The 140,003-nt window shown below is 50.2% G+C and overlaps 5 protein-coding genes and 1 non-coding gene across 24 annotated transcripts; 1 reads left to right on the plus strand and 5 right to left on the minus strand.

Moving 5' to 3' along the window:
- Positions 1–8,851: 8,851 nt before the first annotated feature.
- Positions 8,852–25,716, minus strand: Tnnt3 (troponin T3, fast skeletal type). 13 transcript variants are annotated; one of them, XM_005064159.4, is made up of 17 exons: positions 25,591–25,716; positions 22,879–22,913; positions 22,714–22,727; positions 21,772–21,789; positions 20,474–20,491; positions 20,276–20,290; positions 19,247–19,258; positions 19,034–19,048; positions 16,230–16,248; positions 13,901–13,946; positions 13,259–13,375; positions 13,089–13,166; positions 12,730–12,843; positions 12,516–12,625; positions 12,282–12,372; positions 10,598–10,638; positions 8,852–9,085 (listed from the first exon to the last, which is right to left on the minus strand). In XM_005064159.4, exons 2-17 carry the CDS (start codon positions 22,893–22,895, stop codon positions 9,031–9,033), a joined length of 780 nt encoding a protein of 259 aa, XP_005064216.1. In that variant the 5' UTR covers positions 22,896–22,913; positions 25,591–25,716; the 3' UTR covers positions 8,852–9,030. The 13 variants fall into 13 exon arrangements, with proteins under 13 accessions (XP_005064216.1, XP_021083175.1, XP_021083194.1 ...); XM_021227516.2 differs by lacking the exon at positions 10,598–10,638 and adding an exon at positions 11,263–11,303 and having other exon boundaries at positions 25,591–25,715; XM_021227535.2 differs by lacking the exon at positions 21,772–21,789.
- Positions 25,717–27,492: 1,776 nt separating this feature from the next.
- LOC101824298 (proline-rich protein 33) lies at positions 27,493–33,466 on the plus strand. The gene is made up of 2 exons (XM_005063336.3): positions 27,493–27,583; positions 31,377–33,466. The coding sequence occupies exon 2, from the start codon at positions 31,384–31,386 to the stop codon at positions 32,701–32,703; it is 1,320 nt and encodes a 439-aa protein (XP_005063393.2). The 5' UTR covers positions 27,493–27,583; positions 31,377–31,383; the 3' UTR covers positions 32,704–33,466.
- Positions 29,878–63,656, minus strand: Lsp1 (lymphocyte specific protein 1). 6 transcript variants are annotated; one of them, XM_040751190.1, is made up of 12 exons: positions 49,459–49,633; positions 47,692–47,858; positions 40,135–40,284; positions 38,223–38,381; positions 36,168–36,264; positions 35,742–35,834; positions 35,512–35,555; positions 35,275–35,356; positions 34,517–34,651; positions 34,120–34,197; positions 33,872–33,978; positions 29,878–30,244 (listed from the first exon to the last, which is right to left on the minus strand). In XM_040751190.1, the coding sequence occupies exons 1-11, from the start codon at positions 49,492–49,494 to the stop codon at positions 33,889–33,891; spliced, it is 1,131 nt and encodes a 376-aa protein (XP_040607124.1). In that variant the 5' UTR covers positions 49,495–49,633; the 3' UTR covers positions 29,878–30,244; positions 33,872–33,888. The 6 variants fall into 6 exon arrangements, with proteins under 6 accessions (XP_040607124.1, XP_005064231.1, XP_040607155.1 ...); XM_005064174.4 differs by lacking the exons at positions 47,692–47,858; positions 49,459–49,633 and adding an exon at positions 63,438–63,656; XM_040751221.1 differs by lacking the exons at positions 47,692–47,858; positions 49,459–49,633 and adding an exon at positions 54,299–54,442.
- A 20,498-nt stretch (positions 63,657–84,154) lies between these two features.
- Positions 84,155–86,715, minus strand: Tnni2 (troponin I2, fast skeletal type). Its single transcript, XM_005064179.4, has 8 exons — positions 86,596–86,715; positions 85,961–85,990; positions 85,765–85,771; positions 85,261–85,302; positions 85,052–85,180; positions 84,822–84,911; positions 84,479–84,655; positions 84,155–84,346 (listed from the first exon to the last, which is right to left on the minus strand). The coding sequence occupies exons 2-8, from the start codon at positions 85,966–85,968 to the stop codon at positions 84,251–84,253; spliced, it is 549 nt and encodes a 182-aa protein (XP_005064236.1). The 5' UTR covers positions 85,969–85,990; positions 86,596–86,715; the 3' UTR covers positions 84,155–84,250.
- Positions 86,716–87,976: 1,261 nt separating this feature from the next.
- Positions 87,977–93,397, minus strand: Syt8 (synaptotagmin 8). Of its 2 annotated transcripts, XM_013112569.3 has the most exons (10): positions 93,208–93,397; positions 92,517–92,566; positions 90,150–90,260; positions 89,876–90,048; positions 89,385–89,483; positions 89,098–89,256; positions 88,857–89,024; positions 88,621–88,726; positions 88,388–88,521; positions 87,977–88,305 (listed from the first exon to the last, which is right to left on the minus strand). In XM_013112569.3, exons 3-10 carry the CDS (start codon positions 90,241–90,243, stop codon positions 88,072–88,074), a joined length of 1,167 nt encoding a protein of 388 aa, XP_012968023.3. In that variant the 5' UTR covers positions 90,244–90,260; positions 92,517–92,566; positions 93,208–93,397; the 3' UTR covers positions 87,977–88,071. The 2 variants fall into 2 exon arrangements, with proteins under 2 accessions (XP_012968023.3, XP_040607171.1); XM_040751237.1 differs by having other exon boundaries at positions 90,150–92,566.
- Positions 93,398–104,178: 10,781 nt separating this feature from the next.
- Positions 104,179–104,285, minus strand: LOC121135758. Its single transcript, XR_005872872.1, has one exon. It is a non-coding gene; the product is annotated as a U6 spliceosomal RNA (small nuclear RNA).
- Between the last annotated feature and the right edge of the window lie 35,718 nt (positions 104,286–140,003).

A 140,003-nucleotide genomic window follows, 5' to 3' on the forward strand; every position in this document is an offset into this window, starting at 1 on the left:
AACATTAACTTTTAAGAGGTAGAATTTACTAGCCTCCTTTCCTTCCACAATTCTGTTTGTTTTATGGTGGGGAAAAATGTTTCTCAACCTGAAAACAAAGCAAAACAAAACAACAACAACAACAACAACAAAAAAGCCGACCAGATTTTACTATCCTTCTGAATTTTTATTTTGTTTTAAAATACTATTTTATTTATTCTTTGACCATTTCATACACATAATCAATGTATCTTGATCACATCCACCCTGATTTTATTTTTAACAATCTTTCTTCTACTGAACTTCCTAATTCCTTTTAGTTATTGGCATAAAGCAAAAATCTCATTCTCTTTTTTCCCTCCCAAATTTATATTTTATTTTCCCATTCTTCTCTGTTAAATATATCCCCTTCTCAACTGGGCTGTCCCACACCCCTCCCCAAACTCTCATGTGTTCACAGTTTTACACTGGTAGACACTGTGGGAAAAGGATGAATTCTACAGTCTAGGAAAGCAGAGGGCATGGAAGGCATGGTCAGGGTGTCCCTGCTGAGCTTGTCACTTGGTAGCTGGGTGGTCTGGGGGCTTTGTGGGGACTGGCCTGAGCTTCTGTGTGCTGCTCTGGGAATCCAAATGATGGTAGGGTCTACTTCCTTTGCTGTGAGGGTCACGGGAGACAAAGACGGAGGAGGCTTTGTGCAGTCGCAGCAGGCGGGGAGCACACCTTCTGAGACTGGACCCTGTGCTTTCTTAGCTGCGTCTGCATGCTTCTTCTGTATTGAATCTTAGATTTGTCACTCCAAAGGCTGCCTTCACTTTCAGGAAAGCCCTATTCGAGTTCTGGTTGATCCTGAACACTGGGGCCCTAATGTGTCATCCCAGCACTTGGAAGGTGGAGACAGGTTTGGCTACATAATGCCAGACTTGGCTACATAATGAGCTCAAAGTCAGCTTAGACTACATGAGACCCTGTCCCAACAAACAGACAATCAAATAGAAAATAATTTTGGTTAAAAAAATCTGGTAAACTATACAGTGTGCACTAATTTTGAAAAAAAAAGATTATTTTAAGAGTTAAGCTTTCTGTGAAAAAGCATGCTTTTTTCTGTTTTTATCTTTTCCTCAAGTTTCATTTTAACATGTTTTAGTAGTTTGAAATTTTCTTTCTGTAGACTAAGACAGTTCTCAGGAGGATCGTGTCCAAATACTTTTATGCCTTTGGTTTCGGCTGTTGTTTTTATGATTTTTTCTTTAATGGAAACTTCCCCACCCCCTTTGTATCTTCTGGCTGGTTGCTGGTGGAAAATAATAAAATATATTGATTTACAATACACACTTCGCATCTGACTGCTGCCTGAACCCCTCATTCATCCTGAGAACTCTTCCGCCGGCTCTCTGGGGGCCGCAAGAATGTGGTATTTTGGTCTCCTCCTTTCCAGAAGTTATACATCTTATTTCCGTTGAACATCTTTTCGCATTGTCTTGGGTTTTCAGACCCGGGTAAGGCAGTAATGGCAAAAGCAGGCATCCGTGCGTGGTTCCTGCCTGAGCTGGGGGCTCGGGGCTTCACTGGCCAGACAGACAAAGATAGGGTTTATTTATGGCTTTCCCTAGTTACAGCAGTTTTTGTTCTGTTTGCTTGTGAACATAAAGATAGAGTTTTTGTGATGTCCTTCCCTCCATAGAAAGTCCTTATTGAACTGTTTAACTGTTGAGATGTACAGAAGAAGGCATAATTAAAACAGGAAAAGCCTCCACCCGCCTGTCCAGTGCTGGCTCAAGACAAGGAACGTGAGGAATGCACCCCTAGGCTTTTTGTGGCCCCTTGGCCCGCATGTCCCCTCCCCTACAAAGCTCCAGGGACCCTTCATCTGAATTCCGCCGTGCTCTGCAAGTCCTAGCACAGATGATAAATTTTTTAGGTTAGGTTAGGTTTTGGTTTTTGAGTTTCTGGGGCTCAAACACAAGGCCTTGTGCATAATGAAATAAGTGTGCTACCACTGACCCACACCCAGCCCAATCTACTTCTGAAATATACAATGATTTTAGCTTGTCTGGGCTGGTGTCTTGCTGCATTCCCCCTTTGCATGCTGCTCCCCTCCATCCAGCATGGACCTTCTGGGCCCTGCCTTAGTAACTGGACTGTGGGTCAGATGCTTCAGTGGTACGGAATTCTTGATGACTAAAGCCTGATCTTTGGCCCTTGATGGGTGGGTGTTTAAAATTCTTTCTTTCTTCTTCCCACATCCACTGCCCAAGCTTTGGTTATCTGAGGCAGGGTCTTGCTGTGTAGCCCAGGCTGGTCTTGAACTTACCCAAGCTGGTCTCAGATTTGGGATTTGTTAGACTCTCTCTCCCAAGTGCTAGGACTACACAAGTGCCCTACCTGTGGTCACACTTAGCTCAAACTTCTGATTTGGTACAATTGCCACTTCTTCCTAGAACTGCCTAGGGTTTTCTGTGGATGATAAATAATACTTATTTTGGCAAGATTCTCTGCTTAGCCACACTGCAGCCAGGCCCTTACTTTCCCCCCTGAGCCCATCCCTACGCATCAACAAAGAAGCCTGTTATTCAAGGCTGCAAGCTCTCCATCCTGGCACCTGAGCACCCCCTGGTGTCTGGACAGGGTGCTCCCCATCCCAGGCACCTCCCCTTGTGCTCTGTTAGTCACAGTTCACCTTGCTGCAAGGCTCTGAGTCCCCTGCCCACACCCCATGGGACTAAGCCTGTCTCTACCCACTGTATGGACCCAATGGGTCCCTGTGAATCCCACTATGGTCTTGCATGGAGTTCTTCTCTCTGAGCTGCTGCCAGTGTCCCAGACTTTCTCTTTAACTGGAGTACAGGGCCAGTAAGTAGCCCTAGTCCCTTGAATGTCTTTCAATGGGAGACTATTTTTATACCTTCTCCAGAACAGTCATGTGTGTCTTTTGTTGGATTTATTCTTATATGCTTGAAATTTTTTTAGTGTGGAGGCTGACAAGAGGGCTCAGTGGGCACAAATGCTTGCTGTGCAAGCCCAACAACCCGAGATCCCCAAATTCCTTGGGAGAAAAAGAGAACCAACTCCCCAAAGTTGTTCTCTGACCTTTACACGAGTAGCATGGCAGGCTCATATGCACACACCACATGCACAAATAATAATAATAAGAATTAATTTTTAAAAATAAAAATTCCCATTTTGAATGGTACACTTTTCTTTGGGGAGGGAAGGAGGAAACAGTCTCTCTCACTATGCAGTCCAATCTGGCCACATGATCCTCCTGCCTCAGCCTCCTCAACTGCTGGATTCTCAGAGCACAGCACCACAGCTACCTCTGGACAGCATCTTCAAGCCATCAGGTCTCAGCTCTGCTCTGAGCCTAAAGGAGCCTCCACTACTCCATCTTGCTCACTTCTGACAGTCCAGAACCCTTGGTTCAGCTGTACATAATGATAACAGAGTCTTTCTTTGCCTAGAAATCCCTCTTCAAAACATTCCTTTATCTTGTCTCAAGCTCTGACTGGGACATCTGGTCTGTTTGAAGTACAAGCTGACGTTCTTGTTCTTTTGCCTTAATTTTTTTATTGTTGTTTGTTTTTGAGACAGAGCCTCATGTAGTCCAGCTGATTAGGTGAAGATAGCCTTGAAATTTTGATCCTCCTGCCTCATCCCTAAAGTGCTAGGGATGGAACCCAGGGCCTTGTAAATGCTAGGCAAGCATGCTGCCAACTTAGACACAGCCCATCTTTACTTACTTTTTTTTAGTTTTTGAGATAGCCTTACTTTATAGCACAGGCCACACTGGAGCTCACTCCATATGTAGTCTAGGCTTGTCTGGAATTCACAAAATCGTCTTGTTTCAGCCTTCAAAGTGCTGGGATGGCAAATATGAGTCACCAGAGTCACCATGACCAGTGACTTACCTTTTTTTGTATTTTTGTACATGGTCTCACTCTGTAGCCCAGGTTGTTTGGCCTCAAATTCTCAGCAATCCTCCTACCCAACTCTCCCAAGTGCTGGGATCACAGATGAGTGTCACTAGGCTAGACTCTTGCTTGGTTCTTTATCATAAAGAGAATATTTCAGCCATCTACTTCCCAGAGTAAAGCTTCTCTGTAGGTTTTTGGAAGACAGCCTCCTTGACTTTCTTGCTGGAACCATGATTATTTTTGGTTTTGTTGTTGTGAGCCAGGGTTTCATTGTGTAGCCCTGACTAACCTGGAACTCTATATGTAGACCATGCTGGTTTCAAATTCCCAGAGATTTGCCTGCCTCTGCCTCCCAAGTGCTAGACTAAAGGCAAGTGTCACCATGCCCAACTTCCAGAGTCATGATGTGTTCTGTGCTATTGTAAAAAAGTTTTTTGACCTTTGCAGCGCCAGGGTTCTCCTGCATGTTAAGCAAATGCTCTACCACTGAGCTGCATGCCAGTCTGCAGCATGTTGTTGGTGCTTTTGCACCCTTTTTGTGTGTTGATAAACTCACATCCCACCATTCTGGTTTCTGAAGTGAAGCCATGGTTATGATACTCTTTTTTAAAGTGTAGGGCAGTGTTGGAGGGAATGGTTTAGCCATGGTGTCAGCACCTTTCAAGAGTTGGTTTACTCTTCACCTTAGCCCTGTTTGCATGTCATATTTCCCCTGGGGACTGGTCTGTTTTTTCCAGTCTTCAGACAGATTGCTGCAATGTGTTTGTGACATTCTTGTAGGGCAATTAAGTCTGGGCCATCTCTGCAGTTATAGCCCTCTTTCCGGCTTCCCATTATCTGTATCTGTCCCCTCTGGCCACTGAACTTTCTATCAGATGGCAGCTGACGCCACTCACCTGTCCCAGAGACCAGGTTTTGGCCTTTGTGACCCTCCCCATACAAGTCCCTACTTATTAACTTCTGTTTATCATGGTCTGCTAGATTCTCTACTTCTCATTTAGTTCCTGGCTGCTCTGTCAGTTTCTCAAGTCCTACGTGTAACTCATGCACCTAACCAACATGGAGGCTATGTAATGGAAGCAAAGGGTCCCATGGTTTACTCCAGTCTCCCTCCTGATCCCTAGCATCATGATCCATTACCCTTCAACCCTAAGTGCTTCCTTCTTTCCTCTAAAATGTCCTCTTGGGTTCAGAGCTATTTAGTTCCTTTCCAAGACATGCTGAAAGAGTCCCCTCCTGGCTGGGCTGGGGCATCTCTATTTATCTCTATTTTGCGTCTGTTGGAGTGTGCTTTGGGTCCTAGACTGAGGTCATCCTTTGTAGTTTCATGTGCATTCCTGGCTGGTGGGAACAGCTTAACAGCCTCTTGTTTCCAATTTCATACACCTTCTCCCAACCTGCTTTTTTGATCCTTAATCCACTATTACTATGAGTGGCATGCTCAGAACCAGGGCTTACTGGGATTTCCAGTTCCCCATTCACTTCTGAACCACAGCCAGCTCCCAGTACATGGGGCCCTTCTGCCCAGGGTAGTGACCCATTCTGTCCCCAGCTTAGCCATTCTGTTCAGGCAGTTCTGGGCTATCCAGCTGCATTTCAGAACAAGGTAAGGAGACGAGAGTGGTTTCTAAGTCCATGGGGCTCAACACTCTTTGTATTAATTTTTTTAACTATACATTTCTGAAAAAACAAAGCAAAAAGTACCTGATCAGACTGGATGTATTTAAACCTACACATATGGGAGAGTGGCTGTAGGGCGTGTGTGGGGTGTAAAGGAAGGGATGAGGACTTGTGGGCCAGCGTCTCTACTGAGGTGCACCCCCACACATGAAAGGCTGTGTCTGTGAGGGCCACTGTTATGTACATGTGTGGAGTTTTAGACTATGTCGATGTATGTGTACACTAGGTGTGGACAGTGATCCTCTACTTGGCCACACTTCACCCAGGCTCCCATGCTCCCTGTCCCCCGTTCCATCTCTGAACTTCCTCCCTGCAAAAGAAGGAGCCTTGCTAAGTCAGGTCAGTGAGCCCCTATCCGGACACCCGAGCATCCCCATGTGTTTTTAGGGTGCTTCCTATTTGTTGAGATAAAGTTGTGTCCTGTATTGTGGTGCATACTTTTAATCCCAGCACTTGAGAGGCAGAGGCAGGTAAATCTACCAGCCTGATCTACAGAGCAAGTTCCACGACAGCCAGGGTTATTACAGAGAAACCCTGTCTCAAAAAACTTTTTTAAAAAAAGAAGTTTTTTGGTTTGAGGTTTTGCTTGTTTGTTGCTGTTATTGACTTTTTTGAGACAAAGTTTCTCAGTGCAACCAAGTCCTAGCTGTCCTGGAACTTGCTTTGTACACCATACTGGTCTTGAACTCACAGAGATCTGTCTGCCTCTGCCTCCAGAGTGCTGGGATTAAAGGTGTGTGCCCCCAAACTATGTTTTTTTTTCCTTTCAGGCTGAGACACTCCTTTTTTTTCTTTAAAAAAAAACCACCATTTTATTTTGAAGTAATAAGGTTAGACATGGAAAAGTTTCAAAAACAGTAATAGGAATTTTCTTTATGAACAGAGAGACGCCATTTTATATGCAGCTTTTGACTCCATTTTGAAGATGGAGGGTGACTGTGTACCTAGGTGGGCACAGGAATGATACCATCTGTTCAGCACCACACAGGATACACAGATTACTAAACACCTTACTTCTGAGAGCAGAAAGGGTGTCGCACCTGCTGTGCGGCCTGCATCCAAGAATGTAGCGAGGTGGTCGGGATAGATGACACAGAGACCGGTCGGTTGCTTTAAGAAAACTTTATGCTTCCCAAGTCAGCTTAGGAGGAGGGTGCTACCCTAAAATTTAGCAGAGAGATGTGAGACTGCAGGGGCACATGGGCATGTTAAATTTATACTGGAGAAACCAGACCCAAGAACTCACCAGACATACTAGACCAAGAAAAAGGTAGAAATTCATCACCCAGACTTCATAAAGAGGCAGAAGCCTAGTACAGGGATAGATGGTAATGCCACTCCCCGTCCCAAAGTGCGTGCGTGTGTGTGCGTGTGTGTGTGTGTGTGTGTGTGTGTGTGTGTGTGTGTGTGTGTGTGTGTTCGAAAGAATGGACTATCAGAGAACATCTAACTGTCCCAGGGGTTTCTTCTCAGTTTGAAGCCCACTGTTGATGTGGCTTATTCAGCTGTCATTCTCCATCCTCCTGTTCCCCTGTCTGGACCTGCCATTCATCTGTCTACTGGCTCATCTGGACCCAGTCCTGCCCTTCACTTCACCTCACTCCTGCAGCTCGGCTCTGACCATAGGGCAGTCCTGACTCCACAAAACCCACCGCAGCCTCTCCAGCCTCGGCTCGAGCTCCACTCTGCTCTTTATCTTATCAATACAGAGACTCTTATGGCCCTATCAATTTCCCAGCTTTGGCTTCTTGGGACTCTTTGAAACTTCCTGCCTCTTTAAACCTTTGTAGCCATTATGTAACATGCATATATAGATAGAGATGTAGATAGATGTGTTTACTGTGTGGTGTGTGATCTGAGAGTCAATATTAGTAATTAAGATCAGAATGAAAGAACCTGTGTTTGCCTCGGCCAGGCTATCAAAGAAGCAGGATTATCTGGCAAATGCTGCTATTGAAACGGCCTTACTTTGCGAATATACTGCTGTTAATCGATACGTTCTGACATTGTGGAAAGACACAAACATGTTTGTCTGTTTCTCACTTAGTGTATTGAAGATACCACCGGAGCAATGTCTAATCCCCTAGCCTGCTTTCAACAGCATCATGTGAGGTTTACTTAGTCAAAGTCCTCTACCCTGATGTCTCAATCACTGTCCATTCCTGCCCTTTGGTTCCCCTGCCCATTCCCAACTGGCTGATCCAAGTTTTTCCACTGCAAGGTATGCTGCTGTCCCCAAAGCTTGGTGCTCAAAGCACCTTCTCCACTGGACCACAGCCAGGGTCACTGAACAATTTTTTGTTCTTTAATACTGTGTATATGCTAGGCACAGAGCATCCACATACTGAATCACCATACAGTAGTGCAAGTGTGTGTGTATTTTCCATAGGAACCACAACCATGTGTATTGGAGTCCACACACAAGGGGTCTACACCCCTCTCTGTTGGGGTGCACAGAGATGGAGTCTGTACCACTGTTTATGCTGTGCATGCACAGATGGGGCCACACTGCTCTCTCTTGGGGTGCATTACAAATGGACTACATGTGCTCTCTGGGGGTTGTATGTTCCCCTCAGGGGCCTGGTGAGGGCTGACTGCACTCCCTGTCTTTCATTCAGGGCACTGGCTGCGGCTGCCCTGCCTCCCTAGTCTTCCTGGAGGTGTTTGTGCATAAGCCCCTTCCTCTATGAATACCTCGCTGTGCAGGGCTCCGCGTCTTGATCCAATTTCTGTGATTTATATTTTCCATAATTCTATTTGGTCAGGACTTTCAAATTTATTGCACAGTTGTGTTCTGTGTTCCCTGTAATATAGGAGAACGCTGTTTGCCGAGCTTGCTCCCTCGTGGGAAACGTGCTTTCCTGCATTCCTCTCCCCCCTTGATGTGCTGGCTAGAGCTCCCCCTCGCCTCCCCCCTTTCGGGGTGTCTGCAACATCTCCAGGCAGCCAGCCTTCCTCCCTAACCCTCCCAAGGCTGGGCTGTTTCTTCTTTAAACAGTGCTTTGGACTGCTCAGGCAGCCATCTAACGTGGAGGGCTCTGGTGCAGGGGACAAAAGGAGTGCCCTGGGAGTAAAAAGCCCTGGGAGAACAGCGACAGGCAAGTTCTGGAGGCACATTAGGGCCCAGCACCATGCGTAGTTGAACCACAGTTGCTAACAGCAGTAAGATACCCTGAGTCTTCCAGGGCTGTTCTGAGGTGTGTTCCCATAGTGCTCCTGTTCTGCAGCACCATCTCCCAACCTCCCTCGACCCCTTATGCATGACAGCACACACACAGTAGAGGGGAGTCTGATAACTTTATTCCCAGACCCCAGAAGGTAAGGGCGTTGAGGCAGAATGGGCCCCGAGCTCCACAAAAAGCCTGGGCATGAGGGTTGGAGGGTGCAGAGCTGGAATAACGGGCCCCGGCAGGCGTCAGGGTGGAGGGTCTCCGCTGCACTGCACCTCTTGGCTCCTTTACTTCCAGCGCCCACCAACTTTGCCCTTGGCTGTGGCACCAGCCTTCTTGCTGCTGCAAGTGGAAAGCAAGTTGTGCTTAAGAGACAGAGTGTCCAGCCAGCTAGTGGAGACCTTCAGCTCCTGTCTCCCCAAGCTTTTGCCCCCACTTCCAATGTGCACACCTCGTTCCAGCCTGAACAGTAGGAGCTGACTTACCTGCAGTGGGCCTGAGGATGCCCGACACTAGTGTGGTTAGGACAGGGTTAGCTGATTACCTGGGCTCACCTTTTGTTGTCTTGCCTTGGCCAGGGGGACACTGCAGACAGACCCACGCCACCCTAGCTTTAAACACTATTGGTTTCCAAAAGCCTGTGCCTTTCAGATGGCAGCTAAGGGTACTGGTCCCCAGGACTTGTGACCTTATTATCTGAGGCCCTCTGTACCCCGGGAAGCTGGAAGCAGGATGAGTGCTGTATGAGAGTCTGGGCTGGCAGGAACATAAAAGAACGTGAGCTCTGAAGCCAGCCCAGTGGGACCTTGGGCTATTGAGGCTGTGTCCTCTCAAACCTTCCCAAGCACCCTGACACATGCACACACTCACGTGCACATGCATGTAGCATCTCATCAAGTTATCCTGTCATGACCCTCCAGCCCACCCAATAAAGATGCAAGCCAATAGTCCTTTCCCTGGAGGAGCACCCATCTCCCCTAAGCATCATGGAAGTGTGGAAGGAGGGAGAAAAATCCCAAGAAACAGGAAATGTAAGCAGCTCCACTTGATCCTGTGACAACCCCATGTCCAGGCTCACTACCAGACTCTCAGCATTATACCAAACCCAGAACCCTGTCACTGTAGCAACAGGTCCTGGAGTCCTGTATAGGGCCTGATTCCTTGTGTGGAAGGGTTACCCTTCAGTGGAGTCAACTCTCTCTCTCTCTCTCTCTCTCTCTCTCTCTCTCTCTCTCTCTCTCTCTCTCTCTCTCTCTCTCTCTCTCTCCCCACCCATCTTATGTATCCTAAGTTGGCCTTGGAACTTACTCTGCAACTGATCTTGAATTTCTGATCCTCCTGTCTCTACCTCCCTCCCAAAGTGCTGGGATTATGGATGTACTCCGCTATGGGATCTGACTAAGGGTCTTGTGCATGCTGGGCAAGCATCTACCAACTGAACTACACCTTAACTCCCCACTCCTTTTTTTTCTTGTTAACTGAGATAGGGTTTCATGGATCCCAGGCTGGCCTTGAACTCCTGCTCCTGCTCCTGCTCCCAACTCTGGAGAAGTATTAGGATTGTAGGTGCTCATTATCACACCCTGTTACAGGCTTCTTGCTGGCCAGCAGCACATCATAGAGGAGAAAAGGATCACTAACACATCCCATCTGGCACCTCCTACATGCAGGAGAGGAAGGAGCCAGTGGATCCCGGGGCCCAGTTAGTCTTGTTATTGCTGTGCTAAGGGCCAGCCACCAAGACCCCTTGTTCAAGAACCAACTAAAATATCTAGGCCCTGGGTAGGGATGCAGGTAGCTGGCCCTGGAGACTCTGGGCTCAGCACAGAGCAATTAAAGGGCTGGGTTACTTACTGCTTCTGGGCTTGGTCAATGCGGCTCCTGAGGGTAGTGATCTGTAACAACACAGGTGACTTACTGTGACAGAGACCTGGGAAGCCCATCTGGGCACTGACCAGGGAACACATGTCTTTACCACAGGGCTTTACCACAGGGCTGTGGCATCTCCTCATTGCAGGGACACAGTCTCCTGTGCCAGTTTTCTTACTGTCTCCTGGCTCCTTTGTGAGAGGGTACTGTTCTTTGTCCTCGGGCTGCGTCTTGACTTGCTCTCTCTAGCTACCACACACAGCAGCTCCCGACTAGCCACTTACCTTGTGGCTGTGGCAGGATGCAGGCAGGGTAAGGGACAGGGTGGAGGTGAGGCCTCCAGACCTCCCAAGGTTCCACCTCTGACTCCTGATCCTGACCTTCCTGCTCCTTGGCCCATGGTACCTGCTCCTGACTTGGTAGCCTAGAGGCCCTGGCCCCAAATGGAGCTCTGGGAAGGCAAGATCCTTCCTTTCTCATCTGCCAAGGGCATCAGGCCGGCCTCATAGCCACCAGCTGAGGTCAGGAGGGAGGAGCTGTGGCAAAAGGAAAAGGCCCTTTGCCACCAGTGTCCTCAACAAGCCAGATCTTTGCCATGCGAGAGGCTAGCTGAGCATTGCACACCCACAAGCCTGGCTCTGCCTACTCACAACTTGGCCAGCATCTCCACTCTGGCCCGGACAGTCATGATCTAGAAAAATCGAAATGGTTACCAGGTTGGGTGAGCAGCTGAGGCTTCAAGGCCCTGATAAGTGTGGGGCCAGTCTTCTGATGGACAGTCAGGCTCTGTGAACCCGGGAGACCAGACATGGGCAGAGTGTATCTGGAGGCTATGGGTTCCTGACTCAGCTATTGTTGCTGAGAATAGTGGCCTGGCCTCTGCTTGATGGAGCGTTCTTTGAGCTAGTTCCTGGGGTAGCCTTGAGTCTCTTTCTAGAGATGACTAACAATGGAGACCAAGGCTCTTCAGAGTTGAGCAACTAAGACCCATCTCATCTACCCAGAAGTTGCAAGAAGGAGCCAGGACTTGTAGGTTGTCTATCTTGATGGTTGTGGGAGATGCCCCTGCATGAGTTCTCACAGTTCCCTTCACCCAGCACTGGAGGGCCATGAGGGGAGGACAGTTCAGCTTTGTCAGTGAACTCAAGATGTTTGCATTTGCAGTAAGCACAGTAGACACCAGGATAGGTGCCTTTCCCTGCATCTATGATGAGTAGGAATAAGCTTAATTCTAACTCAAGGCCCAGTTCATCTCTGCAGCCCCTTACCATGCCCTCATACCTATGAAGGTTGCAACCCCATTCCAGATTTCCTGAGCCCCAGAGGAGACACAATACTAAGTTCTTCTTTCCCAGGGTCAGGTGAAGGTGTAAGTCACCCTGCCCGCATGCTTGCTTGCCCTGTAGAGGCAGATGTCATGGAGATCTCAGCAGTTTGAGAACCCATAACAGTTCTGGCTACAGAATTGGCCAATACAAATGCAGGTCAAGCTGATATCAGGTGTCTCCCCTGAAGGACAGGCTCCAGAAGTGTCCCCCAGCTGGGCTCAGTGGAGCCAGGTCTCAAGGTAAAGGCAGTACCAGAGTATAAGTGGCCTGTGGGGAAACAGTTGACCCCCTCTGGAGAGTGAGACCCTGCAGGCCCAAAAATCAGAAATGGCTAGACTCACATCATATTTCTGGCGTTTCAACTTCTCCCCAAACTCAAATTTGTCAGTCTCCAGTTGGTGCAGGGTATCCCAGAGTTCCTTGGCCTTGTCCCTGGAAGATGGAAAAGAGGAGGTTTGATAGGATGAAGCCAGAAAGGCAGGGGCCAAGACCCTGGTCCTCCTCCAGCCACCACTGAGAGCTGTGACCAGCTCTTTTGAGGAAGGACCCAGCATCACTTGGGAGGGCCAGCCCACCTCAGTTTGTCATCACTAAGATGGTCGATGTTCAGAGGCTTGCGTCTTTCAGCAAGAATCTTCTTCTTCATTTCCCTGGCTGTCTGCTTCTTGCCTCTCTTCTGATCAGCCTGGGGAGGGGAGAAATGATAAGGGATCCATTCTCAGAAGGTACATGGCACAAATACCAGCCCCACTTGAAGGCCACCTTCGGAGCTCTGGGCGTGTCCCTTACCTTGGCCAGGTAGCTGCTGTAGTTGGCGCCCATGGACGACAGTGCCTTTTTCTTCTTCAAGTCATCCTCAGCTCTCCTCTTGGCATCCTCCTCCTCTCTTCTGGCCTTCTCCTCCTGTGGAGACCCCACCACCAAGATCCTCAGGGGCTGCCCTTTAAGCAGGCTTCAAAGACTAGCTCTGGACTTAGAAATTTCTATAAGTAGGCTGCTTTTTTTTGGGGGGGGTGGCTGTAGAGGAAGAGGCTTTAACCCAGGGGCTCTGGTTGTTGGCCCAACAGAGGGTCACAGTGAAAGGAAGACCCAAGACCCTGCATCCCTGGCTACACAGGCTGGAGGCAGCAAGGTGACACTGTCCTTACCGCCAGTCTGTTCTGGCGTTCCCGCTCCTTCTCAGCACGGATCCTCTGCTGCTCAGCCCTCTCTGCACGGCGCTTCTCCTGTGGCCAAGAGGGCAAAAGGGTCAGCCCTTCCCTGTCATGCCCAGTCCCTGCAGTAGCACCCAGCACCCTCCCAGGACAGCAGTTCTCACGATTCTCTCCTTGAGTGCAATCAGCTCCTCCTCCTCTTTCTTTCTAGCCTCAAAGTGGCTGTCGATGAGGGCCTGCAGTTCCATGAGGTCCTTGTTCTGACGCTTTTTCTGGATATCCTGATGGCACGAGAAAAGTTTTCTACCCTCTTGGCCAGCCTGGGACCCACCTGCAGCTAGGGGCACCTTTCTGAGGCCCAGAGTGGCCTAGTCTGGAACCCCAGGGTGGAGATAATGTCTTTTCTGTGGAGGAATCCATGCCCCGACTAATCATGAAGCCAGTACCATCCTTGAAGTGACCTGTCTCAGACTTGGCTCTGTCATCCTCAGACAATCAGAGAAGATTGACTTGCTGCATACATAGATGGGTATTTGAAGAGATAAATGGATAGATGGATGGGTGGATAAAATGATAGACAGTCGAGTGAAAAGATAGGAGGATGAGTGGGTGGATGGGTGGTTACAAGAGTGGGTGGAGGAGAGGGGAAGGGACCTATATGTTCTTGGATCTATGAGCAAATTAAGGGAGTGGGGCCTAGAGATGGGCTACATTGTTTCTGGCTGTTTGGGAAGACTTGACCTGAATGAAGCCCAGTTCAAAGGCCGGAACTTGGAATAAGGGTGATCTGGACCCCATGAACTTACATCGAAGTCTACTTTCTCGCCTTCTGGGATCTTAGGAGCAGTAAGTCTGGGGAAGAGAAACAGGGGTTGTTTCATAAGCAGGGACAACTGGAACCTTCCCACAGTGGAGGCCAGCCGGCCTCAAATCTAGGCTGGCCTCTTCCTCTTTCTTGCACCCTGGCACCCAACAGAGCATGCCTCCACTAAAGCAGATTTGGCTGGCCCTTTGTTCTTGGGTTTCTAGCCCGCGTGTCCCAGGAGTGGTCTGTTCCTTCCTAGAAGGTGTCACGCTGTTTGTGTCCACCTCGGCTCTGCTGTTACTACTTCGTGACACCTTCCTCAGACACATAAGCAAACTAATCAAGTCCTAGCAGAAGGCAGGGTGGCCACCGCAAGCCCTCCAGGGGCAGTAATTGGCATCAGCTTCTGGGGTGAGACCTCTCCTGTGGCTCTGGACACGTTTTAAATCTTTCTTTCTGGGCGCCCAAATGAAGGCGAGCCTGTAAGGGGAAAAGGAGCCCCCAGCCCGCTGGCTGTGCGACCCCCTCTTCCTGCCAACACATTCCAGATGGAGCAGGGAGCCCAGACAACCGCGGCTTTTAGAAGCAGGCCACAGAAGAAAGGGGAGCTGAATAGCGATCAAAACCTGGAGAGGGAAGGGATTTTTCTAAGCTCTGAAGCCCCAAAGTTCCCTCCAAGGGAAAGCTGCACAGATGATGTTGCACAAATGAAAAACTTATGTATGTGGGGGGGGGGGGGGAAGAGCAAAAATCGAAACGCAGAGGGGGAAAAAACCAGACCCCCCCAAAAAACCCAACTTTTCAGCAAATACAGAGAAGATTTATATCCCTGAGTAAATGGACGATTAAGCAAACACGGAGACGTGTCGGCCATGAGATAAACGAGCAAGGGGCACAAGCCACTGACTCGCAAAGAAAGACGACCAGTTAACAAACATAGAGAGTTAGTGGTGGTACCATCGGAGGAATGCTAAGGCAACCATGAGATGTAGTTGGCTGTTCATCAATGGGTGAGGGACAGACACCCATTCCCGCCTTTGGGCGCCGAGGGTGTAGGACACAAGACTGCTCACAGCCCACGTAGGAGACTGCCTTGGATGGGCCCTGGTGGAAAGCAACTTGGCAGTGAATGTCAGAGTCTTCAGAGCATTGGTCCTCTTTGACCCAGTAATTCCAGTTCTGGAATTGTGGCCTAGGCAAACAGCCCTCAAGATGGAAAATGCTTTCTGACCAGCATTATTTATGATTGTAAAATATTGGGGGAAGCCTGTGATCAGGGAATGGTTAGGAAAATTATGGTTTGTCCAATTGATGGAATATTATGTGGCCATTCAAAATATTTAAGGAGACTATGTAAAAACATGGAAAAATACTTATGAATAGTGCTAAATTTTTTAAAAGTGGAATCCAAGGCTATATAGACAGTCCCGTGCTTGAAAAAACATAGTCAAGATATTTATTTTCCAAGAACTTTGAGTGGAGAAAGAGCAGGAAGAAATAAAGACTTTTTTCCCCTCCCTGATTCTTTCCACAGGCTAGCTAGTGGGTGGGTGGGAGAATTATGGATGGAGTTTTCCCCTCTTCGTTTGACTTTTATATATTTTCCAAATTTTCTTAATGAGGTGTTTTATTTTCATATTGAGAACATAAATAATTTCTCTAAGATGAGAAACTATCTCACAATTCTGCATTACTTTATGCGAGCTTGATTTAAAACAGCATTCAAGGGAGGAGTGTGGGCCAGCCACACTCTTCACCTAGAACTAGTCTTCTCTCAAGGATGGGGAGGGAGCGAGGAGCAAGTCCAAAAGTTCAACCTGGTTCAGAGTGTGCAACGGCACAAAGGCTTAAAGGGACAATATGGGGTGTATATGGAGGGTTGTGGGCTTGCAATTCCAAGATTCTGGATTCAACTACCCCCTGACACACTCACAGGTGAATGAGAGAGGCTAGTGCATAACCTCTGTGGAGAGGCTCAGGGGGCTCAGCCCCCTTTTGGATCAGGTCAATCCGGAGTGGATTCTCATCTCAAGTAGGAAATCCTTGCCCTTCAAGGCCCCCTCCAGATATATATCTAGAGATCTGGGCAGTCTCCCAGCATAACCAGGCATGGCAGATGTGTGATGCCTTCCATCCCATTCTGAGCCTTAGTCCATGGCCGGTGACCTCCTTCTTGACTACACTGACTAATGGAGAAGAGCCACAACCTACTGGCAACTTTGGTCCTTATCACCTTCTGCCATTTGGGCTTTTCTTTTAAAACAGTCCCGGGCCTCCCACCCTGCCCTGCTCTGGCATCCCCCATAGCACTGCTTGGAACCCCCACTTACTTGGGTCTTGGTTTCTCCTCTGTTACGACAGCCAGCATGGGGAAAGGAAGAAAGAGACCATATCAGATAAGATGGTCCTTCCTGCCACAGGAACCATCAGGCTGGGGACTTCTACTTAGCCCACCCAGACCCACTCAACTATTCAGAAGTCTGTGAATTCCCATGGGCTCTAAGAAGGACTTAAGGTGCAGGACATATGTGTCCCCAGAGGGCTGGGAGGGGGGGAAAGGTAGGAAGACAAGAGGCCTGGAGGCCAGATTTCTGAAAAGTCAGGGACCGTCTAGGATGGTGGCTTATCTCCACTGAACAGCCACCTGTCTCTGAGTGGGCAGACACTTGACCCTGGCCCCCTGACTCCATGGTGGATGCACATAAAGCCTCAGCATCTTGAGGTCCCATGCCAGGGAGAAGAGGAAGACAGACACAGGGACAGATTGAGAGGGCTGGGGAGTCAGCGACATAGACACTGGGCCGTTGGGTCCTCTCGCCTCACACAGGCAGAGCCAGAGTCCTGTGCAGGTGGAGCAAGGGGCTGCAACAGCGGCTGGCAGGCCTTACCTTCCTCGTCCTCCTCCTGCTCCTCCTCGGTGACAGCGTCTTCATGGTGTGGGCACAAGCGCACATGCAAGAAAAAAGCCGCGCAGCTGCAGAAGTGCGGAGGCCACACAGCAGCGGTGGCCACAGGAACAGCAGAGGCAGGCACGCACAGGGTCGCGTGCCCAGGGCGGCAGGGCAGCTCCTACCCCGCCCCACAGGCATGGCCCCCTTCATGGACCCTTGCTGTCCAGGTTGGCCTCTAACTCTCAACATAGCTAAGCATGACTTTGGACTCTATCCTCCTGCCTCTACCTCCCAAGTGTTGTGATAACAGGCATGTTCTGCCACACCTGGCTTATGCAGTGCTGGAATTGAACCCAGGGCATAATGCATGTTGGGCAAGGAGGCTTGGCTGTGAGTAGAGAATGTGGGGACCTGCCTTGCCCAGCGTAGTGATGGGTTCTAGGTGTGATACTGGGAAGATCCCGAGGCTACTCTACCTTCCAGCTGTCACTTTCCACTTCATGGTCTTATACTTGGGTACATACTATGGATTTTACAGTCACTTTATTTCAAACTTTTTTTTGTAAAAGTCTTTGTTCATAGAGCCTGCCTGAGATTCAAAAATATTTTTGCCTCATCCATATCTGTGAGTTTTGACAGGTTCAGCCCTTAGGATGGGGCCTCCTGATCCTGGGAACCTGCCCTCTGTCCCCTGAGAGACTTTTTCCCATGAGTCTTGATGGGACCTCTCTTCTCCCCCTTCCTTAGAACCTTGCCTAAGCTGGTGACCCCGAGGGAGGGCTGCTTCCTCTGAGTGTGACACATTCCCGCAGAGGCTGGGCCTGGCACTGACCACAGTCGGGGCCTGCAGCAGCTCAGCCTCACCCTTCCTTGCACTGTCCTTTAGCCTTGCTCTAGCTTTAGGCAGAAGGAAAACCACTGACGTATGTATGCTATCTGCCTGGAACACAGTAAGACCTGGCGGGGCAAGAATCTGTGACTCCAGAACCTTTGCACTTGGCCAGGAGCCAACAGACCCCATCCAAGGTTTGGGTCTTGTCTCCAGGTTCTGACCAGTGCCCTTCTGGAACATCTATTTCTCACCCCTCCATAAGACACATGGTGACCTAACAAGCAAAACACGTGGCAGCACTGCCTGAATAGGCTACTTAGATCTGCTGGTTAAGCCTGATGCCACTCTTGCCTAACGTTTTAGGAGTGGCAGTCCAGGCAGCAGTGCGGTGAAGGGGAGTGGCCTGAGGAAGGAAGTTAAGGGGCTGGTGGACTCACCCTCCCCTTATGAGATTCTGGGGACAGGGAAGGATGGGGTGCTCCCTAGAGTTGCATGACAGGCAGCTGCATAGTGGCAAGGTAAGGATTCCTCTGTGCTCTGCCTCCCCATCCTCCTGTCTGTCCATTTGCCTGCCAATCTCAGTTCTGGTCCCAGGGAGGCCTGGTGACCTAAGATGGGTGGCCTGAGAACATCCTGGGTCCCTCTCCTAGCATTATCCAGATGCTTTCGCTCAGGCCCAGTCACCAGGAGCCCCAAAGCATGTAAATGGAGGGGTTAAAAAATGCCACCCCCCAAGTTCAGCCCCTCCTACCTTCTCCAGTGTAACCAGCCTTGCTGCTAGGCTAACAGTTGCCCGCCCCCAACCCCTGTTAGCTCTGCTTGGTGAGTGTGTCTGGCTCAGGCCCAGGCGCTGGGTGGGATGCTGGGATCTGACAGATTGCCCGTTCGCATGCATGGCCCCTGGCTGTTCCAGGTCTGTGACATCCCCACCTCGGGCCTCAGCCTGACTTTCCACTTCACCCTACTTGCCCCTCCACCCTCCCTTCAGCCTCACCCCTCCTTGCTTTCCTCCCTCTGGCTTGATATCTGGGGTCGGTTGGAGGCTACCTATTCAGCTCTACCTATCCTGGTGAGGCCCCAGAGGGTCCCAGGGGGTCTCCAGCACCACCTTCCTAAGGCTGGCTCTGTAGACCCAGGATAGCCCATATGTTCCATTCAGTCTTCCTGATGGAGGTCCAAGAAGAACTTCCTTTCCCTTGCCCTTAAACAATGTGACTGGGTACTGTCCCTGTCAGCCACCTAGACCAGCAGACTGGGCTAGCTTCCCTGTTCTGTACTGTCCTCATCCCAGAGGCCAGCAGGGCTTAGCTGGTGGTAGGTACATTGGAAACGGGGTAGAAGGCAGGCAGTCACAGAGGGGAGAGGAAGGAGGGGAAGGTTCTTTGTGGCTGTGAGGTGGACCTGGACCTACCTTCTTGGACTTCCTCTGTGGAGCAGCACCAGGGGAGGAGAGAGCGAGGGAGGAGAGAGAATGAGTGAATGGAGGGCAATGTGAGGGGGAGGGATGGGTGTACGGGAGAGATGGGGTGAGTTACACGGCACCCTCTTGTTCCTTCTTGGCTGGCTCCTGCACACATACCCACATGCCACATATGTCATGTGGCATTAAAGTCATGTCACATACCTGGTTCGGGGGCTAAGGAGGGCCACGGAACAAGAGGCAAAACCGCGGGTCAGAGGTCAGAGGTCAGAGAAGGGATCCAGGTTAAAAGGAAACAGCCGGTCACCGAGGGGTGGGACACGTGCAGGAAGCGAGCAAGATACTGTCAGAGTTAGCTGTGATTCTGCCACCCTTGATCCCATAACCCAGATTCTGGGGCCCACTCAGGACTTGGGAATTGGAGGGGCTGAGGAGAACCAAACTCACCCACCCCCAGCCTGTCTTTCCTCACAAGTGGAGTAACTGAGATGAGGGTTGGGATTCTGGCTCTTGCTTTTGCTGCTGTGTCTCACTTGGCTCCTTCCCGGGTCTACCCCACCTCCTGTCTGCCCTCAGCCAGGCCCAGCCTAGAGTTGCAACCTACTTGGAGACTCTGGTATCCAAAGGGAGCAGAACCAAGTCCTGTTCCAAACACCTCTTTTCTTGCTATCCCAGAGCTAGGTGCAAAAGCCCTTTCCTTGGGCCTCTACCTGGTAGCTCCTAAAGAGGGTTGGGGTTGGCTTGTGACTGGGTTGATGGAGGACACAGGCTAGAGAAATTGACTAGGGAGGAGACCTTGGCCTGTCCTCACATCAGGCCCTGAAGCAGGACCTCTGGCTACTCCTGCATCTCTTCCTAATGGCCTGAGCTCTTCTGACACTTGGCCTAGTGGGTCTCAGTCACCACCATGGGCTGTCACTGGCTTCTCTGGGGAAGGGGGACTCAATCTATACCTAGTTCTATAGTCTCCCCCTCTTCTCCTGTACTAGGCTGCCTTCTCTGGTGTTGGAAGCAGCTGACAGAAGTTGGGGAAGCTATGTTGTTGTGGGGATTCTTGGAGTCCTCATTCTTTTTGGTCAAGCGTTGGCCTTGGTTAGTGGGTTATGTGGGGCCACATGGGGGGCTCCGTGGTTGGCTGGCGCCTCCTTACTTCCCTGCCCTCTTCCCCACACCACATGGCTCCAGCCAGACCCTGGGCTCCACATGGGGACCAGAAGTCCTGTGTCCTCATACCTTCCTCCTGGACTTCTGCAGCCGAGGAATGCCAGGGAGTGCAGGGTGGCAGGGAGGAGAGAGGATAGGATTAGAAAGGAGCACACAGCAGGCCCTTAGAGACAGGGGCTGAGGTCACAGCCCTATAAGAGGGAAGGTTACACCAAGTTCATCAATAGGGCAGAGGACAAGGGCAAATGGGGCCCTAAGCCAACTTACCTTCCTCCTGGGCCTCCTCTGAGGGCGAGCAAAGGTAACAGAGAGACGGCATGAAGGAGAGAGAATGAACAAGGACAGACATTAGGAACGGGACTTTCCTGGGCTCTCTTGGGTTAAGCAGAGTGAGCAGGCCAGATTCCCATGCTTGGCCTACAGCAGCTAGCCATAGTGAACAGAGGATCTCCAGGACCAGCCACTGCTGTCCCTGCCAGGGCACTGAGTTTGTATCTTCCTACACCCTTCATCCTATGTCTGGGTGTTTGTGCTGCTCTATAGGATATGGAAGCAAGGACCAGGGACAAAGCCCATGTGTTTTGGGGAAACTCCATGTGCTCACACCATTTCTGACCCAGGAGATCCCATCTAGCTGTCAGGAATAAAGGTTGGTGTCAAGGGGCTTTGAGGAAACAGGACCCTTCTGGCCTTTCCTGGGGGAAAGGGCAGTCCCCAGGGCCACATCTCACTCAGAAACCAGATTTTTCATCTTCTGGCAGCAAGATGTTTGCTCAGGTTGTTAAGGTAGCAAGTATTTTCAAAATATTTTGAAAACACAGCACCCAGCAGCCCTTGCAGGATGGCTTGTCTGGTGAGATGTGTGAAGCTTCCCTAAGCCGAGCAGGTGCCAGGAGCAGACAGCTTGTCAGGCCTGGGAACCACTGTGCTGGGCTGCTCCCAGGTGCACCGGTACTCAGCGCTTTGCCCGCCCACACCTGCCCAGGCACGACAGAGCCCAAGGGTACAGTGAAGAAGAGATGCTAAGAGAGACATAGAGAGAAAAAGGGATAAGAAAAGAAACAGAGAAATGGAGAATGATGAAGAGAGACAAAGAAAGTTAGAGATAGATGACAGAGACAGAGAGATGGGGATAGAGAAAGGCAGAGATGGAGACTGACCCAGAGAGACAGAGACAGAGACAGAGAGACAGTAGGGAGACTAGAAGAGAAGCTATTGGAGACTCTGAGTGGTTACAGTGCATGGATCAAGACCCTTGTTATTAATGAATAAGAGTTTTAATGGCCAGAACACATCCCACTTCACATACCATGGACACAGGGACCAAAGAGCATGTGTGAGTGGTTAATGAGTGTCTATTAATCGTTTGAAGAGATAGAGGATTAATAGTTTAATTAATGATCAAGCCATTGACCATTAATTAAATAATGGTATTATTAATCAATAGCAGAGTTAATGACAAATGATGATGGTTAATGGTGCATTAATGATGAGGGAAGTAGACGGTTAATTGCCGAGGCCTTCCCAAGGATGGGCATTGAAAGGCCTGTGGCTTCCTGAGTTACCTTCCTCTTCGTATTGCTCTGCATTAGAATAGAACAAAAGAAAGGAGCTCAGTTAGCAGAGATGTGACTAGAGAGGGTGAGGCAGTTGAAGGACCAGCCTGTTCTGTTCCCAGATGATTGGATACTTCTCCTGGTTAAGGACTCAGAACTGGGATCCTCAGCCCAAAGAGACCCTGTGATAGCTTGGGGAGATGGTCAATCAACAAAGTGCTTGCCATATAAGCATGAGGACCCCAGTAGGATCTCAGGACCCAAATAAAAAGCCAAGTGTGGTTACACACTCTTGTAATCCCAATGTTGAGGAGGCAGAGACAGGAAGATCACCAGGACTTGCTGGCTAGCCAGTCTAGGCTAATCATCAAGCTCCAGGTTCAGTAGAGCCCCCACCCCCTGCAACGCCACTGCCATCTTCAAAAATGAGGTGGACAGCTTCTGAGAAATGATATCCAAGGTTGACCTCTGGTCCGCACATACAAACGCATGTGTAACACACCTGTACGTGTACACACACACACACACACACACACACACACACACACACACACACACACACACACAGAGGCTTTGTGACCTTAAAAGGAAAAATGTCTCAGCCACAAGGGTGACATAGGATATCTTTAGATGTCATGTCCTGCTATGACCATGTGAGTAACCAAAGGTGACAAGGACAGAGAGGCTGCTTTTTGAGTCCTCGAGGCATCACAGGTATACAGGTTGGGATAGGTCAAACTGTGTAGAAAGAGATGTATGCCAGAGGTTTAAGACAATTTGGGAGAGTGGTGTCATTGAAGCCCAATGACAAATCTAGCTAGTCTGGGACTCTTGTGCAAGGGGTCCCCAAGAGATGAGTGCTGTCAATAGTCAAAGCTAACCCCCCTCCCAAGGGTTATTCTTCTGTCTAGAGATGGAAGTAGAAAGAGAGAAAACAGAGAAGACACTTACCTTCAACTTGTTCACTGTTACGGTGGTATGGGTGGAGGGAAGGAGAGAGAAAGAGAGAGAAGAAAAGCGAGGTGAGCTTGAGTTTCTGACCTGGGACAGACATCTGTAGGTACCAGGGGTTCTATTCCACCAGTAAGGGAGGCGGCCATACACCAGTGTACTCACGTTTCCTCGTCAGACATGGTGGCGGTGAGCTGTGTCTGAAGAGGGAAAGACAGTAGATGGGACAGTTAGGAATTGCCTTGGTTTAGAAGCCTCACCAGGGGCCAGGCTCTCAGAGATTGGAGCCTAGAGGGGATGTCTATAAACTGAAATTGAGGACCACCTCTTGGTTCCCTTAATTTGCCCTTCTCCCCATGACCCCCTTCTTCCTTCCCTGGATCCAGCCTGGAACTTAGATTCCACAACTGACTTGCTGTTGGAAAGTTGTTGTGTAATCCCACTCTGGAAAGACGTGCCCCCTGCAGTATTTTCACGGAAAGCCATCCAAAATGCTTTCTCAGGTCAGGGGTAAGAGCTACAGGGCCCTCTGGATCTGGGGACACCTTGCTGGTCTGAGTTGATGGCTTTTGGCCAGGGAATCACCTCAAGATGGGTGAGCCCAGCTCCAAGGCTACAAACATTCTCAGTCTGCTGGCTCCTCTTCCCTGAGTGAGACCAAACCTCATGTTTTTCTTGAGAGTCCAAATTCCTTTCAGGGTACCCCAGGTTCTTTTTTGTGCTCTCTGAAACCCTCTGAGGTACCCTTCAAATCACAGAGCCCATAAGTGTTCAGTCTCTTTGTCTCCTTTCTCATGAAATACATGAAGACTGAACGCACCAGGGGGGGTCTGAGAAACTTCTTTGCAGGAAGCCTGAGTTTGACATGCATGTCCCAAACAGACTGAGCACCTCAGATCTGCTAGCATGGTATGGTATCTGGGACTGGATGCACATGCTCAGGTATGGTGGCTACCAGAACAGAGACCTTGATGGTTCCTGTGAACTGGTCACTGTGTATGCCTGCAGTGCCTGGGGCCTGGGAACCTTCAAAGAACTGTATTAGAATGTTGACTTGAGGTCTAACAAACAGTGTTCATAACAACACAACACAGCTGACTTGAAGACAATAGCTTGGGTGCCCCCAGGGAGCACATATAAGAAAACGGTTGTTCAGGGGCTAAAAATGCCCCAGCAATTTGATGCTAAGGTGGGAGCTATTTCTAAGTCTTGTTGATAACATTAGCTTTCCCAGAACTACTGAGACTTCCTGCAAAATTAACCCACAGATGACTGGGAGGCTCTTGACCAAGCACAAGATTCAGCCCTGCGTCAACCCTGAGCCTCTGTGGGAGACTCCATCAACCATAAATAAGCTACCCAGAGCTGCCCAACTTTCTCACTTGGCTCTGATCCCTACCAGTCCTTCTAACTCCTCCTTTAATGCCCTCTGCATACCCTCCCAGGGACACTCTGTCATGTGGGAAGGTCAGTGGGGTGGAGCAGTGGCACTGAGACCCCACCCTGCTTTGCCCACCTCTGGTTTCCACTGGACCCACACACCTGTCAGCAGCAGAGGGCGGGGTAGTAGGGGGGTTGTGCATTTATAAGGAGCCAGTGGCAGCTGAAGTGTCCAAAAATAGGCACCAAAATTAGCGAGACTCCTCTGTCCTGAAACCCAAGATGGCCAGGGTGGGGGGCAGGGTACTGAGAGCAACCCAGCCATCTTGGCTTTCTTCCTGGCTCCTACAGGCATCCAGCAAGAGCTGCCTTGTACCCTTCCAAAGTGTGGTAGCAGTGACTCTCATTCCAGGTTGAGAAACTGAGGCTCCTGGTCATCTATAAAGCTCCTGAAGGCCCACTTGAGCATATCTGGGTCTCTGCACCCCCATTTCAACATCCCTGTAAGTTGGGGAGAGACAGAAGTGGGGTAGCAGGGATGGGACAGGGATGGCCAATCAATCAACTGAGAGGGAAAGCAGTTGTTCTGTGTTGAGTTCTGGCCTTAAAAGGGGGTTTATGAAAATAGCCTGTGAGGTCAGATTCCTTGGGGGTACATGCCAACCTCCAAAGGTAACCAAGCTCAAAGGGGGCCAGGAGGTTCTGCCACTCACTTGCTATGGGACCCTGATCACTTCCTGCCTTGGGCCCAGTACCCTCTGACCAACCTTGTCTGGCCCCATCTGCTCCAAAGATTCCCAAGAACTGCTAAAAAGTTCATACCCAGAAAGTTAGGGTCCCCAACCTGGAGGTTTCAGAAAGGCTAGGGCCTGGAGGACTAGGGTCTCTCGGGACCACCTGTTCTCCCAGCCATAAGCAAGATCAGATATGACCTTCCTGCTTAGGTCCAGGCTCTCCCATTCCCTCTGTCCAGCTTCAGCATGGTTTCTGTCTATCTTTGACCTGAACCTTAAAGTTCTGCCTCAGGGAGCCCCAGATACCTCTCCCTTTGAGCTCCTTCCTAGGGTAATAAGTCCATATCTGCAAAATGGCAAGAGTAGTTTAGGGACCAGAGCCCTAGGCTCCAGGGATGAGTTGAAATCCCATTCCTTCCTTAAGCCCAGAGGGGCTCCCACCCAGCTGCATTCCCGTAGGCAGTCCTAGAACTCTGGGTATTGTCCCTGAGTGGATCCTTGTCTCACCCTCTGCACCTTTCCCTAGATCTTACCTTAGGAGGGCTCCTTGCTCCTGAGTTTCCCAGGATACCCACTCCTCCCTACTTCCATGCCCTTTTATTCTGGTTTGGTGTCAGTTCTTCTGTGTCATCCCAAGGCTCAGCCACCATGCTTCTAGTCATCAATATATAATACAGCATGAGGCCCAGGATCGTTTGAGCGCCCCTTAGATATTAGGTACCTGACACCCACTCCTAGGCAGGCTGTTCGCACCCATACCCACCTGCAGTTGAGTCTGAGAAAGGCTGGGGGCTCCTTGTGGACAGGACCAGCAGCAGGCACTGTCCAACAGTCTCACCCCTTCATGTTATAGTGACATCTGATCTTCCCTGGCAGCCCATTGGTCAGCAGATGGGTGGCTGGGCATGGGTCATGGAGAGGAGGAGGGTGTGCCCAAGCAGGCCTCTGACCAAGTATAGGAATGCCCCAGAGGATGAGGCCCAAGGAGGAGAGGATGGAGGAGACATGCCTGGAGGAGGAGGCAAGGTCCCCAACTGTCCTAGAAAGGTGTCAGTTGCTATTTTTACCTACCCTCCCCCTCAGCAACGGGCACATGCTTGATGGGCTGAAGGAGGAGGAATGGGTTAGGTGGAGCCAAAGGGTGTTTGTTCTTGAGCCAGGCTGGTACTGGGAAGGGTCATCAGAGCCTGGGTTTCAAGTTCCTTGGTCCCCTGCTCCTCTGCCCAAAGCAGCTTGTAGGAGTAAGTGCTTTGGTCAAGATAGGGGTCTAACTCTATGTGGCACTCCTGTAGCTCTGCCCTACGCCTCTATCATAGAGACAGCTCAAGACACCCATAGAATGAAGGACCTTGAATCCTTGGCTTGCATCTCACCAAACCCCTTAGGGGTCAGCCCTATTTTTATTTTTCAAGTAGACAATATTGGAACACATAGCATGAAAAGAAAAGATAAATAATGACCTAAGTAAACCCTATGGTGGTTGTCCATCTTCCCCAGTGATTGGGGAAAGTTGGGTCATTTTTGGGCCTGTTATTGGTCTGGGGGTTCCCAACTAAGTCGTAGAGATCTAGGCCTTGCTGGGCTCTGAGCAAGCTTGGCCATGTGCCTAGCCTTTCTTTCCTCAAGACTCCAGGGGGCACCATCCAACCATGGACATCTCTCCTGGGCCTTGTATGCCTGGATAGCCCTGCCTCTAGGGAAACCAAAGCACCAAACAGTAAGAAATCAACCTGGTACTTCCTACTCACTCCCTCAACCCTCCCAGACCCCCACAGGTTGGACACAGCTGGTAGGGTCCATGACTCTTTCCAGTTCAGGAGAAAAAAACAATGTGAAGTATAAAGTAATGGTAGGTGAACTCTGGGGAGATACGACACAGACAGGACTCCTGTTCTTTGTCATCCTAGGGATAGAGACATCAGAATGACCAGCAGGAGACTCACAATATCCCAGTCTCAGCTGGATCTTAGAGTTTCTGGAAGGTTGAGACTGACCCACCAACCACTTTCTACATGTTGGAGATGGGGCCATAGAGTGCCAGAGACACACAAGATCTCCCTTGTAGTCAAAATCAGGGTAGGAATAGTCTTCTAGCCACTGGCTCATAGAACAGGACTTCTCTCCTGCTCTACTCTGCTCTAAGCACCTGCCCTTCAGAGGCCCCCAAGCTGGAGCTGCTGGGCTACCCCAACCTTCCTGGCCAGAGCCTATGCTTCCCTCCACACCCACCCATGTTCTTGGATAGATAGGGTTTAGTGAGCTCCAAATAGCATAGATGCCCAGCTCAATTTGGCCTTGGGGAGTCATGTAGAGTTTATAAAGTTCCACACTGGTGTAAGGGGACTCAATCTATTCTGTGGTGGGGTCAGCCTCCTTTTCTTTCATCTGGCTTTACTGGGACCAAGCATATCCCTCAGCTGAGGAACACAGAGAACAAGCATGAGGAATTTGGTCCAGTCTATGTTGTCAAACCCCTGCATCCAGAAGCTCTTGTCTGAGAGGAATGGGGGTCTTTAGAGTTCTATAGGTGGGTGTGCTGCTCTCTCTGTAATGGCTCCTTTTGGCCAGCAGGGGAGAGTGGCTGCCCACTTCAGAAGTCTTTGGCAGGCACTGTCAGTGAGGTCAGAGAGACAGGGCAGGTCTTATTTTGGGTAACAGTCATCTCCTTCTCAGGGGACCAGGCCCAAGGTACAGCAGGACAGCATAGAGTGGGCACTGCTGGACCAGCTGCTGCCGGCCACTAAAGACTTGAACAGGTAACACATGCCAGGTAACACACAACAGGTCCTACTTGGCTTGGCTGGGGTTTGGTGGGGAAAGGAAACAGAGCGAAAGGCTTGTTGGGGATCTGGGAGAGGCCTGGAGACCTGGGGGGAGTGGGAGATAAAGTCTGTTGGGTGGGAGCTGGACGTTCTACCCAGAGCCTGAGAAGCAGTGGAGTTTGAGGTTTTGCAGAGTGGTTGTGGAAGATCCATCAAAGTTGGTGGATGAAGAACTGAGTCTAGAGGACAGAGGAGGTTGAGGAGGGCCTGCCCTTCCAGTGTCTTGGCTCCAGTAGCCAATATGGATGACTCCCAGGATAGTGGGGTGCTCAGAAGTCATTCAGTTTGGATGCTAAGCAGACTGGGAGTGGAAGAGTCCGTGGACCCTGAGCCTAACCCAGCACCCCTAGTTGACCCACTGTGGCTAGCTCCGCCAAGCCCAGGATAGGATTGGCTGACATGGCACTTGGGACTCAGCAGCTGTGATCTGGGCAGCAGCTGCCTCCCTGAATGACAGCTTCTCCTGGTTCTAAAAACATAGATTGGTATTAAGGCACTTCCCATGTTCGTGGGTCTTTACTTTGAGCAGGATGTAGAAGTAGAAGTAGCAGCTATTGGGCCCTCAGGAGGCAGGCAGGGCAGTGTCCTAGTGTCTTTGGCAAGGTGGGCAGTGTTATAACTGGAGGTAGACGCCACACCTGAGACCCAAGCAAGATTTAGCAGAGTGGTACTTACAGGGCACACAATGCACTCTCCTCTCAAGGCCCAAGAGCAACGCTGGGCAAGTCAGGGGAGCATGGTACAATAAACACTTTTCCCTCTGCCACTTGACAACCCATTCTGGTCCTATGCTAGAGTCTCATTCCCTGTCTCCTTAACCTTGAAACAGCTTCTGCCTGCTGCCCTTAGTCATCACCTCATCTGAGTAGGAAGGGCGGCGAGTGTCCTGTGTCCTGGGAGAAGCTCCTGGTTGTGCAGAACAGGACTCTATCACGTGGGGCTGTGAACAGGAATGGGTCCATCTACCCATTTAGCAGCTGTATCTGTTGAGCTTTAATATTCCAGCACTATGTGTTCCTACCAGTGGAGTTGGAAGCTTTCAGAAAGTCAAGATTCTGAATGTCTAGGTGGATGTCACTGTCAAGCTTAGACCATCATCAGTCAAGGATCTCCAGATTCTGGAAGCAACAGGGTTCAGAGACCAATGGGCAGGCCTGTGAGGGGAGGGAGCCCATGAGGACAACATCCTGCAGGCCAACTGTCATTCACACACTTGTTCAGCCACTATACATTCATTCATCCTCACAATCAGCTCTCACATTCACTACTTCCCATCCTTTCTCCTTTCTTTTTCACCATTTCCTACTCACCTCCCTATCCATCTACTCATCCATCCATCTATCCATCCAACCACTCAACTACTTACCCATCAGCATATCCATCCACTCATCATCTGTTCACCCATCACTTGCCACTATTCATCTACACACCCATTTTCCATTCACTTCTCCATCTACCCATCCATTCATCTACCCAGCCAGCCAGCTACTCATGAATCTATATATCCCTTTATCTACCCATCAATTATCTATTCTTGCACCTACACACTGACCCATCCATCCATTTATCTATCTATCATCCATCAATCCATTCACTTACCCATGAGCCCACCCACTCTTCCATCTGTCACCTATCACCCACCTGTCCATTCATGATGGATGGGTGCATCATCTATCCACCCATTCAGCTATTTAATAATCCATCAATCATTCACCCTTCTGCCCCTCCATCTGTCTTATCGTCCATTCATTTATCATATATCTACCTATTTGTCCATCCATCCATCCATCCATCCATCCATCCATCAGCTACCCATCCACCTAACTGCTCATCCATCCAACAATCCTTCCATCTACCTGTTCATCCATCACACTTCAGAGAACACCCTCAGGTACTGAGATGTGGAATGCCTGGTGGCAGTACTTGTCCTTAGTAGACACTACCAGGAAGAGACTGAAATGCTCTCGTTCAGGTGCTAGTAGGTTTATTTTTATTCAGGCAAGGAAGTGTCACCAATGTTCTGGAAGAGTAAGACACTCCATTGTTGATACCCCAACTTGAGTCACCCCATACCTAAGATCCTGGAGCATAACACACTGCAAGGTCATAGGACAAGACAGAGTGGTTGCCCACAGAGCTGATTTATGCTATGCAGTGTGAGGTGGTCAACACAACTTTCTGTTGTGACCACCTTGTTCCCTGTTAGTGAGCACAGGATAGCCAGTGCATGGGCCACTTAAGGTGCTTTATTACATAAAATGAGGGATATGCAAACAGGGAAGGGCAGGACTCAGAGTCCTGAGCATTCAGTATGGGGACAGGTATCCCTTGGATCTGGTTGGGATGCTGGCCTTCTCTCCTCCATCCTTCTTTGGGAGCTCTTGGCTCCTCTAGAGGGTGGTTCCTTTAGCTGATGATGAGAGGCAGAGTTGGGAGAGTCGGTAAAAGATTGAGAGGGCATAGAAGACAGAGGGTCCAGGAGCAAAAGGAGGGGAGGTGGCAGTTGGGCTGTTGGAGGCTCCAGAGCAGGCCAGAATGGCAACAGGAAGCAACTTCTCGGTCAGGGCTGGGAGTGGCATCTGATTGGAGTCTCTCCTGGGAACATAGGCAAGGGCATAGGGTGCATTAGGCTGAGGTTGAAGGAAAGGCATGGCCTGCTCCTCTCTATGATCCTACCTTCCTAGTGGCCATCAGCCCTCACCATATCCCTTCTTATCTGGAGAAGAACCTGCTTACAGTGGTCAGTCACCTGGGAGACCTTCTCTCAGGATGAACTCTATTCTGGGCCTAGGCTTGCTCAGAAGGAATACTCACTGAGGCAGCCCCCTTTAACCAAATCCAAAGACACCCCAATCCTCAAGTCCCACTTTCCTAAATGTAAGCCAGAAGCTGAGCGTAAGTGTGGGATGACCCCTCCAGCCCCCCTGCCATGTTTGTTCTTGCTTCAGCAGAGCCAACTCCTATTGCAGCAGTCATAGACCTCCTTCTGCCCCAAACCATATAGCCTCCAGTTCAGCCCAGATGCCATTTGTCAATGTCCTTGCAAACACGTGGCGCCCAGAAACCGAGACAGGCAGCTTGGCCAGGACCACCCTTGGCAGGAGGGCTGTGGGGATATCCCATTCAGCATAGCTCAGCGAAAACTGGTCCCATCTTCCGGCCAATCTACCTCTAAGGATACAGCCTCAGCTTGCCTGAGCCTTTTGGCTGCCACCCCTCACCACTGTCTCAAAGCACACGGACACGCCTGTGGTCAGACTGGCGACGGCATGGCGCCCCTCACGTGTCTGCAGGCAGCCTGCCCTCTACCACTGTCCGGCAGCTGGCCAGGCACAGGCAGTTGGCTTGCAGTTCATCAGTGGGTCTCTGTTCCCATCCTGCACTACTCTAGATCTGGGTCTAAGCTGGTCCGTGCAAATAGGGTCGGCTTTGTGCTGGGCTATCATAGAGGACAGAGCCCTGAAGGCAGGTTTTAGCCCTTGTCACCCACCAAGTGACCTGGAGTCACTGTAAGTTCGCCTCTACACCAGGGTATGAAGAAGCCACCCACAGTGACTAGTGCATAAGGTTAGAAGGTACTTGGCAGTTTTGGGGGAGCCTGGGAAGTAAGCTTCTAGGAGCTGAGTCTGCAGATTCTCCCACTTCTTCATAAAGTAGGCAAACACCTAGCCCATTCTATGGGCAAAAGAGGGGGTCAGCCTGACCACTATTTCTCCCCTCTACCCAGACCAGGAATGCTCATTTCAGTTGTGTCGATGCCTCCAGCAGCAAGTGGCCCGAGATCCGAGGCCCACCCTGGGCCCCCACCACCCTTGCTGCCCAAACCGGGAAGAGACAACCAGAGACTTCAGAAGCTACTGAAAAAAGCGGCTCGGAAGAAAATGGTGGGAACGACTCCCACTCCACCTGGGGCCTTCCGTACTTCCCTGTCTCCCGTGAGTGAGGCCAGTCATGACCTGGAGACCACAGTCCAGCGTCCTGCTGAAGTCCCTCACACGGTGGCCCCCCTACCCCGCTCCCCACATACCCCCATTATTCAGCATGTGGCCTCACCCCTGCAGAAGTCCACTTTCTCTTTCAGCCTTCCTCAGCAAAGATCTCTGGCAACTCATTTCAAGGTACCTCCTAGGCTTGAAGCCCCAGCCCCAGAAACTGCCTGGCCCCGCAGTGGCTTTGCCCATGTATCTGCCCCTACTGCAGGTGGTACCCACATCACCCAAGTGCAGATCCGGCTATCCCCATCCTCACATACCGGGACTTCTGAGTCCCCGAGGATGGCCCTGGATGGGGATAAAAGCCTTCCCACTGCTAGAACCCAGCCTCTCATCCCAGTGGCACATATCCGCCCCCTGCCCACCGGGGTGCAGTCAGTCAGTCCTGGGCCTGAGGAACCCCCTGTAACAAGGCCATCACCCAGCTTTCAGGCCTCAGTGTCCAGAGAGGCTGGTGCTAGGGTGGTGGTGCCCATAGCCCCTACCTACCGCTCATCTGGACCCTTACCTTATAGCCCAGCTCCTGCAGCTCCTGAAGCAGAGCCCCTAGAGGAGCTGTCCACAGCCAGCCATGCTATAGAGCCCAAGCATGTCTCCAGCCTCCTTGAAGCCTCAGGCCCCTCAGGCCTCCACCCATGCCCTGTTCCCAAAGTTGCACCCAAGCCCTGCCTTAGTGGCTGGACACGCCTAAAGAAGCAGCTGATGGCGGAGGCAGAGGATCCTGTATTTCCAGAGCCAGGGCTGAGCCTGGAACCCACGCAACCAGAGGTGTCAGTTCCTGTGGGCCCACAGCCCCCTGCCTCCAGGGCCTCTAGGATGTGGGATGCAGTGCTGTACCGCATGTCACTAGCTGAGTCCCGTAGAGGCCACCCTGTGGGGCTTGGAGATGGGGGGCACCCCCTGGCCTGCCTCAGCCACCTGCCTTTTCTGTGCCGACCTCGCTTTAATGCCCGGAAGCTACAGGAGGCTGTCCGCCCGCCTCCTACCCTGAACCCCATCCTGGAGCTGCATTCCCAGCCCAAGAACTTCAACCGGACAGCAGCAGGTTGGAGGCTCCAATGACGTAGCCAGAGGAACTTCTGGGACTCTCTGGACTGGGGTGGACAGAGACTGACTGAGGCTGAGGATACAGAGAAAGGGCCTCAGTCCTCACAAGTGAACGCAATGGGTCAGAATGGTGCATGGCCATGGCAGCTAGCTGATGGCTGCTAAAAGGAGCCTATTGGATGGACACAGATGAGTTGGTGGAAGCAGAAATGACAAGTGAGAGAGAAGGAGGAAGCCAGGAGCATGTGGCTGGAGGCAGTTTGGGGTTATGGAGGAGATTGACGGTTAGAGAATGTTCATGGATGGTGGGAGCCTGACCTTAGGACCAGGGTTCATGGAGGGCTCTAGGCCCAGTGCAAGCTGGTTTGAATAAGGGGTATTCAGAGGTTCATAGGACCGGGCAGTGGAGAAAAGATGTCTTGTGGTCTCATGTGTGTTTCTTCTGATTTCCTGCCAGTAAGGCTTACTGAGTAGGACTGCACTAAGGGCAGGGCTTAGTGCAAATCACACAACCAAGTTTCAACAGTTGGGTAAGGACAGGCCAAGCCAGAGGGTCATAAAGAGGCAGGGGCCAGGCACTAGGGGGACATCTTCCTTAACATCTTCCCAACTCTGATAGAACATCGGCTGTGAGAGGAGGGACCCAAAGGAGCCAGGAGAGGCTCCATGTCACAGCTACCATAACAGGATTCAGCAGGGGTTGGGCTGGCAGTCCTACCTGGGATATGACGGGTACGATGGCTGTAGCTAGAGCCACCAATAAATGTATGTATACCTACACAGGCATCATCTCTGTGTTCTCCATGGGTTAGGGAGAATATCAAGAGTCCCTAGGGGCCTTCAGCTGGGCAGGAGGCAAGCCAAGGTTCCACCTTTTTTACTGTGTGTATGATAATCCACACTTTTGGAAGCTTTGCCACACTTACTCAGTTTCTTCAGGTTCAGCCCACACTATGATGAGCCCCCTGGATATGATAGGAATTCCTAAATGGGAACAGTACTGGGCCAACCTGATCCTGCTTGAGGGGACAGAGTTCCAGACTTCAGAGAGCCAGGAAGACAGATAGAAGATATAGCAAATCTAAGACCATGCCTCCAGCCCTCAAGACCTGAGATATAACTCATCCATATCAGTATGTTCCCCGGAAGACCCATTTTGTCATGCTCTGGTCCTTTGACTCACCAAGATACATCCATGGTCTATGGTGCTGAGCCCTCATCCACGAGCACTTTCTCATACTTCCCATGTCCAGTGGCCACAAACTTGTACCTCTTTCCAGCTGGGGTGCTCTGTTAGGTGAGACCAAGCGTTAAGGAGATAACTATAGCAGGGGGATGCTGCTGCCTCCAGGAAGTCTTTTAGGATGGGACGCAGTAGCAGCCATATTTGCTCACTACTAGCCTGTGCCTAGCACATACAAACCTACCTACCTTGACGGTGGATGAGATCTTGGAGCTTCCTTTCTGCTCCCACAGGCTTTTCTTGCTCATGTCTCCAGCTACAATATCCTGGGGGCAGACACAGGGCAGGGTGTGTCACAGAACAGATAATGGCCAAGGGCCTTTTCCTCTGCCTGGTATTTTCTGGCTGGAAGGTTGGAGGACCTACCCACCTCACTTTTGGCAGGGAGAAAAGAAGAGTCATGCTGCCTGTTTATCAGGACAACATGGATTTTTCCTTGAGTCTTGAAACCTATCCCATGCACACTTCACCTTGGCTATCCCAGGTTTGCCTTTCCAAAGGACATCCCCACCCCACCCAGCCCCGTGATAGCTAATTTTCCATGCTCAGCCTTCCCAGTTTGGCCTGCCCGGGAAGGAATCCTACCTGGCAGGAGGGTGTCTTGGAGGCAGACTGAGTCTGTACCTCTCCTGTCTCCCAACGAGTCTTGGTACTGGCCACAGCCATGCTGGGCAGCTCTATGGAGGGCTGTCGGGACAGCTTGGGAGTTCGGCCAGCAGACTGCAGAGGAGACAGAGCCGCAAAACAGTTACCATGGTGGACTTCAGCAGCCCTTGTTTGTCTTTGTGCTTGCTGGAGGTAGGGATTCTGGACAGATGTCCTATCCTTCATTTTGGTGCCCCATGAGCTACCCCCAGTTCTGAAGGTTTGATGAAGGAGGAAGAGTATAAAGACGAATGTTGCCTGAATAGAGGGGTGGTGATTGGATGGACAAGTGCTAGTTGAGGAGACAGACACTGGGCACAGGGTACTAGTTAGAAAGGTACTGGTCGGATGGAGGGGTGTTGGTTAGGTAGAGGGGTATAAAATGAAAAACAGTGCTGATGGAGGGGTATAGGTTAGATGGAGGGATGTTGTTTGAGTAAGTGGGCTTTGTTAGACTGAGGGAGTATTGGCTGCATGAGGGTGTGTTGTATGGGGTGTGTGACAGGACAGAGGTATGTCTGTTGTGATGTGACAGACCTAGGGTTGGAGGAAGAGGCAATGTGGGTTGATAGAAAGACACTGGTTGAGTAGAGAGGGTATAACGGGATGGAAAGAATGGCTTAGGTGATGGGCATTAGGGTGATGATGATGGCTTATTAAGGAGGAGGCTTGGCCTTAGAGAACTGAGTATACTTCACCTCAGTGGCCTGGGTATACTGCTGCAGGCGCTCATCAATTGTGGAAATGGGCAAGGTTGGTTGGGACCTCTTCACACTGTTGCTGCAGGGGGGGTAGAATAAAGGATAAGCCTTATGTTCCTTTCCAAAGTCCTCCCAGCCCTGCAGGGCACTTCCCTGGGCACCACATCCCTGATCTCAACCCACAGCTGCTATTGCACGTGTCTTTGAGAAATGCCAGAAAGCAGATAGACACACCTCTTCTTTATGGAGCGATTCAGGGACTCGGTCCTATCAGCCAACTGTGGAGGGTGCAGAGGTTGGGTCATCAATACCCACACTAGGCTCATAATGCTTCCCCCAATGAGTCTACCCACTGACCCAACCCCATTTCCATATCACAGGGGTTTACCAGTGCAGCAGGGGATGAAGAGAGCGTGAACAGTGGACACAAGCAGGGAGAAAGGAAGTACTCAGGCTTCACCTACTTTGGTGGTGGGGCTTAGGGGAGGTGAACTCGGTTCAACAGTCTCCTCCAAGGCCAAAGGGCTGGGGGTCCTGGCCTGATGACTTGTCAGGTTCTAAGGGTAAGAAACACAGGCAGCTTAGCTGACCCCTCCCTGCACCCTCCTGCCCCACCCAGGGCCTGTTGGAGCAGCGGTCTTCCCCTCTGGGGCCTCAGACCTGCTCTGGCCCTGACAAGCTACAGCTCTGGAATCCCTGACTTCAGGGAAGAGTCTCTTGGTCATGGAGGAGGAACTTGCCCAGGTCACCGGATTCACCACCCTCCAAGAATGTGTCCTGGAAGGACTCAAGTACAGTGTTGTGAGTGATGTCTCTTCTAGGTCACTCTGAGACCACAGCACGCATAGAGTATCACAGACCCAGCCCCTGGGGGATCCTTCACCTCTTACCTCTTCTGCCTCCCCACAACTCCCAACAGCATCCTCTGGATTGGGCTCTCCCTGGCTCAGGTTTAATTCTTCCAGATGGACTTTGACTTGTTGAGACCTGTGGGAGAAAAGGGAGACAGAGGCAATTGTGGAGGACAACTTGTTGCTTGGTTCTAGGCTACTTCCAGTTCCAAGCCTCAGGCGTGTTATCTCTAAAATGGGGGCAGTCCAATGAGTTGGTCCACAGAGCTCTTAAGACGCCAGTGATTAAAAAACATTGTGTGTGTGTGTGTGTGTGTGTGTGTGTGTGTGAACATTTATTTACTTATTATTTAAAGAGACAGGGGTATGTCAGAGGACATCTTGAGGGAATCAGAGTTCTTCTTCCTCCATGTAGGTCCTGGGGCCCTAACCCTTGAGCATCTCAGCACACAGCACACATTTCATAGGTCTAGCCATAGCACTTTTACAGAAGGATATGTAGGGCTTTGTTCAACACCAGCACTGTCCTAAGGCCTCGGTACGAGAGGCCCTAGAAGGCTCTGTAAAGACATTGGCCACTGCCCACTCCTCACAGTACAGGGCCACCTAAGTGCTGACTGAAGCTGGACACCTCTTGCAGCCCTCTGTCCTGTCAAGTTCAGCTTCTGGGGGCTTTTGTCCTGCTCATATGGGGGCAGATGGGTCAGCAGAATATAACATTGAGGAGAGGCCACTGGGGGCCCATGCCCAGAGTGTTTGGGGATGCTGTGTCAGTGGGTGGAAGAAGCCAGGGAAGGGACTGCATTTCTGAGGCGAGGGGCCTTGGGGAGGGGCAGCTTGCCAATGGGCGGCCAGGCGTGACTCTGCATTTGAGTGGCTCTAAACCTGGAGGAGAAGATAGTAAATCCTTGTATTTTCCATGATGTCAGGCCCCTTGGTGTACGTGCCAGCCAAAACCCAAACCCACCGCCCAAGGTGGGCTGGGGTCCGAGCCAGCAGCAGCCACACAGAGGGGCCTTTCAGGAGCTGGCGGGCCAGGCAGCCAGGCGGGTTTGAGGGTAGGGTGGAGGCTGCAGCACCAGAGTTCTGCTGGAAGATCAAAAGTGCCCCCTGCTGTTGAGCAGGAGAAGAGAGTGAGCAGAAGGCAGGGCTGTCTAGCTGCCTGCCTAGAAACCCAGAATATGCACAAAGCACACAGGTATGTAAGGGGAAACTGAGGCTGGTGATGGGCAGACCCAGGATAGTTGACAATGGACAGGCTCAGAACCAGGACCCCAGAAAAACAGGGGGTCTTTGGAATACAGAGGATGATTGAAGCTGAAGGTCATTACATGAGAAAGAGCTGAGCTGAGCTGAGCGGTTGCTCTTGCTGGCTCAGGGGCCTCCCAGGGGCCAGGAAGGGCTGGATCACTGAGGAAGACAGCTCAGCCTTTGGCTCCAGCCCACTCAAGGCAGTGGGGCCCTGGTCTCCAATTCTGGAGCTCCTTTGCAGGGCTGGAGACCCTCACTGCAGAGTCCTGATGGGAAAGGCAGATTTATCCTCACACCTGGCCTTGAACTGGGGGGAAGGCAAGGTGAGACTTCATCAGCAATCCCTCATCTCCAGACCCAAGGGGGCTTTGGGCCCCCATTCGTCCTGATTTAGACAGGCATACACGTCCACACATCTGGAAAGCGTGTCCCCTGGGCCACTTCACAGGCGCACATCTGGAAGTACCTGCTCCCCTTCGTGGGAATGGAGCTCAGCCAGCCCGGGGAGGGCGGGCGGGCGTGGGCTGCAGCGCCTACATTACGTAAGTGGGCTGCAGCTGTGTGCTGATGTGGCAGCCCCCCACCCCAGTTGGCCACAGCTGGCCAGGATGGGGCCCCCAGCCCTGGGGAACCCAGGAATGTAATGTCCTCACCGTTCTCTCCCTATAGCCCCCTCACTGTCCATCCTGCCAGCTGTCTCACTTTCTTCTCACCTCCCTACCTGCTTCACACCCTCTGAGCACCCTGGGAGGCCTTTGGGGAAGGACAGACAGAAAGAAAGTGTCCAGGCCCAGGCTGGAGTCAGAGAAAGTCGGTGCTTTGTCCAGCCTGGTCCACACTTGCCTGTCCTCTGTCTGCTGCTCCTCTGGACTCTCACTTTGAGAGGGCTCACAACCCTCTGCAGTCCCCTCATTCTCCCAGCATTGCTGTCGTTGCTCCATCTTTTGGGACCAGTCACCAAAACCCTCATCTTCATCCAGTTCAGAGGACTTTAGGCTGAGGCTGAAAGAGCCGGAGAAAAGGGGTTAGGGAAAGACATGGTACAGCCTATGTTCCTTTCCTTGTCTCTTCCCTCAGGCCCTGACTCCCACAGTGGGCCACCATCTGCTTCAAAGGTAGTTCTCCAAGGCTGTGTTCTGTCACCTTGTGGTGAGAGAATCACCCAGGGTAGAGCTGTGGCTTCTCTAGAAGTCTACAGCTTCCTGAGAACAGTGCTGTCCCTGAGGGCAAAGCTATTGCTCCACCATCTGTCTAGGGTTCTATGATAACAGATCTACAGCTCCACCATCAGTCTAGGACTCCCTGAGGAAAGGGCTATGCCTCAACCATCAATCTAGGACTCCCTGAGGAAAGGGCTATGCCTCAACCATCAGTCTAGGACTCCCAGAGAACAAAGATGTGCCTCCTTCTTCAGTCTATGCCTCCCAGAGAGTAGAACCATGCCTCTACCATCAGTCTAGGACTCCCTGAGGAAAGGGCTATGCCTCAACCATCAATCTAGGACTCCCTGAGGACAAACATGTGCCTCCTTCTTCAGTCTATGCCTCCCAGAGAGTAGAACCATGCCTCTACCATCAGTCTAGGGTTCCCTGAAGGCAGAGCTATGGCTCCAACATCAGTCTAGGGCTCCCTGAGGGTAAAGCTATGACTCCACCATCAGTCTAGGGTTCTATGATAACAGATCTACAGCTCCACCATCAGTCAGTACTCCTTGAGAGCCAGGCTATGCCTCCCTCATTAGTCTATGACTCCTCAAGAACTGAGGTATGCCTCCTCCTTCAGCAGAATGTTCTCTGAGAGTAGGGCTATGCCTCCCCCATCAGTCTAGGGCTCCTTGAAGGCCAGGCTATCCTGCTCACATTAGTTTAGGGCTCCCTGAAAGCAGAGATATTCCTCCCCCATTAGTCTAGGTCTCTCCTCTCAAGCCAGGGCTCCCTGAGGACAAGGCTATGCTTTCTTTAACAGTCTAGGGCTCCCTGAGGTCAGGGGCTGTACTTCCTTCATCAATCTAAGGCTCCCTCAAAGCATGGTTCTGCTTCCTTCTTCAGTCTAGAACTGTACAAAAGAGGGCTGTGCCTTGCCCCCATCCTTCTCGGGTTCCTTGAGGCTGCTGTGGTTCTTGGATGGTCCTCACAGACTTTCTCTAGCATCAGGGTGGGCTACTGGGCAAGAAGGGGTTGGGGGCTAGCAAAGACCCAGTAACTGAAGACCTGACTGAGAGGCCATGACCCCTACAGCACCCCACCCCGCCCAAAGCTGCTGACTCCGAGAAAATGGAACAAAACAGGGCCAGGAGGAAGGGGAGAGTTATTGGAAAAACAGCCCAGCCCAGCCGCGGAGGCCTCCTGGGCCCAAGGAGGAAACGAGCCGGCCCATGGCCGCCAACTTGGACTTGGCCTCCGTGAGTCACCGGCAGCCAGGAGTTTAGGCGGGGGGCTTGGGGGCCAGGGCCTCATGGCTGGGGTCAGCACCAGTCCAAGCCAGGGCTGGAGCCGTTCAGGGTGTCCAGATCCTGAGTCAGGGCCTCTGGAGGCTGGTTGGGAAGGGAGGGCCTCACATAACTTTGTGGACCCTCTGGCTAGTCAGCATCCCACAGATGGTGTTTACTGGAGACTGCAATGACCTTTTTCCCATGAGCTGGTCCCTTTCTCTAATTCCTACACCTTGGCTCCAAGTCTAAGGCCTGATTCCCAGTATGTGCTTCTGCCCAGGTCCTATGTGGCAGTAAACAGAGGTCCAAGCCCCAGAAACCTACAGTGCCTGCTGTCCTGGCTGTCCCAGAGAATGATCGCCTTCATCTTCATCTTTGTCCTGGTCCTGGTCCTGCAGCTGCCTCTCTCGCTCCCGTTGGCGCTGCTCACGGGCAGCCTCTTCTTTGTCTTCTTCTCTCCACTGAGTTGTGAGCCTGGAGGGGCAGACACAGAGAAATAGTTATGCTACATGACAGACAATCATGCCATGAGTGAGATGACCAGGGTAATGGACAAGCCCTGCTGCTGGCAGGAAGGGTAAGTCCCTGGGCCAGTCTGCAGGCCTCAGTTTACTCTAAGATGAAGGCTATGCAAAGCAGTTGTGAAAACGCCTCTGGCCAAGGGGTTAATCCCAGGGCTCTGTCTACACAGGCGACCCTCTGAGGAGGGAGAAGATATCGGCGTCCACATAGGCTTCAGGCAACCCAGTGTTGGGACTGGCTGCCTCTTTTTTTGTTTTGTTTTTGTTTGTTTGTTTTGTTTTTTGAGACAGGGTTTCTCTATATTGTTTTGGAGACTGCCCTTGAACTCACTCTGTAGACCAGGCTGGCCTCAGACTCACAGAGATCTGCCTGCCTCTGCCTCCTGAGTGCTGGGATTAAAGGCCTGTGCCACCAATGCCTGGCCCCTGGCTGCCTCTTATGCTAGAGCAATTACCTTGTTCCATGTGGGGATCAGGAAGGACTTTGGGAAAGGTGACAGGGAGTCCAGAGAGAGAGAGAGAGAATCTTGGACATGGTCACCAGTCAGATAGTTACCCCTACAGTCTCTATCTGGAACTTTCCTTCCTGGTTCCTAATAATGGCATGTTGGCAGACAGTAGCCACCACACAGGGTCCAAGTGTGAGATTGCATCTAGTAGTTACCAGGTCAGGCTTTCTTTGTCATCCTACCAGGCCCTTCCTCTCTCTACCTTGCACCTAGGGACCTTAGAGCACCCACACTTACCCAAGGGTCCTCTTCACAGAGATCTCTCTGGGTTGTTTCAAAGGTAGGGAAACTGAGGCAAGCAACATATGCAACCCTCAGAGTATGCTGACACTCAGGCTCCTCAGAATCCCTTTCCTTAAGCCAGGCCACAGTCAGAGGAATCACGGTGGCCTGAGTCCAGGGGGTCTAGAGTCCCTACACAGCAAATCCATGTTGTTGGTGTCTAGTTGATACCTCAGGCCTTGGCCACTGTACCTGCCCCCCAACAGCTCCTCCATCTTATTTGGAGCTGAGAGGGGTTGAGAACTCTGCTTCACGGTTTCCTCTGCCCCAGGCCCAAGGTGCCTGAGCTACTCAGAGTCATGTCTCCCTTCTGGGGTCTCTGTGCTTCCCTGGTAGTGTCCGCAGAATGACCCCACAGCCCGCTCCCCACTGGGCCTCAGTCCCCTGGCCAGGAAGCCCTGCCAGCACATGATCTAATCTCTCCAGGTCTCCCCTAAGCCTTTCAGACGAAAGCCAGGCCTCTCCACAGGCTCCAGGATGAGGTTCACTCCTCCCTCATCCCCCCACCTCCCTCCCGCCCGCCAGCCACATGGGACTCCAGCCACGCAAGCTGCCTGCCCGCTCCTACCCCGCACCCCAAGCCGAGCTGCCTGCCTCAGCCTCAGAAGGGCCTTCAACTTCCAGCCTGAGAAAGCTCCTTAATTCCCTACACCTGGCTTCCATCACAGGCAGATGCCGAGGGCCTCCTGGTTCTCCCCATGGCCTCAGCCAATGTGGGGGCCGCTTTTTGGACCCTCTCCACCTGGTGAAGTAGAGCTCTGTGCTCTGGGGGTTGCTCCTTGAACACACATTTACCAGAGGCCCCCCAAAAAATGCCAGGGCAGAATGTATGGGGAGTATTCTGCCTGCTTCTGAGGCAGACCATAAAGAGATACCCCTGTGGGGTGGGTTTGTTCTTGTTTTCTGAATCTATGTATGTGCAGAGTAGGTATACATGTGGTTGAGTCTATGTGCAAAGTTCTTGTGTGTTGTGCAAGCACTCAGACACTTGGGTGGCTGTGTAAGAGACTGAGGCACAGGACTCATTTAGCTCAGCTCTGTGAGAATAGCTACCTTGAATTGGGGGGGGGGGGGGGTGTCATCTCACTCTGAATGGAACCAGAGAGCCTTGCCTATTCTACCAAGCACAACCTCCCTGCTAGCACATTGTGTGCAGGACCCCTTGGGGTACTTTACTCTTGGAGCTGAGGGTCCAAGCTACCACAGCTTGTCACCAACACACAAAGCCTGAAGAAAAGGGTTGTAGGGGTTTGGCTTGCAACAAGTATAGGGACTAACACAGAGCCCCAAACTTAGTTCTCTCCTGAGTGCAGGACACATACACATCTTATGTGGCCACGTAGGCACTCCCACGCAGGCCCTCCCACGCACGTGCTCACACATGAGTACACAGGGTCACCCTCAAACGTGTGCAGGCAAGGGTAGGGAACAGGGGATCACAGACAGCAGGTCCCACCCCTCCCAAGCTCTCTCAGGGGGCCCCTGCCTCACTATTTACTGTTTTCCTAACCATCACCCCGACAACGTGGTGCCGGCCTGAGCCTGGGACTGGCAGGAGGCCAATGTGTATTTTCTGGGAACATCTTTTGTGGGACCCACCCCCCCCTCCAAAGTTACCCTAAGTTAGCCCTCCCTGAACGAAGTCTTGGAGACTGTGGGGTGCAGGATAGGGGTCTACTAGCATCACCCCTCCAGGCCCTTGCTGGAAAAATGCTTGTCCCAGCTCCTGACCCTGCTCTGAGGCTTAGCAGGCCTGGGGCCCCTTTCCCCTGCCTCTTCCCTCCTGCCTGCCTCAAGCAATGAGTAATGCGCCCCCTCCCCATGACCTCACCCCGTCACTATTCCACAGCTGGGCTCCGTTCTGGGAACTGGAAGGGGGTGGCTCTCCTGGGGTGGGGTGGGGTGGGGGCCTCTGGCCTGGGAAAGGCGCCCCCCGGCCAGCGGCCCAGACCCCTTGGCACGTTCTTCGGAGCTGTCAAGACTTTGGCGATGGCCGCCCCGCCCGTGGCCCTGGCCCCGCGCAGCTGCAAGGGATTTGGCGTTCCCGTACAAACGCAATCAGGCCATTTCCTGAGTCTGTTCTGGCTCGGGGGGCCCAGGGCTCAGCCTAGGGGCTGTGGAGTGGGGCCCTGTCCCCCCCACATCCTGCCCACACTGTTACAGGGCTTACCACAGGCTGGGGCTGGGGTTGGAGCTCGGCCTGGAATTGGGGCCCCACCCAGTGTACTAGGGTGTCCAGACCCTCACCAGCTCCCACTCTGAATGGGGCTCTTTAACTCAAGGCAGTTGCTCCTGTCTCTTGTACCCCTACTCAGTGTCTTGTTCCTCATCATCCTCTGTACCCTTGCCCCCTCTCCTGCTGCCTAGACCCTGCTGAGAGCCCAGCAGTGCCTATCCTGGGTCCAACCCTCCCAGCTGCCCACCCTCTTTGTCCTCCCAAGGATAGTTCCAAAAGGTTGACAGGCTTCAGTCCCTGTTGCAATTCTGCCCCCTGCAGGCTGCCCATGTGACTGCCCCTTCCAGCCAGCTTGAGCCCAAAGGTCAGTACTTGCACTGTCCTTACACTCTTCAGGGGAGCTAGAGGGGACTGGGGAGTGGGATTATGCAAGGATATCCCAGGTGACCTTCTCCCTCAGATTACAGGGGACCATCTCACCACTGTCTCCTGGGTACCAGAGGACTGGAAGTAGTGAGGAGCCTGGGGCCAGCCACTAGGAGGGGTTGATTTGATTTTCTGAGACCACCGGGTCTCTTGTCTCCAGGGAAGTAGCTTCCCCAGCATCACAACACTGCCCATCAGAGGTTCACTTGACCTGAAAGTGGCTGCATAGCCCTTGGGAGAAGGGACAGAGCAAGGAAAGCCCTGGTGCAGGCTCCCAAAGATAGGTGCAGTCCTCTGAAGGTGGAACTCAGGGTCAGTCTTGCGTGATCGCTGTAGGCCCCCCTATGCCCCATGCATCTGAGCACCAGACCTTGTAGCTGCTATCAGCAGGACTCACTGGCTGTTGGATGCAGGGGTTCCATTCTCTGTGGATAATCTACAGAGGGATGTGGGGGTACAAATGTTCAATTGTCACCTACCCTGGAAAGAGGCACGGAGGTGGGTGTGTGGAGTGAGCTCAGAGTGCAGAGCCCCTGGTCAGTAGGTGAGTGTGGCATGGGACAGGCAGGACAGTACAAACTCCCTCTCTGAGGCTAAGGTTAGGATAAAGAAACCTGGTCCCCATCCGTGGACACCTGGCTCTGGTCCAGTCCTCCCTCCATCATCTTTCTAGCAGAGCATGGACACGGTAGGGTTATTTCTTTTCTTATTGTCAGGGCCAGGGTACGAAGGGTATATTTCACTGGGCAAGATGGTGTCTTCATCGCCCAGAAAAGCACTACAGTTATTTGGTTGAAGGGAGGGGCATGATCTGGCCCACAGTTGTGAAGGATGAATGGGACCTTTATGCCAGAGAGGAAGTGACACTAAGTCAAATGGCAAAGAAGCCTGTAGACCCCAGAGGGACTCTGTGGCCCACAGGGTGGCCCCTTGAGGTGTGAGCCGATCCCATACCTAGGAAGCCCTGGTTCTGTTCAGGGAGCTAGCAGGAAAGGATGGGGGAGTGGGATGCAGGCCAGAAGGAAGTGGGAGGGAGAAGCCAAGTCTAAGTCAAGATGGAATGGGGAACAGGAAGTGGCAATCAGAACAGCCCAGTGTCCATGACATGTATAGCAAGACCTGGGCCTCAGTTGAGAGAGATGTTGAATGAGACCTGGATATGCAGCATGGGGTGAGAGGATCTCTGGAGACAGTCGGTACTAGGTCATGGCTGGGGTGGAGATCTTTTAAGGGTCCCACAGAAACAGCCTGAGTAGGTCAGATGTAATGGGGTAGAGGTCAGGATTGGAGTAGATGGCACAGGGAAGACTGGATTGCCATACCCCTGGCTGCCTGGTCCCCAGGTCTCCCCAACCTGAGGCACTGCCCAGGTCAATGTTCTGTCCACTGTGGGCAGCATATGCATTCAGAAGATGAGGAAAAAACACCCAAGTTAATACCAGAGGCTCAGCCTCAGTGTCTTAGATTCCCAGGCCCTTGGTCACAGGTAACCTGGATAGCCAAGCATACTTCTGGGATCTGTGCTTCCCACTTTTAAGAATCAAGCCCTCTATTCTGTGCTGAGTGGTCTGCTCTTTCCTCAGGACACACAAGCAACCCATATTCTTGGGATTTGGTTAGTGTTAATCTGTGCAAGGGATAGTTCTGAAGGGTCATGGTAGCCAAGCCTAGGGGTGGGCCTTGGGAAGATTAAAAAATGCAGATTGGTTGGCTGGAACTATGGGAATGGCAGAAGGTTCTGGGCCGGGAGTGGAGATGTTCAGAGCCAGGAAGCTCTGGCTGCCTTAAGAGTAAAAGGGGAGCACAATAAGTGGGGAGTTGGCTGCTGTCACTGAGGCAGCCATCATAAGGACCCTCAGATGGGGATGTCACATGGAGGAAGCTACAGAATCGGGATGAGCATACCCGGCTCCTGCCCTGGAGAAAAGAAGGGAGCCAGCTAGCAGGTGGGAGGGCAAATTGGGGGAAGCCTATGGGTGCATGTCCCAGGGGAGCAAAGATGGGGTTGGAAGAGAGGGAGGAATGAAGAAATCCCCCCCAACATATATGTGGCCTCTACATAAGACTCTGGGGTCCTAGAATTTAGACATCCTTCAGATGGCCTCAGAGGAGGCTATGGACTCCAGCCCTCTCCTTCCCACCAGATGGAGGCGCTGTCCATTCAGGGTGGGCTAAGTGACTGCCACTCTTGGTACCCCTTGAATGCAAAAGGGTCTGGGGTTAGCGGGACTCATGGGGGACTGTCTTCACTAACTGACCTAGAACTGCCCACTTCCCTGTGACAGCTAAGGCCATGTGCCTCCCTCATAACCTGTGCTGTTGCCACAGGCCATATTCCGCCCCCAATTCTGCCTTTTCTCATGGGCAGCACATAGCATGGGAAGACATCTAGTTACCTGTACCCAGAACTCCCAAACCTGGCTTCAGCCTGGAGTTCAGTGCCAAGGCCTCTTAGAGAAGGCCATTCCTGCCTGTCAGGCCTGTCAGACCACAGCATGGGAGTCTTCCGGGCTTCCTCCTCTGCCTTTGTTCCATCGGATCTCTCTTGACTGCTAGATCCAAACCTCACCCAGACAGCATCTCTTTAGTTCTGTGGAACACAACAGGGAAGCCCCTCTATTTTTTTGCACATGAGGAATGGGAAACCTGAGGTTGCACCTGGAACTTACCACCGACAAGGGGAGTCAGAAAGACCAAGGCTTCCTCAGCTACCATCCCTGGCTCTGAAGGCCTGGTAATCTGCTCTAGCTCAATAACACCCTAATATCTACTATCTGCTCTACTGGCCCCCACACTAACAGCATTTACGTTCCTCAGACCTTGACATTGCCCTTTCCCCACACAGACCGCTCCCCCCCTTTCTTAAGCATTCCCCTTGCCCACCACTGCTCCAGTGTGTCCTAGTGAGGCTGCAGGGTCAACCCTGACCCTTTGATGTAGGTCAAGGGCCATAGAAGCAACCACAAGCTGCTCAGGCACACAGGGACATATAATTGACATGGTGTACTTAAGGCAAGGTATCATCATTGCCCATGCTGCCCTGGTGACATGGTGGTGGGAGGGGCTGCTGCTTCCTAGTAGTCAGAGCATACTTAAACACATAGACATCTGGGAGACATCTTTAGAATGAACCGTGATTTGGGGGATCTGGGGAGGGTAAGGTGTCCAGTGGCAAAGCTTGTTCCCCTCCATGGTACTCCCATCTTCCTGTCCTTAGCACGAAGGCATGTACTCCTGTCCCCATGTCCCTGGGTCTAGGCACATCCTAAATCAATTTGTTGGGGATCCCTGGCCTCTGAGGGGCTCTGCATGGGAAGAAGGTTCTTGTATTCATCAACCCTTACCCCACAACCTGGGGCTACCCACTTAGCATCTTTACCCCACAACCTGGGGCTACCCACTTAGTATCTTTCCACTTGCACACTCCTTCCTGGGAGCAGTGCACACTCAGGGGAGGCAGGTACCATCTCTCTTCTGGGTTGGAGAAGGCATGAATCTTGGAACCATACCTCAGGGAAGCCATATAATAATCTATCGAGGGACCACAAAAGCCCTCACAAGAGTCTTGTGAGTCAGATGTGGTCCATACCTGTCTATCTTACCATCTAAGTTACCTAAGCAGACCCCCAAGTCTGACTTGGAAAAGGTGTCAGACCCTCAGTGCCTCAACCTGAAGGTGTGGCTTTCTCAGAGGAATCTACAGCTGGGTTCTGCAGGGCCTTTCTCTAATATCTTGAGGCTGGAAAGTAGAAATGATGCAGGCCCCTCTATCCCACACCTCCGCCAGAGGCAAGGTTAGGGTTCTACCATCCAAGTAGGGTCTAGAGCTAAGCTGGTTGTTCCACTGATAAGCCCCCCCCTCCCCTGGGTCTGGGAACCCTACCTCTTTCTTATGAGTGCTTCCTGGTCAGCCCATTGCTGGCAGCTTCCTCACTCAGGACTCCCAACTCAAACATCTCTGACCTACCTGACCCTCAGGGCCGAGGGGTGGACATCAGGGCCTAGACCTCCCATCTGTCGCATCCTGTCATGACAGCGGCTTGTGCTGGCCTGAGCTTGCTTTCTCCCTTCACTGGGTCTGCACGCTGTATCCTCCATGTCACTGACCAGAACTGCCACAGGACCTAGGGCCAACTGCATAGCAGCCATGAGACCTCCCTGGTGCTCGCACTACTCTGCTGCTTAGAGATGTCTTCTTGCTGGCCCATTCATCACCAAACTCCTAGTGGGGACTAAGCTCAGAGAGACTGTGACTCGAAGCAGCAGACAGTCCTGCAGAATGCTCACAGGGCTCAGGAGGCAAGGCTCTGGCCCACTCCCTGACACGCGATGGTGGCTGTCACTGGTTTGAGACTTCTTTCCTCCCAGGCTGGTTGTACCCAGATCCACCTCCTCTCGAAGGCCTGTCTATGGCTCTCTTAACGGATGCCTCTCAAATGCCTCATCCTTCATCAGGCCACAGGTTTATACATTGTCTACCCGGACAGATGCATGGCAGGTGACAGCATGTAGCCAAGCCACTCCCCAAAACCATCATTCTAAGCCTGGTTCTGAGTACCCCATGTGCCCCAATTTTCCTGCTCCCCCCCCAGCAGCCAGATGAAGAGATGGGTGCTTATTGATTGCTTGCAATATTTTATCTGCTCTGTAGCCACATCTGAGCTCTTAGTGATACCCAGCCCTCAGGGACTGATCATTTCTGAGGTGCTGGGGGGAGGAAGGGGTCTATCCAAGGTTGACATGTCTCAAGGCCTGAGAATTCAAGGTCATTGAAGTAGAACCCAGCTTCAGCGTTCTCAGCTTCACGAAGCAGGACAGGGCAGGTCTCCTATGGGTGTCACATCAGCTGAGGCCAGTGGGACCTGCACTGGTCTCTGAGCCCACTTCCTGGCCAACACCCAGAGCTAAACTGAGCAGCCATATTTGGTTCTCACAGTATTTCCATCACATATGCTTAGAGAAGGGCAGCATCCTAGACCTGGGGGATCTACGGTCAGTGTATGAGAGAGTGACCCCTCCACACCCTCTGTGAACTAAATGTAAGGAGACAAGGCAGCCATAGGAGTTGAGGGACAGGACCCATGTCAGGGGATCCTGGTTCAGAAGGACTCTGGCCCCTCATTACCACAGATCTTCCCATCTGTTCTTTACCTTTCTCTGGCTGCTTTGCAAGCCTCTTCCCACAACCACCTTTATCCTTTCCTTTCAGTACCAGCCTCTCCCTGCCCAGGTCAGCCAAGTGAGGACAGCAGAGAAGGTACCCTCCCTCCAATGCTGGCTAGAACTCTCACCCCCCCCCCAGCCCCTGGCACCCATGTATCTTGTTCTCGTCCTACCTCCTACCTCTTTGTTCTTTCTTCTGTTTCTCTTTTCCTACCATGTAGGGCGCATTCTCTCATAGGACTTTCAAAGCCCCCAGGAGCATCCAATGTATTACTTCCCTGACACCAGCATCTCCAGGTTAGGCCCTCCATCTCTCTGAGTGCCATTACCAGCTGGCCTTAGCAGACCCTCATAGACACATTTCTGTTCCTTGGGACAGCAACCTGCACAGCCAGGTCTATGGTCTGAGGGGCAGGTCTGGTCTCACTTGGTACCAGAGCTTGAGAACCCTTCTCTGCCCATGGAACCACCTGGTGGGTTCTAACCCCAGCTGCCACCTGAAGCCCCTATACCTACCTGCAGACACTTGCCCACTTCAGCCCCTGTGCCCACCTGCAGCCCATGTGCCCACCTGTGCTCTGGAGAACTTGGTGGTCCATCCTGGCATTGTTCTCTGAAGAGATGCTCTGAGCCTGTAGCAGTGTCCCCGGGGACTGTATCCCTGCAGCTATCCCGAGGGTCCAAAGAGCCATAGGGTGTCCCCTCCTGACTCCAGCAGAAGCATGGGGCGGGTGAGTCTCTGGGTGCCTTGGCGCCCTGGTTGCTGTTTGCCGCCTGATCTACCCAGTTCTGACGCACCGGCTGGGACTGGAACCGGAACCTCAGTCCTCTGGGCTCTGGCCCTGACACCCTGCCCAGGGGGCTGGGCCACTTGGTCCCTGTACCCCCTGCTGCTGGCTCGGCCAGGCTCCAGGCAGGACAGGCTCTGGCAGACAGACCACCCGGCCCGTGGGGGTGCCGCCCACCGGCCACCCGGCCTGCCAGGGTGGGGCCACCCCACCCTCGAGATCTCGGCCTCCAATGGGCCCATGGAGCCACGCCTCCCTGGACACTGTGGTTGGAGGCCTGGCTTCCCCTCCCCCCAACGGGCCACCCAGCAGACTGCCAGTCCCATCTGCTACCCTCTGCCACACTGGGATCCCCAGAGATCCAGTGGGCCACATGTGGGTGCGAGCCTGTCTGAAAAGTCAGGGGAGCCATAGACTGATGCCATGCTATCTGTTGGCCGATGGGTGATGAGACAGGCTCACACCACCCAAAGGAGGCTTGGCTGGTGATGCCTGCCAAGGTGACTCCTGGCTCAGTTCTCTTAGGCCAGCATCAACCCAAGGTACTCCTGCCCAGTTCAGCTGCTCTTAAATCTAGGCCCCTGAGGACTGAAGAACCAGGTAGCCAGCTGAGAGCCCAGGTGACCATCCTTAACCCTGGCCTGAGCTATGGTGGATCTGGCTCCCCTGAGGCAGGAAGTGGGTACCCTAACCCCTAGCACAAGGCAGTAGGAGTAAAGCCTGGGATCTGGCCAGCAATATGTTAAGCCCTCAATTCACACCCAGGCTCAGACTAGGAGAGTTTCAGGGACATGCCATCTATTTTCCCACTAGTCCATAAAATTGTTTTTTATGAATTTACACTGGATTCAGTTTGCACCTTGGCCTCTGCTGGCACACAGCAACCTCTCTAAAGCTTGTCAAAGAAGGGACTGGCAGGGCTCTGCTACCAGGTGTGGTGAGAAAGCCTTGGGTTCCTGGGGAAGAATCCAGGCAAAGGCAGTTAATGACAGGAGGTAGGTCACCTGCTGAGTGACCTTGAGCAAGTCACTTGACCTCTCTGAGTCTACTTTCCTCATCTGTCCAGCAGAGACAAGGTGGAGACCTGACCTCCAGGACTGGGCAGAGTGGCCAGTGTTGGATGCTATAGACATGTGGACAGAAGGCATAATGGGGTCAGAGGTGGAGGGTGTCATAGTACTAGATGGTAGCATGCACATGTCTGCACATATGTGTGTACTCAAGTGCACATGAGAGGTGTGTCCCATTGCAGGACCAGGCTCTCAAAGATGCACAATTTAGCGTATATCCACCCTGGCCATCACCCCATGTCATACATGTGAACCTGTTCCACACAGGGACAAGCAGTTCTCCATCATCACCCACAGGACCTATTTTCCCACTTCATCAGAGTTCCTAAGACCTCCCAAGGACCTGCCCTCCTGTCCTGCCCACTGGCTAACCACTGTAGGCCTTGGTCTCTACGACCCCTCCCACCTTTCTTCAGCTCAAGACTTTGAATGATGCCAACCCTAACCCCCGCCCAAGGTCTTGCTTTGTCTATAACTGGGTGAGCAGGATGTCAGCCTGGTGCTGGGTCTTGCAGCTCTTCCTGTCACCCCACAGCCACCAGGGTGCTAGGATCAGTTTCCTCTTTGTCACGTGATACTGTTGAGTTGATAAGATTGATCAAAGGTGCTCCTAAATGCCCCAAACACAGGGCACCATGAGGGAGAGTGACAAAGGAGGATACATCACAGCCTGGACAGGATAGGAGGGTTGTCTAGTCTGAGTGAGATGGCCATGCATGAGGACCCTGAGCAGGTTGGGCGGAGCCTGAAAGACTGGCGTGGGGCATGGATATGGAACTGGCTGAGAGGCCAGCTTAGACCCTGGTGCTAGACTGCTGACCTTGGTTGCCAGCTGGGACCATGATAGGGCCAGGACTTGGAGGTAGCCATCTCCTGGCATCTGCCCACCATCTCATCTGTGCCCTATCTCACCACTGAGGGCCAGGACCAAAACACATAGACATATGAAACAATACCAGACCCACCCTCCAGGAACATGGAGTTTAAGCAACCATGGAAGTGGGCCAGAGAACAGGCCACCAGATGAGCAGAGGAGCCAAGCCTCCCTGGTTAGGGAGGCCATGAAAGGCTTCCTGGAGGAGGTGGCACTGCAGCAGAGCTTGAAAACTGGAAGAGTGAGGAAGAGGAAGGGCACAGCAGGTAGCCAAGCAGGCAGCAATGAGCAGTTAATCATTGGAAGTGCCTGAGGTTTGCAGGGCCTGGGCCTGCTCTTGTCTGTTCTCTCTAACACACTTTAAACAGGAGAAAACAGACTGGGTGAGGACTCTCAGAGGCCTGAGGTTCAGTGGCCACAGTCAGGATTCCCAATGGTTCCAGTACCTCCCAATTCCAGGACTGTCAGGCCAGTGGCTTCTGGGGCCTGTGAGTCCAGTCTCATTTGTAAAGTGAAGCGAGGCAGGAATTGTCACTCATTAGTTCCCAGGGGCAGCAAGAAGACATGGGTGGAGGGGCCTGGGCAACTACTCTGAGGATACATTCTCTGTGGGTCCTGGGGACACACAGGGAGCTATAGGAGGAAGAGGCGAAGCTGCCTGGCTGCCTAAGATGACGGCTTCGTGCTGGACTTCAGTATCCTCCTGTAACACGTGCAACGGGCCGTCCAGCACAGCCTGTGGCTCACATATCTGCCAGTATGGATGTGGGGGTACCACTGTCGGCAAGGGTGCCGAGGGCACCGTGCCTGGGCCGGGAGGGACCTACCTCAGCAGCTTCTCCAGGCCCCGTTTGCTAGCATTTCTCCTCAGGAGTGCGGGGCCATTCATGCTGCGGGCCTGCCCACGACGATGCTGGTGGCCTGGCCTGACCCCTGGCACTGGGGACACCGCCTGCAGCTTCAAAGGCTCCTGGTGCTGTGGCCCAAAATGCTCTCCTCTCCCTTCTTTCCCTTTCCTTCTCTTCTCTTCCCTTTTCCTTCGTTCTTTTCCTCTCCTCTCCTCTGCCCTGCCCTCTCTCTTCTCGTTCCTCTCTTTGTGTCCTTGTCCCTCTCTTGTCCCTGCCCCCTTCCCTGTCAGTCTGTCTGGTCTCTCTGGCTCTTACACCCCTTTCTTGTCTCCTCTGTCTGTCTGTCTGAAGGATGTCTGTCTGTCTCAGCCCCTACAGCCCCTGGGGGCAGGGATCTGGAGCTGGCTCCCAGATGGCAGCCCCAGGCCTTTCCACTGTCCCTGGGTCCTGTCTCTGTGGGTCTCTCTCCCCTCTCCTTTCTTAGGACGCTTAGCAGCTGCTTTCCTTTTGTCCCCCAGCCCCCTTCTCCGCCCCCTCGGTCTCCTCCACCTCCACCACCTCCTCCTCCTTCCGAAACTAGTAAAAATGTCAGAGAGAAACCCTCCCAGCCCCGCAGTGTGGGGGCCTGGCTGGACCTCCACGCCCGCTTGTGGGCAGCATGGTGGTATGCCCCCCTCAGACCATCTTGGCGGCTTCTGCCACTTCCCATCTCTCTGACCACCACTCCACTTTGGGTGCCTGGCCCACAGGTCACCTCCCCATCCTCAGAGCCTCTTGCCCATCTCTGCCTGCCCGCCAGTCCCTGCTCTGAGTCCTGCTCTCCCTGACCTGCGGCTCTCTTCTCCCAGGCCTGGGCCTTCGCTGCCCCTGACCTGGCTGACTGCCCCTCCTTGCCCTTTTCTTCTCTTCTGGCGTTTTCATCCCTATCTCAGTCTCCCTCCTACCTTCCCTCCCCCATTCCTTTCCCTCCCTTCTTTTTCTCCCTCCTCCCCTCCCTCTTCTCCCTCCCTCTGGGTCTTCTTTTTCCCTCTGTTTATTCCCAACTCTCTGCTCTTGTATAACCTCCAGGGGAGGCTGGGCACCCCAGGAATCTTCCCAGGTCGCCTAGTTGGGAGGCTACTGCCCTCCCCAGAACCTTAGGCTGTATTCAGATCAGGGATGTATAGGCACCACAAAGAGCGTCTTCCTTGGTGTAGGCAGCCAAAGTGCCCAGAGTGGTGGAGGGTACTCGGGTGGTGGGTGCCCTCACCAGCCAGCCCCCTACCCTATCCTCTGGCTCAGACCCAGGGACAAGCAGCCCAGCCCATTGTTTTCCTGGTTGGGCTTAGTCACTGTGACTCACTGGAGAACACTGGAGGCTAGTGGCGGCTGGGCTGGGAAGAAGTTGCCATGGGCCAGTTCTGGGCGAGTAGGCTTACATCTGGTGGCTTCTCAGATCACTTACACTCATAGCTGCGGACAAGCAGTACTGCTAGACCCATGAGCCAGATGGGAAAACCAAGGCTGGCCAACAGCACTGTGCCAGGTCACAGAGCCAGAGTCTGGTAGACTCAATACCATAGTTGGGTCTTTTGACTGCCAACAACTGCCCACTGTCTCCCTGTACACAACTGGCCCACATTATCCTCCATCTCCATACTGAGAGAGGTGGTAGACCAGGAAGTCAGATTGCAGGAAACCTACTGAGAACTACCGAGGACAGAGGAGAGAGTTGGAGTCTCATGAATGGATTACAGGTGGGAAGGAGGTATGCCTTAAGGTGACCACACAGATATAGTGTCACATGGATCCACAGCTCTAATATGCAGCAACCAAAAAGCTGACAACCCACCTTTTCTGCTACACTTGCTACAGGATGAGATCCAGCTGTTCTGAACACAGCAGTTACAGCATCTCCCTCCCCCAGCATCTCCCAGGAGAAGATGGAGTCCGGGTGTATAACAGAGACATCAGAGTCCACTGCCCTCTCCAACAGCACAAAGACAGTAAACAGCAATTCTGAAGTAATAAGGACGGGGCTGGGTTGAACCTCCCTCTGGTGAGTCCATGCTGAAGAGATTACCCAATGGAACCAGAGCTTGTGTTGCGCCTGTACCACAACTCATCACACCACCTCCTTGCCCCTGTATCTGTTCCAGCTAGACAGTCAGGAAATACACATAGTCAGGGCAACTTGGTTTCAGAAGAAGGAAGAATGTTTCCAGACATGGGAAGGATGCCTTAATTGGTGTGTGTGGGGGGGGAAGTTCCTATGAAGAAATGTAGAATGATTTAAGGTTTTGAAGCCATGACATGTTTGGACAAGTGGACAGAATATTTGATAATGGCATTACTGTCTATTATTTGTTCACCTATCCACCAATTTATCCATATATCATACGTGGATGTATACACTCACTCATACACCCACTCACCCATATACTCATTCTCACCCACATACCCATTCATCAGTCCATCCATCCATCCATCTTGTCTTTGTGGTGCTTGCATTTTTACTGTCTCACTTATCAACCCATCAAGTCGTCATCATGCTTATCCATTCCCCTATGTGAATACAACATATCCCACTATTCAGTCATTTGAAACAACATGCCCATGTCCATTCATCTTTCATTACATAATTTCCCCACTGAAAAAGAATCTATCAATTGACCCATGCATCCATACATTCATCCATCTGTCCATCTATCCACTTACTTAAACATCTTTACAAGATTCTGAAGTTTAGTGTTATTAAGGGAGGCTGCATGTACCACACTGATCATGTGGAGGTCAGAAGACAGCTTTGGGGAGTTGGTTCCCTCCTTCCTTCTTTACATGGGTTCTGGGGACCAAACTCAGGTTACCAAGCTAGCATGGCAATCACCATTTTACCACACTGAGGTATTTCATCAGCACACCTAGAAGAAGTGTTCAGCAAGCCACCCATCCGCAATAACCTTCCACTACACACTAATTAATACTATCTATATGTTCGCCCTCCCATTTGTATGTTCATTTGTTCTACCAGGAAAATTTCTTCAATCTGTGCTTTCATCTCCAAATATTCTTCTGCTTTTATTTTCATTCATTTGTACAGGTTTTTTTTACATTTTCTTTATACCTTTTCCATATTCATTCATAAATCTGTCTTTCCAGACATCTTCTCACCTAGGAGCTGCCCATCCAGCTACACACATCTGTTTGTGTGATGCTGTATGCACGGTCATTCAAGCAAGCCAATACATTATGTGTGGGAAATCAGCCTCCAGCCCAACCCTCATCCTTCCACTCACATATACACTTAATTAGTCACACATTTGTTCATCAATCCGCATGTTTATTCAAGAAACATGACTTGAATTCCAATAATTTTTAATGTGCTGTGAATTCAGCACCACTCTCCAATGCTCATGATGTTGACATTTTAGTGGGAACAAATAAGTAAATACGTACCAACACGTTGCAGATGATGGTTAATGTTGCTGAAAGTATGAGTCAGAGTAAGGAGATAAGGAGCATGCAGGACCAAGATGCTTTGTAAGATAGTTAATGAGGAAGAAGCTTAGTGGGAAGGGATAAACATTTCCTGATTTAAGAAGGAGAGACAGAGAGAGAGAGAGAGAGAGAGAGAGAGAGAGAGAGAGAGAGAGAGAGAGAGAGAGAGAGAGAGACTGACTTTCTCGCAGTGGGAGAAAGTATTCCAGAAAGGTAGTATAAAATTTATGATGAAGAGGTGTCTTTCCACACATCTGTGTCTCCAATAGTTCATCCCATGCCAGTTTCTTCATTTTATTAATTTGTCATCTGTTTATCTTGCCACCACACACCTACTATTGTTTTTATTTATCCCTTATTTATTTGCAGTCATATGTCTGTCTCTTTTGTATTATATCTGTCCTGTCACTTATCTCTATCATATCTACCTTCTTAATCATCCACCTGTTCTTTCATCCTATGTGCCATCCTCCAATACATCTATTTATTTATCCCATGCATGCATCTATCTCTCTATACATCCATCCACCCACCCATCCATCCATCCATCCACCCACCAATCACCATCCATCCATGTATCCAACTATCCATCTACCCACCTGCTCACTCATCTATCTATTCACACTCATCCATCCATTCATCCAATCACCCACTCACACATTCACCTACTCATATCTCTACTCATCTACCAACCAACACTCACCACATACACTCACCCCACATCTATCCAATTATCCACCCACTCACCCATATATCCACCCATCCATCCATATATCCATCTGTCCACTCACCTCCCCACCCACTCACCTACCCTACCCATCCATTCATCCACCCACTTATCCATATATCATCTACCCATCTATATACCTACCCATCCATCTATCCACCCACCCACCTATCCATCTAACTACTCATCCATATATCCACTACCCATTCATCCACCCATCTCCTATTCATCTACCTACCCGTATATCCTCCCATCAAGTCATCCATCTACTCCCTCATCCATTCACCCCTTCATTCATCTATATACCTGGTCATCCATCCATCCACCCCTCATCCATCTATCCATCCATCCAACCATCCATCCATTACTTTCTATTTATTCATTCATCCACTCACTCATCTACCCATCCAGCCACCTATATATTCACCAACATTCAGTCATCCACTCACCCATTCCTCCATCCACTTATTCATCCATCTATCCACCCACCTATCCATCCATCTATCCAGCCAGTCACCCATGCACCCATCTATCCACCCATGTATCTACCCATTCACCACCCACCCACTCATCAATACATGCATTTACCCTACAGCCATTCATTCACCCATTCATTAATCCACCCACCCACATATCTACCCATTTATCAATCCATCTATCCTTATAGCCATTCACCCACTATTCATCTACTTACTTATTCCCCCATCTACACAGTCACTCATTCACCCCTCCACTCATCCACCCACCCATTTATTTATGTACCCATCTACTCATTTGTCTAACTCCACTCACCCATCCACCCATGCACTCATTCATTCATCTACGCACTCTCCCATTCATCATCCATCCACCCACCCCAATTCATCTGCCCATCTATATATCCACCCATTCAATCATCCATTCACCCCCATTCTTCCACCCACCCATTCGTCCACCCATTTATCCACCTACCTAAATACCCATCCATTCATCCACTTCCTATCCATCTACCCATTCATCCACCCACCCTAATCTACCTATAATATCCACCCACCCACCCAACCACCCATTCATCAATCAGCCCATCTATCCCATCCATCCATCCATTCATTTATGTATCCATTCACCTGTGCATTTACTGATCCTCCTACAGATCTATCCACATACCTGTCTATCCACCCACCCATTCATACATTCATCCATCTACCCACCTAGCTCTTCCCATACTTCTTTCTTCATCCACCTTTTCCTTTATTTATCTACTTCTCCACCACTGATTTCTTCTTTTATTTTCTTATTTCTTTTCTTATGTGACTAAGACATGGCCCAAAGACTCATGACTCAAGAATAAAATCCCAAGAGGTCAGGTCCCTCCCATAATAGACCACAAACAGAATTTGGGAAGCACAGATATTATTCCTCCCCATTCTCTCCCTTGGATTTTTCCAGACAGGATTTTTCTGTATATCTCTGGCTGTCTTGGAACTCACTCTGTAGACTAGGCTGGCCTTGAACTCACAGGGATCCACCTGCTTCTGCCATCCAAGTGCTGTGATTAAAGGTGGGAACCACCAACTTGGCTCAGATATTTTCTCTTGTCCATACATCTTTATAACTCCTAGCAAACATGCTCACAGACCAGTGTAATTCATAGGGAAAGACACATTAAGCAGTGGAGACCTACTGGTAGAGGGGCCCAGGATGGTAGCATTTAATAGTGATGTGGCTCTGATTTACATAGTGGGAAGCCTCCAATTGCTTCCCCCACTTATCAGCTCCATGTGTTCCCCTTTCCAAGAAAGGTCTGATGGGCCAGAGCTAAAGGCAGAGCCAGGGAGCTGGGTGTGGTAATGAACCCAAGTGTGGTTGGAGCTGGGACTGGGAGAAAGGGCAACAGAGTCCGTCCAGATTTCTTTGGCATAAACTAGCTAGATCCATCTGTCTTGAGTTCTATTGCCCTTTTGAGGAGAGGTTCCTAGGAGATAAGGGAGAGGTAGAAGGTGGAGGAGAAGAAGATGAGAAGGGGGAAAGGAAGAGGGAAATAAAAGGAGAAAAGGGAGGAGAGGAAAGATGAGGGGGAGAATGGAGAGGAGGGGAAGGAGAGGAAGAAGTGGAAGAGAAGAAGAGGATGAGGGGAAGAGGAGAAAAAGAGATGGGGGAGAAAAGAGGGGAGAGGAGAGGAGAGGAGAGGAGAGGAGAGGAGAGGAGAGGGGAGGAGAGGAGAGGAGAGGAGAGGGGAGGGGAGGGGAGGAGAGGAGAGGAGAGGAGAGGAGAGGAGAGGAGAGGAGAGGAGAGGAGAGGAGAGGAGAGGAGAGGAGAGGAGAGGAGAGGAGAGGAGAGGAGAAAGGCAGGGGAGGCAGTGTTGACTCTCCTCAGAAGCTAACCGCATACAGGAGGCTGCCTTTAGGAAAGGGTAGGAAGTGGGTCTCCTCCCTGTAGATAGAAGAGTGTAAACCTGAGGTGCCATCTGCTAGGGATGGGACCCCATCCTCATGTACTCATTCAGGTGGTAGTTGGTAAAATCAAGGCTCTGGAAGGAGAGTTGAATGTAGGATCCATCTCACCCATAGAAGACAGAATCTCCTGGACATTCTAGACAGCCTTCCCATAGCACCTGGTCGCATTGGGCTGGAGTTTGTGCTGACCCCATCTATACTGCCAACAGCTTATCTTGTTCCACATATGAGGACCACTGACATGAGGAGGGGGCTCAGAGGGGACAGGGGCATCTTGATTTTGCAGATAACTTCACCCATTGATTGTCTACTAACCCATGGAGACAGAGTCTTTCTTCCCTGCCAACTTACAACTTTCCAACTTGGAAGTAGTCTGCAAATAGAGCCTGGTAAGGCTGACCAGGGGCTTTCCTGACCCACCCACTGTCCACTCTCAAACTCCTATACTCCAAACCCGCAGCCTCTCCCTTCTCTGCTAACTCCTTGGTGCTAGCTGGCTGGTGAAAATCTAATCCTGGGAAATGGGCTAGGCTGTCACCAGGCAGCCCCTTTATCCAAGTCTGTCCTCTGCAGATGTCAAAGTACTGCCATCCAACGAGAGTCCCTGATGCCTCAAGGTCAATGAGAACACACCTTGTGACCTGATACATTAAGACTTGGACTTCCTAGTGCCAGAAGAACTTCCCATAGCTCTGTAGTCTAGTGCTACTTGAGCAGATGCAGAGACCCATGTCTATACTGGCCTAGACTGGGCACCTACCGCCCAACCTGGACTATTCCCATAGAATATCCCTCACTTTGACCTGGTCTATGTCCCACAAAGACCACTAGTTCCTTGTCAACCTCCTTGGCAGACAGTGGGTACACTCTGGGAATTCTCACCTTAGTACCCTAAGAAGTGGCTTGGCACAACCTAACCCAGGATCCAGTCCCTTACCCTAAAGCCCACAGCAGGCATGTCTAGTCACAGTAGATCATCTCTAAAAGGGTCACTCTTAGGGGGATGGTGTAAAGATCTTTGCATACTGAACTTGGCAAGGACACTCAGGCCATGAATGCTAGGCCTGAGCAGCTGCATTCTGATTGTGCAGATGAGGAAACTGAGACTTGAGATGGTGACCCTTTACCTTCTCCTCCTTACCTCAAAGTGGCATCTCAACCCCTATCCCAATAACCCAAGTTTCCAGAGTTTTGGAAAGGCCTGGTCCACCTTCCATGGGTCTCATCCCTTAGCAAGTCCCAACTTCCTCACTGCTCACCAAGCCCTGCCATAACATTCTCAGGGAAACTGAGGCTGAGGCAACCAGAACAGTAGTAATGTCACCCTGCCAGAGCTTGATGGAAGGTGGGAGAAAGACCGTTGTCTGGGCAAAGCTCAGCCTCCCTTCTGTCTTGAGGAACCCCTGACTTGGCCTGGCCTAGCTCAGCTCTGCCATCTGTGGAGAGAGCTCCAGGCCTCAGCTCCTAAGATTCCCATCCTCAGTGAACATCCTGGGAGGGCAAGGTTGGAGAGGTCTCTCCCCTGGGCTCCTGCCTCTCAGGTGAAGACTTTCAATATTGCCCAAGGCCCTCTGACTAGAGCTCGGAGGGTCAGAGGATCAGGTGGTCCAGGAAGCAACCCTGCCTAGGTGACCCTCAGATTGTCCTGTTGGTCAGCAGGTGTGGGATTGTGTCAGAAGGTTTCCAGGGGACCCAGAGCAGGGCCCTTAGAAAAGCAGCATCATATGCTGAGGAAATCAAGGTGCAGAGACACACCAGGGGCCTGATGAGCCTTGCAACTGAGGGAAGAGGTGCCCAGGTTGAGAGGTAGACAGGCCTGTGCAGAGGTATCTGTCTGCCCCCAGTGAAGGAGGCGTGGATCCATGCAGAGTCGGGGTCCCAGGGCATGGATAGGGGTTGACTCTGAAGCTCTTCAAGGTATGCTGGGCCTCTGTCTGTGAGCTGCACCACTGCCCGTAGCTCCCGAGACACTGCACAGTGGAGGTGTAAGGCAGTTGAGGCTTGGTCTTGGGGCAAAACATCCCCTCAGTGTCACCCAGCAATCCCAGCAGAGCCATTTGCAGCCCTATGGAGAAGGCATACCCTGCTCCCAAAGGACAGGAACAAGTTAATGACCCTTTGTTGGGTAGGCAGGCAGGCAGAGAACATCCCAGCAGAGGAAGAACAGGAGTCCTGTATCAATGGTGTGGAGACCCTGGAGTGGTACATATGAGCACTCCAGCCATCTGATGGCTCTGTGAGAGGGGCTTGACTTTGGCCTGTCTTGAGCCTGCATGCATGTGTGCGGCTGTGCTCACCCTGGTCTACCGGGAAGGTATGAAGGAAGCACCTGGCCTCTGCCTGGTGTGCCCGGTCCTCTGTGGGGAGTGTTGGGTGGGGACTCTCCTGATCTACTCCAGCAAAAACCGACCCTGCTCCTCTGGCCTTCTGGGGCTTCCTGGGTGGGGACCTCTTAGGACAAATATCCCCCTCTGGGCATCGGGGACTTCTCACCACTTTGAACAGGAGAATCCCCTGGTTCCTGAGTCACCCCGTGAAAGGACAGCTCCACCTCACCCTGGGTTTCGGTTTCGTTCTGAAAGGTCACCAGAGTACTTTGTTCTCTTTCTTCCACCATTTTGGGGAGGACATCTTTAGGGGACTCCCAGGCCCATTGAGGTCTTAGGACTGTGGAACAGGAGCTCCTGACAGATGGGCACAGGTGCAGCCCAGCTCCAGTGCTGCAGCAAGATGCCCAGGGATCTGCTGTTCCTGCCAGAACTGTGGGCACCCTTGACTGTGTTGCTTAGATCTCGGCATTTGAGACAGCTGAGAGAGGGGGCCGAGGAAGGGCCTAGGAGGAGGGTGGGGAAGCTTGGCTGCTTGCACCTGCCCTTCTATGGGCACAAGGTGGCGGGGCACTGACGTGAGGACATTTCTGAGCAGGGTCACAGCTGTTGCCTGATCACCCTGTTCCACACACCCCACAGCTTGTGTCCTCACCCAGCCTAGGCAGGGTGTCCTTAGGGCCCTTCTTGGGCCCTCATGATACATGTTCCTCCTCCCAGGAGACAGCTCTCATAGAGCTTTTCTGGGGACAATGTGACCCTGGAACCCCCAGGTTGGCGCACGGATGCTGACCCAGGCCAGGCCAGTCTCTGCTTAGCCTCAGACTCATTTCCTGGCCAGAAGGTTCCCCGAACAGTTCTCAAACCAGGCTTCAAATGGAAAGCAGTAGTGGGGAGCATGAGGTTGGCCCTCTGACCCCAGCATGCACCCCTCACAGAGAGGCCTCTTTCCCAATATCTGTTAGGACTGAGGCATTACCATCCATGCCCAAGACCTGGAGTCTGGTTCCATTTTACAAGGCAGCCTGGGGACTGCAGAGACTCTGCAATACCTGCTGAGGTAGACCTTCCCTCCTTGAGCCTGTGGCTGAACCCCAAGGGTCATGCCTTCCTTGACAGCCTAACAGCTCTGGCAGCCGTTCTAGGGCTCCCGAGGTCTTACCTCCTTCTTCCCCTTCCTCTTACATACCTGGGTCACAACCCCTACATCCTGATCCTATGAGGCCTCTAGTCCCTAACTAGAATGTCCCCTTCTGTCCCTTGAAGGCCCAGCCTGTCCCCAAGACCTGACACTTTCTTCTGAGACCTGTTCCTAGGACTGGGCAGACCAGGCATCCATGGCCTGGGTTAGTCTCCATGCCTTTCCACTGACAGCATCCCTTCCCATGACTCCAAGTTTATGACCCAACACAGAGAAGAAACTCAGTAGTTCTTTAAATCACAGATGCTCCTAAGCAGCTGGCATCCTACAGGCCTCTGCTCAGCTCTGTCTGTGGCAGAGTAGTGGTCCCCTCACCTCCTCTGACATTCCCTTCCCATACCCACTGTATCTAGCAGTGGTGCCTGCTCCACAAGATGCCACTGGCCTTCTCTATCCCCACATAGCTTTGGAAACCCATGATACCTGGCCATTTCTGGCCATCTTAAGGCAAGCCAGACCCCTCACACAAGCCTACAGGGGAAGGGTCAGCAGCTTCTCCAGGATTCACAGTCCCAGTGTCTCCCAACACAGCTGTTGCTCTCTCCCACTGATCAGGCCACATTCAGGCACGCCCAGTTCCTTCCATACCAAACACCCACCTGCTTTGTCCTGACTATGGACCTTAGCCAGGGAGATCTACCCTTGCCCAATTAGGCCAAGCTGCAGAGGTAGGTAGGGGAGACACACACCTCTATATTAAGAGGGGGTTTCTGAAGGACCTCTAAGTCCCCAATGGGTAGCCACTGCACGAGACTGTCCCCACAGGGCTTGGCACAAAGCAAGCTGCCTGCTATGGTGCTCACCCTTTGCTGTCTTCATGCAGCTCTTCCTGCTCCTCACAGCTGGGATCGCTGGCAGCCTCCGCCATGGGCCTGATGTCTCTGGTGTGGGTGCACTCTTTGTGGCTCCTGGTGCTTCTCTGTAGATGGGCTCTGGCCTAGGGTCCCCACCCCAACAGGTTTCACTTCCTCCTTCTGGCAGCAGGTTGAGGTTTGGAACCTATTGGGACTTGGGTTGGGGTGTTGTTTTTGACTATGTTGCTGCAAGAGAAGAAGAAAAACCTAAACTCAAACCACTCATCAGGAAGTGTTGAGCAAGCTGCAGCGCCTGGGGTGACAGAAAAGGGCTGAGGGCAGAGGTGGGTGATGATGCTCCTCCTCACAGTTCTAGCCCATGTAGCTGGGACACCTTGTGTTGTCCTGGGGATCCTATCAGCAGTCCTGTGAGAAGCTAGTTCTCCCAGTGTTCCGAATCCATGGTCACATCAGTGTCTGTGGACTGCTTTCAACCCCTTTGCATGGAAATTCTCGGTGCTTTCACGTGTGCTCACAGAACATGGTAGAACCAGTTCTTGATACTTCAAGGCCTTGGGCACTCTTCACTAGTATTTGCTCTCCAGCCATGTCCAGGATCTTGTACATGATGCTCCCATAGTCTGTAGGTCCAGCGCTTGTCTCAATCTGCCCCAATTCCTAGCTGCTGGACACCCGTGTTTCCCTGCTCTGTCAGCTCAGTTCTCTTCAATCCTGTCTCTGTGCTCTGAGCATTTGGCACCAATCTCAGAGCTGGTTGATGTTCTCAGCTAAGATGGAGTGGTTCATGGGTTCTTATGAGAGGCAAGACAGTAGCAGGACCAGGGGATGGACAAGACTTTTGGGAGGAACCCAGAAAGACTCTGGGTCATCAAGGAATGTTGGGGAGTATGAGAACCAGATTCCAACGTTCTAGGACTTGGTCTGAGATATCACTGAACCAAATTGGGGCAGTGACTGCATGGCAGAGACTCCCTCCTTGAGGTCTGCTGGCCCAATAGATAGAAAGAAAGCAGCCAGTGCCATCTTGGCCAGCACTGGCCAGTGAGTTGCCTCAGGAATATAACTATGAGGTCTTCTGAGGGAAGTGGGCCAGAAGGGCAGGAGAGAGCATGGGGTGTTGGGGAACTCAGTGGAACCTGTAGAATGGCATCCAGAAGCAGAACAGTGCTTGCAAGCCTGCCTGAAGGCAATGAGCCCTTTCTTACCATGTGGCTCAAGGGTGGGCAAAGGCTCACTCTAGCTCAATCCTGAGGAGGAGACACCAAGAAGACCCGAGTGAGCAGTGTCCAGCAGGCTGGGCCGGACCCCTGCCTGCTTCCTCTTCAGCCTTCTGTCCCTTTTTGCACTTTGCTTCCTTGGGACCGTCCCAAGAGCTCCACTGGTGAGTGACTGAGAGCTCATGTGGCAGGTGTCAGAGCTGCAGCAGTTTTGTCCTGACACCTCTTAAGAGGTTCCCACAGGCTCATATGTCTGCCACAGGGCTCCTCCATCCAGGCACCTTTTCTGTGGATTCCAACCACTACTCTGTATGGCCTTCTTCTAGTCTGCTGGTCCTTAGGCCTAGGTAGGTGGAGGCCATTTGTTGTCTGTAGGCTGGGTTGACTTCCTAATTTTCAGGGCCTCTGATCTAGCAGCTAACATCTCCCAGAGGGAAAGTCAGATCCTGACAGCATAGACCCTTCAGGCCTGCAAAGCCAGCTTCTGTCTGAGGGGAAGTCCCAGTCTGGCTCTCCCAAAGCTGGAGTGTTGTAAAGTCTTTCCCAAGAGTAGCAGTGTGGAGGGCAGGACTCCTGAAAGGGGGTGGGTCTTATACCCAAGTCATATCACTGGAGTGACTTTGCTGTAAAAGTGAATTCTGGGCTGGTAAGATGGCTTAATGGGCAAAGGTACTCTTGAGACCAAACCTGATGATCTGAGTCAAATCCCTGGGAACCACATGGTAAAAGGAGAGACCAGTACCTACAGGCTGCTCTCTGATCTCTACATACATGCCCTGGCACACACACACACACACACACACACACACACACACACACACACACACACACACACATTTTTACATGAGTCCTCCCTAATAGGGAAGTTGTCTTGTCATTTGAATGGCATCAAGAAGGGCTCACCAGGAGTCAGCCCCATGCTCCTGTATGTCCAGCCTTCAGGGCTGTGAGCTAAGCAAATCTTTATTCTTTATAGGCCACCCTGCCTCAGGGGTACTGTGGAGATTTTACCTTCTGAGTTTCATCTAGACCCCAGCCATCAAAGAGGGTGCCCCTGCCTGTTTGGCCTGTTTCCATCTTCCCAGGCGGATGCAAATGCTGAACCCGCCCATTAAGGATTGAATTGCATTCTCCAAGATGCATATGTTGAAGTCTTAAACCCCAGGACTTCAGAATGTGACCATATTTGGAAATTGGCTTGTGGCAGATGTAACCAGTTAGGATGAGGTCATTGAGGGGAAGGGCCCACTCCAATATGATTGGTGTCCTTACAAAAAGAGGAAATTTGGGCGTGCACACACACACACACACACACACACACACCGAGAGAGATGGGGGGAGTTGTTGATGTTTCTATAAGACAGGGGTCACCAGCCCCACAGAAGCTGGAACAGGCTGGGAAGATCCCCCACTTAGCCTAACAGTGCCTGCTCTACCTGTCTAGCCTTCTGCCTCCAGAATGAGAGAAATGTGTCTCATTCTTAGGGTTTAGATTAAAAGTGTATCTCACAGGCTCAAGTTTTGAATGTTAGCTCTCTCTCTCTCTCTCTCTCTCTCTCTCTCTCTCTCTCTCTCTCTCTCTCTCTCTCTCTCTGTGTGTGTGTGTGTGTGTGTGCTGTTGTTGTTGTAATAAAACTCAGGGCCTTATACAAGCAAGGCAAGTGATCTACCTCTGAGCTATATCCCCAGCCTTTGTGGTGCTAATTTTAAAGGGTGTTTGTGCAGGATGTGTACACATGCCGTGAAGCCTTCGGGAGGTGGGGCCTCTCTGGCAGAAGTCAGTCAGTAAGGGCAGAACTTTCCAGGTCCCCCTGCTTTTGTCTCTGGGCTGTTTTCTCTTCTTTCTAGCCAGCCTCTGTTGAGGTCAGGTTGAGCCCTACTCTAAGTGACTCCATAGTGTATAAAATAGTGGTGGCTGTGCATTGTTCTGGGAGACACTATTTCACAAACAACTTTGCTTTTGACTTCTTTTTGATGGAGAAGAAAGACTGCAGCCCCTGGGTGGGCTCAGAAACTGCACCATCTGACAGACACATCCACACAGTACAGACTGACAAGTGACTTATTCCTGGGAACGAAACAGAGCCACACTATAAGAATACTGGGGATGAATTGAAGCCATAGTGGCACATGATTGTATTAAAATCACATCAGGAAAACCAGACCCAAGAACTTATCAGACATTCCACACCAAGGAAAGAGCGTGATTTCCTCACCTGACCCCATCAATTGATGGGCACTTAACACAGTGAGGTGTGGCCCCCACCAACCTATCACCTGATACCTAGTGTGTATGTCAAGGACTGAGAAGCAGAGGAATCTCAGGAACTTCAGCTCAGTTTGGTCCCTTGCTCTTGACATGACCTTGACTGTCTGCCATCTGAACCTGAACCCCCAGTTCCCAGCTCCAGACCCTTTGGATGTTTCACTTCATACCTGCTCTGCACAATTTTACTACAGCAGCTGCTCTCTCTAGATTGGTTTCGTTTGCTATATTATCGATACAGACCCATTCTCAGCTTATGTCTGAAGCCTCTTGAACTCTGCTGGAGTCTGGGACTTGTATTCATTCCGTAAACTGCACATGCAACCATAGATATAGATGCATTTCTTGTGTGCTCTGTGGGGTGTGAGCTGAGAGTTAATATTCACAATTACATGGGAAAACAAGAACCTTTCTCTGTTTCAGCCAGGCTACAGGGTAGGTGGGGCTATGTGGCAAGTTGATATCATTGAAACCACTACATTTTATATGAAAGGCCTTAGTATTTTGTTTTTGTTTGTTTGTAGTTTTTCAAGACAGGGTTTCTCTTTGTAGCTTTGGAGCCTGTCCTGGAACTCACTCTGTAGACCAGGCTGGCCTTGAACTCACAGAGATCTGCCTGCCTCTGCCTCCCAAGTGCTGGGATTAAAGGCGTGTGCCACCAATGCCTGGCAGGCTTTGCTATTTAGTACAGTTCTAACACTGTTTAAGACAAGAACTTTGTTTCTTATCTAGTGTGCTCACGACAACCTCCATGTGAGAGCTCTCTAGCACATATTCTCACTGTCCAGAAAGGAGGCCCTTTACTCTGCCCTCCCTGCTGTGATGAGCCGAAATGTTCCTAAAACCAAGCACCAAAATAAACTGTTTATTCATTACATTCTTTCTGTCAGGTATTTGGTCACATCTATATCTAAGTATCATGGTTTAGTCCCCTGTCTACAGAACACTCAATATTGACCTCTGTGTGTCAGTCAAACAGGCCCAGCCCTTCCCAGGCCTACAGCCCTATCTTCCAGGACCTGCAGGGGTTATATCCACAGGCCACATCATGATACTCTGGGGCCTAGAGGGTCCTATATGGTACTATTATCTGGAACTTCTTTCTGTGGGGTTTAAAGGAAAGGAGGGCTGGTACATAGAAATATGTTCACGGTCACAAAGAAAGATCCACTACTGATCAAGAGGGTGTGTTCAAAGTCGGAGATAGAGAACAGGAAGTACACTTAGCTTTTGTTCTGACTCAGGTGGTAACTGTCTTTACCCCATTGGCTGGGGCCTGTCGTCTTAATTAAGTTGGCTAGTCTGAAAAGAATTGGCACACAGGGAGTGAAGGAGGAAGGGGAAAGGGTCACCGCTCCAGGCCATCAAATTCTTGGAATGTAGCAGGGAGTCTTTGTGTAAACAAAGTTTTACTGAGTCAGGGAATTAAACAATTTGCATACTTCTTACAAGGTGGGGGAGGTAAAAAGTTTTTAATTCTTTGCCCTAAACACAAGTTTTATAGTTTTTGGTAGAAAAGACTCATTTGATATTACTTACAAATCCCTCCTTATTTTTAGCCATTTTGTTCTTCAAACTCATTCCAATGTTGCCTATTTTTTTCTGTCCTATTTTATAGTAAGACTGAAATGGGGGAGGGTGTACCTGTCTAGTAATAGTTGACTCAATAAACCATAGTAAGGCCCTCACAAAGCATTAACTATTACATCTGTTTCACTAGCACAGCTTAAGATAAACCCAGCTTCCTAGGAGTGGTTGCTTGACTAGGAGACTGACCTGGTCTCCATTGGGGCAAATCTGTACCTAGGTCATTTTGAACAGAAAGGGTTTCCTCTTAACAGGCCTTCGATGCTACTTTATTATTCTACCCCTCTAAAGACCCAAGAAACACTTAGGACAAGATCAGAGATTCCAAAACACTTTTGGTATCTTTGGCCTCTGGCAAAGAGGAAGCTGCCAAAAGTCCTAAAGACATTTCTAGTCAAGACATTTAGTCAAGAAAGAAACTGGTTACTTTTCTTTGGTGTCTTTTTACCCTAAACTGCCTAGTCAATTTCTACCTCCTGTTCTTATCCCTCCTCCTTCTGAAGCGGTAACCCTAACTGCCATCATGGGATTGGGTTAATGACTAGTCTGGCATTCTCCAGCTTTTCAGGTCCAAAACAAACTGGGGACCAGGGTTTCGGCACCAGATGTATAAAGCGAGGACATGACCTCTCCGAGGTGTGGTTAAGGAGAAGGTTTTTATTGTAGATGTGAGGGAGAGTGCAGCCAGAGGCACCTGGGAGAGTCCAGGGCAGGGAGAGAAAGTAGACTAAACATGACCAGCAGACCAGACATGAGAGAAAAGAGAAAGGGGGAGAGCAAGAGAGAAAGAACAAAGAGGAGAGAAGGCCAAGAGGGAAGGGACTGAAGAGAGGGAGCAAAAAGAGCATAAGACTGAAATGACAGGGTTATATGTAAAGGAAAAGCTGAGGGAAGGGAAGCCCATTAGCTGGAGAAATTTAAGGTCGGGGGCAGGGTGTGTGTGTAAAAAGAGCCAAGAGGAGCCAAGATGTCCGCGTGGTACTTGCTAAACTGAGAGAACCTGGAGGCCAGCTTTGGTATGCTAATAGGCACCATTTGTTCTATGCTAACTGGCACAGTTAGTCATTTCTTCTCTCTCTCTTTTTTTGGACCTCACACAGCTGAATTTGGGGTGTCACACATGGTTGTTTGGGGGTACCCCTTGAGAGGATCTATCTAAAAGACGCTGTTAGATATAGGAAGGAAGGGGAGTCTTTGACTAGTGTCTAGAAAGGATTTTTAAATGTCCAAATCAAATTCCACTCTTGGTGGGCTCACAAGAGCCTCCATCTATCGGGCTCCTTGTTTGTTTGTTGGCCTCTAAGGTTGGTTTCCAGAATGATGAATCCACAATCCATTTTCATGCCCATAGCTGTTGGATCATCTGAGTTAGTGTGATGTCTTTCCCATGAGGCTTCAAGATGGGAGAAAGAAGAGATACTGAGCCATTATTTAAATTTTAGGTTAAACCTATAGCAGGCCTATCTTCCTTGGATGTAGGCAGGTACTGCAGTGATCCAAAGTTTGAAGTCTTATACCTGAACAACATCCTTTTACCAAGAAGAAAATATCAGTGAGACATAGATGTCTAAACAACATCTCATATAGATTTGTGTCTAACATCTGGAGAGTGTGATCCGTTGGACTGTTGTTATCAATCTCTTGCTCTTTGGTTATATTTTCCTACTGAGTGTTGGAAATTTTGGCTACCACATGCTTCTGTATGGTCATGGCCAGGTGAGGATATGGCCCTTGGGAGTCACTTGGGCTGGAGCAGAATCTCTGACTCCTCAAGCCTCTCTTTACCAATTGTCCATCTGTGTGTCGAAGGCCTTGCTTGACCTGACTGTGGTTTCACTTGGAAGCACTGAGGAACTTTTTCCTTGGTGTTGGCCTTCTCCTTTGTAGGCTGGATGCTGGTTAGAATTCATTGAGTGGGGTCTCCATGGCCTCCCTGAACAAGAGAACAGATGACTTTTCACCCTTATAGAACATTTTGAGATGGCCCACAGTCCATTTGGACCTCATTGATCTTGGGGGATTGCAATACCCGAAGAAGGTGGCCTGGAAAGCCACCTGCCAGTCCTGAAGCAGTACCTCCTATGGTGCTTGCCATGCCTTTCTGGGTATGAGTGAGTCTCTTGGTCAGAGGTAGTACCATGTAGAAGTACAGGCAGGCTTACCTTCAAGTTCCTACCTTACGGACCCTGGGATTGAAGGCCAAATAAACTTTCTCACCAAAGTTGTTCTTGGTCAGTGTTTTATTACAGAAACAGAACTGAAACTAGAAGAGACCCCTTCACCACAAATACCAGCCTCAGTAAAGGAGGGTGTGGGGCAGCCCAGCAGGATCCGGGGGATGAGGGAGAAAATATTCTCCCTGTTAATTCCTCTAACTACATTAGTCTCTAGCATGGTTTTTGAACATCCAGAAGACCAGTTACACCAGACTGGTACTTTTAACTACTGCACAATATTTTAAAAGCCAGACATTTCTAAATAAACTTTGACAAGAAGTATATTGTAGTCAATCCTTATAATTGATGATCTTTGACCTTAGAAACTTTAATACTATATAAATCGTCTCAAAGTCTCATCCTTTATGTATCTTATGTAATTTGCTCAAACCTTCATAATTTATATAATTGTTGTAGTTTTTTACATTCTAGAAACATCTAGTCATTCATGTACCTAAAACCCTCTTTGCTAAAATGGCTTCCATGTTTACAGCCTTCTAACATTTTCTTTTATTTACTAGTTTTTTTTCCTTTATACCATGAGACACAGTAGCATTAACAAATGAATTTACTATCTGTTGTGACAAACTTCTCTTTTGGGAGGGGGCGGGTATTAAGCAATGTATATCCCCTCTACATAAAATTCCAATGGCGAACTTGTCTGGGGAATCAGTGAGTTTATTGGGCTCACTTGCTGACCATGGGTGAAAGGTTATTGACAGGAATGTGGGTTCCCCAAAGCAGCCATACTGGAAAGTCTTCACCCAGTATGTATAATGGTTTTCCCTAGCTGCACAAAAGGAGCTGTATTTTCCGGCATACATATTCTAATGCCCATCCCAAATCATGAGGACACATGTGATTAGGGCAGAATTGCATACAACTGTCTAGGAAAGAGGCTAGATACTCAGAACGATGGTCCAATGACTCTCATTACCTACCTCTCTTCTATGAAAGAACATCAACAGTCAACAAATCCAGCATTAGACATCTTTTGTGAGCATGCACAGACGATCTTATGAAGACAGCAATGGTTTGGCTTAGGATAGAGCTGTGCATTACCACCTGAATAAATGAAAGCAGAATAGAAATGAGATATATATCATAATCATTTACTAATTAACATTGCCTAGGTACATACTATTAACTGTGAGACTTTGAGAGTTCCCAGGTAAACTTTACACAAAACACAAGACAGTCTTTATACACTTCATAGAGTCACTGCCATAACCCCACTTTTGGTTTTGAATGAGTGTGTGTAGCAGGTTCAGAGAAGCAGCAGATGAACAGCAGAACATCATCACATCATGTTTACAGCATCAAGCTAAACTCAATCAAGAATCCCCATTAAAACTGTGATGCTGGAGTTAGTATCGAGAGATCTTTAGACAGAGGGCCTGTGGTAGTTTCAATGTAATTGACCCCCATACTCTCATAGGGGGTAGCACTATTAGGAGGTGTGGCTTTGTTGATGTAGATGTGGCCTTGTTGGAGGAAGTGTAGCACTGTGGGGGAGGGCTTTGATGTTGCCTATGCTTAAGATACTGCCCAATGTGTTAGTTAACTTCCTGTTGCCTGTAAGTTGTAGGACTTTCAGCTGTTTCTCCAGCGCCATATCTGCCTGCCCCTCGCCATGCTCCTTGCCATGATGATAATGGACTGAACCTCTAAAACTATAAGGTATCACCTTAATTAAATGACAGAGAATGTTCCAGGACAGCCAGGACTGTTTTATAAAGAAATCTTGTCTCATAAAAAAAAGTTTCCTTTCTAAGAGTTGCCATGGTCATGTTGTCTCTTCTAAACAATAAAAATCCTAAGACAGGATCCCCTCTATCCTCTCCATGGATGAGCATCCTATTAGCTGTACCACCCCCTTTTAAAAAAAATCACAAACATGTTTAGGTTGTGAGATAAATAGCAGTGTACACAAAAGATATTGTTCCTTTATAAACTGAACCCATTGGTTTACACTGGAAAAGAGACTTGTTGTTGAAGCCAGTAGCAACTAGTTGAACCAAAAGCACCTGTGTTCATTATTTCCTTACATTCTGAAGAGATTTGTCCAAACGAGTGCCATCATCTGCTGGGGTGTACATTGGGAAGAGGGATTAGCAACATACAGGACATATATGAGTTAGAGTACTATACTGGACAGAATGCTTGAATTTGAAGAATTACCTTCTTTCTCGTGATTGAGTGGTAGTCAGCATTGAGGAGGATAAGCAGACAGAAGTATCTGGGACCATCCCTGGGTGGACTTGGAGTGACAAAGTTTAGATGAATCTGTAATGGATAGAGGTAGATAATGTGAAAAAGTTAGTAAGTGCCCTACTCCCTATAAAGAGATCAAGTTGTAGGACAATATAACACTCTTTTTTTTTTCTATAACGGCCACTTTTTCTCCTCTAGTTTATAGTCAGTATAGGCCTATATATAGAAAAATACTAGACATTTCTTTTTTAAGGCCTATGTATGGAAGAGATCCTGAAGGGTAGACATAGTGAGGGGAGTCTTTACTGACAACTACCCATCTGTGAGACCAACAAAGATACACTGGAATGTCTTCCAGATCTTCTTTGTCTCCTACTGGAGAGTTCCTAGCTCTTATCCCTCTCCTCATGAGTGAACATGAAGAAGGGAGATACCTACCACACTAGTTGCTTTGTTGATATGGGCCTGGATACCTATGACCTCCCCTTTCCTCATTAGCCACCATGAAGAAGGCAGTCTCTCCAGATTATCCATGCCTACAGATGTGATTCTAATAACCTACGGCCTTACTGGATTCTCTCTCTATTTTGTCTGGCTGATTTTAACATGTGTGAGCTGGATTCTCATCTAGCAGCTCCAGGAATATATATATATATATATATGTATATATATATATATATATATATATATATATATATCCTCATATGCCAAAGAAATCAGTCAGCTGCTAATGATTGTATAAATTAGGGAGGATTTTTGGCTCCCTTGTGGATTAAACTTCCAATGTTTCCTTTAAACACTCCCTCTGACCCTTCATATTTATAATCTATCAATCCCTATGACATTTCTTGATCTAGATAGGTGGCAAGCATACAGCACTCAGGGAGACTTCCTCCTTTAAAGGATGGCTTTCTATCAGTCAGGCTGCCTGGGTTAGAAAAGGCCTGGTGTAATTTACCACACACAATCTAAGCATCCATCGTTTAGAGAACACAGTACACAGAAAACATCTACAATAACTTAGAAAGAGACAACATCAGAATATTCTTTTTGCTTAGCCTGCTTATGTCACAACAGCTAGAAAGTGAAAACAAATGCATAGGTTGCCAGGGCATAATGGAACAAAAATAAGTGGACAGCAAGCATGGAGCAAAGGAGTCCTGAATAGCTTAGAGACAAATAGTCTTGGAGATTCTAGGCTCCAAAAGCAGCATAGCCTGTGTCCCCAGCCTCCTGCCTGAGTAAATGGATTCTTTTCTGCCTCCAACTCTTGTAGCTGCCCACTGGCAGCAGCTTGTCTAGCACCCGGCAATGTATTCCTTTGGTTCCCCCTGTGTCTTAGTCAGGGTTACTATTGCTATGATGAAACACCATGACCAAAGCAAGTTTGTGAAGAAAGGGTTCATTTGCCTTATGCTTCCACCTTAGTTAGGTTAGCATGGCTGTAAGAGATTTTGTTCGTTTGTTTATTTTTCAAGACAGGGTTTCTCTGTAGCTTTGGAGCCTATCCTGGAACTCACTCTATAGTCCAGGCTGGCCTCGAACTCACAGAGATCCACCTGCTCTGTCTCCTAAGTGCTGGGATTAAAGACATGAGACACCACTGCCTGGCTAGGAGATGGTTCTTATGGCCTAGGCTGGAAGGCCCCAAATAGCAAAGAAACAGAGGAAGGAATTCTGTGGTCTTAACCAAGAAAGTTGAGTCTATATACCACGCAAATTGTAACCACGGACACTAAGTGTTGTCATCTGGATCTTGTTTGAACATCCTCTCAGCCCCTAGGCACAGGGTTTTGCTTGGCGCCATTTTATCCCACTCAATCATGGTGTGGGCTGAGATCAGATGGATCTGTGACTTTCCATGTTGGCTGGAATTTAAAACCTTTGGAAACCAACTAGTTAAAATAGTTAATCCTGATTTAAAACCTTAGTAGCCTTGTGTGGTACTTTTAGAAAACCAGTTAGAAAATCAGCTGCAGGATGGCATCATCTAGGGTGGTCAGATTTAAGCACATCAAGAAATCGCTTTTGCTCCTTTCACCAGACCTGAATTAAGATTTCCCATGTTCTCTGGGGGAACTGAGTGGAGATGGAAAGAAGTGGAAAATCCAATGCCCAGAGAGAAATATTTTCTTATAAGGCTAAGATGGGGAGTCAGGCTGGACCTGAGGATTCAAGCCTACAATTTTAGCTACTTGGGAGGCTTGAGGCAGGAGAATCAAAAATTCAAGGCCATCCTGGGCTACAGTGTAAAGTCAAGCCCAGCCTAGGCAATTTAGTGAAACTGTCTCAAATAATCACGAAGATCTTAATGGTAAAAGCACTTGTCTAGCATGTGTGAGATCCTAGCTCACTTCCAAGTACTCAAAACATAAGAAAGATGGAGATCCAGGCCTCTTCTGGAGGCTTCAGCTCACAAGGCTTGGGACATTGACAGTTGGGTCCATAATAGGGGCTTCTGGGAGAAGACCAGGTCAGGAGCACAGGCTTGGTGACAGATGGGAGATGGGGCATAATGTGGGCTAGGAGCAGTCTGAAGTGTGATGTCAAGGACATGGACAGGACAAGACAGGAAAGCAAAAAGTAAGTCAACTTTGGTGATGGCTTCCTTGGTAGCTTTGGTAGAAAGGACAGGCAGAACCAGGGGACATGGAGATTGCCTTCTGGGTCTGGGCAGAGCCCCAGCCAGCAGCAAGGAGGCAAGGTCCCCCGTGACAAGTCACATCTTGCTTTTCCAGGAGCATGACTAGCCATGACAGGAGTGGGGAGGACCCCACCTAGAGGTGGGGAAACTGCGCCATGGGTCGTGCACATGGCAGAGGGGGTCCTGGAAATGGCCTGGGGGTGATTTGGTTGCTTCGTGGATGTCTTTGAAGATGGGAGTTAGACAGAGAAACAGAAAGACAAAGGGAAGGAGCTGGAGGTCAGGCAGGAAGCTGAGGTTCTGAGGTGGCACCTAAGGTTCAGGGGCACAGGGAGGTGGTGGCTCTGGGGATTGTACTGGATGGTTGTATTCCCCGAAAACTCACACACGGAGCCCTGGCTCCTTATGTGTTTCTCAGAACATGACTATTTTTGAAACCCAGACCTTGGAAAAAAAATGATAATGGTAGAATGAGGTCACCAGGATAGTCCTGATCCAGTCTGACTGGGGTTCTTATAGGAAGAGAGATCAGGGCACTGAAATTTGTCAACATGTGAGGGCATCCATCTGTAAGCACAGGAGAGAGGCCTCTGGAGGAGCCAGAACTGTGATGCCTCCATCTCTGACCTCCAGTCTCAGAATGTGAGGCAATGAACAGCTGATGTTGAAGCCCCTGGCCCATGGGCTTTTCTGTGGTGGCCTTGGCAAATCTGTACCAGAGTGGTCTCAGTCAGGTAGGGAAGACCAGTTGCTATAATGAGCATGGCTCCATCTTACAGGTTGGGTTTCCCACCTCATCCCATTCTCAAGCCAGATCTACCACAGCTATTCTGAAACCCCAGATTCCTCCTAGAGGACCTTCACCTGAGGTGGTCCTCTGACCAGAATATGTGTCATCGAGAAGGCCCCTGTTTGCACCAGGTATGCCCAGAGCAAAGGGAGTCCATAGGCAGACATGGCTTCCAGAACCTTGGCCATTAGACATGGGGACTGAGGAAGGAAGACAGGATTGGCAATGTACTTGGGACAGGAAGAGGACTTGGGACATATGTGCTACCGGCTGAGTCACTTGTGGACAGAACATGGTGAAAGCTCTACCACAGCTCCTACCCGTGGAATCATTCCTTGTGGGCATGAATGTTACTGAGTCTTGCCATAGGGAGTAAGACTGAGCAGTGATGCTTATTCTCTATGCAGAAACTAGTATGGATCCCTTACCCTTAGCCAGCCAGGCATGAGCTAAGAAAGCATTTGGGCTCTGTTCCTATTAGTAAAGAGAGGACCAGGGATGGGAGAGAAGGGGGCATCCTAGGGGAATCTGAAAAGGGGTAGGGGCAGCATGACGCAGTTGAAGGGTGTTAGGAGAAGTCATTAGAGAGAAGTCTCAGAGTGCCCAGGCCCAAAGGTCAGTAAGATGAAAGCTGAGGGGAAGCGTGAATGTAGGGGTCAGTGTCAGCTACTTTGGGGGCAGATATGAGAGGAGGGTATGCAGCTAAGCAGAGACAACAATGTGCCTCCCGGTAGTTGACAATAGGAGGTGCCAAGATGGAGCTGGACTGAGGCACTCAGCTGCCTGGGGACAGGTGTGTTTGGCACGTGTTTTTCTTCCTTGGAGCAACAGAGTGATCGGGCCAGGAGGAGTTCCTGGGGGTTAGGGGAAGGAGGACAGCCCAAACTGCATGTGGCACCTGCATTGTACCTGCGGGACAGTTATTCCCCCAAGATGTGGACCACCTTGTGAGGAGAGGTCTTCACGAGCCTCTAATTAGAGGTGGGCAGCCACATTATCTGATGTGAGGAGACTTGGGGAGCTAGGAGAAGTAGGGATACTGCAGTGGGGTCTGAGCGGGGCTCCTGTTGGTCCCTCCTTGGTTTCCCTCAACCTCCACAGTCTTCAGAGTTGGTTGAGCAGATATACCCAAAGGAGTAAGGGGAGGACAGAAGCACAAGGAGGGGTGTATGGCAGGAGGGCCCAGGCTGTGGAGGCCCAGTGGGAGAAGCAGTCTCTCTTGGGTTAGGCTCCCTCTCAAGACGATGGCAGGGTTAAGCATCCATTACAGGAAGGCCATGAGCCAGAACAGAGACTGTGATAAGGGTGGGTGATTGGGAGGCAGATATGACAGGGACAAGGCCAGCAGAGGCCAGACACTTATTGGAGGGCAGGTGTTAGTTTCAAATCTGTTGCTGTGATAAAACACTCTGGCAAAAGTGGCCTTAACAGAGAGAGGACATTTTAGCATATGGTCCCGTTTTACGGTACATCATGGTTTGAAAACCACAGAGGCAGGAGCTTGAGTTTGCTGGTCATATCATATCCACAGTCAAACCAAGGAAAAAATGCATGTGCCCAATACTTAGTTCACGTTCTTTACCCTTTACAGTCCAGAACCTAAACCAGGGAACAACGCTGTCCACCTTCAGTCTGGGTCTTCCCATCTTAATTGATATAAACAAGACAATCCTTCCCAGACATGCCCACAGGCTAACCTGATTTAGACAGATCCTCATGGAGACTCATCTCAGATGATTCTAAACTGTGTCAAGTTGACAAGTAAAATTAGCTATCACAGTAGGACACAACCAGGGGACACACCTGGTGTGTAGTTATGTCCAACTCTGCTAATAAGAGCCATAGTGTGCTGGGTGGGCACAGTGTGGGCACCCAGGCATACCACAGGCACAGTGGACATGTAAACTCCTCCGCACCCCCAAGGACCTCACACCTTTGTTGATGCTTGAGAAGATTCTATCAGTTATGAAGATGAGTTATGAAAATCCTATCCTGGGTGAGGGTTGTTCTTGAGGAAGGGCTATTCCTTCCTCTGGCAAAGCTTAGGTCCCTAAACTTGTGTGTTTACAGAATTAAGCACATACAAAGAATTTTGGTTGTTTTGGAAACTAGGAGAAATGGCAGACTGTAAGGCTAAGGATGAAAAGGGCCTGGTGGACTAACCAATGGGCCAAGCTCCTGGAGTACAATCGAAGTGGGGGAGGAGTGAAAATATGACCAAAAACTCAAGACCATGATGGGGAAACCCACAGAATCAGCTGACCGGAGCTAGTGAGAGATCACTGACTCAGGTGTGACAAAGAGGGAACCTGCATAAGACTGAACTAGACTCCCTTAATATAGGTGACAATGGTGTAACTGGGACAATATATGTGGCCACTGGCAGTGGGTCTAAGACCTAACACTAATGCACAAACTGACTTAGTGGAGCCCATTCTGTATGGAGAGATACCTTGCCCAGCCTAGACACCGGGGTGTGGGGGTGGAGAGGTGCCTTGGTCCTGCCTCAACTAGATGATGGGACAGATGTAGTAGACTTCCTAGGGGAGGCCTTACCCTCTCCGTGGAGCAGACCAGAGGAGGGGGTGAGTGGAGGGAGTGGGAGAAAAGGAGGGAGGGGGAACTTGGATTGGAATGTAAAAAATAAATTAATAATAAAAAGGGGCCTGATGGGTACTCCAAAGAGCCTGCTTGGAGGAGGTGACATCTTAGAATTATAAGAAGGCCACAGGGGAATTCTCTAGGCCTGGGCAGAGGTAAGCTAGCTGTTTTGGGGCTGACTTCCCACAGACCGGTGGTCAGCGGGCCAGTACTGAGGAAAAAAGCAGATGGGAAGTGCCCAGTGTCCATTTGGTCAAGCAGGTGTTCCCTTCTCTATGCCTATTTTGTGGCCTGGTAAATTGAGGCCTAATGTTGAGGTAAAGTAGGGCTGGGCCACTGAGGTCTACTCTAACCCCCCAGATTCCAGGCTCTGGGGCCACAGCGAGAGAGCTACAGCTCATGGGCTTGTCCTGAGGAACAAGCTGACACAGAGCTGGCCAGGTCCCTGGATGAAGCTGGTCGGGTCCTAGTATCCTATAGTGTGAGGCACTGTAGAGTGTCCAGCGGCCGTACAGGTGCCAGAAGGCATCTCAGAGAGATCCTGGCTACCTCTTGGCCAGTGTCTGCCTCCCCCGAGGGAAGACCGTGGCCACACCCTATCACAGTACCACTCAGTCTCCAAAGGACCCTCAGCATCTGGTCTTTGTTTCTGCTGCCTCTGGAGGTGGCAAGTGCTCTGTCAGTGTCTCTGGTCCACTCTGAAGAACAGCCTCTGCCCGAGCAGCTAGAACTCCCTTGGAGTGAGTGTGGCACCCCCACCTCCACCTGAGCCCCCCTCAGCTCCCTGCTGCCCACAGCTCAACCCTGAAGTCCTATTTGCCTTGACTTACTCCAGCCCTTTGCTTCATTTGCTTCTGTTTAAGAATTTTATTGTTGGGTCTGGGGAATGTCTCAGTTGGTAAAGTGTCCGCTGTGGAAGCATGAGGACCCAAGTTGGTTCCCTAGTACTCGTAAAGAACCAGGCAAGGCAACACTGCGAAGACAGACACAGGAGGATTCCTGGGCTTGCCAAATCTTGTGAGCTATAGATAGGTTCAATAAAAGACCCCGCCCCCCCTGAAATAAGGTGGCGAGTGATAAAGGAAGACATTGTCGTCAGCTTTGGCCTCCACACATGCACTACCTATCAGCACACACAAAGAATTTGAGAAAAGTTTAACTTTTTAGGAAATTATCTCACGCTTTCAGAAGTTTCCAAAATCAAAGTGGCTTGAGGAACCACCAACTACCCCTCAGCTTCACTGGCTCCTTGTACCCATCCAGATGAGAGTAAAGAAATTCTAGAGACAGGTGCACGTCTCTCTTAGGTCATCAGATTATTAAAACTATGGACCCCAAGGTTTTGGAATTTTCCCAGGAGTCTCACACTGGGGAAGGGAAAGGCTGAGGCCTGGTGGCAGCCAGAGGGGGGCTTGTTTCCCAGAGAGATCTCACAGAGTTCTGAGAACTTGTTAGACCACCTTGCAGGAGAGACTGGAGCTGACAGTGATGGGTCAGTGACGGGCAGGACCACACCTTGACCAGGACTGAGTAGCTATGCACACCTGCTGCCCTCTGTTTAAGCCTGAAGCTCATGTCCGGACCCTGAAGACAGACTTGGAGCCTCTGGACCTCTTTGTCCCTCTTCCCAGTGTGGCCGCACTGAAGGACTCTCCTCTCTGCTTTTCACTGTTACTGCTTGAGGACTATGGTTGAGCCTACGCTGTTCGGGCTGTGGGGACTCAGGCCTAAGAGCTCTGGCAACATGCTTACAACCTTCTCTGTCAGACTCTTTCCTTCACTCCCTTATTCCTAGACATTTCACAACTTTATAGCCACATTCCAAACAAGAAAGCAGTTACCAACATAGCCACTCTTTCATCCGCTAGTCTTTGCCCTATAACTGGCTACTACTCTTTCTTTTATTTTTTAATTTTGTTTTGACCATGTATTGATTTTCTAGCTGATAAGATATTCGACACTCACAACTACCTCCTGCTTGCAGAAGAGAATCTGATTAGAATCCAGTCTTCAGTCCTCATTCCTGAGATGTTCCAAGAAAGTGCCTGCACATCAGACCCACGACCTGGCACCTGCCCACCTTTGTACCTGGCCATGCACCCACCACCCCATGTACCCACCCATCCTCACAGCTACCCACCTAAGCCCTCCTTCCTTGGTCTTCAGCAGCCAGTTTTAAGAATAGAGCCTTCCATTCCCTTTATGACCACTGCTCTGCACACATCACGTGGGATGTCAGGGGCTCCTCAGCTTTTGACAGACTGTGTCCCTTGTAGACATTTCTTACCCCTATCTCTCCTGCTTCCTTCTTTCCTGTCTAAAATGACTGGGATCTGCATCTCAGCCCAGATCCCATTTCTTGTCGTTACCCTGGGAATTTGCACAGCCCTCCCTCCAGACCCTACAGTCCACAGGCAGCTTCTTCTGGAGCATGACCCAGATCCCTCCTTTCCTTGGTCACTAAGTCCCAGGTTCCCACTTGTTCAACGTCTCTGCTAGCTTCTTCCTCCCAGGAGATGGTGCTGGCTCCCATAGCCCACCCCCCACCTTACCTCCTTACAGGGACTCTCCAACTAGTGAGATCTTTTCAGAATACAGAGCTGTTAGGGACAGCCACGCACTGCTGGGTTATGACCTGCCATCTGAGGCAGCCAGGGTCACCCCAGGGGGTCCCAGACAGCATTAGGCATGGGCAGGGATCTGCACATTACCCTTGGGTCAGTCAGTTTGGTTTGATTTGTAGAGGTCTCTCATATTTCATTCGTTCACTGGAAAATGTAGTGAATGCCCATAAATCTGCCATCCCACCCAAGAATTATATCTCCCAAGCTTATATCTATGAAGAGCTCTACTCCCATATGTTCCCTGCTCTGTGGCCACTGCCCCCACCAACCCCAGATAATCTGGAATTTTGTATTTGATATTTCCTTGTTTCAAGAAAAAAAAGATAATTTAAAAAATGATATTGATGGTCACCTTGACAGGCTCTAGAATCAGTTGGGAGACAGACTCTGGGCCTGTGGTGGTTTAAATGAGAAACACTCCCCTTATTTGAACACTTGGTCCCCAGTTAGTCATCCTGTTTGGAGGTTCAGGTGGTACACGCAGCCTCGCTTGAGGAGGTGTGTCCCTGAGGATGGGCTTTGAGGTTAGAAGCCTCGCGCCGCTTTCTTCTGTGTCATGCCTGTGGCTGAGACGTGAGCTCTTCCTGCTCTGGCCGCTCTACCTACCGTTTGAGTCATCCTTGTCCCACCATGATGGACTCTTACCCACTTCCTTCTGTGAGTTGTTTCTCGTCATGGTATCTTAGCACACCGTCAGAAGACTAGCTAACAGTTGTCATGTCTGAGAGGGACTTTCTAGTGGCGTCACTGAGGTGGGGAGACGGGCCATAACCTTGGGAAGCATTGTCCTGTGGGCTGAGCCGTGAAGAATAAAAAGGAGAAAATGAGCTGAGAACCAGCCTGTATCATCAGCTTCCTGGCTGCAGAGGCCATGTGACCAAGCACACTTCTGCCACCATCCCTTCCCGCCATGATGAACTGTGCCCTCAAACCGCTCCTTCCTGAAGTTGCTTCATCAGGTGTTTAGTCACAACAATGAGAGAAGTAGCTGATACACCCACTCCGTGTGACCCCGTGGCACTGAGCCTTACTCGCCCAGAGCAGGGCCCACAGTGGTCCTAACTTCCCCTCCCAGACCTCAGATGTCTGGAGTGCTGGATGCAGCCACATTGTTCCTGGTAAGCACAACCCCAGAAAGGACTCAGGATCTCCAGAGCATCATGCTCAAGCCAATCTGTCCTTGTAGTCACAGTCTATATGCTCAGCTCTGCTAGGTACAAACCTGAGCTTGGAACTGTGTCCCTTAAACACAGGTTCCTGCAGCACCCATTTTCCCGTGACATCACTATGTAAAGCTTCCCACTGAAATGTCTTATAATCCCTGGCCCCTGGGTGCATGTCTAGTCGTGCTGCTCTGCATCTGAGCCCACCTGCTCTGACTTGCCCTGCTCAGCCCCATAGTGAGGCAGAACTGTCTCCAGAGGTCTGGCCTGCTGCTGTAGTAGTCAGTCTAGACACTGGGGAGAAAGGCCAGGGCTGAGACTCTTCCTAGCATGGGCTTTGTGAGCCAGTGAAAGGAGCGCGGTGGATCCTGAGGCTGGAGGAAGGCCAGGGAGCCATTCTCAATGACGTGCCTTCTGAGCATCAATGAACACCCTCCAGAGACCCTCACAACTCCAGAATGCGGCTGGCAGCCTCTTGTTGGGTCCCCACTGAAGACCTAGGACCCTGACAGCATCTCACACAAAAAGAGGATGGGGTCACAGCCTTACCAAGATGGCTCTTGTCAGACCTGTTGGGAATATTATCCTAGTTAGGCCAGGGCCTGGGACCCAACAAAAACAAGACAAGTTCCCTTCCTGGCCAAGGTAGAGCTATGCTGGGCCTGCCACAGTTTTACCCAGGAAAAGGGACCCATCTCAGTACAAGTCTCTGGAGGAAGTGGGGAGCTATTGACTCAGAGTAGCCATGTGCACCTCTGTGGGAACGCCTCGAGCCTGTGGTCCAGCTATGAAGTTTGGTGCTGAACCATCCCAGGCCCCAAGTTCCTCAGAATGGGTATATTATTGACCTTGTTAGGCCAATAGGATCCAGGCAATGAGGTACCCAGGCAAATTGTGCGGACTCAGCCTTACCCTCATCCCTCAGTGCCCAGAGAGGGGTAGGCACTAGGTAGAGAGTGTGTAGGAGGAGATAGGGTTGACGTAGACTGAGTCTGGGCATGATGGGCAGAGGGTCAGCCTTTCAGGGTGGCTCCTGGCTTCTGGCCGAAGAGAGGGCCCTGAGAAGGGGCACAGCTGGAGGAATGGAGACTGAGCCTGCCCCAGGGTGTGCCTGCCAAAGCCTTTCCCAGTGGATGACTGTACCAAGGGACAAAGGAGTTGATCCTAGAACCTCCCACTCAGATATTGCTGGAGTCCCATAGTCATCTTTCTACAGGCCCTGTCATGTTAGGCAAGTCCAGAAATGGACCATACCCACCAGTTACAGAGTACTGCTCAGTGTCCCTGAACTGTACCCAAGCTGTGTGGCCTCCACACTGCCACACTACTGATCATGGCTGGTGGGCTCCGGAGTGGGCAGACAGAACTAGACCAGACCAGTGATAGGGATGTGAGTCGTTTATTGGTGTGAGGCCAGGCACTCCCAGCCTGGCTGTTGGGTGCTCCCCCAGTGGTGGGGTGGGGTGGGGCAGTGGGCAGTTAGGACTCAGACTCGAACATCTTCTTCCGGCCCTCCATGCCAGACTTCTCCTCAATATTCTTCCTCCAGTCACCCACGTCACGCAGGTCACGCTCCTGAGGGTGGAACCAGAGAGCTCTCAGACCCACCCCAGTCTTCCTCAGACTGCCCTGGGCCTCAGTTCACTCTCTCTGAATGGGACAGTGAGTGAACTCTCCCGCTTGGCTCTCCCCTGGGCTCTGGCCTACCTTTTCAGTGTCCTCCTTCTTGACCTGCTTCAGGTTGGCCCTCAGGTCCATGCACACCTTGTGCTTAGAGCCCAGCAACGCCTTCAGCATGGCATCAGCTGACATACGCACCCTCCGAAGCGGGGGCCTCTTGAACTTGCCCCTCAGGTCAAATAGCTTCTGGTTCATGTCTTCCAGCTGAGAGGAAGGAGCAGGAGGTTTAGGGACCTGGCAGCCCCCATGTCCCCAACCTTGGTCTTCCTTTCACACCACCTGGTTTCATTTCATCAGCCGGCCCCACCCCCGTATCGTTTGTCCCCACCCCCTATCGTTTGGCCACACCCCACACCACATGCCCCCTCACCTCCTTGCTGCTCTTCTGCACTTTCACCTCCATGTCGTATTTCTCCTCCTCAGCCGCGTCGATCTTCGCATGCAGTTGCCTGCAGAGCTCCTGGGTGGGCAAGCAGAGGATGGGTGGCCACCCTGACATGTGAGGACCACTTGTCCCTCCCAGCTCTGACCCAGCAGGCCAGACCTGCTGAGGAATGGGGGTAGCAGGGCCTGGGGCGGTCTGTGGCAGGAAGGGACTACCTGCACTTCAGACATGGAGCCGGGGATATGCAGGGGTGGGCAGTGCTCCGACAGGTAGTTCTGTTTCTCAGATTCACGGCGGCTCTCCTCTTTCTCCAGTTCTGTGGCCGCGATCTGGAGCATCACACTCTGAGAAGCAGAACGGTGAGAGTGAGGGTCTGCAGTGACTCCCATCCCCCACCTCTGCACCCCCCGCAGCCCATCCCTACCTTCAGGTGCTGTCTCCGGGCCGTGATGGCCCTGTTGCGCTTCTGCAGGACAGGACAGAGAGGACAGGGTCAGGCCTTGGCTAGAACACTGATCTCCTTGAAGCCCCATCTAACCCAGGGCTCCTAAGGAGGCTACAGGGCCACTGCCCAGGGCCCTGCTTTTTTCCCCAGTCCAGAGCCTACTTTAGCCTGTGGTCCTGACACTTCATTTAGGTGGCACATAAGGTTGAAGGGGGTAATGGGGTTTGGGAATGGGGAGGGGTGTGGCCAGGGCTCAGAGGCCGTGGGCAGGGGGAGGCCTGGGAGGTGAGTGGTGAACAGAAATCAGGAAGGAGAAGTGATTCCCTAATGATTAGGCCTGCATCTCACTTCCCTCTCACTGGGCACCAGGCAGGCACTTCCTCTCTCTCTGGGGTAGTTCAGGGGGCGGGGCACTTGGGGACCTTGGCAGGTGTGTCTTCTGACTTAGTCTCAGGGAACCGTCATAGCCTGAGTGGTACTCACCTCCTCACTGTCCCAGGATGAAGAGGGAGGAGGGAGGGGGAGAGAAAAGAGAAGTTAGGCTCATGGGAGTGGCCATGGAACCTTGGGGTAGGTGGGATTGAAGGGGTGGGTGGTCGCCACAGAAGGCAGGGGGATATGGGACCCAAGCCCTGGTGAGGGAACTGCAGTGGGGGGTGTCACACTGGATGCCACTTACTCCCCCATCCTGAAGTCTGGAGCTCTGAGCCTGTGGGGAGAGAGCAGGGAAGGTGTCAGTGTCCATCTTGCGCGAAGCCAACCATGGAGACCCGCGCTCACTCCTTCAGTTCTGCTCAACCCCAACTCAGACCTTCTCAAAGGGCAAGGGTTTAGAGGACATCCCCCACCCCCACCCTGAGGGTGAGAAGTAAGAGGAGAAAGTGTTCCCAAAATGTCCCAGGCAGGGCCTGAGGAGCTGCAGCTGTCCCTGAGGGAGGGGTGGGGCTGGCCAGCACAGGTGGCTGCCAGGGTGAGCCTGTTATTTTTAACTCTTCCTCCTTTGCCTGGAGAAGTAAATACATGGAAGAAAGAGCTCTTCTGTGTGGCCTGGGAGCTCAGGTCCCCGCTTGCTTGACCTGAACATTCTCTTGCTTGTGTATCCCCAGTCAGTGCCTGTCATCAGAGGCCTACTGAAGACCCCTGCCCCATCCTGCCAGCACCTGCTGTTTTTCAATCCCAGATCTGTGGGAGCCCCCAGAGAGAACTGTTGGCAGCAGACCCCAGACCCCCAAGTCCCTGCCCAGGGAAGTCCTCTGCAAGCTAGCCTGAGTAGTGCCCTATTCTCCAGCTTCAAGAAGATGGGCCAGGCCTCACCTAGAGTCTGTGCAGCAGGGCTGGGAGCGAGGTCAGGCAGGCAGCAGTGAGCTGGGCTGGTGGGCCAGGGGGAGGGGTATAAATGGCTTTCCCTGGGCCGGGCCCCTGCTCAGAAAGGGCATGGAGTCTCCTCAGACCAATGGGGGCACAGAGAGGAGGAGAGCCTCCCCACCTGCCCAGCCTGCTGGCCAGCCAGCCCAGGCGCTGGCCTGTCCAAGAAGTCTTGGGGTGGGTGTTGGGGTTGGTTTGCTCTATTTATGTCTCAGTGACGAGTTCAAGATGCCACCCTTGTTCCTGCAAGAACCCTCAGGACAGCAAGAGTCACATTGCATGTGGGTCTCCAGCGTACCCACCCGGTTCAAGCATCCATTGAAGTTTCCCTCCAAGGGAAACTTGACCTCACAAGTGGGCTGAAATGGAGTCACTGTCAAATTGTCTTGTAACTCAGCACCTATCTGGTCACTCTCTCCCTGCTTGGGGCCTTGGGCTGACTGTTCACCATTTCAGTTTTCCTTCAAAATTGGACCCACCCCCAAAAGCAAGCAAACAAAACCAAAACACCAAAACAGTCTCTCTGGCCCTGTGTCTCTTGTAGTGAACTTGCCTTTCTGCCCAGGGAGAGGAACAAATGGGCCTCTGGACCAGTAGCTAGGCCTCTCCCAGCCTGCCACACACCCAGCCCATGGGTATCTGTCTCTCTGCACAGGCAACTTGGAACATGTCCTTCAACCCTAGAGAGTGGTGCCACCGCCCTAGGAACCTCTCTCTGACCCGTAGGCGCTCAGGGCCCTTGGTTGCCTAGGCAGGTCCTACATTGCCCGGCTCACTGGGGCCAGGCCCTCACCCCTTTCCCCTTTCCCGCTCCTGAACCCCACCCAGAGACACCCAGATCATGGCTTGGCCCCAGCCCTGCTTCTCTGGGGCCCCTGAGGATCAGGGGAGGGTTGGAGCTGCTAAAGCCCGCCAGATGTGCTGGGATTAAGAGTATATCACAGGCCAGAACTGCGCGCCCCTAAAGGCCCCAGAGTAGCTTCCGAAGGCATCTACTGCCCCCTGCTGATAGTACAGAGGACACCCTATACCTCCATCCTTCATGGTGTAGGGTCTTTTCCCCACACTGTCCCTACCCACAACTCCCCCCACCAGTTGCCTACCTTGTCCCCACAGGGCCAGCTCTAATCCCCTGCTCCTCTGCCATCCCTGGATGGCAGAGAGGATGGTGCTATCTTCCCAAAGAAGACCTAGTAATCAGGCCTTGAGCAGAGGTTCAGGACTGGCAAATCTGTTCAGACCCTACCCCATCCTTGAGAGGACAGAGGTGCCAAGATGTAGCCCACCTTGTGCCTCAGGTCCTCCTCACAGGGCTTTGGCAGGGCACGAGTGGGAAAGAAAAGACATTTATTACAGAAAGCTCAGAAGAGCCTGGACAAATGCCCACAGCTCCATTTGGGGAAACTGAAGCCTACAGTTCTTCTTTTAGGAGCGAGGCCTAGGTAGGGGCAGGCGAGGCTTCAGGGCCAGAGCATGGTCCACCTCCCTGGGGGACTGCAGGTGGTGCCACTGGGCTATGGGCCGTCTGGCATGGGCCAACATATCTGCCCAGTGCTGTAGAGGTTGGCCTGAAGCCCGGGGGCCCAGCAAAACCTTGCCTATAGGCTCAGCCCGGTGATGCAGGCCATGGGCCCAGACAGCCAGCACCAGGTCCACACTCTGCAGACATGGAAGGGAAAAGGTCATCAGTTTGGCCAAGCACAACACCCCAGGCCACCCTGCCCTTCCTCCTGCTCCCCACCTGGAGCTGGCTAAAGGGAACCAGGAAGGTAAAGGCCTCATTGAAGTAGGGCATAGTTGTGTCCCTCTTAGAGGATGTTTTCCTCTTCTTCCATTTTCTCTGATTTAACATGAGCTGGACCTTCACATAGGGCTCTGCATGGAAAGAGAGTTCAAAAAAGGTGTCCCATACATGCACGTGGGAAGGTTGAGCACAAGGGCCCAGTCTTCTGTCCACCCGAATAGAGCTCTTACCTGAAAGCCCTGGATTCAGGCCCCGAGCCTCCAGCACAACCACAGTCAGACGGCCTGAGCTGGGCACGTAGCGTAGTGAGAAGCACAGCTCCCCCATCTGCTCGGGCTATGGGTAACAAGACATGGCTGCAGCTGGGACGGTCATCTTTGCCCTTGGGATTTTGGGCTCAGCAGGTACAGCACCCAGACCTTGGCCACCCTCATGGCACAGGCAGACCCCTGCCAGCCAGGCTCACCTCAGTGGTACCTGGAGGGCCCAGCAGGTACCAGCTCTCCAGGACATGCTGAGGGTCTACAGTGCTCAGTGATAGCTGAAGCTCTCCCAGTAGCTCATGTTCTGAGAACCGCTTGAAGTCCAACAGTTGTACCTTCAGGGTGGCTCTGGGCAGCTCTGCCGGTGGGACCTACAGGCAGGGCTGTGAGCTGAGTCCCGCTGCTCTGACCCCAGACTGCTCTACCTATCCAGGTTAGACTTACCAGGAAGCAGCATGTCTCTTCAAACGTGGGACAGAGAGTCCCACGGTGCACTTTCGTCTCGTGTCTTCTCTCAGCCTGGGTGGAAACACTGATGCGGGCGTAGGGGTCTGCTGTGCCTTCAGCCTTCAGGTTTTCAGCCTGCCTCAGGCCCACCCTAATCTGGGGGCCGGTGGGTTGGCTTAGCTTGTGTGTGGGGGTCCTCTTCCCATGTTCCCCTCCACCTGGCACTTCACCCATCACACCATCCGTCAACTACGGAGCCTTTGGATCGGCTCAGTGGGACTCACCTCCTGGCTTCCAAAGTCATACTCCAGTGAGAGCAGCAATCGCCCCCACTGTTGGGGTCCCCCAGAGCAGGGCTCCAGGCAGTCCACATCCGGTTGAACCTGAGGTAGATGAAGGGGTGGTCAGATAAGTATGGTTGAGGCCAATCCTCAACCAGAGGCCTAGGCTCTTACAATATAGGTCGAACCACTACCAGCAGGCCAGCTCACATAATTGCGCACATCCTCAGGACAGCTTCCTGAGACCAGCCAGCCATTATCTGCCTTCAACACGGCGTGTATGGTACTATTACTGTAGCTCTCAGTGGCCCATGGGCCAGCATCTGCATGCTTCCTGAATGCCTCCTCCCCCATTACCTTTGTTCATCTCCTTCCTCTGCCAGGAAGGCCTGCCAGGGCTGCCCTGTGCTCCCTAGTCTGGACCATTCATTCCCCTCCCTGGAGTGAGCCAGTACAGGATTGGGCGCAGGTAGATGCAGGTTTCTGCTCCTCACCAGGTGAGTAGTGGTGCTGCCGCGAGCACTGCCCAGACCCACAGCTTCTTTGTCTTTGGGCTGCTTCCTACGGCGTTGGCAGCGACGGCAACAGCAGTAGATGACACAGAGCAGACAAGAGACCAGGAGGACTCCAGCAGCAAGAATGACGATAAAGAGTGCCCAGCGGGCCCCTGAGCCAGGAGAAAAAGCTGCTGAAACGCCTCTCTAGACTATCTGGGTTCCCACTAGACTGGACCATGCCCACACCACTCTTAGGGTTCCAGCCACTCACAGGGGATCCTGGTAGTGAGATCTGGAATGAGACTGGGTTCAGCAGTGTTGTCAACTGGGGTTGAGGTGCTGCGGGGGTCTGGGACACGCCCCATCTTCCTGCCCCTATTGGCTAGGAGGAGATAACTGTGGAATCCAGGTCACTTGAGGGGGCCCTCTAACCTCTGTGTACTGCCTCTTTAGCTGGCAGCAGCAAGTACTGGGTCCACCTTAGATTAGAAGGCAGCATAGGTGGCCAGGGGCAAGGGTGCTAGTCAGGAAACTAGGCAGAGAGAGGCTCTGGGCCTTGTCCAAAGCACTGACTTAGCGGTCACAAGCCCAGCCTCTTTCCACCTTCCTCAGGCCCCTACCCCAGCCAAGTAGTCCAGGCCTGGGCAGCCTGGTACCTACTTTCGCTGGCCCTTGCTCAGTAGAACCTTCTAACACATGGCTGGAGGAGCTTTGCCCTTTTTCCTTGGACTCAGAGGCCTTTTCCCATTATCAGGGGTGTCTCATTTCCTGAGGAGGACCCATCATAGCCCCCATGCATTCCAAAGACCTATCACATTCTTCCAGGTAGTCCAGATCACTGTAGCCTCAGGATCAAGAGCAGCTTGGGCCATGAGGTCATGTGGGAGGGAACTGGGGTACAGGGCATAGGGCCACCAGCAAGTGGGCATGCGCTCCAGCAAGCCTAGGCTGAAGGAGCTTTGCTGGCATGGGCACCAGGCCAGCAGTGCCTGGGGATGAGGGTGAGGCGGGGGCAGGCAGGGGCAGGGCATAGCTGGGAGAGCTTAAACATTCCTCCACGCTGAATCAATACCGGCCTAAACTTGCCTTCCTGCCTGCTTGGCTACCCTTGGCATGGGAGTGGGAAGGAGGAGGCCATGGAGCTGCCTTGGCCTCTGTACCCCACCTGCCCAGGGCCTGAGGAGGGTACACACCTGGTAGGCTGGCTTCTTCCACCATGAGCAGGAAGAGTGGGGTCCCCAGCTGGGGGCTAGGAGCCACTATGACTCCCTGAACTCAGATTCCCCCCTCTGCTCCCCGCACTCCAGCTTCTCTAGATAGTAACTACTAGACAGGACTTAGTTTCTAAAGCTTGAGTCTACCCCACTATGCTACAAGAGCCTGCCAGTACTCCTGCCAAATCTAAGCCCAGACTGCATACAAGTTACTAGTCTAGCCTTCCCCTCCAGGAGTGACTTTCTCTCCTATACCCTCCGCCTGGAGTCCCCAACATGATTCCAAGGGACATCCCCCTTCTGTAACATCAGGGCCTCACTGCCTGACAGGATGGAGAGAGACAGCCACAGCCCGGAGAGCCCAGAAGCATCCACCCCTCACTGATTGTAAGTAGCCTTCCAGGTCTCCCTTTAGCGGTCCTGTACACGTGGACCCATGAGCTTTCCAGGGATGGCCTGAGGCTAGAGCCCTGAAGTTGGCATGGCCCTGGAACAGAGATGCAGAGGTTAACAAGAAGCCATAATGACAATGGAGAGTGGCCTGGTGGGGTCCTGAGAGGGTCACTGTGACTGCCCTCCTCATCTCTTGAAATCCCTCAATTTTTAGCACAGGTACCACATTTTAATTCATCCCCAGGCCCTATTAATCATACAGCTAGTCCCTAGCTCGGTTTCAGACTCCAGTCTGTAGTTTGGTGGAAGTGGAGGCTTGGGGAGTCTCCTGAAGAGGGAGGGGGTGATCTGCAGCCCTCAACAGCCTCTCTGTCCACTAACTTCACTCCTGTCTGTCCTTCTGAAGGCTTCTGCTAGGCAGGAATCCACAGGATGGCCAGAGTGCCCCCAGTGGCTCCTGGTGGAAAGGCTGGTGGGAGCTGGAGCTGCCGTGTTGTTCCTCAAGGGTCCCTAGCACAAGAGGGCTGAAGCCAGGCTCAAGTGGGCAAAGCCACGTTTGCCATTGGTAATGAAGGAGACGACATGGATGTTGGAATTCAAGTAATACTGAGATCTCTCTCTCTCTCTCTCTCTCTCTCTCTCTGTGTGTGTGTGTGTGTGTGTGTGTGTGTGTGCACATGTGAGTTCCTTTCTGTGCCCTTCTTGGGCTGAAGTCCTCCACCCTTGCGGTGAGAACAAGTGGAGGGGGGCCCAGAGGGTCCATAAGCTGTTTCTCACAGCATGTAGATCAGGAAGGCATTCTGGATAGCCTGGTGGTGACACATGTATTTCCACAGGGACACTTTGGACTGTTTGGAAGCTAGCTATGGAGGACTCTGGGGCCTCAGTAACACCAGCTCCTGGTACTAGAGAGATTCTCAAGGCCAGGAGAGATCAAGGTCCCTTAGGACCCCCAGGTCCTCATGGTGGTAAAGGTGCAAGTAAAAATAAAGCCACCAGGTGGAGCCATTCCCCCCACGGTCCCCACCTACCAGTAGCTTTCAGCCTGCAGATAAAGAACTTCAGGGAGGGTGAGAGCAGCCTGAGCAGGACAGACAGAAAAGAGACTCCATGAATCTCCAGCCCCAACCCAGGAACTTGGCTATCCCTATTTGTATGGCCTGGGGCAACATCCAGCTCTGAGAAGAAGGCAGGTCTTCCTGATGACTTTGGTAGTCTGTCGCTGCCTATTGAGGAAGACTCTTGAGGGGCCAGCACGGTTTGACCAGGAAAGGGAGCTGGGAGTCCCTGGCTCCAGGCTCCCTCCCAGTGGCTGTTTGAACCCAGCTCTGCAATCCCTTCCAGGCAGGCGTCTGGCTCATACCTGGGTCTGAGGTCTGCATCCACCGCCCCAGCCCCTCTCCCTACTCACTCTCCAAGGCTTGCTTGAGCCCCCCTTTCTCCAGGTATCCCTTTCAGGTCCCTCAAAATTACCCGGTCTTGGGCTGGATGCCACCCAGTAGCCCCTTTAAGACAGAAGCCGTGCACAGTCACGCTGGGCCTCTCCTCCAAATACCCTGGCAGCCCATGATCTAGTAACTCTGGGTTAGACCTGCTACCAACTCCCTCCACTCCCAGTCTAACCAGACCTTGTAATGTTTCATGGGGAGTGGGTTTCTGTGCTCCCTTTCCCCAGAAAAGCAAGACACCTGCCCCCGAGTACAGTGGTGATCCCTTCCTCACCTGATGCCAACAGCTTCCTGCAGCTGGTGGGCTCTGGCCTTCTTGCTTGGAAGCTGGTTGGTCTACTATTAGGTAGCACCTGGACCCCTCAGCAGAGCCAGCGCCTGTTGATAGTGATCAAAAGAATCTTGGGGGGTGGAAGGGGTGTGGAGGCATGGCTTTGGGGAGCCCCCCACCCCCACCTCATGGCCAGAGCTGCTGGCTCTCAGAAGCTAGGAAACTCCCTTGAGAGAGACCTCCTCTTGTCTGAAGCCCTAGAGCAGGTGTCTGAACTCTGGGCTATCTCGAGGTGTTCCTCAAGGCTGGGGGTAACCCCACCCACACCAAACTGTGCAAACAGGGGTGATAGGCCCGCTGGGTTGACCTCTGTGCAGGCTCACACACCCAGAAGGCTTGAGTCACAACTGGTTGGTGGAAGAGTGTGCCTCCTGGCAGTGCAGGCCCTATGGAAGCAAGCATGAGAGGGTGGGACCCTGTGGGGGAGATGCCTGGTGCTGTGCAGTCCTGGGGCCATGGGGGCCTGATTGGCTTTGTCCTCAGAGAGCATTTGGAGGCCATTCTGACCCACTCCCTTGTGTTTTTAGCTTCCCAATGACCAAGCCCTCATCCTGGTGTCCAGGGTTCTTGCAATAATCTAACCTGGGTGTCAGTTTGAGTCCCACCAATGTTGAGTCTGAGTTTCTCATTGTGCCTTGACCAGTTGGGCTGGTCTGGTCACTCCACAATACCTTATCTGTGGCTGGAAATCGGACATTGGAATGGTTAATGGTTAATGAGACCTATCTCACCAGCCCCAAAGTCTCCAAGTCTCTGGGCTGATCAGACAGGTCTGTTTGAGGAAACTTCAGCTAGAGGATGCTCTGGGACCACTGCATGTGGGGTACAGGCATGCTGCTCACAAGTGGCTCTGGGCACATGGGCACCGACTTGAGGTGGGTCCATCCTGTTATGACTCAGGTGATGTGACAGGGACTTATAGATAAGATCAGGGGGCCAGTGGTGTGCCTGCAGAGATAGTAAGGCACCCTGGTGGCAATCACCTGTACTTTGGGACCCACCAGGCCCCTGCAGATCAGAGCTTCAGGCCCCACAAGTAGCTCCCACCACCAAGCTGTGTAGGGGCTTTGTGCCTCTCCAGAATGAGGGCGCCTCCGTGGCGAGACGGCGTCTGAGGTTCTGAGGCAGGAAGGAGAAAACCAAACAGAGCTGGCAGCCCACGGCCAGGCCCGCGGCCCCCAGACGGCGGCTTGGCAGCCAGAAGCCCCGTGGAGACCCTGGCGGGGCTCCTGGACTCGGATGCTTCCTTTGAGGGTGCCTGGGGAATGTTTGAGGTCAGAACACACGGCAGGCAGACGCTGGCGGGAGAGCTGGAGCCTCTGGCAAAGAAGCAGGAGACGTGCTGGGATGGAACATGTGCTCCCTGCCTGTACTGACCCTGCTGGGAGCCCTATCCTTCTAGGCACCCCTTTTACCCGGGGTCTGAGACAGCCAAAGATGGTGCTCAACTTGTCTCAGACTTCTGTATGTGACTTGTGTGTTTACTCAGGTTTTCTGTGTCTTTTTCACTGAGGGACACATGCTAGGCACAATGTCTCTGACCTTCCAGCATCAGAATAAACCTGAGTCCCATTATCTAGACACTTTGAGAAGATGAACCCCAACTTCTGAACATCTGGGGAGCCTGTACCTCATTACTTGAACATCTGATAAGGCTGCATCCTATCGAGCACTGGAGAATGTCCACCACCTACACACCCAAGGAACACTCGTAACATTCAGGGAAGCTACACCCCCTTGTCCCCGAATCTAGAGAAAGACACCATTACCAGGGCATCTAGGGAAGAGCCTCCTGCCTGTGCTCTGCCATAGGCTGTACACCATCACTGCGACATCAGAACCCCACACCCTACTTGAGCAGGATGTTAAGCTTCAGCTTCCTTGAACATGGCACACTGAGTTTTGAGACTCCATTGGGGACTCCAGGCATGTGAACCCTGATCTCCACAGTGCCCAGGTGAGTCTTCCATGCCCTGTATATGTGGGGACACATGCCCTATCATGGTGGAACTCACTGAATGACTGGATGTCTCTCCCAAGGGCTTCAGGGAACTGGAGTCCAGGACCCCATCTATCATATGGCTTTATGAAGGCCTCATACACACTGATTTGGGGGTCTCTGTCCAAGGAAACCATAGAACAGTGTCTTTAATCTACATTTGTGAACACCTGGGGTGTGTTTCCCAAGTACCCAAGTGTTTCTGAATTTGGGTGACATGTTCCTTGTTCATTTGGGAACAGGAGCTCCATTCTGTGGTCATCAGGGTCTTGGACAGCCTGTACCCCATTTGTTGGATCTACTGAATTGCCTATTGACACAAGGTACATAGGCCTGCATGTCGGGCTGGAGGCCCTGGGCCGGCACCGCGTTCCTGTGGTTTTGGACACGCCGTTCTGGGCATCACACTGCTGTATGCATCCTATTCACCCTTGTCTCAGCTCTCTGTGTGCCATTCATTGAACTCTGGGCTGCCTGCCCACCCCCAGCCGCCCAGGTGTCTGCACTCTTTACCTGTGCCCCATGAGCTGAGCCTGCTCAAGAGCTGATTGCTGAGTTCTCAGCTCGGAACCCATGGGTCTGAGAGTGTGGGTACCTATGCTCCATTAGCTGGACACGGGGTCCCCACAGCCCACTACACTATGGACCTGAGTTTCCCATTCGCAATCTCTTTAGCATTTCCATCCTGGCCACCCCAAGTCCTCAGAGTAGTCTTTTGTGAACAGTTGGGCTTTCCAGCCTTTACCCAATTCCTTGCCTTGAAAGGTATAGCAGCAGCTTCTTTATAATTTTGAGACAGGGTCTCATATAGTCCAGGCTAGCCTGGAACTCATTATGTAGCTGAGGATGACTTTGAAGTTATGATCCCCCTGCTTCCACCTCCTGAGTGCTGGGATTACAGGCTACCAAGCCCAGTTTACAGTGCTGTGGGTTAACTCGGGGCCTCATGTGTACTAGGCAAGCACTCTACCCATTACCTTCATTCCCAGCCTTTTCTGGTAGATTCTATCTCACCTTTTGTTGGAGTTCTGGTGTGGGTACTCTGCTCACATGAGTACTAGGGTGGTCAAACCCTGGAGACCTGATACCTCACTTGTCTGGGTGTCTGGGTACCTTTTACTCTCAGCATCACAGTGGCGAGGTTCCAAACACCCACTTTGTGAGGCTCACTATCCTATATCCTTGTCTGAGGGTCCCCATGTCCCACCCTAGTCTTCTGTGCATATGTGCAGCTGGCACACCTCCGGGTGTCTGTGTGCTGTATGTACAGGTTCTCAGAGATCCGAGCACCTTCCACACTTCTCCACAAGTATAGCTGGCCATCTAAGGCTGGGCACAGCCCTGTCCCTTCACCCCCATAGCTGGAGATATGGAGATTATGGCTTCCTTTAGGCTAAACAGAGAGCTTATGCTCATGTTCCTAGCTAGCTGCACCCTGCAGCTTCTTCCTGGGAACCCTTGCCTTTCTGGGTGTCTGGCAGCCTGCCTCTCATTCCTCTAAACTGCTAGGTAGAAAAGACTTCAAGAATCACACCACAGCTCCCCCGCCCCAGTTTCCAGGGTCTCAGCCAACCCTCCCCACCACCCAGGAGCTGTGCGCCAACCCAAGAGTGCTGGCTGACGCTGACATGCGCCCCACTCCAAGGCCCCAGTCTTCCTCTTCATCATCGCCTGAGGTTTGGACAGCTTGTCCTCCTTCACCAGGGTCTTTGGCAGCCTAACACCCCACTGCCTGTCTCTCACGCAGGCCCACATCCCAAGGCAAGGGCCCCCAGAAGCCGTTCCAAGATCCACTGCGTCTTTGGATGTCCACTGCCCATTCATCACTAGCAGGCGTCACGGCCCATATGAGTCCATATCCCTTCTGGTTCCAGTCTCTATTCATGCATGGCGCCAGACTGGCTGCTTCACCTTCTGAGCGTCAGAGTTCCTGCTATGAATATCTGAAGACCCCACACAATCTAGCAGCATGTGGGAGATATGAACCCCACTGATCCAAGAATCTGGGTGTCTTGCACCCCCACAACTGAGTTCCAAAGTGCTGCGCCTGACACATACCAGTGTGAGGGTGAAATGACCTTTGGCTGTGTCTGGCATTGTGACACCATCCCTTGTAACCCCTTTCTGAGTGCCTGAATCAAGTATACCTGTGGATCTGAGTACTGGGGTGCACTGTTCCCTATTCCACAGAGTTTCTGGGTGGCATGTGTTCACAACTACCTCTTCCCAGACCTCACATAGGTCATATCCCAGGTGGGGGCTCCCGGGTGGCCAGTTCCAAGCTCCAATGCATCTTTGGATGTCCTAACCCATTCAGGGGTGTCTGGGCTCAGTGAGCCCATTCATCTCTGTCTCAGGGCCTCTGTGCTCTATTCATGCACAGCTCTGGCCAGCCTGCACCCCATCCACCCCCCCATCTCACAGACAGTCTGTGCATTGTCGCCCCTCTTCCAGGAACAGCTGCCGGGCAGCCAGCAGGCACATTCCGGGGTTTGGCCTGAAGCCAATGCAAACCCTAGCTTTGCTGGCGCTAGCAGCAAGCGGGGCGCGGGCTAACCAAGGAGAGGAGGGCAGGCATCGAGAGAAAGTAGAGACCCTCAGTTTGGGGGTATGTGATCAAAGGCTTCCCTAGACACACACTGTCCTCCACCCAAAGGAACATTGGGAAGCCAAAGCCAGCCCGGGACAGAGGCCTGCCCTGAGCTGGCTGCCAGCAGGAGCAGCTGTATGCACACAGTGGGAGGAAGAGCCCTCCACCACAGCCGCTATTTCCTGACCAGGCTCCCTCAGCTGCCCACCCACAGACATCCCACTGGCAGACTCATCAGCATCGGCCTGGGCAAGGTCCCAGTCTGGGAGGTGAGCAGAGGTGAACACGGGGTCTCATCTCTGTTGCTGTAGGTCCTAGCCCCTCACCAACACTGATGGGGATCCCCCAGTGCTGGGAGAGCCACTGAAAAGTGGGTGACTGGCTCCTGTGTCCACTCAGGCTCTCTACAAGATGGCCTCTAGCTCATCTTGTCTCTGGGCCAGTGGAAGTCAGAGAAAAGGTGTCTTGGGGCTACATGGATGTCACCTGGTGGTCTAGAATCCCCTGTGAATGAAGACCTGGCCTACTTTCCAGGGTCCTTTATAGACAAACTGGTCACAGCTCCCCAATCTGTGTAAGCTTATCCATGTACGCTAGATGTTGTGGGCCACCCGTATTCTCTGAGTGTAAGAGACCATCTGCATTTGCTCTCTGAGTGTGGAAGCACACGTCCAGCTATCTGGATAACTAACCGGCTTCTAGGGCCAGACCTTTGGGCGCCTTTTTTCAGGCTACCAGTCTGGAGCATCTTGCCTTCCTGCTGTGGCTGGCTGGCCTGGCTTGCTCTCTGCAGCTCTGGACAGACTGTGTTCTGGTCCTGGTGTACGGTACCCTCTTTCCTGTCCTGCCCGTTATTCAGTGTCTGGGCTCCCTACTGTCCACTGCTGTTCCACTGTTCCTAGGTACCCTTCATCCCAGAGATCTGGCTCCTGAGCCTACCTGGTTTTTTGTTTTGTTTTGTTAGAATAAACAAGAAGCATCTTCAAACAATTAGGTTCTTTTGATGGTGGCTAAGGTTTCCCTAAATTTGTCTGATGGGGTTTTCATAGATTAAGTATTGTGAGAACTACGTTAGTTATGTGGGATCTCTACTCTGTGGGGTCCTTGCTGTGCGGAGACTCTTTTGTGTGGGTACTCTGCTGTTCAGGGATTCTGTTCTGGGGTGCCCTGTTGTACAGGAACCCTGCATCAGGAAGACCCTGCTGTGTGTGTGGAGAGCCTGTCCCTCTGGGGGGAATCCTGTGTAGGTGCCTGTTCTGGTAAACCAGGTTGTATAGGCACCCTACTTTAGGGCCCCTGGTGCATTGGAAGCCCTCTGTGTGGGGACCCTGTTGTGTGGGTAGCCTGCTCTGGGGGATCCTCTGTGCAGGGACTCTTCTCTATAGGTACCCTTGTATTGTGGACCCTGCTTTGCAGGGTACTATAGTATAGAGACCCCTGGAAAGAGTTACAGTGATTCCCTAGGACCCAAGGCAGTGAACTCCAAGTTCAGCAAAAGAAAGCGACCCAGGTAACCATAGCCCACAGTCTTTCTTTGTAAACACAGTCAGTCTCTCCAAACTCCCAGAAGTGCCTGGCTCACTGATGTTAGGGTCTGGAGGTTAGTTGGAGATCCTCACTATTGCTGTAGAGTCTGCAGGTCCTTGAGCTGGTGTGAAGATGTTTCAGAATCTGTCCTTCAGGGCTCATCTCAGGTCAACCCAAGGGCAGTTAGCGACCCTAAGAGGAGCAATGATCCAATCTGCACCCAGAGGTCAGGCATGGCTGGTGCTAGACTGTCTCAGGCACCAGGCAAGGCTGAACCGGCCAGGCTCCCAGCTCCCTCTGCTGTCTGCAGACTACTCAGCCTGACCTCCTGCTCCTACCGACCCCTTCTCTCTCCTGGTCCTCAGCCTAGCTCTTCTTCGGTTTGCGCTGCCCGGACCAGAAGGCTGGCAGGCGTTTGGGCGCCCCCTTCCGTACACATGCCTTTTGCAGGGTCCCAGCAAGCCCTGAAATCTGACCCTCTTCCTCACAGACGGGCTGTCCTAAGCCCCTGGCTGTTCAGATTTCTGACTTTCTGAGCAAAAATCTGTGGGAGGGGGAAATTTAACCTGTGCCTTCCCCCAGACCCTCCCAAACAAACTTCAAGTAATCAGGGAAGTCACCGGGACCCCAGGACTTCAGCTCTCTAGCAAGAGACTTCAGCATGTAGTTGAATCTTCCTCAGTTTTCAACCCAGGGTCAGGCCAAGGCCAAGACCTCAGTATTTAGGTATCAGAGTCCACTGCTGAGAAGGAATGAGAAACATCCCAGAGCAAGATGCTATTACATATTTCAGACCAGAAAAGCAGGCTGTGGGATCAGAAGAGGGGACCACCTAGTAGAATGAAGAGGGCATCAACTCCTCAGGAATCGGAAGATGAGACCCTCTGCAGTGACAGCCCTGCCACCAGGGAAAGTGGTACCATGCTGTCTGCTGTCGGAGGACTGGAGACTCACAGAGAAGTAAAGGAAGTTGGTAGAAACCGCAGGAAACAGGTGTGGTTCAGGGCTCATGGAGAAAGAGAGCCAGGCAGGTACTGGCTGAGGTGAGGAGACTTCACTGACCCGGAGCGACAAAGGTAAAGAACACAGGCATTAGGCCCCAGAGAGAGAGGCAAACAAGTGGCCTTGCCTACATGATGAGGCACCTGCTATCTGACACCTCCAGGAAGTACAGCCTGCTCCCCTACTCTGTGTGGGGTACCCACATAGTCACATTTGAGGATGCACGCACATGCAAAAGTTGCACAGGCATGAAAAGGCACATGTGCACACATGCATGAAAACACACACTGTCTGAGAGGTAAGAGGCCATCTTGACCTCCAGGCAACAAGGCAACAATAAGGATTTTTTACTCTAACCTCAACAGCGGTGTGTCAAGGCCATGGGCCTGACACAGCAAGAACCATGTCTTGATTTCACAACACAACAGTTCCCATGTACCTAGCCTTGCCTGGCAGGGTTCTTAAACATTATGTGCATCCTGGAGGCCCTGGCAGTTGAGGGTTGTGCTCAGGCTGGACTGCCAACCTCTTCAAGCGGTGCTTGACTGGAGCCTGTGCTTTCCCTAACCCTGCTTCACTCCTAACCACAGCCATAGCCTTTGCTTCATGTAAGGTCCACGGGGTCTGATAGTGGCCAGAACCAGACACAGCCTTGTCTGGCAGGATGGGGAGGAGGCCCACTCTCCTCTAGCACACTATAGATGCCCTCTCCTGCCTTTCCTGCCCCTGCCCATCACAGAGTGTCCAAACTATGTGTGGAGGTTAAAAGCTTTCTGTGCCCACCTCTTCTGGAACCATGCTATCCTGTCTCCATCGCTGATGCCTCTGCAGGACCAGGGTTTGCATGCATGGGGGAACAGAAAGCCTGAAGTATGCTGTCTGCCTGAGCTGGGCCTCCATCAACCTCCCTCTCCTCATGTATCCTGCTGAGATTCCCAAGCTTTGGAAACAGCCTCAAGGGTTGAATGGATATACCTGATGTTCCAGTCCATCCTAGGAGAGTGATCAGGCATGTGCTATGCCAGGCAGTGGGGTCAGCCTTGAGCCTGTGACTCCCAGCTAGGTAGGCCCTCAGGGTCCCTTTATCTCCAGTTACTGAGCTGGTATCTGAGTCACAGAGGTATTTAGGCCTGTATCTGATCCTGGGGATTTGTGATTAGGGGCCTCCTCCCCTTGGCTTTGCTTGCTAGCCTCTGGGTGTTTGCAGACACCTGGTCAACATCTCCATACCTGTGGTTGAATTTGGGTTTCTGGGTCATCCCAGACCCAAAGTATGCTAGTGCACCCATGTGACCCTACATCCTTGTGAGCCTCAGCACAGAGTCAGGAACCACTTGGTGTGGGTCCCCACCTAAGAGCTAGCCATGTAACTAACTATATTGACTTTTCTTTTCTGTAGCCAGGAGCAGTATCATCCCCTATCTCTGAAGGCTGCTGTGACCGCTAGATGAAGGCACATGGTGGAAATGGCAGCTGAACATTAGCATTGCTCCCACTGCCCATGAGAACACATTACTTTGCAGGCTGTTGCAGTGTCTGCATGGCCTGCCATTTCTTCCCCAGGCTTTACCTACTAACAAATCACTTCCTCACTCCCTTCCCTCCATCCATAGACTCACCCATTGTCTGTCTATCCATCCACCCAGCTATCAACCCCACATCCAACCATATACCCATGCATTCACTCATTCATCCATCCACGCATCCATCTACCTACATACACATTCACATCCATCTATGCAGCTGCCCATCATACATCCACCACCCACCTACATACCCATCCATCACTCCGTTTAGCCATTCCTCCGTTCATCTCACTCACCCACCCATCACCCTTTCTCCACATTTCCTTTCCATTTTCTTCCCTCCTTCCTTCCTTTTCTCCTTCCCATGTTTGCTACATGTCATCCTGGTTCACAGGCCCATTTCCCTGATCAGAGAAGTTGTTGGAGACACTAGGCACTAAAGACCAACCTGCTAATGAAATGGCTGTCCATGGTGAGCTCCCTGCCTTGGCATGGGTGTGAAAGTCTCCACAGGAAGTCTGAACATAATCTGACCTCCCATGCCATTTGGGTTCTGGTCAGGGGGAATGGGGCAAGCCCTGCAAGCCCCCACCAAGGAGTTACCCCAAAGGCCAGACGCTTTCCTGTGAACCCCCTCACATGCAGCCAAGGGTGTCCTCAGATTACTGTGTTGTAAGTTGCTTGAAATAAAGTCCCCCTGGTGGTTAAGCCTGCCAAGAGGTACAGGTCCTGACAGCCACCATGTCTGCCCTGCTGCTCTTCAGTCTGGTCTCACTGTATCATACTCATGTAAACTATATCTACAACTTTGAATTCCAAGTGACAAGAGCCCAGTAAAGTCCCTGCCTCCCTGCTCTTCTCCTGCTCATTAGGCCATCATTTCTTTTTATTCATTTACATATTTTTGTGTCTGAAGGATGTGCATGCCTATGTGGAAATGCACGTATGAAGGCCAGAGGATCTCAGGTATAATTTCCTCAGACACCACCCAGGTACACACAAATAAATAAATATAATTTTAAAAAAGAAGAATCAAAGGAAAAAACACAGCTCAGGAGCTACAGGACACAGACTTGCAGCCTGCTGACCAGAGCTGAGCTCCTGGCCACAGTCACCTGCAGAGGGCGAGGGTGTGCTGGAGGCTGCAGGCATTTGATGAAAGAATGTACATCACACCGACATTCTGCTAGTAAGGAAAAAGGAATACTGGGGTCCAGTGCCAGTATAAGGCGAGAAGGCAACTGTGACTGATGGGCACACTCAGCAGCCGTTGGTGTGGGCACATTTCCTTCCACTTTATCACAGCTCTCTAAAGGAGAAAAAATCCCACAAGCAGGGAAGGTCATGCAGGGGAGGGTAGTGGTGCAGGGGTGTCTGCTACATGGCAAAGAGACTCCAGAAAAACACAAGGAAAAGCAGGTAGCTAAATCATAGGAGGGCAAGTGACCCAAGCAGGCACTCCACAGCACAGGGCACCCAATTATTTGGCAGGGCAGGGTGGCATTTCTGGGGATGGAACCCAAGGACTCATGGGCCCTGGGTAGGCTCTCTAGCACTGAAGTACTCCCCAGGCCTCGTTTTACTTTTTATGTTGAGGCAGGGTCCAAGTTAGCCTTGAACTTGAGATTCCCCTGTATCAGCCTTCCATGTAGCTGGAATGAGAGCCTGAGCCACCAGGCCTGGCTGCTCATCGAAACTGTAATAAGCATATGGCAAGGTGCTCATTTGAGAAAAGGGAAGTTCAGTTTACAACAGGAATAAACAAGTATCTGGTCAGCAGTGACTCCAAAGCCCGTCTTTCCAGGCATGGGAAGGCCATGATCTGGTCAGAAGAGACCCAGCAGACCCAGGCTACTAAGATGCACATATGGCCAATGCACTAACTCGTACCACACACTTTGGACAGTGTAGAGGTGTGGAAATTATTCATGTCTTTAAGTGTTTGCATGGATGTGTGTTTTGCAATAGCTAATGCACGTGTTATGAGCATTGTTCTGATATCCCAACATAATAAAAAAGAATGAATAAAAGCATGTTTGTTTCTTTTTTGCTTTGTTTTCCTTGGGGAGAGGAGTTTTGTTTGTTTGTTGAGACAGGGTTTCTCTGTGCCCTGGCTATTCTGGAACTCCATTTGTACATCAGACTGTCCCCAAACTCACAGAGATCCTCCTGCATTTGCTTCCTGAGCACTGGGATTAAAGGCATGTGTTACCATGCCTGACTATGTATGTTTACTTCTTAAATTCTTATTTTGACAGACAAATTTTAAAAAATACATGGAATGCTTCATGAATTTGTGTGTCTTCCTTGTACAGGGGTAATGCTAACTTTCTCTGTATAGTTCCAATTTTAGCATATGTGCTGTCAAAGCCAGTATATTAGATTCTTAAGATGCTAAAGATTTTAGTTACTTCACCTGGGTTTGTGGAGCTGTGCACATGAATGAGCACCCAGAACCAAGAGCAAAACACCCTCCAGGAGCAGGAAGTCTAAGGTCAACCCAGTCAACTATCGGGACATCACCATGCCCATCAATTACATTTGTATTCATATGTACATGTATGCATATGTGCATGCATAAACTTATGTATGTGGTATATGTGTATGTGAGTGCATAGGTTCATGTATGTGTAGTATATATATGTGGTATGTGTACACATGTGTGCATGAGCTTGTTTGTGTGTGATGTTTATATGTCTGTGAACATGAACTCTTGTATGTATTTAGGATGTGTATGTATCAGTACATGTTTGCACATATTTTTGCTTGTGTATTAATGTGTAGGTTTGTGTTTCAACATGAGCTTTCTTGCCACTCTTGACATTATGAAGTCCCAAGTATGGTCCATGTCTACAATGTTTTACAGGAAACTATTAGCTTGTTCCCTTAGAGTCAGGCCCTTGTGGGTTCCCACAAGCCCAGGGTGAAGCCTCAGTTCCACATCCTGCCCAGCTCTTGGAACTGCCTGTTTTCTAGCTGTCAGTCATTCTGAGTGGCAGGAGGTGAGAACTGGTTTCTATTTTAATTTCCATAATTGTCAGTGTGTTGAGTGTCTGCTGCAGTTGGTTTTGAAATATCCCTCACATGCTCAATTGTTTGAACATTGATCCCCAGGGATAGTGTTGTCTGGGAAGCTAGGGAATTTCTGGGAGGTGGGACTTGATTGGAAGCTGATCACTGGAATAGGGAGTTATTGTGTGACTTTTCCAGGGGAGTTATGAATAAATGTCTATTCATCCCAAGCACATCACAGACAACAGACCAAAAGTCTGTTCAGCTTAGTGATCCAGTGAGATTAGGGTGCAACTGACAGGAGTATGGGCAAGGGTGTAACTTAAAGTCAGCTGCAGCACCGACATGACCACTCCAGCATCAGTGACAACTTGGTAAAGCAGCATCCCTGGAGCTCCCTGCACAACATGTAGGCAGTTCCATGGAAGACTCTCCTTTTTAGCCATCATTATTGTTCACATAATCTCAGGGTGAAGGGGGGCTTCCAAGTCTTACGTTTCATGGTCTTCCAGAATCTTGTAACTTCCCCTTACATCTTTGATTTTAAACAGACTCATAAGGAGCAGCTGCACAAATGAAACCTTGAGGGTTACAGTCAGCCTAGGATATCTAGCAACTTTACTTTGCTTCCTGGTTGGCTAAGATGTGAACAAGCTGCACACCCCACTGTCGCCATGACTTCCTCCACAATGATAGACTGCATCACCCCAGTCTCTTAGCCAAAGTAACCTGGCTTTGTTGACGTTGCTCATTCTTTGGTATTTGTTCACAGCAACAAGAAAAGTGACTGCTGCTGTGTCTCTGCCTGTAATGTGTGTGCTGCTGATAAACTTGCTTAAATATTATTCCTGATGTTTTGAGTTCTTTGCTTCCTTCTTAAATTTTGAGAGCCCATAACCTAGTCTTGTCACAAATCCATCATTGACTAAGTGAGTCGCAAGTATTACCTCTAAGCCATTGGATTGTCTGTTACTATCCCTTTTCTTTTTTTTTTCATTAAAAGCAAATTTTCACTTTAAGTTTTATTTATTTATTTATTTATTTATTTTGTAGAAGTATGACCTCCTGTTATGGCACACATGTGGAAGTCAGAGGACAACTTACAGAAGTCAGTTTTCTCCTTGCATGGTGTGGTCCTGGGGAGTGAACTCAGATCACTAAGCTTAGTGGCCAGCACCTTTTCTTACTGAGTCATCTTGCTGCTACAAAAGGGATGTTCTATTACGGTGCACAATAGCTTAATGTGAATTGCCTTTGGAAAGATAATGCAAAAACAAACAGGAGGAATAATAAAAACAAATATATTACATTTTAGAAGAAAATAATTGCTTGCTCAAGACTTTGTTTTAAAAGGGGAAATTTAGAGGTGTGTCAAGCATTTTAAACCAAAACAAATTTTTGTTATTCTTTTAGCATGATGAAAGAAGAATAGCACACTCCCTGAGTGAATCAGTGTCATTAAGTTAGCCACCTGGGCCACAGAAGCACTCTGAGAAACACTGATCTAAGCCACTCTCCAACAACTCTTCTTTAACCCACTTTACTGTTGTATGCTTTAATTATTCACCCCTCCTCCTCCTCCTCCTCCTCCTCCTCCTTGTCCTCTTCTATTCTTCCTTCCTCCTTTTCCATTCCCCTCTTCACTGGGTCCAGCCTGACTTGGTCCCGAAAACCTGACTAGGACAGCAAAGAAATGAAGAAAGTACAGTTAGTCTCTCTCTCTCTCTCTCTCTCTCTCTCTCTCTCTCTCTCTCTCTCTCTCTCTCTCTCTCTCTCTCTCTCTCTCTCTCTCTCTCTCACACACACACACAGACAGAGACAGAGACAGAGACAGAGACAGAGACAGAGAGAAAGCTGGAATCAGGGGGGCTATGCTCACTCTGATGCAGCGGCACCAGCCTTTGCAGGTTTATTTCACACATCAGGAGAAGAGAAATGAGCTAGTCTCTAATTAAAGGTCTCTGTAGGGGAGCTGTCTCAGGTTATAGTCATCTGGGAGGAGGAACCTGCAGTTGCTCAGTTTCTTGTTTGTTTGTTTTGTTTTTTGCATACACTTGCAGACAGATGTTTTCTTTGGGCCATCAGCTCACAAAAATCTACACAGAGACTTATCGGTTACGAAAGCTTGACCTTAGCTTACTCAACCGGAGGAAGGCATGGGTTTGAGGCCTTGAGGTTCTAGTCAATAATGCACAGGACTTCATTCACTCTATATCCACTCAAGGCTTTCTCAGCTCCCCATGCCACTACTACCACGTCCCGCTGCTCTTTCCCTCCATTTCCTCCTCCTCTTCTTTTTTCTTTCTTTAGCGCTGGGGATGAGAAACTGGGTCTCGGATATGCCAGGCAAGTGTTCTCTATTGAGCTGCACACTCACACATTTCTCTTTCTCTCTCTCTCTCTCTCTCTCTCTCTCTCTCTCTCTCTCTCTCTCTCTCTCTCTCTCTCTCTCTCTCTCTCTCTCTCGTCAGTCAATGCCTTTGGAAGAGCAAACATTTTCAAAGTCAACAAAGCCATATGCTTACATTCTCATCTGCCACTTGTGTTTTCAGTCCCCGAAGCTCTCTGTTTGTTACAATTAAGAGATTGCCTTTAGTGGCAGAGGAAACTGGACTTTTAAACCACATTTGTTAAACTGTATTTGTGGAATCAGCTATGGACATTCTATTACATTTGATTGACCTTCACTGATGGCACAGGGTGTCGAGTACCACAGCTGCCTAGTAAATACATTCTACTTGAAAAGCAGGTGGCAGGACCCCACTAATGTCCTTTAGAAACTTCTTGGCTCTTTTAGATTCCACACATGTTTTGGAATCCTACTGGCATCTTGATGGGCTTATATTAAGTAAATCTCTAGAGGAGTTAAAAGATGGTTGGTACCGACAGTTCTGAGTCTCCTGATTGCTGAGCACAGAGGCCAGGCTCTCAGTTCATCAAGCATCTCTGTTCTCTTCATTGACTTGTCCTTTTCCTAGCTCAATCCTTACCTTTTCCAGGAGCAGCAGGCATCCCTGGGGATCACAGCACTGTTGCTCAGAACCATGATGCTGAATCTCATGTCCCATTGAAAAGGAGCACTGCAGAGGGGTGCTGTGTGACCAACAGGGTTACATCCCCCAGCAAGCCCAGACTTAGGGAACTCCAGTCTCATAAGGGAGCAGCCCTCACTGTTTCCAGAACTGGTGGAGGACTGTATTCACCCTCCAGGAAAGTCTAACTTCTGCCTGTCTTTTTTTTTGCATTTTTAGAAAAGATTTATTTTTGTTTCTGTGTTTTGTGTGTGTCTATGTGTTGTGGGGTATCCACCAGCGAAGGCTGCTCAGACATGAGGGGTTTTTTTTGTTTTTGTTTTTGTTTTTTCGAGACAGGGTTTCTCTGTATTGTTTTGGAGGTTGGGGTGGAACTAGCTCTGTAGACCAGGCTGGCCTCAAACTCACAGAGATCCACCCGTCTCTGCCTCCGGAGTGCTGGGATTAAAGGCATGCGCCACCAACGCCCGGCTCAGACATGAGTTTAAGCCAATAGAAAGTCTTTATGAGCCGGCGACTACATTGGGTGTTCAAGATCTCAGTGTAGCCCTGAACCTTTCTCAGGATGAGCTATTAAACACAAAAACAATATCCTGGGTTGGTATACTTTAGTTAACAAGAACAGTTAGCCAGAAGCAGAACTACAGAACCAAAAATCAAGGTTAGTACATTTAGATATTTTCCCAGCACTATAAACTTTGATAGATTAAGTCTCTGTTTTAGTTTTAGCAGATGGTGCTGCTTACATGCTGAATTTTATGTCCCGATTGGCACTTTTATTGTAGAATCGGTTGTGCTAAGATCTGGAGACCTGTTACATACGTACATGTGTGCCTTATGTTCCCAAGTGTAGACAGAGACCAGAAAAGGGCATCAAATCCCCTAGAGCTAGATTGTCGATGGTTGTGACATTCCTGATACGGGTGCTGGGAACTAAACTCAAGTTTTCTGGAAGAGCAGAAAGTGCTCTTAAGCGCTGAGCCATCTCTCCAGTTTCCCTTTAACCTTTACTCTATTTATTTATTCGGCATGTGGGAGTGGGGCAATGGGCATGTGGAGGACACAGAACAACTTGCAGACACTGGTTCTTTCTTTTACCACATGGGTCTTGAGGATCAAACTAAGGTTGTCAGACTTGGCTGCAGACCCCTTTACCTGCTGAGGCATCCCATCCATCCTGAGCACTTTCTCCCTGAGCCTGGTTGCTCCACAAACATCATGACTGAAAGCATCGGGGTGATGCATTCCACCGCTTCCTCTGCTGGTCCCAGGAGGGCCCAGATGAACTGAAGAGAAGCCTGGTTTTGTGAAGCTTGGGAGCCTTTCAAAGGAACTGAGATCCACCACCACCCCCGCCTCCCCCCCCCAAAAAAGCAGTTGGAAATCCTCAATTCAGAAACTGAATTGGAAATAGAGTGTAAGTCAGGAAGGAGAAAAACGAAATTACATTGGAAGGCTTAAAAGATAAGAGTTAACAAGGCTCATGCCGCATTTTCTGGACCGTTGGAGATAAGGATGTTGTGTCATTCAGAACAGAATTTCATCTTCTGCTTTTCAGAAGCAGCCAGAAGGTCAGAGCGATTGTTCCACACCTGCTGCTGCACAAGAGCCTCTGGCTTAAATGTCCAGTGTGCCAGAACAGAACAAGGGGCAGGGCAGGCAGACAGACCTACTCTGCCTGGGCTGTTATGATGGTGCTAAACTGTGTCTTCCTTCCTTCCTTCCTTCCTTCCTTCCTTCCTTCCTTCCTTCCTTCCTTCCTTCCTTCCTGCGTTTTGTTGAGGCAGGGGCTCATGTAGCCCATATGGACCAGAACTTCCTGTATATCTGAGGATGATATTGAACACCTGATCCTCCTGCCTCGACCACCTGAGTGCTCAAGACTGCAGACATGCACCACCAAGCCCAGCTATTTTTCTTTTGGGGACACAAGGTGGGTTTGAGGAACAGGGTCTCATGTATCCCAGGGTAACCTTGAATTATTATCTTTTATTTCTTTTGTTACTGTTGTATGTGTGTGCCTTTGAATGTGCATGTGGAGATCAGAGGACGATTCTATGGAGTCGGTGTTCTCGTTCCTCCTTCACGTGGGCTCTGGGGACCGATCTCAGGATGCCGGGCACAGCAAGAACTTTCATCCACTGAGCTGTCTTACCTGCTCCCTGGCCTTGAATTCTTGATCCTTCTGCCTTTATATCCTTAGTGCTGGGGTTACAGGACTGTTCCACCGTGCCTTGCTTGCTGGTTTCTCATTTCCACAGAATTCAGATCATGGAGTCCGGGAGGCACAAAACTCTAGAGTGTCTGCTGTATTCACATACCTTCACATGCTTTGGTGTCAGGATGGCGTGGGTTTCACAGCTGAGCAACACACTCCTAACAAGGAGAGAGTATGAACAACCAGTTCTTCTGAGAAGAGCTGTGGAAGCTTTTAGAAAAAAATTAGGGCCTGGGGATTTCATATATGGTTTCTTTTGTTAGTTTTAGTTTTGTGTATGTACCTGTAGGTCTAGTGGGGGTTATTTGCATGAGAGTGCAGGAGCCCGCAGAGGCCAGAAGGGGGCGCTGGAACCCCCAGGAGCTAGAATGACAGGTAATTATGAGCCATCTGATATGTCTAGGACTCAAATTTGATCCTCTGCAAGAGCAATATAACCTAATTGCAACTGAACCATCTCCTCAGCCTCTTCAGTCGCATTTTGATTATAAATTCAACTTCTTTAACAGGCATGGGGACATCTAGACTAGCTGCTCACACTAGACATCTAGACTAGTCTCCCCTCCTAAGCAAAGGTCCTCCAGGGTCCTAGGTATGTCTCAACGTTGCGCCAACTCCTCTCTGTGAGCAGGGTTCAGACTCCATGCATTCTTTGGTGTCAGGGGCTAGGAGTATCTATCTGCTTAGCTGGATGTGTTGGTGCAGGCCTATAACCCCAGCCCTTGGAAAGCCAAGGAAGGAGGATCTGAAGTTTGAGTCCAGTCTGTGTTACACAAGTTCCAGTAACAAAGAGAGACCCTTGATCGATTGAGGGAGGGAATGTGGGGAGAGACAGCTAGCATTGAGGGACATATGAGGGATGGTATAAAAACCTAGTGCTGTGGGGAAATCCCTAAAATACATGAGGAAATTCTAATCTAATAATGGGGGTGATGGAATCTCAAATGGTCCTCTCATCACCAAATACATCTTCCAGTACTGGGACTGGGTTGCATTCAATTGAGTTACTGGCCAAGGGGGTTCCATGGAAATCCCCAAACAACTTAAGACATTGGATTGCTCTCTGAAAACTGACTGCAGGGTCCCATTGCTGAGGATAATACCCATACAATTCACTGAAGAAGTCAAACTGGAGACTACAAGGATTTTCACCCCTATGTTCTAGTGTCTTTGGTGCAGAAAAGTACGCTGCAAGCTACCAAAAAAAGAAACATAAACACTAGCACAGCTACAAACCCTTTAATCTCCAATATGTCCTGCATACAAGATACAGTAGGGTAATGGTGGCATAGAATTTGTGAAATAGCCACCAATGTCTGATTTGACTTAAGGCCCACTCCATGAAATGGAATCCATACCTGACACTGTTTAGGTAACCAAGAACCAGAGATTAGATATCCCAGGGACCTAGGGTAAAACCAAATATTATTGGTTTAAAATAATTACTAATAAGTAACAATAAAATGACCCCTAAAATAATTACTAATAAGTAACAATAAAATGACCCCTAAATGATATTCTGCTATACACATAGATTGGTGCCTTATTCAGTCATCATCAGAGAAGATTCCTCCTGCAGCAGATGGGAACAAATACAGAGACCCACAGTTGAGAGAGGGAGAAAGAGAGACAGAGACAGAGAGAGAGAGAGAGAGAGAGAGAGAGAGAGAGAGAGAGAGAGAGAGAGAGAGAGAGAAAGAGAGAGACCTTGGAACACACAGCTTTAAATCCCCCCACCTCCCACCCCTTCCCCAAGCTCAGGGAATCCCATGGAAGAGGAGATGGAAAGAGTATAAAAGGAGATATACGACACCAGGAGAGCAAGGCCGTCTGAATCAACTGAGCAAGGCTTCATATGAACTCACAGAGGCTGAAGCCTATATGAGTCTGTTTCAGGTCCTCTGTGTTTATATTGTAGCTTTCAGCTTAGTGTTATTGTGGGACTCCTGAGAGTGTGAATGAGTGAGTCTCCGATTCTTATGCTTACTCTTTTTTAAAAAACCTCTTCTCTCATAAAATACACCCCAACCAACGTCTCCAGTCCTACCCCTCCACCTCCTCTAACCCACAGATGGCCTCTTCCTCTTCAGAAAAAGAAGAGGCCTCCTAGAGATCTCTACTGAACATGGCATAACAAAATGCAATAAGACTAGGCACAATTACTCATATCAAGGCTGGACGAAGCAATCAAAGAGGAGGAAAAGGTTCTCAAGAGCAGGTGAAAGAGTCAGACACCCCCCATTCCCACTGTTAGGAGTCCACAAAAATACCAAGCTACTCGGACATAGCATATTTGCAGAGGACCTATCTCAGACCCAGTGTAGGCTCCTTGGTTGTTGCTTCAGTCTCTGTGAGCTCCTATGAGCCCTGCTTGTTTGATCTTGTAGGCCATGTTCTCCTGGTGTCCTCAACCCTTCTGACTGCTACAATTCTTCCTCTCCATCTTTTGCAGGTTCCGCTGAGAGACCCAATGGAGATCTCTAATTTGGGCTCTCTCTCTGCCTAGTGTGGCCCCTGGCCCAGCACTTGTAAAGCATACATAGCTCTTCGCTGGTTCGCTTTGCACCACTGACTGCAAGCAGGCCCATTAAGTAAATGTCATGAACACACACACACACACACACACACACACACACACACACACAGCTCTCAGCTCAGAGGGAATAAGAGACAATTTATTCTGGAGACAAGTATGAGTGACCATGACCTGGGAACACATAAGCAGGCCGCTACAAATACCAGTGTGGTAACAGTCCTGTGATGTTTTAATAGTAACAGAACAGTGACAGTCACAAATGAATACACTTTTCAAATACTTTGGTGGAAACATGAGGTAGGTGGGGTACAGAAGACTAGGGGAGTCTCTGCTAAAGGCCTTGGATGCCGCCGATGACATTTTTACCCTTTGGGTTGGTAGAAGCTAGGGGTCCTTCAAGTCAATGCAGTCCAAAATGATTTACTTTATAGTCACAAGGATGTTAGGTCACACACAAGATGTCAATAAATGTCTTTTTATGGGCCTTTTAAAGCTTGCCCAAGTTAATTTGGCTCTTGATCTTCAACATTCCATCTCCCCACACTCACAGAACCTCTTGTAGACTCTTTAACAAAGGCGTCGCCTTTTTTCTCTGGGAACTTCCATTTGTACAAGTCTCCTGCACCCCTGTCTAGTTGTCTCATACAGACCTCAATCTGAGCAGAATGCTCTTAGAAAACCAAAAAAAAAAAAAAAACAGCTTTTAAACTTGAAGCAAAGACACTCCAGATAGAGGTCAAGGAATAATTATCTTAGCAATGAGACGGAATTCAAAATGGAGTAATAATGAAAACAGGAAATACATTGTATTCCCAGAGTCCATAGAAGTTTAAGGAATGCTGATAAAGCTGTACTTAGAGGAAAACCAGCCCCTGTGACAGGGAAGGAGGAGAGGATGAAATTAGCAGGTAGCCCCTCATACCTGGAATGCAAATGTATTTTTAAAAATAACACAGAGTGGGCTAGGGACACGGCTTAGCCAGGGAAGTGCCCGGTGCGTCGGCATGAGGACCTGAGTTTCGGTCTCCAAAACCCAGGTGAGGTTTTCTACCTGTGGCCCAGCCCTGGGCAGGAGTGAAGACAAGAAGTCCCTGAAGCCAAATCAGTGAGCTTCAGGTTCCGTGAGAGACTCTGTCTCAAAAACAAGGGTACGAGTGGAGACATGGCTCACAGTGCCGACTGCTCTGCTGAGGACCTGAGTTGGGTTACCAGTAACCATGTCAGTGGCTCACAAACACTTTTAACTCCAGGTTCAGGTTTCTAGTGCCCTCTTCTGGGCTTTGTGGGCACACACACACACACACACACACTCACTCCAAAAGATAAATCTAAAAATAAATAGGATAAAATATAAAGAAAAAATAAAGATAGGGTCAGACATGGTGGCAAATGTGTTTAATTCTAGCACTTGGCGGGGGGGGGGGGGTCCCCGCAAAGGTAGGTGGATCTTTGTAAGTTTAAGGCCAACCTGGTTTACACAAGCTACATAGTGAGACCCTATCTCAAAATAAATAAAATGAGTAAAAAGCACAGAGTAATGAAGGAAGAAACCTGACATTGATCTCTGGCTGCCATGCTCACATGTTCACACAGGCACACCCACACTAACAATTTTATACAGCAACACACACACACACACAGTGTTATGGTTTATTTTCTGCAGTAGAGATGGATCCCACGGCCTTGTGCGTGGTCAGGCAAGGCCTCTACCACGGAGACCCACAGTGCCACAATAAACATGCATGAAATTCAAGCAAAGGTGTATTCGGAGGTGCTCACAAGACCCACAAACAAGCCAGGGCATTTTGACAACAACCCACATCACCCTCAGAGACAAAGGCTTGCTTCAAAGCCAATGAGCCTGCTGTTTAAACACGAGAAGGCTGCAGACTGCTGCCTGGCAAAGACACTGAAACTCTCTTAGAAACAAATGACTCTCAGGGAAGTTGACGCCCTGTCTGACTCACACTGCAGAAGAAAAGCTGACTGCTCTTGTAGCAACAGATGACACCTGTGACTTCTTACAAAAGGCCAAGGGACAAAAGTCCGACCAGGACGTGCTTTTGTATTTTCCGCATCATTTAAGAGGTTACCCTATGTTCAGAGATGGTTAAGCCTGGTGTCAACCCAGGAGACAAGCTTCTGGGTGTCTCTAAGGGAGTGTCTAGATTGGATTAACTGACCCACCCCGAATGTAGGCAGCACCATCTTATGGGCTGGTGTCCCAGACTGACTTCAAAAGAAGAAAGCAAGCTGAGCACCAGTCACCATCTCTCTCTGCTTCCTGACTGGCCACAATATTACCAGCTGCCTCATGCTCCTGCCACCATGCTGACCCTGCCGGGTTGGACTGTGACCTCAAATTCTGAGCCTAACATACCCCTTCTTTCTCAACTTTCTTTTGTCAGGTACTTTATTGTAGCAAAGAGACAAATAATCAATAGAGATGGAACCTTCCAATACAGAAAAGGCTCACTTTCTCCAAACTGTTCTAGAACTGGATCTAATTATAATCCAAATCTGAGCAGTATTTGAAAAACTTACATCAAAGAGCAGTGTGGTCAGCAATAACCTCATGGTTAATGGATTGTCTATGTTCCTGCTACCCATGGAGACAAGCAAGGGGCAGAGATAGAAGACAGGAGACTTACAGAGGATAGGCTAGGGATTTGTCCCACCAGGAAGTGTGACTGGGGAACAACTCACCTGTTGCTGGGGTTTGTCTTTATCCAGAACACACACCACACCTGGTGATGTCTCAATATCCACCTGTCTGTCCACTTTTAGTTATCTCCTCAGTCAACAGAGGCTCCTCAGTTTGCTCATGGGAGCCCCAGGAGCTCCGCTGGAAGGTGCTCACCCAAATCTTATCTGGAACAAGGCTCCACCCTAAGCCCACCCACAGCCCTGACCTCACCTTAGCACCCAAGAGAAGGGATGCTGAGTAATTCCTATGCTTATGGGGCAAACCCCAGTTGGTCAGGAACTTTTGTTACATTTCACAATAGGACTAGTTGACATATTTTTAAGAGTCTGCATTCAAAATAAGATTTCTTTTTCCTATGGTCTGACTCTCTGCTTTGGGTACTGTAGCAGCTACTTTTCTCACTGCTGGGACAAAATACCTGATAAAAACAATTTAAGGAAGGGAAGGTTTGCTTTGGTGCAGTCCATCCTGGTGGGAGAGGTATGGAGGCAGGAACCAGAGGCAGCCAGGCACACAGTCAGGAAGCAGAGAGAGATGACCGTTCCTGCTCAGCTCACTTCCGCTGGTTTGCTCAGTTCTAGACCCAAGACCATGGGATGCTGCCATCCACATTCAGGGTAGGTTTCCTCATATTAATAATCCAGCCTAGAAACTCCCTCACAGAACCATGGTGATTCTAGATCCAGCAGCATTGAAAATCAATTAGCTGTTACATATTCATAAATATGGACTTCTCTGTTTGGGTAGGAACCCTTGGTTCTCTCCCACTATGCATCCTGACCAAAAACGTTCAGTTGTCTGACCACCTTGCAATCTGGCCTGCTGAAGTTTTCCTCAATGGATTTGAGCCATGAAGCAGGCGGTTTGAATGCTGGCCCTGGGCCACGGTCCCTGCTTCCTCTCAGCAGCCACACACCCAGCTCTCTGGGTGTAGACACATCCTTCCTCTCACTGCCCCCCAAGAATGCACAACAAGCCCTCTTCAGTGCTCACTCTGGCCCTAACCATTTCTTCCTTCTCAATGCCAGGAAGGCATAAGGGCCTCCCCTCACTGCCCACTCCACCTCTTACTCCCTCTGGCAGCAACCACGGCTACTGAGGTGACTCTGGCTACAGGTCTGAGGGACAAAGCAAGGTCCTTTTATTCTGCCCACTCTATTGTTTATGATTTTCTTCATCAGTGTCACAGGCCTGTACTTTAGAGTTATTTCTAGGATGTTTTTATTACCACTGTTACTGATAATGCATTTGATATGAGACAGGGTTTCACTTTGTAGCCCAGGCTGGCCTAGAACTCACAGAAATCTTCCTGCCTTCTTTTGAGGGTGGAAATGTAGGTGTCACACCTTGCCAAACTAACATTTGTTTTAAAGATTAATTTTGACTTTTACCCATATGTGTTTGTGAGAGACAGACAGACAAGACCCAGAGAGAGAGAGAGAGAGGGCCGGAGAGAGAGAGAGAGAGAGAGAGAGAGAGAGAGAGAGAGAGAGAGAGAGAGAGAGAGAGAGAGAGAGAGAGAGAGAGAGAGAGAGAGAGAGAGAGAGAGAGAGAGAGATGGGGTTATATAGAGTGTTCTGAGCCAACTTAAAGGGGGCTTGGAACTGAACTCAGGACCTCTGGAAGAACAATTCACACTATTAACCACGGATCTATCTCTCCAGCCCCAAAGCCAACACATTTTTACAAGTCTGTGTTCTGTTGTCCTCATATGTAGAGATGGGTTTTGTCTGTGTTGCTGTGACTACCTTTTGTCCATGACCCTTGCTAGGTCCTCTTGCTAATTTTTTTCCCTGTAGATTCTCTTGGGTTTTTCTGGGTGAACAGTCCTATCACCTGAGAATAAAAAGATTTCTTTCCCACTTATTTTCTATCCTCTCACATTTTCTCCCTGACATATCGACTCTTTCTTCTCCCACCGCAGACTGGTCAGAATTCTGCTAGTATTAAAGAAGAAATAGTGGCAGTGGGAATTCTTGTCCTGTTTTTCTTCTTTTTTCTTCTCATTCTTTCTCTCTTTCTTCCTTCCTTCTTTCCTTCTTCCCTTCCTTCCTTCTTTCTTTCTGGCTTTCTGGTATTTCATTTTTAATTTTTAAGACAGTGTTACACCATAGCTTAAGCTAATCTGGATCTGGAAAATGAATATTTAATCACAGTGGTAGTCTTAACATTAAAAATAATTTATTGCTGGGCCATAATGTCATACATCTTTAATGCCAGCATTTAGGAGGCAGAGGCCGTGATGACTCTAAGTTTGAGGCCAGTCTGGTCTGCAGAGCAAGTTCCAGGATAGCCAGGGCTACACAGAGAAATCCTGTCTCGAAAAAAACAATATGAAAAATATTTTATTACATTTATTTCTTTATGGAGGACACACTTGTGCCTCAGCTTGTGTGTGGTGGTCAGAGATCAGACGACCTCTGGGAGACAGCTCACTCGCAGCAAACACCTTTATGTGCTGAACCGTTTATTTGACCACTCAATAGACTTTTGGGCAGTTAATTGTTATCAAACTAAGATAATTTCCTTCATGGGGCTGGAGATATGGATCAGTGGTTAAGAGCACTGGCTGCTGAGCACTTCCAGAGGACCTGAGTTCAGTTCCCAGCACCCACATCCCAGCGGCACACAACAGTCTGCCACTCCAGCTCCATGTGGAAACAAGGAATTTAAACTCTTGACCCTGTGGTGGACATTTTATATTCAGACAGTTAATTTGTTGGTAAATTTTCATTTTATGTGTTTAAACACATGGTGCCCAGTTGGTGACTGTTTGAGAAGGTTGTGACTGGCCATGGGCTGTGTGGGAGGCTTGTGGGGTAGCTGGGTCTCAGTTCTAGTTCCAGGCTAAGCCTTCCTCTGCTTCCTATCTGTCCCTGAGGTGTGACCAGCCACAAGCTGTACCACCAAGGCTGGAGCTGCAGCCATCATGCCCACCCCTACCATGAGACTGTGACCTGAAACACATCTTTCTTTCTCTAAGTCGCTCTGGCATTTGACAAGAACAGCAACTGTCATGGAGCCGTCCACCACCATGCCTCTGACTATGATGACAAATCCCTCAGAAACGGTGAGCCTTGATAAATTCCTTACTCCCTAAATTATTTCTTTCAAGTATTTTACCAAAAGAGAAGTAGTTAATACAGATGACCAGAGGTATGCCAGGGTTCACGTCTGCAACCCTTTCGTTTTGTTTTGTTTTGATTTCGTTTGGTTTTGAGACAGAATCTCACTGTATAGCCATGGGTTGCCTGGAAGTCATAGAGAGCCACTTACCTCTGTCTCTGAGGGTTGGAATTGAAGGCATACTCTACCACACCTAGTCATTTGTTTTGTATTATTTTCTGTCCTGCTAACAGAGTGAAAAATCAAGCAGGTTGGGGTTTAGCTCAGTAGTAGAGTGCTTGCCTAGCAAGGCCCTGGGTTAAGAGCGGGCTTGGAGAACAGTGAAGGGCAGGCCTTGCAGATGTGAGGATCTGAATCTGATCTCCGGAAGCCAGGTGTAGAAAAGGAAACCTGAGCACAGTGGCATGCACTTGTAACCCCAGTGTGAGAAAGTGGAAACCGGAGGCTCTTACCAGTCTAGCCTATTTTGTGAGCTCCAAGCCAGGGAGCGACTCTATCTTAAACAAACAGAAGGTGAACAGTGTCTCAGCAATGACATTTAAGATTGACATCTGGCCTACACATACATGCACGTACACAACATATACCTGCATGCACAAGTGCACAAGCACACATGATATGCACATACAACAAGCACATATAACAAACACACACGACATGCACACATGACCTATACAGCTCAGGGGGCATGGACAACTCTTTCTCCATGGGGGGCTGGTTGTTCTCTTTGCTTTGTATTAACATCATAATTACTAGCTGTGGTTAATATTTTCTTTGCAACTGTTTACTGGAAGCCTCTGTCCATTAAGGGAATTGCCCTTCCTCTGGGCTACTTATGTATTCCATTTTGGCCAATGACTAACTAGGTCTCCTACATAGAAAGGTCCTTTACATACCAAGATGGTGACATGACAATAATGTAAGGCAATATTGTCATCAGGCTGACAGCTGGTGATTCATGCACATCAGGCCGTTGTACGTGCTGAACACTCAGTTCTTTTGCTTATTCTCTGAGGTCATTGTGTGGTTCATACTTGCCTTACAGATAGGTGTGCGGGGCATGGGCTCTTCTGCTGTCACCCCTGCAAGCAGCATTCCTTTAGTCTTCCATTACTTAGTACTGCCTGTGGTTTCATCTTTCCCCTGTATTGGGAGGCCATGTTGATTCAGCCTCCATCCAGCCTCTTCTTGACGCATCCTCTGTCCCCAAGGAATGGGTTTATTTCATAGCTTTGGATGCCCCAACTGCCAAAGGTTCAAGTGCAGCCTGGATGTCTTTTCCAAGCTCATGTCAGGAATCCAGTTTTCTGTTCCACATTTTCATGCGGCTGAACCTGTTGCATAACGTGAATGGTTACCAGCAGTCAACCGGTGCTTTCCACAGGACCCTGCACTTGCCTCAGCTTGGCTATCAGCTGAGCTCAGACCCAGGGAAAACATTTGACCCTTCCCCTCAGAGCCCAGACACGATCCATCAGCACATTCGGTTAGTGGTTAGTTCTTATTCAAAAGCAGAGTATGGAGCCGGCAAGATGGCTCAGTGGGTAAAAGTGCTTGTCATCAATCCTAATAACCTGAGTTCAATTCCTGGAGCCCACATGGTGGAAGGAGGAAGTTCCCTCATACAAATTGTCCTCTGACCTCCTCACATAGACTATCTCTTACACACACACACACACAGAGAGAGAGAGAGAGAGAGAGAGAGAGAGAGAGAGAGAGAGAGAGAGAGGGAGAATTTTTTCTTTAAAACCAAGAATATGGAGCTGGGGAGATGTCTCAGTTAGTAAGGTGTTTGTTTTGCAAGTATGAAGGCCCCAGTTCACAGAATTCACATAAGAAAGCCATGTGCGATGCCTCACTCCTGTAATCCAAGTGCTGGGGAGTCAGAGATAATCAGATCTCTAGGGCCCAGTGGCTAGTCACTCTAGCATTAGCGACAAGCTCCAGCTTCAGTGAGAGAAGCAACAAGGCGGTTGACTTCTGAGAAACAATACTCAAGGCTGTCCTCTAGCCTCTGCAAGCATGCACACACATGCACCAGAATGAACATGCACACCCACATATGTCCTCTCAAGCCTACCATTTCCCTGACTCCCTTCCAGAGCTTCAGATTGCTAGCACCACACATCAAAGCAGGTGAGTTTGTTCTGTGCCCTTCCTCAAGGAAGTGCCAATCTATAGCAAGGCTGCAGAGAGATAGGATCTCTGATACAGAGTATGTTTGTTCTTGTCTCCCAGTCCAATTAGGGCCTCAAGCCCAGTCACGTTGCTTCTGGAAACAGGGGCGCTTGGCCTGCTCCAGTTCTGACACTCTCACTCTGATTCACGGGTACTGCCCAAGGCTTGGGATGTGTGTCTTCCTTATTCATCTTTTTTGAGGTCAAGTATCTTGGGGTTGACCGTGTGTAAGTGAGCTCAGGTTTGGGTATCCTGTGCTCACACTTGGAGCTGAGGATTCAAATCTTCCTTAACATCTAGGGAGGAGTGGGCGAGCTCCACGGACTTACTGGTTAGAACCATTTCCCTTCTATTTAACCCATTAAAACTCAATTCTTAGTCCTTCAATCTCAAATACATCCAGAGACTGAACCAACCAAAGCATGATTTTCCTAGTCATTTTTTTAACCTTAATTTTAAAATATATTTGGGTCTTTTGCCTGCTTGTATGTCTGTTCACCATGTGCATTTTTGGAGACCAGAAGACATCACACCCTGTAGAACTGGAGGGTGAGCCATCCAACATGGGTACTGGGTAGTGAACTCCAGGCCTCTGAAAGAGCAACAAGTGCTTTTGAAACTATAGAATAGCCACTTCATCCCCAACACAAGAAAACTTTCTCAAGAGCTACAGAGACTCTTGGCTAACTCTAAGGCTAAACAGTTACTGCATACTCCTGGATAGAAAGTCAATATCCTGAGTATTTCTGCTCATCTCAATTATATCTGTAGGTTTAATGCTATCCCAATTAAGAAAATAATCTCAGTAGGTAAGTCAAGCATGGTGGCAGACACCTGTAACTTCAGCATCTGAGAGACTGAAGACCTCAAGTTCCAATCCAGGCTGCATGGCAAGACCCCATCCAAAAACAAAAGCAAAGACAAAAAAAAAACTCTACAAGATATTATGAGACAAAAGACAAATACAAAGTAAAATTTATACTAAATGGCAAAAGATCCCAAATCAGCCAACACAGTGTAGAAGAGAAACACACTCCAATGACTGACACTACCTGCCCTCACATTTTACTACAAGGACTAGAGACAGGGTTCCGTGGTCAGGAGAGCTTGCTGTTCTTGCAGAAGGCCTGAGTTTGGTTTTCAGTACCTACATTGGGTGGTTTACAACCTTCTGTAACATCAACTCCAGGGTGTGTGACACCATCTTCTGGCTTCTCTGCGCATTGCACACACATGACATATGTACACAGAAACACGCACACACATAAAAAATAATCTTTTTTGAGAAGACTACAAGTTGTGTAGTACAGGCAAAAGAATAGACAAATAGCCCAATAGACTTTCTGTAACTCAGAAAGAGGTTCACATGATAGAATTCCCTGCACCAAATGGTGCCAAACACCTGGATTCCCACAGGCAAAGCACAATAAAGAAGAAATCTAGGCACTGACTTCAAAACTCACTTCAAAGTGTATCCCAGGACTGGGATGCAGTCAGTGGAAGAGCACAGACCTGGCTAGCATAAATAATGTCGTGGGTTTGGTCCCAGCACCACAATAAATAAACAGACAGGCAGATAAACAGATAATAGATAGGTAAACAAATAAATGCATCACAGATGTACAACAAACTCACAAAATCCCCTAGATAACTACCACAGAAGAGCCAGATAGCTAACTTAGACAAGACACCAGAGATACTGACTGTGAAGGAAGGGTTGATAAGCTGGCCTTCATTAAAATGTAAAACTTCTAGGGCCTGGAGGATGGTTAAGAGCACTGGCTGCTCTCATAAAAGACCCAGGTTCCATTCCCACCACCCACATCATGGCTCACAATTGTCTGTGAATCTGGTAACTTCACAGATGTCCAAAGGAAGCCTGCACACACAGAGTGAAAGCCCCCAAAATTGGTTCATTTTAACTGTCAACTTGACACAATCTAGGCTCTCCTGGGAAGAAAGTCTTATTTGAGGAATTGTCTAGACTAGTCGGCCTGTGGGCGTGTCTGTGATAGATTGTCTAGATTGTTAATTGATATGGGAAGACCCAGCCCAGTGGAGGCAGCTCCATTCCCTAGGCAGGGGTTCCTAACCAGGAGTGGAGAAATCGAGGTGAGCACATGCAAGCAGGCATGCATGTGTGCATTTCTCCCTGCTCGTGACTGCGGATATGATGTGAGCAGATGTTTCAAGCTCCTGAGGCTGTAACTTCTCCACTATGATACCTTGAATTGTGAACTGAGATAAACACTTTCCTCCCCTAACTTAAGTTGCCTTTTCTAAGTGCAGTTTCTGCAGACAGAATGCCATGTAGCCCAGGCTGGCCTTGACCTTGAACAAATGATTCTCCTTTCTTTGTTTCCCGGTGCTGAGATTACAGGTGTATGCCATCATGCCCAGCTCTCCTGTTTTATCTTTTCTTCTGTTTTTTCTTTTAAATTATATCTGTGTGTGGGAGTACATGTTTGTATGCACACAGAGTTCAGAGGAGGGTCAAATGCCCTCCTCTACCACCCTCCATCTATTCCTTTAAGGCAGGGTCTCTCCATGAACCTGAAACTCATGTTTTCTCAGCTAGTGTGGAATCCAGCAAGCCCCAGAAATCTTCCCTCTGTACCCTCCTTGGAGCTGGGGTACACAAAATGCTGGCTTGTTAAATGGGTGCTGGGATCTGTACTCTAGTCTTCCTGATAGTACAACAAGTACTCCTAACTGCTAAGCCCTTTTTCCAGATCCCCCCACACACACATTTTAAAAAAGATCTATTATCAGTCTTGCAACCCCAAACAGAATCTTGGGAGTGGACCCCACAATCCAGGCATAAACACAGGCAACTGAGGTCCTGACTCCAGAGCAGTCTGGTTTTCCAATCACTGTGCAGCAACAAGTGAGGGTGGGTTGGCTCTGTGATATCTCACTGCATCTGTTACACAGCAACAGGACACTGATGTAACGCAGAGATTACCAGTCAGGAGCCAGAGACCTCAAGCAGGAAATCCTCGTTCTGGCCTCAGCGCAAAGGAAACTAAAGCATGTGAAGCTTTGCCTGACTTTGCACAAGTTGGAGAAGAAGAAAGGCCCCATGGAGTCAGTTACTCAAACTTCCTTAATGGAACCTAGGAATTTGAATTTTTTTCTCTTTAAAAGACAGGGCCTAGTGTAGTCCAGGCTTCAGACCCTCTTTGCAGCTGAGGATGCCCTTGAACTCCTGACCCTCCAGCTTCTATTTCCTGAGTGTTGTGATTACAAGGGTGCACCATCCCACTGGTTTATGGGTGCTGCGGATGGAACCCAGGGCTTCATGCAGTCCAGGTGAGCGCTCTACCAAACTCAGGTCTTCATGTTTGCAAGGCAAGCACTTTACTGAACAATACATCTTCCTGGTCCTGAAGGAATATTTACTATTGTTAATTATTATTATTATTTCTGGTTTTTTGAGACAGGACTTTTGTGTGTGTGTGTGTGTGTGTGTGTGTGTGTGTGTGTGTGTGTGTGTGTGTGTGTAGCCTTAGCTGTCTTGGAACTTGCTCTGTAGATCAGGCTGGCCTTGAACTCACAGAGATCTCTCTGCCTCTGCCTCCCAAGTGCTGGGGCTAAAGGTGTGCACCACCAGTGCCTGGCATGAAGGAATATTCTTAACTACAACATCAAATTCCTTCATGGACATAAAACTACTTGTGCATCTGTTATCTGTCCTCATCTGTTATCTTAGTCAAATGCATAGAGTGGTTCCTTTCAGTTTCCTTATAACAGTTGTAAGTAGTTCTTTGACAATTGTAAAGAACGGGACCACATTCTTTATGAAAAACAACAACAACCCAGAACCGATATAAAAAGCCAGGTGTGGCCGGGCGTTGGTGGTGCACGCCTTTAATCCCAGCACTCGGGAGGTGAATCCCTGTGAGTTCAAGACCAGCCTGGTCTACCGAGTGAGTTCCAGGACAGGCTCAAAAACATACAGAGAAACCCTGCCTCAGAAAAACAAATAAACAAACAAACAAACAAACAAAAAAGCCAGGTGTAATAGTGTGTGCTTGCATTTTGGAGAAAGGTAGACTCCTGAGACACAATGGCCAGCAAGTCTAACCTAGTTGGCCAGTTACAGGTCACTGAGAGACCCTGTCTCAAAGAAGGTGGATGACTCCACATACATGAATATGTGCACACAGAACATTCCTACAAGGAAAACTCCAGATGGTTCTGTAGGTAAGCTCCTCCCAACAGCTAAAGTGTGGCATCAACTGCCAAGGACTTGTTTCATGAAGGTGAGAAGCCATGTCCTCCCAGATTCTTCAGAAGGCAGCATTGTCCTGGCTCCACCGCCAGGCAAAAGTTCTGTAAGAAAAGAAGCCGACACAGTCTGCAGCATAAATGCTGATCTCTCCAGTTAGGTCAGCAAGTCAGCTCCCAGAGCACATGTGATACTCATATGGAGTTTATCCCAGAACACCCTGCCAACAGAAAGTAGCTGCTCACAATAGCCTGGGTCTTCTCACTTAACTACTCAAGGCAATCCTCCACACACACATGCACAGGCCAACCCAATTAGATAGTACCCTATGATACCCCCTCCCCTGTTGATTCAGGATCGTGTCAAGTTGACAAAGCGAACCATGACACGACTTCAGCAAAATCTTTAAAAATACAGCAAAATGGAATTAGAGAAAAAATCACAAAATTTATAAAATGCTTTTCAGGGAAAAAAAATGGGGATGGCAGCTCACACCTGTAATCCTAGCATTCAAGAAGCTGAGGCAATAGGAGTTTCATGAGTGCAAGACCAGCCTTGGCTACATAGTGAGTTCCAAGCCAACCTGGGTTACTGTTAATCTCATCAATCAAGAAATAAACCACTACCACAGTTTAAAGTCAAATTTGAAGCAAGCTTTAATTAAATACTAGCCTGGTGGATGGGCTCTGACCAGGTCCATACCCAGGTTCCAGGGAAATGGCCCAGAATCACAGTTTGCAGCGGCTTAAGAAGGAAAACCCATAATTCACGGTATTTTCCATCAGGTACAAACAGGGGCAAGCATACATCTTGATGTATTCCTGCCTGTGAACCTCCCATGCAAATGTGAACAAGAATATAGGTGCTGATGGGTCAAACAAACTTGTTTAGGGGAGTGAAAAACCTGTGGCTTGTTTTCTCCCATAAACAACAGCCTCCAGCATTTCAAGAACTATCTGTCCTTGGACAAGGGGCTTACAGATCTGAGCCATTTTTGTTTCCTGGATCTCTCAGGCATATTGATTAAAACTTAAAATGTATCTTTGCTCTCACACTACAGAGGAAAAAAAATAAAAATCAACAGCAAAACCCCTCTTCAAAACACACAATCAGAAGAATGAAAGAAAAACCACAGGCTAGGAGAAAATATTTGCAAAATATTAGATTTGAGAAAGGGCTTAGATCTATTAATATATAAAGAGTTCTTTCCCTTCAATAGTAAGACAAACAATCCAATGAATAAATCTGGAAACATCTGAATGAACATCATGACTTTATAGCTCATTAGGGAAATGCAGATTAGAGTCCAAAGGATGTTTCACATCTTGTCTCAAACACTGATCAGAATGACTAGACTTGAACTAGGCAGAGTGAATGGTGGTGACAGGGGTGTTGTAGACGCCACTTGAATGTTCTTAAACAGTTACCCAAGCTTTTACCCTGTGTACCCCAAACACTGGCTAGTCTTTGTACGGATGTAAAACTATAAACCCCAGAGAAGACTAGTGTGTGAAAATTCCTGCAGCTTCACTTGTAATAGCCCCAACCTGGGATCCAACAAAAGACCTCAGACAGTTAAATGAGTAAACCAACTGTGGCCTATGTGTGTTGGAAAACTATTTAGCAATTAAAACTAATGAAGCATTGAGAATGGTGGGCAGAAGAGTGGCCCTCAAGGAGGTTCATGCCCCGGGCTCTTTGAGTGTTAGTTCCCCACAGCCAGGAATTAGAGCCATACAAGGAATTCAGGTCACTAAGCAGCCGACCTCACTGTGGGAGATTATCAAGGATAACAGAATGAGGAATGTAATCATGAGGTGCTTATAAAAGCTGAAGTTGAGGCAGGGGAGGTGTATCTGACCCAGTGACATCAGTACTCCAATGACCAATGCCTGCTCTGCAGGTGGACTGGGCCCGGAGCCAAGGGATGCAGAGGTCTTGGAGCTGGGAGGAAAGAAGATGGGGGTTTCTTCCTGTAATTTGGATGACACCAGATTTGGGTTCAGTTACCCCTTAGGAATTCTGACCTCCACAATCCACTAAGTCCCAGCAAGTTGTTACTGCAGCTGCGGAAACCAAATGCAGTGAAATACCAGGCAGTGTGGATGCATCTCAAAATAATCTCGCTGAGTGCAGGAAGCCAGACAAGGACAGACACATGATGTCTGGCTCCATCTATATAAAACTTAAACTCATCTGCAGGGACAAGCTGATCAGAGTCTGCTGGGGAACTTTGGGGGTGGGGAGTGAGCAGCATGAAGTATGGGGAATTGAATGTGTTTACACATCCCAGACAGTCTCAGGTGTCTATACCTCAACACATTCAGTTTACTGCATACTATCAGACTTCAAAAAAGATAGAGATAAACACTTGCTATAAACAGGGGATGGGAACAAAACATGTCTGATATCTTGATCAGAATGTGGGAGAGTTGGTTGGGGGACATTGCAGTGTCCTTAGACAGCAGTAAGAACAGGGGGGTCTGCACCTGCCAGGTAGGTCCTGGGGGGGAGTGTAGAGCTGCCTCCCCACGATCAAGGCAGGCTAAGGCTGTGAGGGCTTTGGATCTTGGTAGGCGTAGCCCTGGAAGTTTCTAGCACTTCTGTAGAGAAGACAAGAGCCTGCATAAACTAGAGGCCACCATCACCACACTTCCGTGAGTGGATCCAACTGTGGGAATTAAAACAGCTCAAGCCATGAAATGAGAACGATTATGTGATTCAAGCCCAATGTCTAGTGTAAACTCCTTAACCTCTGATTCTGGGGATCATGTGGGCATCTTTGGGGCTAATTCTAGCCCAGAACAAGACAATGAACTAAGAAGTGGGAGGGACAGAGGTAGAAGGTAGAGGTGTGGGTGGATACCCATAGGGTCAATGGCAATGGGACTGCCTCCTTGGGTCTCAGGGTGTGGCCTTCCTCCTGGTCCAGCAGTGGTATGTAGTTGAGTGATGTCTGTGGGCTAAAATCTCTCAGGCTCAATATCTGCAGGCTCTTCCTGCCCAGGCACAGCAAGGAGAGGAATGAGAAGGACCTGAGAGCCCCACTCTGGTGTGTACAGCTTGAGACACTGTGTCGGGACATCCTACATTAGGGTACCAGAACCTTGTGCCTATCAGGGATCCTGATGCCTTACTCACAGATGTATCTTCTAAATGGGAGAGCCCAGCCACAACCCTAAAGGAGACAAGGACTTCCTCAAAGCTGCATAGGTGGCAAGAAAGTCCAGACCAAGAGATGCTGTGTCCTTGAGCAACTTCCTCTTGTGGGTGGCCCCAATGTCCTCATCTGGGGCATGGGGACAAGGCCCAGCCTGCCCCTTGGGCCAGGGTGGAGGGGATGGACTAGACAGTCTGGCGACTGTGGTGTGGTGTATGAAAGGCAGCTGGTGGTCATCATCTACCATAACTCTTGTCCTTTATCTTGATCTCACCTCGGTGACACCTCTGGGGTCTGAAATGTCACCTCCCATGCTAGACTTCTTCTTCTTCTTCTTCTTTTTTTGTTTTTATTTTCACTGTATTGTTTTGGAGCCTGTCCTGGAACTTGCTTGGTAGACCAGGCTGGCCTCGAACTCACAGAGATCTGCCTGCCTCTGCCTCCCGAGTGTTGGGATTAAAGGTGTGGGCAACCAACACCCAGCTTTAGATTTCTTGCACCCTTCTCAAGTCCACACATGAAATTGGCAGGTAAGACCCTGTATCAGTTACTTTTCCCCCTGCCGTGACAAAATATCCAACAGAAGCAGCCTAAGAGAGGGAAGGTTGGGTTTTTTTGTTTGGTTGGTTTTTCTTTGAGACAGGGATCACTATGTAGCCCAAGCTGGTCTGGAACTGAGATTAAAGTCATGTGCCACTATGCCCAGGCCTGGCTCACTGTTTGAGGGTACAATCTACCACAGCAGGGGAGGCATGGCAACAGGAGCATGCGGTAGCTGGTCATATTTAATCTGCAGACAGGAAACAAAGCAAGATAACCACTGCTGCTCAGCGTTTTTCTTCCTTTTTATCCAGTCTGAGACTCTAGATTGTGGAATGATACCACTCATTTTTAGAATATCCTCCCATCCTGGTTGATTCAATCTAGAAAATCCCTCACATACATGTGCAGAGGTGTGACTTCCATGTGATTCCAGCCTCTGTCACTTTGCTAATCAGCATCAATGATCACAGCCCCACAGCCAGCAGGGCCAGGTGACTGCACCTCTCTACACTCTTTGGAATATCTCTGGGGACACATCCTAGGTGAAAGCGGATATCCACAGTGGTCTCTAAAGGGAAAGGACCTGACAAGCCAGGAAGGCAGGAAGACCCTCCCATGCAGGCAGAGTCTGGGTCAAAGGCCAGGCAGCAGAGCATATGTGCAGGACTTACTTCCTAAAAGATTCTGGCCTGTAGGGAGATCCAGTTCTGTGCATGTGGGGGTGGTCATCTGTGGCCAAGAGAGGAAGGGACTGCCTTCCTGAGGACCAGAGGTGGGGTCGAAGAGCCAAGGCCAGCATCACAAGACAGTCCTAATATAGGGACAGCAAGAGAAGCTTCCAGAAAGGGAAGGAAGTTGCTGGCTGGCATAAAATCTGCAGGAAGAGCCCTGTCATGTGCTCAGAGGTCAGCACCCTGGGGCCAACAGTCACATGGAGATGGACACTCAGAGAGGAAGTGGCCTTTCTCTGTCCTCAGGCATATTGAGTGTGATCTCCTAGGGTCACGTGCTCATCACCAGCCCTGCTAAGGTCTGTCTCTGCTAGGTCTCTTACAGCACACCCTTCCCTGGGCAACTACACAAGTGGCCATCTCTCTGTAGTGTTCAGTCGGCAGAAGGCCTTGTAGACACAAGAGTGAAGCCATCAAAGTCCTTCCCATACATTCTTGTCCCTTGCCTTGTGCTCAGGAGCCTGCCTTTCTTTCTGTGTCCAGGAGCCCACTTGGATGCCCACACAGCATCACCTGGAATGAGGGGGATAACCAAGGAAAGGTCCCTGTCCTGCTGGAGACCCTCCATCCTGTGAAGGGGTAGGCATTGACTTTGGATACAGTGGTGCAGAACACAGAGGCTGCCTCCTACTGGACTCCAGGTTGTCCCAAGAACACTCCTGAGGAGAGGCCTAATGTGATGGGGCCATAGGGAACCCCACTATTCTCTTCCTGCTCACTGACTCCTGCAGGTGAAGCTGTCTCACAAAGGATACTCCTGGAAACCCAGTGCAGAAGAGTAAGAGACAGGGACACAATGTCTGGGCTGTGACAACTACTGGATCCTGTTTCCAGCACTACCAGTGACCTCTGACCTGCCTTGACTGGACACAGAGCCACACCCTCACCTACAGCATCTACAGTTCAGCTTTTCTTTGCTGAGCTGCAGAACATGGTGCCTCACAGACATTTTGGTATGCCTGACTATTATGGACTCAGGAAGTTTGGGGACCTCTTGTCACCTCTTCCTGCTCTTTTGCCTCCCACCCCCGCTCTCTCTTAGAGGCAGGCCATAGAAACCCGAGGCCCCGCCCAGGTACAAACATGAAATCCAACTATTGCCCAAGCTTTATACCCTCTTGTGACAACTAACCACAGAGTTCTTGTTCTGAGACCTTGATTCCCAGGAGGTTTTGTCCCAGATCCCTCTGCATGGAAGACTAAGCTTCCAACTCCCTAGTTACACAAGGATGACTTTGAGCTTCTGATCCTACTTGCCTACACTTCTCAAGAACTGGGATTATATGTGTGCACCACACCTGGCTTATGTGGTATTAGGGATGTGCCCAGTAGGCAAGTACCAATAGAGCTACATCTCCATCCTTGAGGCTCTTGATTTCCGAAGGCTCCAGGCTAAGTATAACTGAAGTTGAATAAGTGTCTTTTGTTAGAGCTGTGGAATTCCTACAACAGGAGGAAAAGATTCATCTACACATCTCCTTTGTGTCCTGCTTATGTTCCTTGATCTTAGTTGTGTGTGTAACTCACCCACTGTGCTCTAGCCTCTGGGCACCCTTCCCTCCTGGCACTCAGGCTAGATCAGGCTACTCCTGGGAGCCCTCTGGCCCTGCCTCTGAGACCCCACCTGATACTACATTTTTTTCATGCTCTGCTTATCCTCTCTGGCCTTGGGAAACAAAGTCCCTCAGCTTTGTGCAGTAACCATACTGGGACAGAGTGGGTAGGTCACCTACCCTGCACTCACTCTGTATAGGTGAAGGGTTTGCCCACAGTCACAGGGTTGTTAAAAATAAAGCAGGGACTTGCAGAGGACAGTCTTGTGTCCCTACCAGCATTGCTCTCCACAGTGAGAAGTCGAGGCTCTCAAATTTATCTCTGAAATGGACTGCCCCATCTTTCCAGCCAGCTTCACCAGGGCCATCCAGCCTGGAAGAGCTGGGATGCTGTTCGGGAATGGAGGGGACACATGGCCCACCCACCACTCCCTTTCCTCCTGAGTCATTGCTTCAAGGGAGGGGGGTGTTGTAACCCTAGACCCGTTTGTCCAGCTGTCTGGGAGGAGTAGGTGCCACAGGAAGCTGGCATCCCAAAGTCAAAAAGGTACTGACCGCCGCCACCGGCCTACCCTGGGGAACAGGCCTTGTGGCTGTGGGTGGAGGGAAGACATTGTCTTTCCTGGAATCCCTGCAAAACAGGTTCCCTGGGAAGGACGGAAGGATGAACCCCTGCCCTGGCCTCACAGGAGCAAGCTCTCTTCTTCCAGGCCCACCATGCATGACAAGGTCATCCTAGGGTTAATGCGGCCTTGCCCCAGTGTAGGAGCTAGACCACAGACATAAAACAGAGGTTGGGTCATCTCCATCCTTTCACTCTGCATCAGGGACACACTCTATAAATCCAGATGGCCTGTGTCCCTTCGATGTTGGGAAGTCAGGATCCCCCAAGGTCTGGTCCAGTGCAGCTGGTGATGGAGGTCAACTGGCCTCTCCTCTGCTGAAACACTGGTGGCCATATCTGCAGTGATATTGATGGTGGCCATATCTGTAGAGATGATGATGGTGACCCTATCTGCAGTGATATTGATGGGGACTGTATCTGCAGTGATATTGATGGTGACCATATCTACAGATGTTGATGTTGGCCATATCTTCAGTGATGTTGATGGTGGTTATTATTTTCAATGATGTTGTTGTTTACCATATTTGCAGTGAAGTTTATGTTGGGGGCTGAGAACTCGGGGCAGAAAATGTCCCTCACCTGTGAGGAAACAAACAAACAAACCCACACCCGAGTTCTGAAAGCAAATATGGCAGCTATAGAGCTCTCAGGTAATGCTCCAAGATAACCTAATACACTCAACAAGGACCTGAAGTGAAACCAGGCCAGCCCTGCTCATTCACTATGATGATCATTATAACTATATGGATCACACAGTCCAGGATACCGGCTCACACCCAGTACCTGTCCCTTCTGTTCTTCCTGTTGGCCAAAATCACGTAAGTCTGACACCAATGGCCCATGCCACCTAACCTCACCTCTCCTTCCCCACTGACCCCTACTCATCATCAGGGTTCAGCCCTTCATAGTCTTACTCTTTTCCCAGTCCTTGTTTTCAACCAATCATATCCTCAAGAAAACTTTACCAGCCTTTCTCCAACCTTACTTGCTGGTCCTGGGGACTCCAATGGCAGATCCAACTCCCAAATACCACATGCTTTCTACTCCAAACACAGTCTTCTTCATTTCCACCGATCATAGTACGGTAGGTAGGCTAACACCCCATTCTGAGATGTCCCTTTCTGGATCCCGGGCAGCTGAGTTGGAAGATGGGACCTCACAATGAAAAATATGGGTCCTTCAGAGAAAGCAAGATGGCCCTGGAAAAGCAAAGAGGGAAGTGGAGAGTAGAGTGAAATCTTTGGAGGTTAAGGGTGGGATCTTAGCCTAGGATTTTAGGACCACTAGAAGGTGAGGAAGAAAGGAACAAACTCTCGTGGAGCCTTCCCTGAAACAGCACAGTGTGCCCATGAAGCACCATGCAGTGTAGAGCCACTGAGTTTGAACTTCTAGACTCTGGAGTTGCAAGAGAATAATCATGTGTTATTTTAAGTCCCACAGTCTTTATTTCCTTATGACAGCAGCCATAGGACACCAACAGAGGCAGGAAGCAGCATGACATCTCTGTGTCCCAGTGTCTATTGCCTTTGTCTCATTCTTCTTCCTCCCTGTCCCCCATCCTGCCTCCTTCCTTCTCTACCTCTTACAGTCCTGGGGATGGAATCCAGGGTTTCCTGGGCTCCAAGCAAGAATTCCTCTGCTATTGTGCCCAAGCCTCTCCTCCTACTCTTGATGTCATGGTCTTAGTTCAAGCCTGTTCTCTTCTACATGGAGACCAGCCCTCTAGCTTCTGGGCCTCTCAGCTGCCTGGTTCTGGCCCCTTTCTACTCCCATCTCCACCATGGAACTGTGTGGCTTTCAACCATGTGCTGTCCCTCTTGTCCTCTCTTGGGCAGGTTCCTCTTTTTTTTCTGTAAGTGGTCAACTTGGAAGATGACAAGTCACCTACAAAACCATTTTGTAGTAGTCTACAGGGCACACGTGCCTGTGGGCTCCTGGGGTATCCATATGATTGACAGATGTCCAGCTCCCCCAGAACAGCGGAGATGTAGGAAGACCATATCTCAGGGCTTGACCCTTACACTCAACCTTCCCAGAGGGCTTATGGGTCACTGGAACTCTGGATTTCTTTTCTTCAATTCCCTTCCTGTGTCTGCTCTCATCCCTACCTGCCTACATCTGCCAGTAGTGAGTCCTAAGCCAGAGGCCCAACTCTGGATTGCCAACATGTCATCTGTGGCCACTAACCCCAAAGAAAGCAGCAAAATGAAACAATGGCAAAGTGGCAAGAAGGATTTTAGTGTCCAAAGTCATGTTGGAAGATGCAACTTGAGAGCACTAGTGAGAGCTTTGAGCTTAAACAGAAGAATTCATCGAGGTGTGAGGGGGCCTGTGTCAGTGTCTGGTCCAACTGTGGTCTTGCTGGCCAGTATCTCACTTCTGGCTCCATAAGGTGATTTGAATGGGACTGCTTGCTTAGGGGTGACTGCTCCTTGTGGGGTGACCTGTCTGCAGGGCTCTGCTGTTCCTGGAAACCCAAGCTGGCCTCACGTCTAGGACAATGACTAGAGACTTTCAGTCACCCTGGATTCTTGAACAGGACATTGTGAAGGCTGAAGGAAGATCTTCAGTAAGCTTTGTATTAAGCTTACTGTATTTGTAACTATGCTAGCTGCTCCAACCCTGATCTTCCCCCACCAGCTAAAGCTCCTCCTTTCAGCTGACCTGTAGCTCATTCTTTTAGACGGCCTTGGATGCTCCCTGAAAAACCTGTCGGGTGCCAGGGAGCCACACCCCCTTCCTCCTAGGGCCTCAGTAGCTGGGCCTTTAGGTCTCAGATCAGTGACTCAGCCAGGAGGGGGAGGGGCAAGAAGGAGGAATGGGGTGACTCAGCACTTCATCACAAGGTTGGAGGATGGGGTGAAACCATTTCCCACATAGGATTGGGGCCACCCATAACCTTGGAGCTCCATCTGCCCTTCCATCCCTTCCCCTGCACAGCTCCCCTCCCCCTGCACTCAGAGAGTCAATGGACATCTTAATGCTCTGTAGGGATCAAGGGGGGGATGGGTCCTGGACATGGCTCCTCCTTGTGTTATTTAATGATAGCTAATGGGACAGGGGTCTCAGAGCCTACACAGAAGGTGCAGGAGGCCTGGAGGCTAACTCCAAAGAAGGCTTACACCACACACACACACACACACACACACACACACACACACACACACACTGGACTCTCTTCCCATCCTGATGTCCCCAGCTTATACCCATCCCTCTGTAGAGAGTAAAATGGAGGCTGCACAGAAGATAGAGCCTGGGAGGCAGCATGCAGAGGGAAAACTGTGACTGGCCCAAAGCTGAGCTTTGCCTGACCATGCATCTTGGCAGCAAGGAACAGAGGTTCTCTAGCAGAGCTTGAGTGAGTTGATGTGAGACAGGAGCATGAGCAACCTCCAGTAGGCTTGTAGTCCCAGGAACTTCCAACCCAAAGCCTTTACACCCCCTGATGGAGCTGGAGAAATGAGGAAATGGGGTCTGGGAACTGGCTCAGAGGGGCCACTGACAGGGACTCAGACGGCACAGGAGCCCTACCCTACCCATAGTCACCCTTAACTAAGAGCTCAAGGTACACAGAACCAAAGGCCCTGCAGCCTGCTTTTGAGGTCTGGGTGGCTCCTTCTGCCTCCTGCATGTCACATTTCCACACTAGCATTAGTGTCACTGTCATAGAGAAGGCTGCCCCCTCCCACTCTTCACTGGACTCGCTACACTGCCTCAATTCTTTTCAGTTAGTAATGTGCTTCTCTGGGTCCTCACACCATGACTCTGTAGCTCCATCCTTTGTCACCCTAAATCCCATCCTACTATGTGGACACATACCACACTTTTATCCAATCACTTCCTGAAGACATCTGGGTTCCTTCAGGTTGGCGCCATTGTAAATAAAGTCCCCACTGTCCTGCATGTGTAAGTTTTTTGTGAGAACGAAAGTTTCTTGTCTGTTCTGTTCCTTGAGATAGGGTCTAGTGACCCAGAGTGCTCTCCAGCTCTCCTCCCCACCTCTTCCTCCTACAGACACAGCCTTCATGCCTCCTTCAATCTTTAACTTCTCTGAGTAAGTGTGCAGAACAATTGCTGGATTGTATGACAAGAGAACATTTGGCTTTGAAAGAGAACGCCACACTGTTTTCCAAAGTGGCTACAGCATTCTGCATCCTCACCACAATGAGTGGGACTGCTACTACCTCCCTGCCCTGCCTTAAACCAGTGTCGTCACCCTTTTGGATTTGGGCTACCTAGTAGGTGTGCAGTGTGGTGTCTCATTGTTGTTTCAATCTGTAATTTTTTGGTGATGGCAGGTGCCAGGCATCTGTTCTGAATAATTGCCTTTGAGATTTCATCTTTGGTCATGTGATAGTTCAGGCCAGTTGGCCTTTTTTTTTTTTTTTTTTTTTTTTTTTTGGTTTTTACAAGACAGGGTTTCTCTGTATTGTTTTAGAGGCTGTCGGTCTAGCCCAGCCTCGAACTCACAGAGATCCACCTGCCTCTGCCTCCTGAGTGCTGAGATTAAAGGCGTGCGCCACCACCGCCCGGCTCAGTTGGCCATTCCCTTCCTACACCTGCTGTTTAAATAAATCTGCTGATCCTCAAGTCATGAAGGAAGCCATCTTTGTGTGGGCTTCCTCCTAAGTCTCCTGTGCCTATGGGATTTATTGACTGTTCAGTTTGATGTGAGAGAAGGATCATTAACTCTATTTCAATTGCAGTTTATATCTTTTCTCCACTGCCCTTCCTATCACCAGGACAGATACACAGGTGACACTCTTCCTTCACTTCCAACCACTTCTCTGTCAACACCATCCTGTCTTGATTACTGAACACAACAGTCACCCCTCTTCACTGAAATGACTAGTGTCCAGGTCAGATTGCTAAATCCAGTGTCTCATGGTGGCTTCTGTCTTCCACCCCACACATCAGCAAAGGTGCCTAACCTCATGACCACTCCTCCCATAAGACACTTTCTTTAGGGCTCCTAGGCACTCTCCTCTCTTGTCCTCTGTCTCCAGATGACCGCTATTCGGTCTCCTTTGTTGTGAACCCTCAATTTAGCCTCATAATGTTGGGAGGCCCCAGGCCTCCATCTCCCGACTGCTTCCATGCACAGGGTTTGCATACCCAGCACTTGGTTTCACCCAGTCTGATTGGGGTGGCCCTGTCAGTGTACCCCACAGGTACAAAGTGTATTTGATCATGCAAAGCTGAGCTCCTGCCCTCCTCCCTAGGCTCCTTCCTCCCACAGAGCACCCTTCTTGTCCTATCAGATATCACTAATCAAACTGTTTCAGATAGCCATGTCTGCAGTATCACTACTGATCTCTAATCTGGTGTCATCTGTGAAGCCAACAAAGAAATCCTACCGAGCATAAGCTGACTTCTTTTCCCTGCCCCATGGTCCAGGCCCTATTGCTTCTTATCCTGGACAGCTTCTCAGTTGGCCTCCTCCCTCTCCTGAGCACCCAGTGTCCCTGTCCACTCCGCCACCTGTCTCTTTCTCCCCTCCCTCCACCTTCTGGCCTCTTAATTTTCCAGTGTCCCTGGCTCTTGCCCACCCTCTCAGAGCTGCTCAAATGAGTATTCCATGATTGCAACACTCCGCATGACTTCCTGCACCCAATTTCTGCACCAGCTTTCGAGGTCTTCATGAACTGCCTGGTTCCTGTTCTGTCTGTCCTCACCTGAAGTATAGGCTCTAGGAAGGCAGGACTTTCTGCATTGTTCCCTTTTCCTGACACCCAGAGAAGATCCTGGCATGCAGTTGGTATTCAGTACTCATAGGAACCCAAGATGAATGAACCAATACTGGGAGGCTCAAAGGACCTGGAGTGTAGCTTCCTAATACGGCCCCTTGGAGGCTCTGAAGTGAAAGTCCTGGAGCATAGCTTCTGACCACTCTTGAGCTTGAGCTACCTTACCTCAGGGCCAAGGCTGGGGATGGTCTCTAAGCAAGAGTGTCTCCACGAGGAGGAGGTGTTTACACAGAGGGTGCTGGGCAAGTCTGATCCCTCTTTACCCCTCCCTCATTGCTGGACCCTTTGTCAAATGGACAGGAGAGGCCTGGGATGGAGAAGATCCTAGAGAGCTCCCCAACCTGAGGGCCAAGCCTTTAGGAACGACCCAGGGCCACTCCTCTTTCTGGAGGCAGCTCCATGTGCTGTAGCTATGCAGGCTGGATATCTAGGCTGGCTTCCCCACCTGCCTCTTCATTCTCCTCAGACTATGCACCAGGCAAGGTCTGTGTCCCTTGTCGCACCTGCTGTGCAGCCTGCATCCGAGAATGTAGCGAGGTGGTCGGGATAGATGACACAGAGACCGGTCGGTTGCTTTAAGAAAACTTTATGCTTCCCAAGTCAGCTTAGGAGGAGACCCCAAGTCTGTTTAGGGGTCTCTCCAAGAAAAAAAAACCCGCTTCCCTTTTTAAGGACTTCTGCCATCCATCTACGTACAATTCTTTCCAGACTTCTCACCCTCCTGGCTGGTGGTTTAATCTCCGGCCCCAGAATCGGGGGAGGAGGGGAGAGACACAGCAGGGGGGACAGGAAGAAGCATCTAGCCAGCCGTAGGGGGTGTCAAAGTCATGGCGTTTCAGTGAGCCCTTATCTGAGCCCTATCAAGAGCTTTATAGCACTGAATTGTTTTCAGTAAACATTATCTCACAGCTGCCTGCTCCCAGGCTGAAGGGGAAGTGGGTTTCTGCTCAAGGTCTGGTGTCCCCACAGTCCCCCCTGAAGCAACTGCTCTGGCCTGGTGCACCTGGAGCCTCAAGAAATCCCTCTGCTCTGTTGTAAGCCAAAGGGTCCATCTAAATCCACCAGGGTCAACATACGGTTCGGTGGGCGAGGGTTGTGGGCCCTGCTAAGTGTATCTCTGAACCGAAGGTAGATGACTGATTACAGAACTGCAGGACCTGAACACATTGGTCCCTTCCTCTACTGGCTGGAAAGTGCCAAAGGCACGCCTGGTGCAAACGAGGCTTCAGTCAGCCTAGCAAGTGCAGAGGGCAGGTGTGTGTGTGTGTGTGTGTGTGTGTGTGTGTGTGTGTGTGTGTGTGTGTGCCTGAGACAGGCAGGGAGGGGGTATACACAAGCGAGTGGGAGAACTCAGGAGTTGTAGAAGCTGTGGCCCAACCCTGAGCTCTGTCAGTTAAGAGGGGATCAGAAAAACACACTTCAGCCTCTACCTCTGAACCTCCCAGGTCCTATGGGCTAGCAACTATAGGCATGGGTATATCCAGGTATACTCACACACAGTGTGGGACTCCTACCATGTACCAGGTACAGGAAAACCCAGGGACAGAGACAGCTAGTGCTCCTTGCCAAGAATAGACTGTAGAGGGTGTCTGGGGAGGAGGGGACTGTCAGCCCTTTCCTGTGACTGCACAGGCTGGATATCTAGGCTAGCCTTCCCACCTGCCTCCCCATTCCTCCCAGGCTATGCACCACATAAGGCTTGTGTCCCTACTGAGTGCATCTGCTCTGGCCTGGTGCTTGTGTCGGCCTCACAGGTGAGCACAGCTGACCGCTATGTCCTGCCTCTAGTCATGCTGACATACACTGTCCATTTGCTTCAGCAGCCTGGTCATTTCATAGATGTCTGTATTGGCACCTGAGCATCCTGCAACACTATGGCAGGGCTAGGGGACCCAGCATGGTGTCCCAGAGGACCTTCTACATTGCCCACCCAGGGTCCTCCAGTCATCTCCAGACAGCAGTCCTAGAAAGCACGCTACAGCTCCAGGCCAGGTCCTGTCTCTTGGGCTACCAGAGGATAGTCTTAGACCCAGAGGAGTAGAGGGCAGCTTGCCCTCACATCCAAGGTTAGGCAATGTGAGGAGTGCTGACTGTGGAGGCAGGGTTCAGGCTGTGCTTACACACTTGGGGCCATAACACTGACCCTGAGTGGGGAGGGAGCCTTGGCAGAGGTCAAGTGCCCAACTTGCTGGAACAGAGAATTGCAGCCCTGAACCTGGGAACTGGAACAGCTCAACCTGGGAACTGGAACAGCTCATATATCCCTCTGTAGAGGGAGACATATGAGCTGTACAGGCAGGGTGTGCCCTAAAGAGCTTCCTGGATTAGACCCTTGCAAAGGCCCTTGGTGCTCCTACCCTTGCTTGGACATTACCTCTGAGAAAGGACATTCTCTTTAAATGTCTCTCCAGGTTGTGAACTCCCCATGATGGAGAGATGGACCTCGACTCTCTTCAATGGTACTTAATTCAGTTGCTGACACCAAGCAGGACATTAAGGAGTGAATTCGAGAAGACCCAAAGGGCAATCCCAATGCCACCTCTTCTCATGGTTCACTCCCTTCCCCCACCTTCTCTGCAAGCTCACACAGATCCTGGTCCCTTATAACATTAGATATATGGTACCAGAGCAGTGTTACATTATGGATCTGCAAGCTAGGTGTTCTAGCCTGAGGAAAAGAGGGATCGCTCTGGGGA

The sequence above is a fragment of the Mesocricetus auratus genome, unplaced genomic scaffold, assembly GCF_017639785.1.
Source record: "Mesocricetus auratus isolate SY011 unplaced genomic scaffold, BCM_Maur_2.0 Super-Scaffold_4256, whole genome shotgun sequence".
Taxonomy (NCBI): Eukaryota; Metazoa; Chordata; class Mammalia; order Rodentia; family Cricetidae; genus Mesocricetus; species Mesocricetus auratus.

What these genes read in the sequence shown, in the direction of transcription:
- Tnnt3 (XM_005064159.4), bottom strand. An exon ending in AACGCCAGAACAGACTGGCG is followed by an intron (nt 12,844 to 13,088) that starts GTAAGGACAGTG and finishes GGGTCTCCACAG; the next exon opens with GAGGAGAAGGCCAGAAGAGA. An exon ending in ACAGCAGCTACCTGGCCAAG is followed by an intron (nt 12,626 to 12,729) that starts GTAAGGGACACG and finishes TCCCCTCCCCAG; the next exon opens with GCTGATCAGAAGAGAGGCAA.
- LOC101824298 (XM_005063336.3), top strand. Translation starts at nt 31,384, where the DNA reads ATGCTCATTTCAGTTGTGTCGATGCCTCCAGCAGCAAGTGGCCCGAGA.
- Lsp1 (XM_040751187.1), bottom strand. Translation starts at nt 50,087, where the DNA reads ATGGCTCCCCTGACTTTTCAGACAGGCTCGCACCCACATGTGGCCCAC. An exon ending in AATCGCTCCATAAAGAAGAG is followed by an intron (nt 35,357 to 35,511) that starts GTGTGTCTATCT and finishes CCCCCCCTGCAG; the next exon opens with CAACAGTGTGAAGAGGTCCC. An exon ending in AGTATACCCAGGCCACTGAG is followed by an intron (nt 34,652 to 35,274) that starts GTGAAGTATACT and finishes TCTCCTCTGCAG; the next exon opens with TCTGCTGGCCGAACTCCCAA.
- Tnni2 (XM_005064179.4), bottom strand. An exon ending in TGCAGAAGAGCAGCAAGGAG is followed by an intron (nt 84,656 to 84,821) that starts GTGAGGGGGCAT and finishes CCTTCCTCTCAG; the next exon opens with CTGGAAGACATGAACCAGAA. An exon ending in AGAAGGAGGACACTGAAAAG is followed by an intron (nt 84,347 to 84,478) that starts GTAGGCCAGAGC and finishes TTCCACCCTCAG; the next exon opens with GAGCGTGACCTGCGTGACGT.
- Syt8 (XM_013112569.3), bottom strand. Translation starts at nt 90,243, where the DNA reads ATGGGGCGTGTCCCAGACCCCCGCAGCACCTCAACCCCAGTTGACAAC. An exon ending in TCTCACTACCAGGATCCCCT is followed by an intron (nt 90,049 to 90,149) that starts GTGAGTGGCTGG and finishes CTCCTGGCTCAG; the next exon opens with GGGCCCGCTGGGCACTCTTT. An exon ending in AAGAGACATGCTGCTTCCTG is followed by an intron (nt 89,025 to 89,097) that starts GTAAGTCTAACC and finishes CCCTGCCTGTAG; the next exon opens with GTCCCACCGGCAGAGCTGCC.